This window comes from Microcaecilia unicolor, chromosome 1 (genome assembly GCF_901765095.1).
Source record: "Microcaecilia unicolor chromosome 1, aMicUni1.1, whole genome shotgun sequence".
Lineage (NCBI taxonomy): Eukaryota > Metazoa > Chordata > Amphibia > Gymnophiona > Siphonopidae > Microcaecilia > Microcaecilia unicolor.
In genome coordinates this window covers 661,821,330-661,965,508 of record NC_044031.1, presented here as the reverse complement: position 1 = coordinate 661,965,508, position 144,179 = coordinate 661,821,330, and positions in this window count along the sequence as shown.

The window sequence follows — 144,179 nt, the reverse complement described above, 5'->3', positions numbered from 1 at the left end:
ACAGCTGGCGGCATGTGACAGGTGTAGTTGGGAAGCATAAATGACCGCAAGCCCTCCACCATGTCAAGAATTGTGGCTGCTCATATAATTCAGAAAACCTGAATGAGTTGCTGAGTTGAGGTAGGCAGCATCTGTTGTGGCTAACCAAGTTTCTACTAAACAGAGTGTAGATAATCGATGTGTAAGAATAAGGTCATGAACCAGGTGCAGTTTAGAGCACTGGTCTTGACATCCAGAGGTGCCTGGTTTAATCCCCACTGCTGCTTCTTGAGATCTTTGGTGAATCACTAAACCCTCCATTGCCTCAAGTACAAAGTTAGATTATGAGCCCTCCAGGGAAATATCCAGTGTACCTGAATGTAACTCACCTTGAGCTACTACTGAAAATGGTATGAGCAAAATCCAAATAAATATAGTGTACGTGTTATAATAAAATGCAGTGAACTGATGCATACATTACAATTTTATGTAGATTAGTGATTGAGTTTTGTACATTTTTTATGAGTAGTTTTTTCTGACCAATGATTATAATTTCTAGCCCTAGAAGATAGTAGTATAATCGTTGTGGAAAGCAGTATAGTAGTACTGAAATATTTTCTCCTCATTGCACTTTTTTCAAGCAAATTATTTACAATTATTTAAAGTGCATTATTGTACAACTACCCTTGTTTTACCATTCCCGCCTTAGTAATTCCCTTATCTCTTATTTGTCCTGTTTGTCTGTCCTAATTAGATTGTAAGCTCTGTCAAGCAGGGACTGTCTCTTTATGTCCACTGTATAGCGCTACATATGTCTAGTAGCACTATAGAAATGATAATTAGTAGTAGTACCCTGTCACCATATTAAAAACCTGTTCAAATAACCCATTTATAACTTTTGATTCTCATTACAACATACAATCAGCTGAATGTTGTCCACATAGAAATAAAAATCAATCTCAAATTTACTAAGCCTCCAAGAGGCTCTAAATAAAAGCAGAATATAATGGAGGACAGCAGGGCCATTGGGGTAACCCTTGCTGAAGGGGACAGAGCACTAAGAGCTTCTCAGCCTAGGCAGCACACTGAGGGTGATCACTCAAGTAGAAAGAAAACCACTGTAATACCTTGTCACACATTCCTAGCTGCTACATTCATTACAACAATATCCCATGGTGAATAGTATCAAAGATGGCTGAAAGGTCCAATTAGACACACATGAAATCAAATCCTTGATTTGTATGCCTTCTGACAGCTCTCAGCCTTCACTACCAGCACCACCTCAGTGCTCTATTGAGCCCGAAAACCAGAATGGCTCAATTTCCTAAAAAAAAAAAAAGCTCACAAGCTGTACAAGAAAAACTGTCTCCATGTTGGAAATTGGCTAACAGTTCACCAAGTCTACATCACTCTCCTTCTCCTTCTTAATCAAAGGCGTAACTACTGTACTTTTCAGAGTAAAAGGAATACACTCTTCCTTAAAGGACTGATTATTCAAGCAGGCACAAAATGGACAAATCTGATCATACATGGGCATCATCCTCGGGGAAAATTGGTCCAACAGATAGGGCTGACAGGCAAACTTGCAATGGTTTAAGGTCTCATATAAGAGGCAAAATTGGGTAAAGTAAAAGGATACCATCGTCGGCATAATAAATAGCTCTAATGTTGTAGTCCTGGACTACAGTTGCCAGCATACTAAGAAATATATTGAAAAATAAAGGAGAGAGAATTGAACCTTAGGGAACACCATGCATGAGTTGGTGGGAAGTAGAAGATTGTGTAGTGGCAAGAACTGAAAAAGAACAATTAGGCAGATAAGATGAAAAACAATCTAAAACAGTGTCCCCAAAATCAATATTGGAGAGCCATGATAGTAATAATGAGTGATCCACGAGGTCAAAGGCAGCGGATAAATCAAGTGTCACAACAAGAACAAAATTACCTGGAGAATAGAATGAATCTTATTATAGTTTCTGTGCTGTGATTTGATCGGAATCTGAATTGACAATGATGTAGAACAGAACAATGTTCAACGTGTGTAAGAAGCTGATTAAAAACAATTTTTTTTCAAAGAGTTTGGAAAGAAAGCAAAGATTGGAGACAGGATGGTAATGCACAGAGAGTGAGGGATCGAGTGTGTTATTTTTCAATATTGGATGTATCACTGCCTTCTTCCAAGAAGATAGGACAAGGCCAAAAGTTAGGCTCTGTGTCACCATATGCAAGATTAAGGGAAGAAGACCTTGTTCAGGAGATTTTAACCAGGCAGAGGTTATGAGGTCTAACTGAAAAATTATCTGGGAAGAGTGTAGATAAAAGAGGAATAGAGGTGATATTTTTAAGCCAAGACTATTATGATTAGGTCTTGGTGGATCTGTCGTGGACCTTAGATCAAGGTGAATCAAGGCAAAAAGACAATAGAAAGTGATCAGTATAGTAGAAAATTAGAGGGATAAACGGAGAAGACACTGACGTAATGACTACATCAAGTGTGTACCCAGCTAGGTGTGTGGGGCTCCTGACAGTTTTTAGTTAAGAAATAGTTTTTCCCAATGATTATCTGGATTATCAACAAGTACTTTAAAATCACCAACTATAAGAAGGTCTGAGAATTGTACAGAAAGTTCAGCCTGACATAACTGAAGAACCTCTCAGTTTGTTGGGGTTATAGAAGGAGGAGCATAGAAAATAGCGACCAATAATGGCCACAGAAAATTGATCCTCAAAGCTAGTACCTCCGAAAATTACTGTAGTCATGAGATACTCCTCATTCACTACTAAGTTCTTATGCAGCTGGTAAAAAATCTCATCATTTTACTCTATCCATATCTTGATATGGTTAACAATAGCTTCTCACAAGACCTTGTTCCTAGTGTGTGGAAGGAAGCTATGATTCATCATCTCAAAAAACTGACCCTTGACCCTATTAATCTTTTACACTAGCACTGAGGGGGCACTGAGGGGTCCTTTTACTAAGAAGCGCCGAAAATGGGTTATGCTAGTGTAGGTGCATGTTTTGGGCGCACGCAGGCTTTTTTAAATTTTTGGCTGAAAATGGACGTGCGGCAAAATAAAAATTGGTGTGGGTCCATTTTGGCTCTGAAAACTTACCACTAGCCATTGACTTAGTGGTAAGGTCTCACACGGTAACCATGCGGTAAATCATCTACTGCTTGGATTCCACCGTATGCAGGAAAATAAAAATTATTTTCCAGCGCGTGTAGCAGACGAGTGTAATAAACAAAATTACCGCCCAGACCTTGTGGTAGCCGGGTGATAACTCCTAATTGACCTGTACTAGGTGTGTGTAGGCACCTACGCAGCTTAGTAAAAGGGCCCCTGAGTCATCAACCTAGTGTTCACTTGGAAAATCACTAAGAAAGCTTTCTCCCTTCACGTACTAGATTTTAACAAAATCAGTGCTTTTCATCCTAAATAATTTGGTTATCTCCAGGGAACAGCATTGACATGTGTTGCAACTATGAATGAGTAGGATGTCATCTTTGTCCTCTTCAAAATGAGCATTGTTTTTCAATTGGTGGACCATTAACTTTTGTTAACTAGACTCATACATCAGTGACTCAGTGACTAAGATAGCTGCATTCATTTCTAAGATGGGCACTTTTTTAAGATGATCACACTTTTATTTGCTTCATATCTTTTGATACATGATGTCTCTCAAGGGTCTATCCTTTCCCCAATGCTATTGAACTTCTTTCTGTGTCCTCTCACCACCTTAATCCAAGACTGTTACCTATACACAGACAAAAAATTGGTTGAATGGTAGGAGACAGAGGGTGGTGGTAAATGGAGCTTGCTCTGAAGAAAATTATGTTGTCAGTGGAGTACCGCAGGGATCGGTCCTAGGGACGGCTCTTTTTTTTTTTTTAAATTATATTTACAACTCACAAAGAGAAGATACAGAAATTCGTAATAAATTCAAATCATGAGTAATAATACTGGATATCTCTATTGAGATTAATTCCATACAGTAATAGAGGCATATTTTCAAAGCACTTAGCCTCCCAAAGTTCCATAGAAACCTATGGAACATAGCCTCCCAAAGTGCTTTGAAAATATGCCTCCTAGTCAACTAAAACTTTCGACCTTTACAATTTAAACACAAATAGATTCAAGAAAATGAAGAATAACAAAATACTAAGTATAAATTGAAATTGTACCACTCAACAGGTGCTGCGGTCCTATCTCTTCTTCTAATCTATCATACAGTGTACATCTGTTACTTAACAATCACTTCCACTTTTTCCTCTCCCCTAGCAATCACAAACTCTTCTAATTGTTTAGGATAAAAAAAATTGAAATTGCTATTTTGAAACAAGAAATGACATATACATGGAAATTTCAATAAAAAATTTACTCCTAAAGCCAACATTCTCTGACGCAATGCCAAAAAGGCTTTGCGTCTCTTCTGCGTGTCTCTAGATAAATCAGGATAAAGTCTTATTTTTGAGCTACAAAAAAAGAGAGTCTAAGTGCCTAAAGGAAAGTCTTAATACTGTGTCTCTGTCCATTTCCAAGGCAAAAACTACTACTGCCTTTAACCTTTGGGTTATAACTTCCAGCGAGGACTCAAAAAATGATGTCAAATTCATATTTTCTCCCGTATTCGGCTGTGATGCAATTGTGCCTTTAGCACTGACATTAACATTAATTTGTAAATATTGAACTCGCACAATCGGGGGAAGTGATTCTTTTGACATCCCTAGAACCTCAACTAAGTATTTCTTTACCATATCAATCGGTGTTATCAACGGGGACTTTGGAAAATTAGTAAATCTCAGGTTTAATTTCCTGGATTGATTTTCAAGATACTCTAATCGACATAGAGTGAACCTTCTGTCCCTAATTGTTATCTGATTTAGATTTTCCAAGTCTTTTATTTTTTCCCCCCTGTTGTTTCACTTCATTAAGCTGCTGAGTGGTAATCTGTGCTTGGTTGAGAACTGCCTTTGTCAATACCTTAATTTCTTCATTATTTTTAATTATTGAGGTTTGGAGAGAGGAGTGTAGTGTGAATGTCAGGTCCCAAAGTGACTCCATCGTCACTATGGCCGATTTAATTATTGTACCTGCTTTCAAGTCAAGAGTTGGAGCGCTAAGTATCTGGTTAAGGTCAGTAAGAGTCTGTGCTGGCAAAACATTAAATGAAATTTGCTGTCCTACCAGACCGCTCTCAGCTTCTCCGTTTGGCATAGAATGGGTCCCTTCCTGAACATTTTGTCCTCCAACTTCATGAGAAGAAATGCCAGGCCTATCTTCCATGATTCCTCCTCCTGGCTGCAGGGGGCCCGCACGTTGGACGGGGCTAAGGGACACCCCGTCTACACTGCCAGTTGACACAGACGCGTCAGCGCTGATAGCTGGAGAGGAAGAGCACCAAAGCGATCCAGAGTCGATTGCTGAGAAGGGTGAATCCCGACAGGGGTTAAGAGACCTCCCTGTGTCTTTCCTTTCCTCTTCCCCATCTTCCAAGGGGATTCAGACCCTTCTTTGCTCTCTCTCGGAGTGGTTCTAGGAGTGTCTGAAGCAGCAGCCTAACATGCCGCCATCTTGAATCTGCAACAACTTTCCTAGGGCCGGCTCTTTTTAATGTCTTTGTGAGCGATATTGCGGAAGGGTTGTCTGGTAAGGTTTGTCTCTTTGCGGATGATACTAAACTCTGCAACAGGGGGGACACCCTGGAGGGTGTGAATGACATGAGGAAAGACCTAGTGAAGCTAGAGGAATGGACTGATATTTGGTAACTAAGGTTTAATCCCAAAAAATGCAGGGTTATGCACTTGGGTAGCAAAAATCCGAGGGAACGGTACAGTATTGGGGATGTAGTGCTTCAGTGTGTGAAGGAAGAGCGGGATTTGGGGGTGATTGTGTCTGATGAACTTAAAGCTTTCAAACAGGTAGAAAAAGCGACGGCCAAAGCCAAAAGGATGCTTGGGTGCATAAAAAGAGGCATGACCAGCAGGAAAAAGGAGGTGATAGTGCTGTTGTATAAGTCTCTGGTGAGGCCTCATTTGGAGTACTGCATGCAGTTCTGGAGACCGTACCTACGGAAAGATATAAACAGGATGGAGTCGGTCCAGAGGGTGGCTACAAAATTAGCAAGCGGTCTTGAATGCAAAAATTATAGGGACAAGCTTATGAACCTCAATATGTATACGCTGGAAGAGAGGAGGGAGAGAGGAGACATGATAGAAACGTTTAAATATCTCAAGGGCATTTATGTACAGGAAGAGAGCCTTTTCCAAATGAAGGAGAGGTCTAGAATGAGGGGGCATATGACAAAGTTACTTGCAAAAATACATCTGTTGAGAAAGGATACTAGAAAAATGCTCACGAAGAGTTCATGAAACCCTAAATCCTAAGGAAGGTAAGTAATGTTAGATACATAAGTAGCTTAACTGTACAGCATTGGCAACACTATGTATAGTATGTTCTTTGCAGCCAATGCAGTGCCATCCATGAGTGAAGCATCTCAGCTGTTACAGCTCAGCACCAATCAATACAGCCAAGAAGAGTAAGCCATCACAATACCTCTGCAAAGTAGATTAGACTCATATCAAATAGCAAAGAGAAAAATCTAAATACACTCCCCAACTTGTCTTTAACAGGATGTATGCTTTAGTAAAAACATGAGCTTTAAGATTAGCTTTAAATCTTAGAAGCATACGTTTAGTTTGGAGGTGCAAAGAGATATCCTTCCATGGGGTGGGTGAAACAACTGAGAACGAGGTGGTTCAAGCAAGATGTGAATGCACCTGGAATTTATTAGCAGGAATAGACTGCAATGCCCCCAGTGAATGAGCAGGAAGATAGGAGATAAACGTAATTACAGTACAGCTATATTTTTAGGCAAAAAAGAGGAAAATTCTTCTGATGCATGGAAATGGTTTCATCACTCCACACAGAGAGGTTATACTTTTTTTTCCAGCCCCAAATGGGATATACTCAGGCGCTGATATGTTGTGGTTTGATAAAGAATATAAATCTTTGATAAAGAATATAAAATATAAATCAACATATGCATCCAGCTTCTCCTACATAAGCACACAACTATGGAATGCACTACCAAATGTCATAAAAACAATGCACAATCTAACAAACTTCTGAAAATCACTAAAACCAACCTGTTCAAAAAGGCATACCACAATGATCCATCCTAAATACCAGACAACGAAACTTATACCAGAACTGGACAAAACCAAACCGTGAACCCTCTCTACTTGATTGCTTAATTTACTCTGTCACTAATGAACTTTTAACACAATACCACTTTATTTCTTATTCCGGAAATGAACTCTCTATACTTGACTGCTTAAAATACTCTGTCACTTATGAACTCTAATGCAATACCACTCTGTATTTCTTATTCCGGTAATGGTGATCGCCACTACAGCATAATGTAAGCCACATTGAGCCTAAAAAGAGGTGGGAAAATGTGGGATACAAATGCAACAAATAAATGAATGAATGAATAAATAAATAAATAAATAAATAATGTAGTGGACATTATTTGAGCAAGATTCACCCTGCCGCAGTCAGCGTTTTTTATGTTTTAATGCTGGCCACCGCAAGCTGACATACCTAGTTATTCAGCGCCAGATGATATCTGTGTCTTTTGTAGCTACTAGAAGTATCTGGGTTCTGCCAATATTCAGATCCAAGTAAGGACTGCTATTTTTTACTTCTACTTATCTGGAAACTTATCCAGGCATCAGTAATGAATATCGGTGGTATCCAAATAATTTCCAGCTCCACTCTTGGACCTTCCCAACACTAATTGGATTGTGTCCAATGGTGTGCTAGAGCCGACTCACACTGGCTCGCGAGAACCAGTTGTTAAGTTTTCAAACATTTTGCGAGCCGGTTGTTAAATTCAGGCAGTGGGTACCTGGCCTTGATGGCTTTCATTGCAGCAGGTTCTCTTTGGCCAGCCCCAGGTCCTTCCCTCTGTTGCAACTTCCTGTTGCCAAGTGGGTAGGAGCAGACTCAGAGTGAGAGATTTGGAGCGGCTGGAGGGAGCTTGATGTGTAAGTGTAATTAGGGCACGATAGAGATGCTGAAAAACAATAAATACTGCAAGGGGGTGGAGCCTGGTAAGTGACTGTGGGCGATTGCAGCCCGACCAATCATCAGTATGGCCGGGGTATGGCTCCAGACTTCCTGCTCCTGCCTCAGAACTCAGCCTTTAACCTGGATGTTACAGACACCCTGCTGAGGGACGGTGAGGGCAGCCTCTTCAGTTTTTCCATGGCTCTACACCGGCAGCTCCTACCCTATCCCTTCAGCTGGTGAATCCAGGCTCAGCTTCCCCCCACCCTTTTCCGCCGAGCCATTGCATGGACTTTCTTCCTAGATCTCTAGACAGGCACTTATGTAACAGGACCTGCTTAGCAGCCTCTTTTCTCCCTCCCTGACTCCGTGCTGTCCCTTATGCTGCAAAAATAGCTGTGACCTCAGTTGGCTTCGATTTAGTCCTGCTTGTTCAGTTTCTTAAGTATGGAAGCAGAGATCTGCCTCAAATGGTTTCAGGTCGGTGACCCCCTGCAGAGTTTCCCTTATCTATCTGGGGGGGGGGAGGGTGAGAGTGTTGTATCCATGCACAAGTGCTAGAGTGCAGTGGATACTTGAGCCCCTCCCCACTAATGAGCAAACTTCTTAATTTCTGTTCAGTCCATCAACACCCCCCCTCAAAGAACATTGTAGGCACCATTTTTTTTCTTATCAAAATTCATTCTTCAGAGTGACAACCTTCACCTTTAGTTTCTTTGATCCAAGTTGTTTACTCAGGCAGGGATGAGTTCTGAAACTGAAAGTCTGGACCCTACAGATTTTTTGGATGGGTCTCAGGATGAGAAGCCTCAGGGGAAAAATTCCAAAGTGCAAGATGAACAGCTGGACAGTAGTTTGTAAAAGCTTGTAATCATGCACCATGATATATACAGTGATACCTCGGTTTTTGTCGATAATCCGTCCAAAAACAATCGGCAAAATCCGAAACTGACGAAAACCGAGGCAATTATTTCCATATGAATAAAAACACTGGAAAGCAATGGAATTGTTTGGCTAGACGCAAGGGGTGATGCTCACAAAACGAGAAACAACGCCACACTGAGCGGGAGAACGCATATTTGCAAAATTAGCAGCGAGGACACATGGGCACACCGATGAAATCCGAGGCAACCGACGAAATCTGAGACAGTTTTCACGAAAAAAATCGACGAATACAGAAACCGACGATAACCGAAGTCAACGAAAACCGAGGTATTACTGTACATAGATTTTATTTGGGCTATAAAGATTTGTTGTTTAATGGGGATCTTATGGTTTAATGGGAGCTCTGACATGAGGGGGGAAAGGGAGAGAGAGAGTAATGCGTTGCCCCTCAGTCCAACCCTGTCTCCCCCCCCCCCCCCCAAATTGCAGGGCTGGCTATAACCGGGGAGAGAGCCAAATTTACCACCACACCACTAATCGTGCCTGGCAGTCAGACATAATATTCAGTAGCACTCAGTTTAGGTGACTGTTGGGACTCAGTCAGTAGGAGTAAGTCAGGAAGGAGCTGCTCCTGCCCAGTTAACTCCCACTGAATATGGACCCCCCCCCCCCTCTTTATTCAGAGAAAGGAGACAGGAGAAGCTGGTTGCTGCTAGGTTAGTTAAGCCAAAAAATTTGGAAAACAAGAGAAATAGAGGCAGAAGGAGAAAAGATTGTTGGGAAACTTAAGAGACAGAGAAGTAGTTGATATGGATGGGCAGACGGGATAGGCCATATGGTCTTTGTCTGCTGTCATTTTTTTGTATGTGTCTATTAAGGAGGCGAGAGTATCAACATGTTCCTTAGGTTATGAATTCTCCCTGAGATTTCTTTTCCTCGAGAGATCTCTCTCTCTCTCTCTCTTTCTCTCTCTTTTGCTCTGTGTCTAATCTTTCTTACCATTTAAATTTTTTCTGTGGGTGCTGTTGTTGGGGAGGAGGTTGAGGATAGAGAGGGGACTGCTGGTGGGTGAAAGAGTTAAGGGACAGAGAGGGTTGCTTTTTGGCAAGAAGTTGGGAGAGAAAGAGGAAGCTGCTAGCTCCAGGATGTGGGGGTTCAGGTCGCAAATTCGCAAACAGGCCAGGTTTTCAGGATATCCCTAATGTATATACATAAGACAGATCTACATGGTTACTAACTCCACTGCATGCAGAACTATCTCATTCAGGGGGATATCCTGAAAACCTGACCTGTTTGTAGCACTCAAGGCATGATCTACTGCATCCGTGCTAGGTCATACAGGGGTTTGAGCAGGGTAAGAGAGAGGAGCCTGCTGCTGGACAGGGGTTTGGAAGAGTGAAAGGAGGGAAGCTACTGAATGTGTCGAGAGAGAGAGAGGGATGTTGTTAGATAAGGAGTGGAGGGGAAGAAATGGAGGAATGAAGGAGTGAATAGAGAAAAAAGGAGGAGTGGGGTAGGAGGGGAGAGAGAAAGGGAATGCTGTGCTGGACCTGATGCTAATGGTGGTTGTGATAGAGGGGTGATGGTAGTGATATGACGAGAGGCTAATAGAGGGTGTAGTGAATGATGTTGAAGGTGGTGCTGAGGGATGATAATGTCAGTGGTTAGACTTTCTCACTTCTGCCTCTTCCCTGCCACAGTCCTACTCTTCTTATTCTTTTTTTTTTTTTACACCTTCTTATTTTTACATCAGCTCAAAATCTTTTTCTTTCTCCTACTAAACTAGGACTGTTATTTTAATTCATTTTATGGTAATTTTGCCTTTTCCTGAGTGAGATTTAAAGTACTTGAGACTAAATATTAACAATTATCAGCATTCATTGTCAACTGATTGACGGGGCTCTTTACATTATATTCTTGAATTGGGGTTTGATTGCTCAAACAATCAGACCCCAATTGTGTACGACCAGCTATCAATTATCCATCAATTAATGGCTTCCAATTGAGGGAAGGGGGGAGGAGGTTGGCATATAAAATAGTTTATTGAAAAATCCCTTATGATTTAGAGAAATCATCTTAGCAGCAAAGATCAGAAAGCAGTATTATTGAACGAAAGACAATGACCGACCTGCTTAAGACCATTTCAGGTTCTATTCTGAATTCTCCATTAAGGAGTCTTTTTTACAAAGCTGAGGTATAAAATGGCCCGCGGTAGTGTGGGGGCGTGAAATTGCCGTACACCGAGGCCACTTGTTACCGCAGCTGGAATTTTCAGTCGTAAATGGCCATGCGCTAATAAAAATATTGGCGCATGGAAATATATTACCTTAGCCCTTACTGCCACCTATTTAGAAGGTGGTAAGGGCTCACACGCTAACCCGGCCGTAATCGGACAGCATGTGTCGATGACCGATTATTGCCGGGCATGCCTACACAGCGCCCCTGTGCTAGAAAAATATTTTCTGGCAAGGGAAGTGACACATGGCAAACACAAAACTACCGCGGCTTTGTAAAACAGCCCCTAAATGAGTGGAAGAGTAGCCTAGATCACCAGGCTTGATATCCAGCGATGTCCAGTTGAAAATCCCACTGATGCTCCTTGTGATCTTGGGCAAGTCACTTACAGGGGGATGCACTAAAGTCGTCGTTAGAGCCTTTCCCTACCGAATTCCATAGCGAATCGGTAGGGAACGGCTATGCATGAAGGAAAGGGAATGCAAATGAGCTGGTCGTTGCAGCTCACTTGCATTCTCTAACCCTTCGTAAAACCATTGGATAATCGGCCGGTAGAGCATGCGCAGAGCAGCCAAGCATTATGCTGGCTGCTCTGCGCATGCCAAAGACGTAAAACAAACAAACAAACACGTCCTTTATGGACGTCCTTTACTGACAGTCTTGCCCCCCCCCCACCACCCGAGGTTGCCGCCGCTCCCCTCTCCCCTCTGCATTGAAATCAGAATTTTTACGCAGCCCCGGCCCCCCTCCCTCCCTTCCTTGAAATGACAGCTTCCCCACCATCCACTTATAACCCTCTATTGCCTGAGGTGCAAATTAGATTGTGAGTGTCCAGGGACAGGGAAATACTTGAATGTAACTCATCTTGAGCTACTACTGAAGAAGGTGTGAGCAAAATCTAAATAAAAAAAAGCACAGTAAATATTTTTATAAGTAAGGATGTGCTGTCAATTGCTGATAACAATGTGCATGTTTCCTGATGGGTCATCAGTCTGATGGCATGGCTGCAGTTCTCCTACTGGTCTGTTTACAGTCCACCAGAAAGCAGAGATTCTGCTTTGTTTGGGTCAGTTGAGTTAGTGACAGAGCTGAAATGCCTCCAATGCAACCTTCTTTTCAAAGTCTCTCTTTGCCTTTCTTATCAGCGTTTTGCATTTAATTTGCCATTCCTTATGCTGTTTCCTTTTATATTCAGTTGGATCCTTCTTCCATTTTCTGAAGGATTTTCTTTTAGGTCTAAAGCTTCCTTCACCTCACTTTTTAACCATTCTGGCTGTCGTTCTTTCCTACTTTTGTAATACATGGAATATATCCAGGATGGTATTTTTGAACAGCATCCATACTTGATGTACATTTTTGACCTTTGTAGCTGCTCCTCAAGTTTTTTTTTTTTTTTTACCGTTCTCATTTTATCACAGTCTTCTTTTTGAAAGTTAAATGCTAATGTGTTGGATTTCCTATGTGTACTTACTCCAGAGCTTATATCAAATCTGAGCATGTTATGATCACTGTTATCAAGTGGCCTCAGCACCATTACCTCCTGTACCAGATCATGCGCTCCACTAAAGATTACTGCTGAGTATATGTGAATGGCCTGTTCACCATGGTTTATGTGGGCAGGAATCTCTTCTGTCTGCTTAAACCATTCTGAATATTGACCCCAGTAAATTCAAAACCAAAAACATAGTTGGGTGACTGTTCTTAATTATAATAAAATTCCATGTATATAGGTAGGTAGATAGAGATAACAATATATAGATATAACAAGATAGAAAAACAATGAGACAATAATCCATAAGTGCCAGGTGAAAGAGTTACAATAGGGATCAAAGTTTCAAAGGATTTTTAAGTATTGGTCTTCTCTGAACAGTGCTCGCTACTTCCAGCTCATACATCTTTCACACCTCTCTACAAACTGAACAGATGTAAAGATCCTTACTTCTTTGTAAAGTGACTTTAGTCTCCTTTAAGTTGGCCTCTCCATCTTATCAGTCCCTCACAGCTATACTTAGCTTAGGCCTGGGTTAAGCGTTGATCTTTACTGCTCTCACTCTCTCTTGGTAAGCAGTCTTCCTGTGCTCCAATCATACTTCTATACACTCTCTCCCTTTGCGGCTCTACGTTCCTCAATGTACCTTTTTTCTTAGGACAGTTGGGTTGATAAACACTCAAGAATTGTGCCCTTATCGCCTGTCTCTTTGAGGTGTCAGCACTCACTGGCTCCACTGCTCCTAGCTTTCAAATCCTTTCCCCTAACCATGGACTATAAAGATAATATTTGTAATCTATACTGCCTTCCTTGCTCGTTTTATATCCCTCTGGTTATTCTCTTTCTCTTGTGCTTCCCTTAGCTTTAATTTTTGCTGCTGCCTCTTGCTTTCTCTCCTTTCTTCTACGTGCCCCATTCTATTTTCCTTTTTTTTCACTTTATCCGAATCTCCTTATGCTAATTGTAACATAACCAGCTCCCTCCTTTACATTGCCCTGTTATTTTCTTTGTCTAACACACCATTCAGTATGTTTTCTCCTGTCCATTTCTACCCATTACATCAAGCCATAATCCAATAAAGTTCTGATTTTACGACACACGAGGGCGGGACACAGGCAGAGAAGGAAGGCCGACGGGAGCTCAGCTGATCTGCGTGCTGCCTGTGTTTCGCCGATGTAAGTTCAATACCGAAGACAGGGCCCGGGCCGGGTGCAGGGGTGGTGGCGGCAACTCTGGGGGGGAGGGGCAGTGGCGAGGGGAGGGGGCCTTGCCAAAACCCCATACTAGCCCGTTTTAACGGGCTCAACGGCTAGTAAATAAATAAATGACGTATAGATAACATGTCATATTGATGCAGGCTATAGCTAGTGCTTCTTCTGGGAATAGCACAAATGTGATCTCCCCAAACCTTTTGCCTAATACCACCTTAGCTAGGATTTCACAGCCGGGGAGGAAGCAGCTTACTGAGCACAAATGTTTAATACTGAGCAGGGACAAGCCTTGCCTCATTTTGAGCCTCAAAGGGCTTTGCCAGCAGAAGATCTGGAGTATCTACAAACAATTTATAAATCTGCTGTCAGATGATAGTTTATGGATTATTACACTCGATATACCACTTCTCATATCAGTACAGCAAGGTGGTTTAAAAGTAATAAGGAAGAAAGGAATTCCCACTGGGTAAAGGATGGAGAAAACAAAAACGGTGAAGAAGAAGGAAAAAAAAGATAAAATTAGGGAGGGAGTTTAGAGGCACTGAAATATCTACATACTGAGCTCTGTACTTGCCCCCTGTCTACCTAGTTGCCGATGTGTTGTGAGGCAAACAGTGGTTGGCCGTGGCCTTGTGACCCACCCCATTCCACTGCCTATGCTGCGCTTGATCTTTGATACTGAGACTGGTAATGTGATAGGTCCCAGTTTATCAGAACTGAAAGGAGGGATTTCCCAATGTTTTATGAAAATGTGACCATGAGAACTGGGCACTATTCAAAACCTTGCAAATTAGACCAGATCAGGGTTGATACTGCAAGCTATATGAACGATTATTGGGCAGCTTCCTCTGGTGTAGCAGTGATTGACAGCAGAAGCTAGCGCAGGTACTCAGGCTCTTCAGTGTTCTTGCCTCCCATACATTTTCCTCACCGAACAGAAATCCTGTGCTTGATGGGGGGGAAAGGACCACTGAAAGACCTGTGAGAGTGTGCTGACCCTACATATACCTGGACTCACAAAAACACCATACACATAAAGATATGCAGAAACACACAGAACCACAGAGATAAAAGTACACAAAGATATGAATACATGTACACAAAAGGGGCAGTTCTGTAACTGCAAGCCTCCATTTGGGTGCCCCAAGGACATGCAGTAGGAACCTTATTCTGTAACAGCACTTGAATAGAATAGTAGAGTAGCTCAGTACTGGAACACTTAACATTTACATGCCTGCTGTTACTCCAGCCATAGAGTTAGTGTTAGTGTGGGCACCTAAATGTGGCAGCAACACATGTAATGTACAATATTTTGTAAATGGGAGCAACGCCTATATCCTGCCCATGCTCCACCCATGCATGTCCCCCCCTTAAATTTACACATTATGGGGCCCTTTTACTAAGCAGCGCTAAAAAGTGGCCAGCACTGCCCTAATGCGGGTTTTTCCCATACGTTGAGGCCATTTTTAGTGTGGCTGGAAAATGGCCGCGCACTCATTTCCCCATTAGCACATGGCCATTAGTGTGGGAGCGCTTACTGACACCTATTTTTAAGGTGGTAAGGGCTCACACACTACCTCATGCTCATCGGTGAGCATGAAGGGATGTTGCTGGGCTGATTAGCACAATACATACCTACTCTTCGTTGAACTCCAAAACTGCCGAGAGACACCCGAGCACGCCTCGCCGTACTGCTTTTTACCCTGCCGTATGCACCCGTTAGTGCTTACTGCAACTTAGTAAAAGAGCCCCTATGTAAGTTATGTGTGCCATCAGAGAATAGCTCCCAGGTGCCCTGCTGGCACTTTCTTGAGTAAATGTAGACTTATACACATAAATGCTGCTATTCTAGACATCTATGCGCACAAGGAACGTATATATGTGGTGCCTAGATTATGTAATTACCATTCATGATATAAACAGGTGTAATTAAACTCTAGAATTTGTTGCCAGAGAATGTAGTAAAAGTGGTTAGCTTAGCAGGGTTTAAAAAAGGGTTGGCTGTCTTCCTAAAGGAAAAGTCCATAGACCATTATTAAAATGGACTTGTGGAAAATCCACTGCTTATTTCAAGAAAAGCAGCATAAATTATACTGTTTTGGGATCTTGCCAGGTACTTGTGACCTGGATTGGCTATTGTTGGAAACAGGACCCTGGGTTTGATGGACCATCGATCTGTCCCAGTATGGCAATACTTATGTACTAAAAATATACATACACACACATACAAAGAAACAGACACAGACACACATACCCACCCACACACACAAAGGCACACATACATAGACATTCACCCATACAACCATGTTCCCACCCACACAAACACAAAGGCATCCACATACATAGCTACCTCAACACATACAACAACACAGAAACACGCACCCACATAAAGATATAACCACACACTTTCCTAACCACCCACACACAAAGACATGTACACAGCCACCCACACTCATAGAAAAGCATACACTCACATACAAAGATACACTCAAAGGCATACATACATTTTCACCCACACACAAATACAAAGACAGATGCACAAACACAAAGACACACAGAAAGACAGACACACACACATAGACAGAAAAAGACATACCCACACAAAGGTACACACCCCAGGGGCGTAGCTATGTGGGGGCCACGGGGGCATGGACCCCTGTAGATTTGGGCCTGCCCCCCCTCCGCCAACCCCTTCGACCCCCCTCCCGCCGCCAACCCTCCCCTGCCACCATCGGGTACCTTTGCTGGCAGGGGTCCCCAACCCCTGCCAGTCGAAGTCCTCTTCTCCGGTGCGGCTGCATTGCTGATTCTGTTTCTGTGAGTCTGACGTCCTGCACATACAATGTATAACGTGCAGGATGTCTGACTCACAGAAACAGAAGCCTGCCCTTGCAGATCAGCGACGCGGCCGTGCTGGAGAAGTGGACTTTGGCTGGCGGGGGTTGGGGATCCCCGCCAGCAAAGATACCCAACGGTGGCAGGGGAGAGTTGGCGGCGGTGGGAAGAGGGAGTCGAAAGGGTTGGCGCCGGGGTTGGTCAAAGGTGGTGGTGGCGGCAGGGGGGGGGTCAAAAATGGTGGCTGGGAGTTAAAAATGGCGTTGGGGGGGACGGCGGCACTGGGGGGGGGGCTAAAATGTGTCCCCTGACCTCGGGCTCTGGACCCCCCTCCCGCCGAAGTCTGGCTACGCCCCTGACACACACAAACCTCATATGCCCACTGTCACCCTAATGAGACCCACTTTACCATGTCTTTTCACACTCAGTCCACAAATAGACATACATGAGTTTGCAAATGGAGAAAGGGGAAATGCACCATTTTGTCTGACTATAAGTCTGCATTTTTCAACTTTCTATTTTTGGCTTCAAAACTTAGTGCACTAGGTTAAAATTCAATTATAGTTAAACAAACTTCTTCCTTTCCATGTTGAAGAGACAGGCGTATATTGTACACTATGCTGTGATTTCTTGTGGCAAGGTGAACACAAATTGCTGTGATGCCCTAGGTAGAAATAAAACTTGGGAGGGTGGAAATCTTTTGAAATAGTGAAACAATACTTTAAGGGATGCTTTGGTTTGGGCTGCAATTTCACCAAGATGTTTGCAATTACCTTCCAGTACAAAGCAATCAAGCAATATAATGCACTATGATTTTACAGCTTAACAGAAACACCCTGGGCATGTAAACTGCAAGAGCATACTGTGTATTAGTAATAACAGCTCATGAAGTGTGCCGAGCAGAGCCGAGGCCCCATCTTCCCATTTTCTCCCCTTTCACTGTTTCTACGGTTTGCACAAAATTTACTGCCCTTTTTGTTTGTCTTTCATTTCCTCCCCTTTTCCATTTCAGCAAGCAGCACTTTCACCCAGATCTGTTTACAGTCTTTTTCACTGGGTCTCAGGTCAGGAAGCTGCTTGAATTTATTTTTGTATCTTCTGAGAAAAGCGGGAGGGTTTAAGAACATAAGGAGGGTCAATTCAATAAAGGGCACTAAAACTCAGGTGCGAAAATTTAGATGCTAAACTAGTATTCTATAACGGCACATTTGGGCCCCAAATCTGTTATAGAAATACTAGCCTAAGTACATAATTATGTGCCAAACTGTACATAAGAACATAAGCATTTCCATACTGGGACAGACTGAAGGTCCATCAAGTCCAGTATCCTGTTTCCAACAGTGGCCAATCCAGGTCACAAGCACCTGGCAAATCCCAGAACAGTAAAACAGATTTTATGCTGCTTATCCTAGAAATAAGCAGTGGATTTTCCCCAAGTCCATCTTAATAATAGCTTATGGACTTTTCTTTTAGGAAATTAGCCAAACCTTTTAAAAACCCTGCTAAGCTAAACGCTTTTACCACATTCTCTGGCAATGAATTCCAGAGTTTAATTATATGTACAGTGAAGAAATATTTTCTCCAGTTTGTTCTAAATTTACTACTTAGTAGCTTCATTGCGTGACTCCTAGTCCTAGTATTTTGGGAAAGTAAACATGCAATTCACATCTACCTGTTCCACTCCACTCAGTATTTTGAAGACCTCTATCATATTTCCCCTCAGCTGTCTCTTCTCCAAGCTGAAGAGCCATAGTCACTTTAGCCTTTCCTCTAGTGGCGTAGACAAGAGTGGGCCCAGGTGAGTCCAGGTCCATCCACTTTGGGCTCAGGCCCACCCAGTAGCAGCACACCTATGATGTGGCTGGCAGGGATCCCCAAGCCCCACCAGCTGAAAACTCCCAACAACTGTCCCTCCTGCATACCTTGTAAATCGCAGATCTTCACCTGCAGCGAACAGCGACTGATACATACTGTTTGCACCGGCCCCACAGCCTTCCCCTCTGATGTATTTCCGCCTATGTGGAAACAGGAAGTTGCATCAGAGCAAAGGCTGTGGGGCCAGCATGAGCAGTGTGTATTAGTTGCTGCTCACTGCCGGTGAAAATCTGCTACTTAAAAGGTATGTAGGGGAGGGGGATGTTTGAAAGACCATATGGTATGCAGGCGAGAGAGGGAGAGACCAAATCACTTGTGGGACAAGGTGGAGTTCTTCTGCCCACCCATCTTGGGCCCATGCCCACCCAAAATTGGGTGTCTGGCTATGCCCCTGCTTTCCTCATAGGAAAGTTGTCCCATGCCTTTTATCATTTTCGTCGCCCTTCTTTGTGACCACTTATTCCATATCTATGGCTGCTGTAAATGGTCGCATCTAAATGCAGCAGCTGCGTGTGCAAATGTGGGAATTCTATAAAGCATATGCAAGAATAGTGGGACCATTCATGACCTGCCCATGCCCCTGCCAGGTGAAAACCCCCTTTGCTGTTATGCGAACAAACATTTAGGCGTCCAGTTATAGGATACCACCTAGTACACTTTCACACCTAACTGCTGTTTTGCTCCCATTTTGATGCTTAATTATCATTATCTGCTGTTTTCACACCTAAGGTTTGGAGCCTAATTGTCATGTAACTTACAGCCCACTATATAGAATTATCCCAAAGATGTGGTATAGTGGATCAGACAACAGGGGCTTAGCCAGACAGCAGATTTTGGGTGGGCTTAGGCAAGAAGCAGGTGGGCACCAAATGTTCTCCCCCCCCCCCCCCACCAAAACAATATCTCAGCTGGTGGGAAAATGCTTCTCTCCACCTTGGTAGTCTGCAGCAGGCATGCGCTGAAAACTGAGCATGCACAGGTACCAGTATCATGGAGAGCAGCATTTTCATTACCATCAGGGGGAAGTCTTCAGCTGGCAGAGCTTGGGATCCCCACAGCTACTGCTAAATATGTGCTACTGTCGGGTAGGCTTGAGTAAGTGGGTGGGCCAGGCCCACCTGTGGCTACGCCACTGCTCCAGAATCCCAAAGAGTTGATCTATTTCTAGTGGTGTTTTTCTGAAGTCAACATGGCTAGTAGTGGTTCATGGATTTTTCCACCAGGAACATGCCTAAACCCTTTCCAAATCCAGTTATTCTGACCCCCTTGATCACATCTTCTGAGCAAAACATTGCACAGCTTAATTGTGCATTGTATGAAAAAAAAAATACTTTATCGGATTTGTTTTGTTATCAATATCAACTGCTTGACATGATAAGATGTCAATCAATTCTGATTTCTCCCTACCCTATGAACAAGAATGACAACTACAGAGTTATCAGGGTGGAAATGCATGTTTAAACTGATTTATTGCACACACATTTTTTAAGGCACCCTAATAAATTCACATCCCTACTCCATAACCCATTATCGCTGAAAACCGTGGATGACCATCTCTAAGGTCAACCTAAATGTAGAGATTAGGGCATCCCCGACCGTATTATCGAAACGAAAGATGGACGCCCATTAAGAGGTATGTCCTTTTTTTTTTTGTTCGTCAGAAACATTTTTTGTTTGGCTTTTTTTTTTTAGTGAAGGACGTCCATAAAGGACGTCCTTGGCATGCACAGATTAGCCAGCATAACGATTGGCTGCTCTGCGCATGCTCGACCGACTGTTTTCCGAAGAAATAGAGAATGCAAGTGAGCTACAACGAGGAGCTCATTTGCATTCCATTTCCTTGATGCATGGCCGTTCTCTACCGATTCACTGTGGAATCGGTAAGGGAACGGCTCTTCCGAGGACTTTAGTGCATCTAGCCCTAAGTCTGAATTTGGACGTTTTTGTAAAACGTCCAAAATCAAAACAGGAAAGAAGGTCATTTTCTACAAAAAAAAAAAAAAAGTCTCTCTTTTCCATTTGAAAATGCTGTTTGGAAAAACGTTTTGTGATTTGGATGTTTTATTTTTTGGTCCATTTTCAAAAAAAAAAAAATGGCCAAATGCAAAATGTACAAAATCCACAAGAAAATCCACAATAGAGTGAAACCATTCACATGTTCTAAGTGTGGTAAAAGCTTTAGTTGTAATGTAAATCTCAAAGTGCATCACAGAGTCCACACAGGAGAGAAACCATTTGCATGTATACAGTGCGATAAAAGCTGTTTTCAAAGTACAACACACAAACATGCATATTCATTGAAGGTATTGTGAAAACATGACCGACTTGGGGGCAGAGGATCATTTTTAGCACCATTCCTGAGCCATTAGGTAGCACTGATAAATTCAGGATCCTGCAGACTAGACCTTGATAGCCACATCTAGGGAGATCAGAACCCCAAGTGGACATTCGGGCCCAGGAAACATATATGAGATCACATTATTTCTCAGAAAGTTGTTTGCAGCATCAGAAGAGATAGCCAGCCCATGTCATTTTGGAATACAACACTTGCTGGACATTGAGGATTCTGTTGCCAGTCCTGTCAATAATTGCTATGTTTTTTCTCTCTAGTTGTCTCAGTATCTTCATCTTTCAAATACCTTCAGGATTTTTGTCATCAGATCCTACCTTTCTGAATCACTCTATGAGGATTTAGGGGTCCTTTTACTAAGGTGCGCTGAAAAATGGCTTGCGGTAGTGTAGGCGCAGGTTTTGGGCGCGCCGATACATTTTTCAGCGCGCCTGTAAAAAAGGCCTTTTAAACATTTTTTGCCAAAAATGGACATGCGCAAAATCAAAATTGCCGTGCGTCCATTTTGGGTCTGAGACCTTACCACCAGCCATTGATCTATTGGTAAAGACTCACGCGGTAACCGGGTGGTCATGACCTGCGCGCGTCCAATATGAGTGTCCGAAAAGAAAAAATATTTTTCAGACGCGCGTTATCGGGTGTGCACCAAAAATGAAATTACCGCAAGAGCCACGCGGTAGCTGGGCGGAAACTCCATTTTGGCATGCGTTGGGTGTGTAGATGCTTATGCGGTTTGGTAAAAGGGCCCCTCTGTATCATAGCTATCTATATCCCGGCTTGGGACATTAATGTTCCTCAATTCCAGACTCTTGCTCTGGTGTGTTCCAGTTTTTCAGCCCTTTCTGTGTCCGTAAATTCTGTATCCTCTGTGTACCTGCTTCTGCTGTCTCCTCCCTGCATCTTAGAATTCCTGCTTCCGCTATCCTCTGTTTTTGCTTTCAGCCTGTATGACAGTCAGAGGTCTGCAGGCTACCAGATTTGACATGAAAGATAATTTTATAACAGGGTGCTCAGGCAGGACAGGCACATAGATGAATATGATTCACAACGTTATAATAATAACATATATGCTTATATGCTTTTGTAAATTTATAGCAGCCACATACCTTTATATCTCTGAGGCAGAGGTAACTTCTGTGTGTATATGTCTTAAAGATTAGGTACATATGCACCTATTTTATAAATGGACACTTAAGTGCCAATGCTGTCCCACTCCACTTACTTTTGGCCCCCAGGAATGCCTAACTGTGTCACAAAAAAAGCAGTGCTATCTTTTGGTAAACACATTTCCTAAACTACAGGGAATGTGACATAGCTTGGCTGAGCCAACCAGACTCCAGGTTAGAAAGGATTAAAATACTTTAAGATGTGCGAGGAGGGTTTTGGGGTTAGAGGCTTGGGAAAGGAAGGTAAAAGAGCACTGATTAGTTTTAGTTATGCTTACCTAGTTTCTAATCAAAATCCAGCTGGAGAAAAGAACAGCTTGAAGCAATTTGGTGGGCTTAAATTTATTTTGGTTGGAGCCCAGGAGGCAGACCCAGAGGTGTAGCGGGGGGGGGGGAGGGGCACCAGGGGAGCAGCCGCTACCCCAAATGGATTTCCATCGGCGCCTCTTTCTCACACGATCTGTTGCATTTATAATACACTAGCACTGTCGGTGGTCCACTCTCCTTGCGCCTTCAACCTGTCTATGCTTCTGGTAAAGGCCTTCCCTTGCAGTGGAGCTCTGGCACACGTTGTTTGGGTAGAAGATTTGGGTAGGCACAGTAGCGTACAAGAGACGATCCCCCTTGGGATGGTGATCACTGAGATCTCTGAGATTTGGATTAACTGTGAATAAAAGGGGAGGGATGGGTTCATGTAAGTTGCCATCATGAATCCAGGAACCAGCAAGGTTTGGCGCTACCTACACCTTGCTATGGGGCAGGGGGAGTTCATAAAGGTTGGGGCTGTGGTGATGCAGTTTGGTATTGTTTAACTGACAATGTTATATCTTTGTTATGATGATAATATATGAAAGTGGGCTTTAAAATTGTTCAAGTCTGGGGAATGGTTTGATTTGGAAATTAATAATATTAAGGATATGGCTGGTTATTGCCACATGCCAATGATTTGTCTTTGTTTATTTTACACTGTGCAGGAGAACGGGAGTGTGAATGCTGAACTTACTGTATGTCTGTCCTTTTTACACACATAAGACCCCCAGGACAATTTTCTCGGAGCTTACTAGAGCATGAAAATTGCTGTTCCACATGCTCAAATTCCTCCTGAAATTGTCTCCTAACAATCCACTTTTCTTGCTAGCTCTCAGACACTGACCCTGCTTTTTTGAGTAAACTGGGTGAGGAAACTGACACTTTCCCTATGGGGTCCTGTTACTAAAGGGAGGCTGCACAGCAACCCGGAGCTACTGCTGGCCCAACGCAGGTGCCAGCGGTAGTTCTACCTCCAGCGCACACCATTTCCGGCACTAGCGGAAATATTTTTAAATTATTTACGTAGGGAGTTACCCAGTGGTAATCGGGCAATGTTGTATTCTGCCTGGTTAACTGCTGGGTTAGTGAGGAAGCCCTTACCTTGGTAAGAGCTCCCCCCCAAAATGGCTGCGTGGCAAGTGTGAACTTACTACACACCCATTTTTTTTGTCCTTTTTACCTGCTGTGGTAAAAGGGGCCCCACCGCTGCTATGGCAGAGTCCCTATGTGTTTCTTTCTTCTAGTCATGTCATGTCTCTTCCCCACTCTTTCTCTCTATTGAACTATTTTTGTCAGTCTGTTTTTCGGTTACCTTGTTTCTTTATCCTTGGAATGTTCTCCCTTTAATTCGTTCCTTCAGTCACTGATAATCTCTCTCTTTCTCAATTCTCTAATTTTTTTGTAGTATATAATCTCTGTACTGCAAAAGATGGTAGTTCCATGAAATATAGTCAGGAGCAGGGGGCACATCAGAATGCTTTCTGTGGGAAGATGCTGTCAGAAAACTTCTACAGTTGTTTTTGATTAATATCCATCTTTTTCTCATCTGACATTCAATTTGGGAAATGTTTGGGTGAAATTTGGTCCTTTGCAGTCCAGTCCTGTGTGTCATTGCAAGGAAAATGTATTTCCCTTTTAATATGACCCCATCACCTTTGCTGCAGCCTGTCGTGATCTATTTCTTGCTGTGTTTCATGTTTCTATTTCAAAGAGCTTTCCTCTCCGCTCTTCCTTTTTTATTTATATCTTATGGATTTTTCCTGATAATATTAGAATTTTTTGTACATCTGGGAAAGAGAGTGGGCATTTATTTATTTAAATTATTTAGGTGGTTCTTTTACAAAGGTGCGGGAAAAAGTGGCCTTAGCGTGCCGTTATGCAGGTCCTTCCGGTGTGCTAAAGCCATTTCTTCCCACAACCATAAAATGGCCGATTTACAGATTCTGGCATTAAAAGCCATGTGCTAATGTTGCCATTAGTGTGTGGCCATTAAAAAAGATTATAATGTGAGGCCTTACTGCCATTTATTTTGTAGGCGATAAGGGATCATGCGCTAATCACATGCTAATCAGTTAACATAGAAATATGTACTCTCCACATCCCAGACATGCCCTCTCTGTGATAAAGATAAATAATTTTCTTTAGTGCACAGTGTGCACACATCAGTGCATCCTGCGGTAAGTCCTTTCAAGCTGAAGTAAGCACACACTAGTACTTACCTCAGCATGGTAAAAGGACCCCTTATTGTCCACCCACCTAAAACCTCTAAGCAGATAAACATTTAGGGCCCTGTTTACAAAGATAAGTACATAAGTATCGTCATACTGGGAAAGACCAAAGGTCCACCAAGCCCAGCATCCTGTTTCCAACAGTGGCCAATCCAGGTCACAAATACCTGACAAGATCCCAAAAAAGTACAAAACATTCTATACTGCTTATCCAAGAAATAGAGGATTTTCCCCAAGTTCATTTAATAATGGTCTATGGACTTTTCCTTTAGGAAGCTGCCCAAACCTTTTTTAAGCTCTGCTAAGCTAACCGCCTTTACCACATTCTCTGGCAACAAATTCCAGAGTTTAATGCACTAGTGTTTCTAGCATGTACTAAAAATTTGCATGTGCTAACCTTGTAGACACTCATAGGAATATTATGGGCATCTACATGGTTATCGCGCACTAAAAATGCTAGTGCACCTTTGTAAACAGGGCTCTGTGAACATACAAACCATATACTCTTATTAACTCCAGTGCTCATTTTAGGAAATGCATTATCAGAATATTCAAATCTTTACATAATAAAGGAGTAATTTCATAGCAGGGCATGTATGTGTACTATCCAAAAACTGCATATTTTATCAAACAACACAGATGCTTATGTACCTTTTATCAAATGGTTCTCAGTAGCTCAGAAATGCTTTCATACAATTTTTTTTTGTATTTATCAAATTGTCAAATTACATATCACAGTAAAACAACACTGTAATAACACATTCCAGAAAATCCAACCAGGTAATAATTATATCAAGGGAAAAAAAAAAGAAAATAACCATTATCACCCACAATGAAGGAAAAAGGAACCAAGAAAGGAAAAAGAATAGAATATTAAATTCAAGAAATATAAATCATATAAGAACACATCTTCCATTACACTCACCTAGCCAGCCCTTACAGTGGTTCTAGGCCTGAACTCTCAATTCTTCTTTTTCCAAAATTAAATTCAAGAGCAATTTGGATTCTACAAAAGAATAAGTTTTACCCTCAAATATATTGACAAGGAATTTTTGACACAAAATTCAAGCCTATAGCCAAGACTCTAGGCCTCAACACTAGGAAGTCCTGGCATTTCTTCTGCGTATTTCAAGAAAGATCTGGAAAAACATGTATTTTAGAGCCCAAAAACAACTCATTCATGAAATGAAAATACAAACCAAGTATATTATTCCTATCCAGTTCTAAAGCAAAAGTCACCGATAAGGTTGTTCTTTGGATAATAACTTCAAGAGAAGATTCAAGAAATTCTGTCAGATTCAGTTGACCAGTCTGACTTCTTTATGGGTTTTGATCAGGTCTCAACATCAAATATTGAGGTTGTTCAAGTGATGGTAAAGTATTTTCAAAATATCCATACAATACTTCCGTGCCATATCTAGTAGTGAAATCAATGGTGATTTGGGAAAGTTCACAAATCTCAGATTTTTCTTCTTAATTTGGTTCTCTAACGCCCCCCTGTTTACTAAAGCTTAGCTTGAGTTATCTGCAGCAGGGCACATTTTATTCCTATGGGTCTTGCTGCAGATAACTTGAGTTGAGCTTTAGTAAATAATCCCCTAAATGCTCTATTTTCTTAAATGAATACAATTTGTCCTTCATCAAAACCACATTAGAAAGCTGAAGCTCAGCCAATTTAGCCTCCAAAGTCCCAACCTGATTGGAATGTTGCTCCAAGATCTTATCATGGGCTGCAATACTTGATTAAACTGAGCAGAAAAAGTAACAGTAACTTGACGAAAAAAGTCATTAGGAGTCTGCACGGTTTTTCATAGAGATTCCATGGTAACAACTTTAGAGCTCACCAACTCATCAAGCTTCTTAGGCTGAGCAAGCAGCACCTCCTGAAAAAGGGGCTGTGAACTCACAGTTTGTTGTAACTGCTGCAGCTTCTGTTCCATAGATGTTCTATCATGCAATGCAAGAACTGCTACAGGAGACCCCTCTAGGGAGTCGAACATCTGACCCCGGACTCCGTCATCCCACAGCGTGCTGACTCGCTGGCTGTGGATTTGTTGCTTTTGTGATGGGACTCAAAGAAACAACATATCCACTGCTGCTCCCAACGAATTTGGGAGAGGAGCTGAGAGAGTAAGGGGAGTGGAAGCCTCTGTAGCACCAAAACTGTCCATTGTCATCTGCCAGAGCTTGGAGGTAAGGGCGGGAGCAGAGGGAGCTTTAAGCTCCAAACCCTTCCTCTTTTCCCCCATAGTATTGGGGAATCAGATCCTCAAGGCTCACGGTCAAAGTGGTGAGGGCAGAGCCTTCAGCTGGTGCATCTTACATGGCAGCCATCTTGGTTCTATTTCGTACAAAATTACACCTTCTAATAGAAACATATTAACATAGGGGCCCTTATGATTTGTGGTTTATTAGGCTTGACATACTGCCTTCTGTACAAACATCAAGGCAGTTCACTATAAAATATAACAGACATATAGGGGAAAGGAAAATTGAAATGCCATTTATTTATAGGAAAGAGACACAGAGGGACATTTTTGATATGACATCCCAAATCCAAATAGAAAACATGACCATTTTCGAAACCGCAAAATGTCTATCTTTGTTTTTTTTTTCCGAAAATACTGTTTGTAACACGTTTTTCTGCTCTGTGTGTTCATCTTTTCAGGCCATTAAAAAAAAAACCAAACATACAAGTGTATGTATGTTACTATGCTTCTCAGTCCTGCTTGTACTTCCGAGACCAGTATGACAGCATTTACTATTGTGTTTTCATTCTTGTTGTCCAAACTATGAAGTAAAGTTGGAACTGTTGCTTTTGTTGTGTGCTTTTATATCTGTATGTTAAGTTCAGGATAGAAGAAACTGTGGAAGCAGTGTATTGTGCTTAAACCACCTCCGATTAAAGCACCAAGCACTGCATAGAACAGAGAACTCTGAAAGAAATTGTCTTTTACCCATTTAAGGTAAAATAATCTGGCGGTTATATATTTTTGAATAATCCAGAGCATTTGTATTTTTTAGTATTGTCCTTTTCCAGTGGTGTAGCTAGGTGGGGCGCCAGGGGAGCGGCTGCTCCCCCAAACGGAGTTCTGCCAGCGCCTATCATGTTGCAAAGAAAATGTGCGCCGGCGCCTGCAGAAGTCCACTCGCGCCACTTTCGCTTCCCCCTGCGCCGTCAACCTGAATCTGCTTCTGTCCTTTTCCATTCTTAGCCTTTTTACTTGGGGGATGAGGAGGGGAGGAGAGAGAGAGAAACACAAGTAGAGAGTAATTTTATAAGATGGTACCATGGGGAGGTACTATTTAATAAAGACAAGTTGGTGCTACTTGTCTTTATAAAATGCTAGCACTGTAATTGACCCACCCACTGGCGACCCCTGCCTGTATTCTTCACCACTCCTGAGAGGAGATGGTGGGCTGGGAACAATTTTTGTGCCCCATCAAATTTGCACCTTTTGTAGCCGCACTGCTTGCACAGTGAATGGCGCCCAATATTAGGCGTCAAAAAGATCGGCACTAAGCTAACATTCTGCACAGCCTGCCCTTTGCAGAATTCTAGCTTAGTGCAGATCTCACGACTAATATTGGGTGCTAATTTTATGCCTGCTGAAATTTGGTAAAATGCCAACGCCCAACTTAAGAATGAAAATGGCATTATTCTAGAACATCTTGCCTAACTTCTGGGAATGCCCCCTGATCATCCCAAACTCTTCCCATAGTTAGGCCCCTTTTGAGTTGTGTGCTATGAAATTTAGGCCGGATGTTATAGAATAGTGACTAGGGCAGATGTGCACGCAAATCCAAATTGATGCCAAGTATGGTAAAATTATGGCATACCTGCTGATAATTTTCTTTCCTTTAGTCACAGCAGATGAATCCAGGAACTGGTGGGTTGTGTCCATCTACCAGCAGGTGGAGGTAAAGATAACGAATTGGGTAGTAATACCAGATGGCCAGCTCCTCCTTCATTCAGTATATGTCTCCTCACAAAGCAGGATTAGATAAGCGGAAAATGCCCAAAGCCTTCCTCACCAAGGCAACAGAATAATCCTGCCAGTAGAACAAGGCGTTGTCCATATATGGACTGTGTCGCTTCTTATCAGTCTTTCTTCTTTCTTTCTTTTTTCCAGAAAACCAAGAGAAATCACACAGAGGAACCATGCGGCAAACGGGAGGGATCCTGGGTTCATCTGCGACTAAAGGAAAGACAATTATCAGCAGGTAAGGCATAATTTTACCTTCCTTAGCCTCTGCAGCAGATGAATCCAGGAACTGGTGGGATGTACCAAATCAATTCCTAAAGAATGTGGGAAGCCGCTGCTTCCCGAGACAAAACCACTGCACCAAAGGAGATATACGATCTAGTGGCCACGTCTACCCTATAATGCTTCAAAAAGGTGTGCAGAGAGGCCCAGTTAGCCGCTCAACAGATTTTGCTGAGGGACAGGACTCCTGTCTCTGCCCATGAAGCTGGCTGCATCCTTGTGGAATGGGCCCTCAGAGCTGCCAGCAGGACGCGGCTATCAAGAATGCAGGCAGAGGCAATAGCCTCCTTAAGCCATCTGGAGATAGTTGCCTTAGACACTGCATCCTCGCCGAGGTCTAGTCAGCAGAACAAAAAGATGATCCCACCAAATGTCTACTACTACTACTACTACTACTTATCATTTCTAAAGTGCTACTAAACGTACGCAGCGCTGTACACTTGAACATGAAGAGACAGTCCCTGCTCGACAGAGCTTACAATCTAATTATAGGAGCCACAGAGCCACAAAATCTGAAGGATAATCCTACTCCCGAAAGGAAGAAAGAGAGACTGGTTGAGATGAAAAGCCGAGACCACTTTAGGCAGAAATGATGGAACCATATGTAAAATTACACCCAACTTAGAAAATTGCAGGAAAGCATCACGGCATGAAAGGACCTGAATATCCAAGATCCTACTCACTGACATAATAGCCAATTTAAAAGGCACCTTCTGCAGAGCCTGGAGAACCAAATTGAGGCTTCAGAGCGGGCAGGCCTGGTGAAGAGGTGGGCGAAGGTGCAGAACCCCTCTCAAAAACTGCACCACATCCAGATGTGAAGCCAGAGAAGAGCCCAACACCTACCCCAGATAATAAGCCAAAGTAACCACCTGGACTTGGAGGGAATTGTAGGCCAGGCCCTTCTGCAAACTATCCTGCAGAACGGCCAACAGTTGAGGAACTGACACCTGCAGAGGCAACCAAGCACGGGAAGCACACCACCCTTCAAAGGTCTGCCACACTCGAGCATGCACAGTTGATGTAGACCGCTTATGAGCCTGGAGTAAGGTAGCTATCACCGTGTCATAATAACCTTTCTTCCTCAAATGCGACCTCTCAAGAGCCAGTCCATAAGAGCAAGTGGGATGGATCCTCAATCTGAATCAGACCCTAATGCAGGAGGCCAGGGTTAACCGGGAGTGAGCAAATGAGGCTCCAACAGCAGATGCATGAGATCCACATACCATGGATGTTGATGCCAGTCCAGACTGTCCAGAATGATGCGACCCCAGTGTTGCTGAATCTTATGAAGCACCAGGCTGATGAGCAGCCAAGGAGGGAAGACATAAAGTAGAGCTCTCTCTCCGGCCAGGTCTGCAGCACAGCATCCAGCCCCGCCGACCCGAACTCCTGTCATCGACTGAAGAAGGTGGGCACCTTGGTGTTCACTCGGGACACCATGAGATCCACTTCTGGTGCCCCCCTTTTCAGACAAATCTGATGAAACACCTCTGTGGAGAGCTCCCATTCCATTGAGTTGAAGAGATGATGACTGAGAAAATCCAGTCACTCATTGGCATGACCCTCGATGTGAGCCACAGACAGAGCATGTGGTCCTCAGCCGGGGGCCGTGTCAAAGAGAACCCCCGGTACTCCAGGAACTACGCAGGAACTACAAGGAGCCGAAAAGCCTCGACGACCAACCCTCGACTCTATGTGTTGCCTTGCCGGTTGATGTAAGCCACTGTCGTCGTGTTGTCTGAGAGCACATGGACCGCCTTGCCAACAATGAGTCCTGAAAAGCTCTCAGAGCGTACACCACCTCCTGCAGCTCCAGGTGGTTGATTGTCCAGGCCATCTCCTGCACTGTCCATTGCCCCGGGCCTGAAGATGAAGACAATAGGTGCCCCAACCCAACAGGCTGGCATCTGTGACAACTAACACCCACTGCAGAGCTGACAAGGGCATACTCTTCTGCAGAGAGGGATCGTGAAGCCATCAGCACATGCACTGCTGAGCTCGGGGCAGCCAGTAAGATGCCTCTGATACTCCTGGGATACTGGCGACCACCTGCTCAACAGAGAGTGCTGCAGAGGACACACATGGGCCCTTGCCCATGGCATCACCTCCAAAATGGCCACAATTGAGCTCAACACCTGAACGTAGTCCCAGGCCCGTGGGTTCATTAAGTGCAAGAGGTTGTACACCTGAGCCTCCTGCCATCCGGCAGAAAGACCCGGTGCTAGGCCGTGTCAAAGAGAACCCCCGGTACTCCAGGAACTACGCAGGCAAGAGATGGATCTTCAGTAGATTGATCACCCAGCCCAAGGACTGCAACAGGGCCATGACATGATCGGTAGCCCTGCGACTCTCCTGCTCTGAATCCACGCAGATCAGCTAATCATCAAGATGGAGTACACTCTGATGTCTTCCCTGTGAAGGAATGCTGCCATCACCACCGTCACCTTGGAAAAGGTGCACGGGGCAGTAGCCAGGCCAAAAGGCAAGGCACGAAACTGGAAATGCTGTCCCAGAAAGGCAAAATGGAGGAACCACTGATGAGGCAGCCAGATAGGGATATGCAAGTAGTCCCTCATGGATCTTAGTCTTTCCATGTGGAAGTACCACATAGAGAGACACTGATTCACCTTATGGAGATCGAGAATAGGTCGGGATCAGTCACCTTTACGAGGCATGATAAAGTAAATTGAATAGCGACCTGAGTGAACTTCAGGAGGAGGCACTGGCATCACTGCTCCTAGGTCCAGAAGTGATCTCAATGTGGCCCAGACCGCCGCTCATTTGGAAGCCATGGCGCACCTGGACGCCAGAAACACCTCGGGCACAGGAGAGGCAAATTCCAGCTTGTAACCTACTGCGATAATATCCAATTTTGGTCCACTCTTCATAGAAGCGAGTCAGCCGACCACCTATGACGGGCACCGAAGAGCAGACTGGTGCCCCATAATTAGGTGGAGCGTCCGTCTGTTCCCTGACATGCTGCAGTTCCAGAGGGGCACTTGTTTCCTCAAAAGAGCACTGTTAAAAGCGAGGACACTGGAAAGATCCTGCTGACCTGCCCAGCCAGTACCTGTGAGCCTCCCAGCGGCGGGGTCTGGCAGACCCCATCCTCAATTAGGTCTTGGGTTTCTCCTTGGGAAGCCACTGAGTCTTTGAGTTACCCAAGTCTTTAACAATCTTCTTGAAATCCTCCCCAAAAAGGAGCTTACCTCGAAAGGGCAGACGTGTAAGACGCTGCTTAGACGCCATGTTCACCGTCCAATGACGCAGCCACAAAAAACGGCAGGAAGACACTGCTAGCACCATCTGTTTGGCCGAGGCATGTACCAAATCATTTAGAGTCAGCCAAGAAAGCCAGCCCTGACTCCATATGGGATAAGGAGTCCTCAAAAGCGATCCTAGAATCCTGGTCTTGCTCTAGCACCTGCTGCAATCAGCTAAGGCAAGCTTTGGCAGCGTATGAACTGCAGATAGAGACTTGGAGGGTGAGCACTGACACATCAAAGGCATCTTTAAGTAAGGCCTCCAAACGCCGATCCTGCATGTCCTTCAGCACTACCCCTCCCTCAACCGGGAGGGTGGCCTTCTTAGTAACCACTGTTACTAAGGTGTGTACCTTGGGAAGGAGAACCTTATCTCTGTACTCCTTAGCCACCAGATACAGGTCAGCATTGACCCCTTCAGGGTCAGTCCATTGGGCCATAATAAGTTCCTGAATGGCCTCATGGACAGGAAAGGACTTAGACGGCTTTCTCATACTGACCATCATGGGGTTGACCATAGCCACGGCCTGCGCCTCGGGGTCAGAAATATTCAAGGCTTCTATGATGCTAGAGATGAGCGCAGGAAGCTCATCCCTATGAAAGAGGCAGACCACAGAAGGGTCATCAGATTCCTTCTGGGCCACCTCACCCTCCTCCACTTCGTCCACCCGAGAAAGAACCAAGGATTTTTCTGAGAGTGTAGCCAGTGAGGGGGAGATCGAAATGGGCCCCAACGACGCCACCTCAGAAACGGCGCCCAAGTATCACCTTTTTTTTTTTTTTTATTTGTAAGAAGTCTTTTATTGAAAATTTGCAATAAACAATGTACAATAATCATCGCTCTACATTGGAGTGTTTACAATATAGTCTCAGCAAGGTGAAGTCCAAGTAGAACAATGAACTGCTACCGTACAACAGTAAAATATAACTGTAGAAACTTCAACTTTGTATTATTTTGTTTTAATAAGGAAACATTCCCCTCCCCCTAACCCTCCTCTCAACAGTCGCCCTTTCCAAAATTAAGACCTACCTAATCCCTCCCACCCCCTGTTTTCTTCCCTGCCCTTCATGGCTGTCTCACTTTGCATCATACAGATTTTTCCCGTGCATCTATGCTAGTAATTACCTACTGCAGTAGCAAAAAACTGCCATATATCGTGCCACTTGTGCAGTTGATGTCTCCTGACTGCCAAGAGTCTTTCCATCTCACACACATGTTTCAGTTTATTGTGCCATCTCTTAACCGACGGGACCCCGTGGTGCTTCCAGTGCTGAGCAATGGTTACTCGTGCAACACACACCGCCTGCCTCAGCAGCTTATGCTGCGCTGCCGGCATGCCCTCTACTTTTACAGCAAAAAGAAACACCGTCGGGGCCCACGGAATGGGCGTTTGTAACCAGCTCTGCAACCTGTTTTGAACCGCTTTCCAGAAAGCTCTCACTTTATGGCAGTTCCACCAGAGGTGCCCCATCGTCCCCCTCATGCCGCATCCCCTCCAGCAGAGACCTGATGTGTTTGGGTATATGCGCTGGAGGCGATCAGGGGTAAGGTACCATCTGTATAGCACCTTCACAGCATTTTCCTTTAGCGGGACATGTGTGGAAACCTTTGTCGCTTCACGTTCTATTCTCTCCCACCCCGGCACATCCAGTGTCACCCCCAGCTCCCTCTCCCATCCTCTCCTATGACATTCATACACAGGGTGCTGCATAGTGATGTGCTTGTAAAGTGTACCTATCAGGCCTCTAGAAGTGGTTAACTTATCACATATCTCCTCTAAGTAGCCCTTGGTCCGCTGGATTACCGTGGCCACGGCCTTGGTGCGCAGGAAGTGAGTTAATTGGTAGTATGCAAAATCATCTCTCAACACCCCAGGGTTTCGTGACTGCAGCTCTCCAAATTCAAGAAGAGTGTCCCCATCATACAGCTGGTCCCATGTTCGTAGCCCTTCCCTGTACCACCGCATGACCGAACCCTCCGTCGTCCCCGGCAGGAATAATGGGTTGTGTGCTATAGGGGCCATACGAGTCAAGGTACATTTACCCCCCGGAAACAACTTGTCCCAGTAGTGAAGGGTAACCTCCACCGAGGGACAAACGCTCTCGTCGAGCTTGCGAAATGTCTTTGGTAACCACATAAGCGCTCCCAGCGGTGTCGTACCTGCGGAATGTTGTTCCAAGTGCACCCACTGTCTGTCTGGATATGCCTGATACCACTCCAATGCTACCTTTCCCTGGGCCGCCCGATAGTACCAGAAGACATTCGGGACCGCCAGTCCCCCGCGGCGTCTTCCTTGGTACAACAGGGCACGGGACAACCTAGGATGCTTTCCTGCCCAGACGAAACGCACAATTTTATCTTGCAATGAGGCTAGAAATCGCCTGGGCATCATTACAGGCAGCACCTGGAATAAGTATAAGATTCGAGGTAAAACGTTCATCTTAAGAATTGCTATACGGCCAAACCAGGAGACCTCTAAATCACCCCATCGTTCCATATCTGCTGCAAGGGCTCGGACCAGGCCTCTATAATTGGCAGAGAATAGATCAGACAGGTTGGAAGTGAGATTCACCCCCAAATATCTAATGTGTCTACCCGCCCACCGAAAAGCATGAGCAACTTTAAGTTCTGCAACTGTAGCTTCCGGTAGGGAGATATTTAGGGCCTCGGATTTTGTCATATTGACTTTAAAACCCGATACTACAGAATACTCCTCAATAAGCTGAGCAAGTCTAGGGAACGCGTCACGGGGACGGGTTATATACAGCAAAACATCATCCGCAAAGAGTGCCATTTTATGCATTCTCCCTGCCACAGTAGGCCCTGCCATCAGCGGGTCTTTCCGAACCCTAGAGGCAAATGGTTCCATAACAAGTGCAAACAAAAGGGGGGAGAGAGGGCAGCCCTGTCGTGTGCCCCTATGCAAGGAGAAAGAGTCTGAGTGACTGCCATTGATCTTAATGCAGGCTCTAGGGGAGGAGTAAAATGCTTGTATCCAGGCCTTAAACCGCGTACCGAACCCCAGGATCTCCAAGGTCCTATACATAAAAGGCCAGTGGACCCTGTCAAAGGCCTTTTCTGCATCTAGGCTTAAGAGGCATAATGGTCTCTGATTTCGCTTGGCCAGATATATAAGATCTAAGGTGCGTCTGATGTTGTCCATCGCCCTTCGGTAGGAAACAAAGCCCACTTGGTCAGGGTGCACTAGGGTTGGCATCAACGGTGCAAGCCTATTGGCAAGGACCTTAGCCAGAATCTTGACGTCGGCATTTAGGACAGATATGGGCCTATAAGAGCCACAGTCAGTGGTATCTTTGCCGGGTTTTGGGATCACCGCTATCCAGGCCTCCAGCATTGTCCGCGGCAGATTTCCCCCCACCCCCACCTGGTTGAACATATCAGCAAGCAGGGGGGCCAATTCAACGGCGAATGTCCGATAAAACTCGTTGGGAAAGCCGTCAAGCCCCGGAGACTTATTTGAGGGCATACCTCCAATCGCCTCCTGGACCTCTTTAGGTGTAACAGGCTTCTCCAACAATTCCTGGTGTTGCCTAGCTAAAGGGATGAGATCACTATCTTGCAGATAGTTGTCTATTTGTTCCCCAGGAGGATCGATCTCCTGCTCATAGAGCTTCTTATAATATTCTCTAAAGCGCTCACGGATGAAAGCCGAATGACGCAACAAATCACCCCCTCTGTCTTTCACCTGCTTAATCATTCTATCAACTTTCTGTCTTCGCAGTCGCATTGCCAGTAGGCGCCCAGCTTTATTAGTTAATTCGTACGATTGTACCCTTGTCTCGCCCTTATTAACTCGAGTTGTTCCGAGTACATCAGATTCAGTGCCATTCTCTCCCTGCACAGGGCATCCCAGATTTGCGGCGTGGGACCAGCTTTGTGCTGTTGTTCCAATGCCTGTATCCGCCCCATGCATGTGTTTAAGCGGGATCTACGGGCTCTTGCTCGCGTACTAGCCAATTGCAAAAAATGTCCTCTGGACACCGCTTTTAAAGCGTCCCACACCACATGCATCGGTGGGCCAGAAGCTAGGTTGTGCTCAAGGTATTCTTTAAACACCTGTTTATAACCCTCCACCACCTGCTCATCCTGCAACAGGCTTGTGTTCAGAGACCAGCGTCTATCTTTCACTTCAGTTTGAATATTTGGGAGAGTGACCCATATTGGGGCGTGATCAGATATCGTCATACTACCAATTCCAGCATTTGGGCCTAATTCCACTAGCGTGGTGTCTAAGAAGATGTAGTCAATAAGGGAGTATGTTTCGTGCACTGGAGAGTAATATGTATAGTCCCTTTCTGTATGGTGTGTCAACCTCCAAAGATCTAAGAGCCCCAGGGAATAGGCCAACGAGACCAGCGATCGTGCTTCTTTGTGCCCCTCCGTCCTGACAGGCCCAGAGCGATCTTGTCCTGGGCTCATAACAGCATTGAAATCACCCCCAAGTATAAGCGCCCCTGTAGTGAAGGTCCCCAATAAGGCTTGTATTTTGTTAAAAAATTCCCCTTGTCCAGAATTTGGGGCATATATTGATGCCACTGTGAGGATTACTTGGTCTATCTTAAGTTGTAGAAATAAAAAACGCCCCCCAGGGTCCCTTTTAGTCTGCATCACCTGGGCCCCCAGTGAAGATTGCAGCAGTATCGCCACTCCTCCCCTCCTGGAGTCCGCCCCGGATGCGCAGTAGACTCCTGAGTAACCAGGGCAGGAGAGAAATTTCTCGTGTTTGCGACGCAGGTGTGTTTCTTGCAATAAAACTATGTGTGGTTTTAACTGGTGGAGTTCTCCATAAAGCTTCTGTCTTTTTTGAGGCATATTAAGTCCCTTGACATTATAGGAGACTATCTTCAGCTCAGGACACATGTCTTATCGTGTAAAAGACAGCTAATATCTGCAAAGTGTAAAAGCAATGCACCTCCCCCTTGTGAGCAGCACAGGTCAGTAGAGCAATAATTATTACCTATGTCTTCCCTCCTCCCACAACCCACCCTTATCCCTCTATCCCAGTCCCTCCCCCCACATCTCCCCCCTGTTACACCAGCCAGGAGTATAAAACCCCTAGATGGGATCCGAGTAAGTGAGTCACAACACTCCCGACACCTCAACCAGACATCCCCTCCCCCCGCCCAAGTGCTTTCCAGCATTCAACCGCTATTGTATGCCCTCCTGCCCATCCCCCTTCAACATAGTGTTATTTCCTGTAAAGTGTATCTATACACTTCCAGCTTCAGCCAGCCGCGTCGTGTCATTCATGCAATCCGATCAGTCCTACAGTCCCACAGGCCTCACCTCACATCAAGAATTAGCTGGTCTTACAGCAAACTTGGTCGCCAGTTAGAACAGTTCCTGGCGGACCAACGGTAATCTGACATAGTGGCACATGTCTTTGTCCAGTTACTCAGTCCAAATGTCTCTTGTCTCTCCTGGAGTCTGTCCAGTCATCTCTTGTTGCTGCCTCGTCGCACTGGCCCCGATGCTCTTTGCCAGCCCTGAAGCTTGGCCATGGTGGATGAGGCCAGCTCCCCTGGTGGGATAGCCGTGTTCACCAGCTCTGCTGCGTGTAGGGCCTCCCATGCTTCTTGTAGGGATCTCACAAGGTATTTGCTACCCTTCAGGGCAAAGTTCAGAGAGAACGGGAAGCCCCATCTGTATTGCACTTGATGTTTTGTTAGTATGTCTAGGGCTGGCTTCATTTGTCGTCGTTGCTGCAAGGTATATTGCGACAAATCTTGATACACCAGTACTTTAGCGCCTCCAAACTCCAGGTTCTGCGCCTTCCGCGCCTTAGTCATGATCAATTCCTTGGTTTCGTATTTGTGGAAGCGGACAATAATATCTCGCTGCTGCTGTTCTTTGCGAGCTCCAAGCGCTCTATGTGCTCTGTCCAGCTCCACAGTACTCTCTCCCGCTTCTGGGTCAAGTAAAGAGGCACAGATTGTCTGCACGATCTGTGTAACATTCTCTGTTTCTCCTCCTTCTGGCACCCCTCGAAACCTAAGGTTGTTCCGCCTCCCTCGGTTTTCCAAGTCATCTATCTTGTATTCTAAGTCCAATCGGTGTTTGTCCAGTGCAAGCAGCTTCTCATTATGCTTAAGCAGTGTCTCTGCCTGTTCCTCTAGCTTAAGTTCTGCGTCTTCCACCCGCCCCCCCCCAACTCACGGAGGTCTGTGCTCAAGGAATCCATGCGTTCCAAGATTTCATCCTTCGACTGCTTTATCTCCGCCTGAATGTTCGCTAAAAACCTCCGCAGTTCAGTTGGGATACTTTTTTTGGAGGGTGGATGTCGCTGCTCGGCCTGCGACTGGGCCGATTCGGAGTCGGAGCGCGAGGCCCGCTCTGGTGACTCGTGGCGTTTGGCGCTTTTTCCCGCCATGATTCGCTCAGACCGCTCGCTCTCTTTTTTTCGCGTAGCGGGAGTTTTGCTCATCGCCGATTTTGTTTGAAGGGAGCGTTTGATAAGCTGGTTTCGCTAGGTTCTCACGCTCGCTGCCGTTTTTTTATAGCTGTTTAAAGCGTAAATCAAGCGCGAGGAGACGGAGCTCTCAGGCTAGGCTGCCATCTCTCCCGATGACGTCACTTCCTCTCCCAAGTATCACCTTTTGAGGGGCAAATCCTCAAGGGAAGACTGGGCCACCAAGCCCAAATCCGGCACAGAAGCTCCCAGGGGAGGAACACCAGAGAACAGGTGCTGAGGCAAGGCCTTCTTAAGTAAATAGGGAGGAAGTGGCCTAATTGTTAGTGCAGTGGGCTTTGATCCTGGCAACCTGGGTTCAATTCCCACTGCAGCTCCTTGTGAACTTGGGCAATAGTCACTTAACCCTCCATTGCTCCAGGTACAAAAACTTAGATTGGGAGCCCTCTAGGGACAGAGAAAGTACCTGCATATAATGTGTACAGCACTGCGTATGTCTAGTAGTGCTATAGAAATGACTAGTAGTAGTAAGTTGCTGCTGCATTGGTCTACTCTTGTTTTCTTCCCTTTGTAAATGAGGACAACATTCTAGCTGTACTGGTCTTGCAGAAACTCAGGGATCAATATTCAACTGGCAGTGGGCAGTGCTTTTACTGTCCATTGCCAGTGTTAAACCTGAATATTTATTGTTGCCCAACCAGAAAAATCATGCAGTATATCTGGTTATATGTTAGGCACTAACTGGCAATTTCAGTAGAGAGGACCGGTTATCTCCTACTGAATATTAGCAGTTAGGTGCCAATATGCTATTTAAATGGTCAGTGGCTGTATCTGGCCAATTAAATAGCTCTGAATGTCAGGAGGTTGGAGTCTACAGGATATAACATACAGGATAAGAAGTTTCCAAAACTGGACATAAGAACATGTGTTGCCGCACTGGGACAGACCGGAGGTCCATCAAGCCCACCATCCTGTTTTCAATAGTGGACAATCCAGGTTACAAGTAACTGGCAAGATCACAGAACAGCATAATACATTTTACGCTGCTTGTCCTAGAAATAGGCAGTGAATTTTCCCCAAATCCATCTTAATAATGACTTGTGGACTTTTCTTTTAGGAAGGTATCCAAACCTTTTTTAAACCCCGCTAAGCTACATGCTTTTGTCACATTGTCTGGCAATTACTCTTTGAGTGAATAAATATTTTCTTTGATTTGTTTTAAATGTACTATTTTGTAGCTTCATTGTGTGTCCCCTAGTCCTAGTATTTTTGGAGAGAGTAAACAAGCGATTCAGGTCTACCCATTCCACATTTCTATAGCAAAAATACCAGTCAACAAAATCTTATTTTACTAACCACTTTGCCACCAACATTTTGAGTTTTGGAAACCTTTATGAAATGTTCACCCTGGTGAAGAGTTTAGATTACCTATATAAAATGGTGGTGGCTAGATAACTGGTTACATGAAATTTTCTGAATAAGTTTCATTGGCAGGCAAAAATTTCATTTATGACTGCAAGCACCACCAACCTGTAAAAAAAAAAAAAAAAACAGTGAACTATTCTTTGTTTGGTATTATGTTAGTCCTGAGAAAATAGACTGGGGATGCTACAGAAGACTGGCAACAATTTTAAAAGATTGGTATAGCTATAAAGTATAGTGATGTATCACTTTAATTTGATTTGGCATTTGGATTCTGCTTTTACAAGGTAAATAGAGGGTCAAGGTGGAAAACAGCATCAATAAAAACAATAGATTAATGTTAGTAAAGCACTCCCTGTTTCTTTATTGTTAAGGCTGTTCTTTAATTTTCAGGTTTAAAACTTGGCTTTATGGTTTTGATCAAAATATAAACAAATTAAATCTGAATGAGTAATCAAAAGCCCAGGAACAGATCAGAAACATGCAATGATTTTATTCAAATTGTAATCAAAAGACTAAGCATATTGATTTCTTTTTAGATTGTTATGGAGGAGCTTTTTTTTTGGGAGGGGAGGGGGAGCAATTGTTGATCCTGTTTGTTTACTAAGGGAGAATAAGATGTCCTTAAAAGCCTTCAAAGAAGCTAGCTCATTTCAGTTGGGTAAAGTTTCGCATGACAATGAATGGGTTGTCTAGTCAATTAGATCCTATTCAATGAAAAACTGTAAAACAGTTGAATGTCTCTCCTTTTTTTTGTCTGATAAATTTAGGGGCCCTTTTACTAAAGGGAATTCAAATCTGGATTTAGCGCATCTTGATGCGGGACTTTTCCGCGCACTAAACCCAGATCCCCCCCCCCCCCCCCCCGTTTACTAAACCATGTGGCAATGCCAACACAGCCTATTCAAAGTGAATGGACTGTGTGGGCATTAGAGTATCACCAGCCGCTAGCGTAGCTTAGTAAATAGGGGAGGGGGTCAGTGTGGCACTTTAAAAAAAAAATCCTTTTTTTGCAAGCTATGCACTAATGTTGCCATTAGCATGTGGTACCTGAAAAAGTTAATACAGGAGCACTTACCACCTCCTATTTAGAGGGTGCTAACTGCTCCTGCTTTAACAGGTCCTTTTATAAAGCTGCAGTAGGAAGTGATCTTAGCACGCCTTTAGGTGGGTTCTTCCTGTGTGCTAAGGTCGTTTATACTGCAGCCAAAAAAATGGCTGATTTTCCATTTTCTAAATTAATGGCCACATACCAACATAGTAAGGTGAAGATAGGCATCATGCTACCACGCCAAACAGCAGTGATAGCCCATACTGGAGATTGCAAAAATACTTAGGACTAGCCACAGGTAAGCTAACATACCATCACAATATTATAGGATGATAGAATCAAAGAACTAAGTGGCAATTCTGTAAATTTAAATACTGAGTTTATTTGCTCAAAGATTGAAACAGAGAGTTCCCAAACACCGCTACTGCTTCCAAAGAGCATAAAACAATTAAAGAAAGGAAGCCTGAACTGCCCCGAGGAAAGCTTATACCCCCGGATTCTATATAGTGTGCTAAGGTTTAGCTGCCAACATTGGCGTGGATTCTATAACACCACGTGTAACTTAATTGGCTTAACAAGCTAATGAGCGCCCATAGCAGCAATAATGATCACTAATTGGCACTGATTTGAATTTAGGCGCACAGCTCACATAGAGGGGCATAAACGAAAGGGGTGCCCAAGTTTTCCTGAGGACGTCCTCGCAGGATGTCCCGGCAAAGGGGCGGGAAACCCGTATTATTGAAACAAGATGGGCGTCCATCTTTCGTTTTGATAATTCGGTCGGGGACGCCCAAATCTTGACAAGCCCTTTGGTCGTGGGAGGAGCCAGAATTCGTAGTGCACTGGTCCCCCTGACATGCCAGGACACCAACCAGGCACCCTAGGTGGCACTGCAGTGGACTTCAGAAAAAGCTCCCAGGTACATAGCTCCCTTACCTTGTGTGCTGAGCCCCCCAAAACCCACTACCCACAACTGTATGCCACTACCATAGCCCTTACGGGTGAAGGGGTAACCTAGATGTGGGTACAGTGGGTTTCTGGTGGGTTTTGGAGGGCTCACATTTACCACCACAAGTGTAACAGGTAGGGGGGGATGGGCCTACAGTGGTGGAAATAAGTATTTGATCCCTTGCTGATTTTGTAAGTTTGCCCACTGACAAAGACATGAGCAGCCCATAATTGAAGGGTAGGTTATTGGTAACAGTGAGAGATAGCACATCACAAATTAAATCCGGAAAATCACATTGTGGAAAGTATATGAATTTATTTGCATTCTGCAGAGGGAAATAAGTATTTGATCCCCCACCAACCAGTAAGAGATCTGGCCCCTACAGACCAGGTAGATGCTCCAAATCAACTCGTTACCTGCATGACAGACAGCTGTCGGCAATGGTCACCTGTATGAAAGACACCTGTCCACAGACTCAGTGAATCAGTCAGACTCTAACCTCTACAAAATGGCCAAGAGCAAGGAGCTGTCTAAGGATGTCAGGGACAAGATCATACACCTGCACAAGGCTGGAATGGCCTACAAAACCATCAGTAAGACGCTGGGCGAGAAGGAGACAACTGTTGGTGCCATAGTAAGAAAATGGAAGAAGTACAAAATGACTGTCAATCGACAAAGATCTGGGGCTCCACGCAAAATCTCACCTCGTGGGGTATCCTTGATCATGAGGAAGGTTAGAAATCAGCCTACAACTACAAGGGGGGAACTTGTCAATGATCTCAAGGCAGCTGGGACCACTGTCACCACGAAAACCATTGGTAACACATTACGACATAACGGATTGCAATCCTGCAGTGCCCGCAAGGTCCCCCTGCTCCGGAAGGCACATGTGACGGCCCGTCTGAAGTTTGCCAGTGAACACCTGGATGATGCCGAGAGTGATTGGGAGAAGGTGCTGTGGTCAGATGAGACAAAAATTGAGCTCTTTGGCATGAACTCAACTCGCCGTGTTTGGAGGAAGAGAAATGCTGCCTATGACCCAAAGAACACCGTCCCCACTGTCAAGCATGGAGGTGGAAATGTTATGTTTTGGGGGTGTTTCTCTGCTAAGGGCACAGGACTACTTCACCGCATCAATGGGAGAATGGATGGGGCCATGTACCATACAATTCTGAGTGACAACCTCCTTCCCTCCGCCAGGGCCTTAAAAATGGGTCGTGGCTGGGTCTTCCAGCACGACAATGACCCAAAACATACAGCCAAGGCAACAAAGGAGTGGCTCAGGAAGAAGCACATTAGGGTCATGGAGTGGCCTAGCCAGTCACCAGACCTTAATCCCATTGAAAACTTATGGAGGGAGCTGAAGCTGCGAGTTGCCAAGCGACAGCCCAGAACTCTTAATGATTTAGAGATGATCTGCAAAGAGGAGTGGACCAAAATTCCTCCTGACATGTGTGCAAACCTCATCATCAACTACAGAAGACGTCTGACCGCTGTGCTTGCCAACAAGGGTTTTGCCACCAAGTATTAGGTCTTGTTTGCCAGAGGGATTAAATACTTATTTCCCTCTGCAGAATGCAAATAAATTCATATACTTTCCACAATGTGATTTTCCGGATTTAATTTGTGATGTGCTATCTCTCACTGTTACCAATAACCTACCCTTCAATTATGGGCTGCTCATGTCTTTGTCAGTGGGCAAACTTACAAAATCAGCAAGGGATCAAATACTTATTTCCACCACTGTAGGTACGCCTGCCTGAAGTGCATTGCACCCATTAAGACTGCTCCAGGGACCTGCATACTGCTGCGATGGACCTGAGTATGACATTTGAGGCTGGCAAAAAAATATTTTTTAAGATGTTTTTTTAGGGTGGGAGGGGGGTTAGTGACCACTGGGGGAGTAAGGGGAGGTCATCCCCGATTCCCTCCAGTGGTCATCTGATCAGTTCGGGCACTTTTTTGTGCCTTGGTCGTAAGAAAAAGTGAACCAGGTAAAGTCGTCCAAGTGCTCGTCAGGGACGCCCTTTTTTTCCATTATGGGTCGAGGACGCCCGTGTATTAGGCACGCCCAAGTCCCGCCTTTGCTACGCCTCCGACACCCCCTGGGGACTTTGGCCATCCCCGCGACGGAAAGCAATTGGGGACACCCCAAATCGGCATTTGATTATGCCAATTTGGGAGACCCTGTGAGAAGGACACAATTTCGCTGCTTTGCAATTGATCAGATCAAGGCAGACATGAGAGGAGGATATAGAGCGAAGCGCTGGATCTTCAGGCTACAATCTCTAGAACCCGGAGGTCTTAACACCACGATTCAATGGGCTACATTTTTTTTAGCATTGACCCCTGTTCTGAGTGCTGGCTCTTTAAAATTCCTCCACCAATAACGTGCATGGTAAATTAATTAGCGTCAACAAAAGCCGGCACCATTTTTTTTGAACAGCCGACAGAGGACAGCGAGGAGAAGCCACGCTGGGGGCATAGTAAGTGGATTGTGCTTGTTTAGGGATTAAGCAAGGGGGTAATACCTGGACTATCGAGAGAGTTTTTTGAATATGTCTGTAGTGAATGTCATCAACCAGAGGATGGATGTTTTCAGTCGTGTATTTCTGATTACAGATATCAGCATAAGCATGAATGCAGTTTCCTTGAAAAAGCCGAATACGGCAAAACGGGATCCCGTCGGAACACTAAGATAACTGCTTGATGCTTTAAGAACAAAAAATTATGATATATTGAATAATTTAAAGAGTGCATTTCACAAAGGAGGTTTTTAGCCAATGAAGATCTCACCCCGTAGACCAGAACGCAATAAACTCTGGACCGGGGATACAGAGGCTTTTTCCTCCATCACAGAGTGACAAACATTACCACATTGCTGCAACCACTGTTGGAATGTTAAGTAGTGCTTGTATTTAATATTGTGGTTGAGTCCTATTGATCAGTTAAAGGTATAAATGGAAGCACATAGTTTTAGGCACTGAGATATCAACTAAGCGTATTCTATGTACCGCGCCTAAATCTAGGCACTGCTTATAGAATAAGCTTAGTCGGCATTGATTTCCGTGCTGATTTTTTAGGTGCCATAAATAGAATCTTCCCCTATAGGCTTTCCATGGGGCAGTTGAGGCTTTCTTTCTTTAGTTGTTTTATGTTCTTTGGAAGCAGTAGAGGTTTTTCGAAACTCTCTATTTCAATCTTTGGGCAAAAATATTAACTCAGTATTTAGATTTATATGTTTTTGCAATCCAGTTAATTTTTGCTTTAACAAGCAATTTTATAAATTGCCACAGAAAGACATGCTTAGCGCCAGTTCTGTAACAGCTTAACGACATGCCTAAATGATTTTAGAATATTGTTGCAAAGCCGCACTGGTGCACCATAGGTTCAGTCACGGATGTCCAACTTTTGCCCTCGCTAGGTCAGGGTTTCAGGATTTCCCCAATGAATATACATGAGATCTATTTGCATACAATGGAGGCAGTGCAGGCAAATAGATCTCATGCATATTCATTGCATATATAAGTTATACTTAATACCAAGCACCAGGTTAAATTTTCAATAATTAGCCACCATGTATCTAAATTCCAATTTTTCTTGGCTAATACAATTTCAAAGCTGAATAATCATAACAAATAACTCGTTCATACATGCATTTCAAATTCGACATTACAATTTTTATTACAACATTCATATATTAACATTTTATATTAAATGATCTCATGGTATCCCATCCCCTCCTACTCAAAAATACTAATGTTCTTCTTCAAGAAACTGCTGTCAAAATCAGGACGACTCACGCACAACTTAATTGATTAACAAGCCAATCAGCACTGATAATTGGTACTTAACAACTAATTAGCAGCACTAATTGGCTTTAATTAGAATTTACATGTACAATGTTCTAGGCATATTCTATAACATGGTACGTTTAAATTCTAATATGAGCAGATGAAAAGGGGACGTGGCCATGGGTGTGGAATGAGCAGGTTGTGGGCATTTCAGAAAACTATGCACACTATTATGGAATGCACTCAATCTGTACCTAAGTTAGGCACAGGTATTTAGGCCTGGTTTTAGGTGGCCTAAATGGGTGCGCCTAAATTTTACTCGCATGAAAGGCACATGAGCATATTACTATTACTACTTAACATTTCTAGAGCGCTACTAGGGTTACGCAGCGCTTTAGGCGTAGTTTACAGAATTGAACTAAGTGCATGGTTTTTCGTCGCCAATTTTTCAGGCACCATTTATATAATTTGGTCCTAAGCACTATTCTATGAAGAGCACTTAGCCTGGGGTGACCTTTATAGAACAGCACTGAATGCAAACTTTTCCCAGTGTCTTTCAGTGCCATTTACTGAATCTGGCCCTAGGTGTACCAGGGGCATAGCCAGACCTCGGCGGGAGGGGGGTCCAGAGCCCGAGATGGGGGGGGCACATTTTAGCCTGCCTCCCCCTCCACTTTTGCCCCCCTCCCCACCGCCGCTGACCTTCCCCCGCTGCCGCCAGGTACCTTTGCTGGTGGGGGTCCTCAACTCCTACCAGCCGAAGTCTTCTTCAGCACCAGTCTCTGTCGCGTTTGCTGATCTGTTTCTGTGAGTCCTGACTTGACGTCCTGAATGCACGTCCTGGGATTTACACCAGGTTTTAGCTGCTGTAAGTCCAGGCTCCCAAATTTGGGTACAAAAGTTGGTGCCCAAAATGATTCTATCAAGAACGCTCAGCCCAGAGCACCCTTTATAGAATAGTGCTGGGTGTCATCTACCGAATCTAGCCCATAGCGTGCGTTCTTGAGGACATTCATTTGAAAATGAAAAGAAAACAAACATGAACATAAAAGGTTTTTGAGTGCCCCCATCCATAATATCTACCCATTCATAATAATTTTGTTTTGTCAACCAGCTTTAGGAAAGTTTTTTTTTTCCTCATATCAAAAACATTCTGGAATTTATAGTCCTTTTACCTTGTAGGAATTCCTATAATGTTTTGGGTTGAGAACTAAAAGAATAATGCTGGAGAAAAACTAACTTTTAGTCAGACAGGCTCATTTTCGAAAGAGAAGGACGCTCATCTTTCAACACAAATCGGAAGATGGGCGTCCTTCTCACAAGGTCCCCCAAATCGGTATAATCGAAAGTCGATTTTGGGCGTCCCCAACTGCTTTCCGTCGCAGGGACGACCAAAGTTCATGGGAGCGTGTCGGAGGAGTAGCGAAGGTGGGACTTGTGCGTGCCTAACACATGGACGTCCTCGACCTATAATGGAAAAAAAGGGCGTCCCTGACAAGCACTTGGATGACTTTACCTGGTCCTGTTTTTCTTACGACCAAAAAGGTGGCCAAAATGACCAGATGACCACCGGAGAGAATCAGGGATGACCTCCCCTTACTCTCCCAGTGGTCACTAACCCTCTCCCACCCTAAAAAAACATCTTTAAAAATATTTTTTTGCCAGCCTCTATGCCAGCCTCAAATGTCATACTCACGTCCATCACAGTAGTATGCAGGTCCCTGGAGCAGTTTTAGTGGGTGCAGTGCACTTCAGGCAGGCAGACCCAGGCCCATCCCCCCCCTACCTGTTACACGTGCTGGTAAATGTAAGCCCTCCAAAACCCACCACAAACCCACTGTACCCACATCTAGGTGCTCCCTTCACCCCTTAGGGCTATAGTAGTGTTGTACAGTTGTGGGGAGTGGGTTTGGGGGGGGGGGGGGTTGGGGGGCTCAGCACACAAGGTAAGGGAGCTATGTACCTGGGAGCAATTTATGAAGTCCACTGCAGTGCCCCCTTGGGTGCCCGGTTGGTGTCCTGGAATGTCAGGGGGACCAGTGCACTATGAATGTTGGCTCATCTCATGACCAAAGGGCTTGCATTTGGTCGTTTCTGAGATGGGCGTCCTTGGTTTCCATTATCGCTGAAAAAAACGACCAAGTCTAGGGACGACCGTCTCTAAGTATGACCTAAATTTCAGGATTTGAAGTCCCCGGCCATATTATCGAAACAAAAGATGGACGGCCATCTTGTTTCAATAATATGGGTTTCCCTGCCCCTCCACTGGGACGTTTTGCAAGGATGTCCTCAGCAAAACTTGGGTGTCCCTTTCGATTATGCCCTTCACAGAATCATTTAGCAACCCAAACAGCACCATCTGGTCATTCTAGTCTTGTGAGACCATATAAGTGCACCAAAAGTGAGGAGTTTGATATATACTTAACTCGTTCTCTTTTTTATTCCCTGAAAAACCTTTGATGCAAAAGAAATGTGGATGATATAGCTAATTTAGACTTCAGAGAATTATAGCAATACATCTCCTGACACCTGCAATATGGTAAGGTTATACAGGTACAAGGGATGAATATGCTTTAGCAATCTACATATGTCCCCCCCCCCCCCCCCCCCCCATTGTTGTGACCCACATGAGGAAGCATATTCTAGTAAGAGGTAGAATTACTGATTTCTCTCTCTGAAACATATACATCAATCCTCACAATTAAAGAAGGAGCTTCTAGAAGTCTCCTGCTTCACACCTGGTCTCTTGGAATGAACTTCCTTATTACTACTACTACTACTACTATTCAGCATTTCTATAGCGCTACAAGGCATACGCAGCGCTGCACAAACATAAAAGAAAGACAGTCCCTGCTCAAAGAGCTTACAATCTAATAGACAAAAAATAAAGTAAGCAAATATAACTTTGCTAACACTGTTCTCTGTTGCCCTCTGCTGCTTGTGGTTGTATAATATCACCCATGAGAAGGATGTCTAATGTCATTCAACTAGAAAGCATCCTGATATGAAATCCCTCAATACTGCCATGTTAGCATCCACAAAGTCTGCTGCTGAGGTCTAAGCATCAAGGGGTCAATATTCAAACCGATTTAAGTGGGCAGGAAAGGCTCTTGTCTGGTTAATCGCTTATGTGGAGTTATCCACTGAGATTTAGCAGCATTTAACCATTAATGTCACTGAATATCAACACTAATTGCTAAAGCTATAGCCGGAGATGTTGTGGGTATTCCAGGTCACAGTTCGCACTTAACCACCTAAGATAAGTAGCCAAATCAGACTGCATAAAACTCAGTCCTGTCTCTGCCCCAGTTTCACTTTGTCGGTTAAATGCTGAATATCGCACTTAACCGGATAAGGGTAAGCTGTCTGTACAAACATGGATATTCAATGCCAGTGTCTGAACATGGCCTGATACTGAATATCTGGGCAAAATGCCACCACCAGCCAAAAATATTTAGCCCAAAATGTCTACCTAGCTCTTTGGACTATCAACAGCAATAGTCATTCCAATCATATTAATATCTTGGAAATGATCCATTTACACACAAATGTGAAATCTCTGGGCCTCATATTCGCCAGCACTGACCAGCATTTTTCTGTCTGGCGTTATACCCAGAAATTCAATGCCGGGCCATGATAGGACTTTGTTTTATGCGATCCTATTTATACAGTTATCTTACATGGCTATGTGCCGATTCCATCCCCAAAACACCCACAAAATAGCCAGTTTTGGCTTGAGCACTAACTGGACATTTTCAGCGGCAGTATCTGTAAGTGCTACTGAAAATGCCCAGATAGCCCTGGACAGGTGATCTAAACAGCCAAGATTGTCTCCTGGCTGTCTAAATCATTTTCAATAACGGGCACTCTGTGTCTTGCGCATTGTTGTGAGGTGTGGAGCAAGACTTAAAGGCCTTCCATGATGTGGAACTGTTTTTTTTTTAAAATCATATTGTGGTATGAATACATGTCCAAGGGCATTTTCCCTGTCACGGTAGCAGGCAACGAAAACGGAATGCAAATTATCCAAAGGCTATTATAATGAGCTGCACTACCATTGCAGCTCATTATAATGAGATGCACTACCGTTTTTCCGATTCCCTTACTGTGGGAACCCTAACGGGAGGTCTGCACCTCACGTTAGGGCTCCTGTGAGGGAATTGGAAAGGAAAAGGGCCCCAAAAAAAGGTAAAAAAGAAAAAGCAGCGAGCGCACATGAGGCGCGTCCTTTATGGACGTACTCTGCCTGCACTTGTGAGGGACGTCTTTTATTTGTCTTTTCGCCGTTTTTTGTTTTTTTTTTTTAGTTTTGTCTCCCCGGTGCTGCTCACCTTCTGTAGCTGTGCGAGGAGAAGGGAATCGGGGACGTGCGAGTCGATCCGGAGTTCGGGACATCCCTTTCCATTATGCTCCTCTTCCAGGTCTCTTCAGCCAATCAGAGTGTGTTTAGCTGACACCAGCAAGCTAGACGCACTTGATTGGCTGAAGAGACCTGGAAGAGGAGCATAACCGAATGGGACGTCCTGATTCTCCGACTGGCTACCGAGGTAATGGTGAATGCAATGGAGCTACAACAAGTAGCTCATTTGCATTCCCTTTCCTTAGTGAATTCTCGTTCCCTACCAATTCGCTATGGAATCGGTAGGGAACGGGAATTACCGACGACTTTAATGCATCTGGGCATTTCATGTCGCACAGTAGGAAGTTAATCCCTAGCCCAAGGCAGGTGTTAAATTTTGGCTTGTTAACAAGCATGGTGGAAGACCACACAATACAATTTACAATTTATGTGGCAAACTAATATTTGCATATGATGCTTTCTTGACTGGATTTGTGAAGATCCCAGTTTTAGCATGTCCCTTACTAATAAGCTTTCAGACTCCTAATGGCAAGGTGTTCCTGTGTAGCATACTATTTTTAGCATGTGCCAGAGCGCCTTAACATGTGTGTTGAAGTTTATTGCATAAGACCCAAAATCAGATACCCACATGGGACATACAGATGCAGAACAGCTGGAGGGCTGGCCTGAGAATGTTCAGCTACAGAAGCAGCAACTTGATTAACTGAAAAAAGAGAATTTCTCTAGGTTGCCAGGAGCTGTTCTGTTCCTCCTTTAGTTCAGGCCTCAGACATTAGATCAGGCTCATTAAACTCTGCAAGTAAACTGTTCATGACTAGAACAGGCTTCAGAAATGGAGATCTTGTTTTTACTTCTGTCTAAATGGGCTCGTTCCGAAAATATTTGGATCCGATATTTAGCAGGATATATCTGAATAGAAAAGGGTCTTACCAAGTTAAGTTACTTACTGCATATCAGTGACACTGTGGCTTGTGGTGAGGCAGTCCAGGGGCAGAGTCAGGGTGGACCCAAAAGGTATCTGGGTGCTGCCAATTTTTAATACTGGTACCCAGATAACCAGCTGGCCAAGAAGGACCACATAGAATGTGGTTTTAACTATGTCTGCTTAGGTATTTGGATACTGCCACTGAATTTTGGCGCACCTAGGTGACTTCAAGGAGCTGCCCATACCTGGATAAGGGCTCCACAAGGCTTCCCTATCCCCTGCCTGTTCCTCCCCTTCCAACAGTCATAACAGTCTGATCACTAAAAACGTTTAACTCCTAACCCTTATTCACTGCTGCTGCACGTCTCATATTTCGCCAGAACCGATATACTCATATCACCCCTCTCCTCAGGTCACTTCATTGGCTTCCAATCAGATACCGCATTCAATTCAAGCTTCTCCTTTTTACCTACAAATGCACTCAGTCTGCTACCCCTCACTACCTTTCTACCCTCATCTTCCCTTTCGTTCCCGCCCGTAACCTCCGTTCACAGGACAAATCCCTCCTCTCAGTACCCTTCTCCACCACCGCCAACTCCAGGCTCCGCTCATTCTGCCTCGCCTCACCTTATGCTTGGAACAACCTTCCTGAGCCCCTACGCCAAGCCCCCTCCCTGCCCATCTTCAAGTCTTTGCTTAAAACCCACCTCTTCAATGCTGCATTCGGCACCTAACCCTTACCATTCAGTGAATCCAGACTGCCCCTATTTTGACTGCCCCTATCGGTCCGACCGTTCACTTGTCTATTAGATTGTAAGCTCTTTGAGCAGGGACTGTCTCTCTTTGTGAAATTGTACAGCACTGCGTAACCCTGGTAGCGCTTTAGAAATGTTAAGTAGTAGTAGTAGTACCTTCACCTGAAAAGTTGTGGGAGAACTGGACCTATTGGGGGGGGGGGGGTAGGAGAGAAGATGAGTTCTATTTACACCTGCAGCTGTTAAGATATAGAGATTAGTGGGTTCAATTTATTTATTTTTTAAAGAGAAATCTTTCAGGTGAAAGAATATTCAGCAACAACTAAATATGTAGGGACAAAATAGTAAAATATAAGTCATGTTACAAAAGGACATAGACTTATAGAAAAAGGAAGGGCAACAGTCACATACAACCATGTTCTTAAGCAAATTACATGGTTTTTCTAACCTTTGCTTTCTTGTTTCCTTAAAGGTTTTCATTCATGTTTAGGGGCTCACTTTTGAAATAGAAAAATGTGCAAAAATAATGGCACAACGTGGCAAATGGATTTGTTTTTGCAAAAATGTCCAAATCGCTATTTTCAAAACTCATTTTTACAGCGTTTTTCTATGCAGTTCATCTAATTCTCAAGGGTTAGAGGCATGCTTTGGGCAGAACTAGGGCGGGCTTATGATTTGGATGTTTTTCTGCAATAATGGAACATTGTAAAAATGTCCAGGGCAAACATTTCACTAATGACGAAGGGCCCTGCTTACTAAACTGCACTAGCCCAGTGTGTGCTATATGTTCCTATATGCAACTTAGCATTTAGAATGTGCTAATCATTATCGCTCACTAAAAACGCAAATGCACCCTTAACACTGCTTAGTAATCAGGCCCCTAAATGCCAGAAAGGCATTCAAACTGACCAGATGACCACTGGACTACTACTACCTATCGTTTCTATAGTGCTACTAGACATATGCAGCGCTGTACACTGGACATGAAGAGACAGAGCTTACAATCTAATCAGGATAGACAAACAGGACAAAGATGGGATAAAGGAATTACTAAGGTGGGAATGATAAAACACACTGAACAACTGAGTAAGGGTTAGGAGTTAAAAGCAGCATCAAAAAAGGTGGGCTTTTAGCCTAGACTTGAAGACGGCCAGAGATGGAGTTGAAGTATTGGCTCAGGAAGTCTATTCCAGGCATATGTTGCAGCAAGATAAAAGGAATGGAGTCTGGAGTTAGCAGTAGAGGAGAAGGGTGCAGATAAGAGAGATTTACCCAGTCAGCGGAGCTCCCGAGGAGGAGTGTAGGGAGAAATAAGAGTGGAGAGGTATTGAGGAGCTGCAGAGTGAATGCACTTGTAAGTCAATAAGAGGAGCTTGAACTGTATGCGGAAATGGATAGGGAGCCAATGAAGTGACTTGAGGAGAGGGCTAATTTGAGCATAGCCACACTGGCGGAATATAAGTTGTGCAGCAGAATTTTGAACAGATTGAAGGGGAGAGAGATAACTTAGTGGGAGACCTGTGAGAAGCAAGTTGCAATAGTCTAAGGTCAGTAAGTCATATGCCTCCAGAGTCCTACATATGGCATCCACAATTGCACACCCAAGATGCACATGCAAATTAGTTGAGTAATGAGCAAATTAACATCAATACTTAGGTGCCAACAACCAATTTTTAATGTTAATTGGCACACATTAAAATTTGTGTGCACATCTGGCTGTGTGGTAAAGACATGGTGCCTAACTTTAGTAGCATGTAACTGAAAATGGGGGGGTAGGGGTGGCCATGGGTGTGTCAGAGGCAAGTAGTTATGGAATATGGCCTCACCACACCTAACTTGGATGCCAGCATTTACACCAGGTTTCAGCAGGCGTAAATCTGGCGCCTAAAGTTAGGTGCAGGAATCGGTGGAACGTGCTATTCTATAAAGTGCAAATGCCCTTTTTAAAATCACGCTTTAAATAATTTTCAGCACTGAATTTTGAGCGTTATTTGCCCTTGGTAAATAAAAATTTACTTTGCTTCAGCTGGGAACATCGTGCAGTCCTGGCTGCAGCGATGCAAAGATAGTGGGCACTAAATTGGACTTGTTATCTTTTAAAAGAGCCAGTGACAAAAAAAAAGTCAATCCCACTCCAGATCCTACCAACAGGGGCACCTCCATGCAGTGCCCCTAACTCTGATCCCCCTTGCCAAGAGAAGACCCCACCCCATGCATATATACAGTGATGATGGACCTTTGATTTATTATAGCCATGGTTTGAAGCTGACCCCCGGAACCAGACAAGGAAACTTGATCACTGTTTTTAGAGTAGCATACACCCTGATGATCACATTTCTGTTATTGCTACAGTGCTAAAAGAGTTACCATGGACTGATCAAAATGCTAAAGGTAAGTATGTGTTTTAGTCTATTTATAAAAAATGGATTATTTGAAAGACAGTGAGTTAATTACAGACCGATGGGCTGAAAAATGGAGCATCCTAAGTGGGCTCTATATGAGTGCTTTACTATAATTGCTCATGGTTGTTTTCTAATGGCCCATTTATCCACTATTTGACATTTGGGTGTTCAGAAAAAAAAAAAGAAAAGATGACAGCAATCAAAGCGGCCCTCTCACTAACCACATTAAGATCTGGGCTTAGCATGTTTTAACACGAGACTTTCCCACACGTTAAGTCCTGATTTTCTGTGCCAGTATTTAGGGCTGTTTAAATCATTGATTTTTCCAGATCCCATGGTCCTTCTTCCAATAGAATGTGGGACTTGCAAAGAATTAATGTGGAAGCACTTTCCTTAGGAATTGTTAAGTGCTCCTACTTGAAGTCTGTGCTATCCAGTTAATGCAAGCTAATGCAAATGTACAAGCTGGATAACACATCCAAGCCCATTCCCCGCCCATGGCACGCATCCTCTTGAAATAAAAAAAAAAAAGATAATGTATGATTAGCACATGCTAACAGGCAAATTATCATTGAATACTTTAATGTGTTTTATGGAAGGTCTTTTTTTGTATCCTAACCATGTGTTAGGCTTAATATCCTTTAGTAAAAGGGTTTCAAAGGTTCAAATGGCACATCTACATAAGGATATAAGAATAGCCATACTGGGTCAGACCGATGGTCCATCTAGCCCAGTATCCTGCTTCCAGCAGTGGCCAATCCAGGTCACAATGACATGGCAGAAACCCAAATAGTAGCAAGAGTGGAGGAGTGGCCTAGTGGTTAGGGTGGTGGACTTTGGTCCTGAGGAACTGAGTTCAATTCCCACTTCAGGCACAGGCAGCTCCTTGTGACTCTGGGCAAGTCACTTAACCCTCCATTGCCCCATGTAAGCCACATTGAGCCTTCCATGAGTGGGAAAGCATGGGGTACAAATGTAACAAAAAAAAAAGATTCCATGCTACCAATCCCAGGGCAAGCAGTGGCTTCCTCATGTCCATCTTAATAACAGACTATGAACTTGTCCAAACCTTTTTAAAACCCAGACATTCTAACCGCCGTTACCACATCCTCCAGAGCTTAACTATTCTTTGAGTGAAAAAATATTTCATTCTATTTGTTTTAAAAGTATTTCTATGTAATTTCATTGAGTGTCCCCTGGTCTTTGTACATTTGGAACAAGTAAAAAATGGATTCACTTCTACTCGTTCTACACCACTCAGGATTTTGTAGACCTCAGTCATATCTCCCCTCATCTGTCTCTTTTCCAAGCTGAAGGGCCCTAACCTCTATAGCCTTTCCTCATATGGAAGCAGTTCCATCTCCTCTATCATTTTGGTCGCTCTTTGAATCTTTTCTAATTTCACTATATCTTTTTTGAGAAAAGGGAACCAGAATTGAACACAACACTCAAAGTGAGGTTGCACCATACAATGATACAGAGTCATTATAACATTTTTAGTCTTATTTTGCATCCCTCTCCTAATAATTCCTAGCATTCTGTTTGCTTTTTTGGCCGCTGTGGCACATTGGGCAGAAGATTTCAGCCCTGTAAGATGCCGTAATTATAACTGCTTCTCCATGCAGGTGATCCCATATGCCTATGTTTTGGGTTGTAACTGGCACTCCGTGCAAGTTACCCCAGAATGAAAATATATTCTTGTCTCTTTCAACTACCCTAGAAAGAGAGAGGGAGCGATATATAGACAGACATCAAGTTCAGAATTAGAAATATGTTTAGCACCAAGTCGATTATCAGCCTGGTGTTTTGTAATATAGTGAAACCACCATGTGCAAAAAATGTATTACAATGGCAAGAGGAGCTATCTATGACCATAGCATCAGTATCCAAACATCCCACTGTAATCACTATCATGCAGCAGCCAGACAAATCCTTATATATATATATATATATATATATATATGTGTGTGTGTGTGTGTGTGTGTGTGTGTGTGTGTGTGTATATATGTATATGTGTGTGTGTGTGTGTGTATATATATATATGTATATATATATATATATATATATATATATATAGTTCAAGTCTTTACCTGGTACAGATTGCCTGATACTGAAATAAACAAGCTTTAATCGCTAGTAATGATTCAAAAATCGCTATTACTGCAGGAAAAGGGAGGAGATGAAAGAGCTGCAGCAAAATCCATCCTCACATCCATAGAACTCAGCCGTTCCCTTCATTTTCTTACAGCGCCCCCTGTTGTGAGAGCAGCCTCAAACAGCAAGTAGAATATTTTCTGCCAATTATTTTTAAAGCAGTTGCCTTGGTAACTACCTACATAAGAATATTCTGAGGACGGCAGGAATGTGTAGTTCGCAGGCCTTTGGAAATGGTAGTCTGACTATAGACAGAAGACAGTTACACCGTGGCAAAGGAGGAGGAGCTGGGATACCCATAAAAGAATGCATTGGTGGCTCTATACAATCTGCATTAAAGATAAATATTAGAGAAGAGTGATAAACAGTCTCCCATCTTCAGGTATGGAACTGTGACCTTTCAGCCTGCCTAAGCCCACCAAATTCTGACATAAGTGAGCATCCACATGTAAGTAGAGGTGAGATTTCTGCTCATGATAAGTTGAGTGAAAGTGTTCTAGCATCCTAAACCAGTGTTTCCTAAGTTGGTCCTGGAGTATCCCATTGCCAGTCAGGTTTTCAAGATATCCACAATGAATATGCAAGAGATTGATTTGCATAGATTGCTTTCATTGTATGCAAATCTCTTTCATGCATATTCATTGTGGATATCCTGAAAACCTGACTGCAAGGGAATACTCCAGGCCTGACTTGGGAAACACTGTCCTAAAATACCTGTACAATGGACAACTATTCTGATTCTTGAATGGGAAGGAGAGACAAATGACTTCATTACCATTTTTAAAGTATTAATCATGTATTTTTTTTTCACTGCATAACTGCTGTATCTTTTAAAAAATCCTTGATGGATTACAGTTTATTTATATTTGATATACTACACATCCATTGCATCTGAGTAATTCACAAGCAATAAAATTACTTTAAAAGTGACACTATTATATTATATTACTGTAACACCTGGGGGCTTCCAGTTTGGCATCCAACCCGGTTGGAGCCTCTGGAAGGCAGTCTCCATCAGATCCTTCACTCATTTGGCGCTAAGTGCCTCCACCTGAAGAACAAATCTTTAGTGGGTAGGTTTACCCTCTTTTCCCCCAGGAAACCCCAAAACAAGTCCAACTGATACTGGACTGGCTGTTACTTTTGCAGGTTTGAAAGATACTTATACCTTCTCGAGTCCAATGAACACACTGGAGTCAGTAGATCATGCAAACTCAAACTGGCTATTCTTTAACTCTGCAACAGCAGGAACATCAATCCATTTCAACTCTTCAACATGGAATGCAAAGCTTTTAAAATCCTGATCCTTCTGGTGTTCCTCTCCTGTTCTCTCCTTCTTTGGATATATTTACAGGTGCTTGTCAGCAGGACTGTGTACACTTTTTACAAACTTCTGTCCATGCCTATCTCAGAGAATAGTGTCCCAAAGGCTGTGCTCCAGGGCCGCCGAAAGACTGGGCCGGGCCCGGGGCAAGACTGCCCCCGGGGCCCCGCCCCTGCCGCCCTCGCCGCCCCACCCTAAGGTCGCCGCTGCCGCTCCCCCTCCACCCCCCCCGAGGTTGCTACCGCTCCCCCCCCCCGAGATCGCCGCAGCCACTGCTCCCCCCTCCACCCCCTGAGGTCGCCGCCGCCGCTCCCCCCCTCTGTCCGCCACCGGGCCGGGCCCTCTGCATTGAAATCGCAATCTCATCTCCGTGAAAGCAGCGCTGTAGGCAGCAGAACACCTCCCTTCGGCCCTCTTGCGGAAGTTACATCAGACAAGGGCGGGACACAGGGAGGGAAGGAGGGCCAAATGGAAGCGTTCTGCTGCCTGCAGCGCTGCTTTCATGGAGGAGAGACTGCGATTTCAATGCAGGGGGCAGACGTTTGACGACGGAGGGCGGGTGGGACTGCGGTGTTGGGCCCCCCTTGGAGGCCCGGGCCCGGGGAATTTTGTCCCCCCTGCCCCCCCCCCCTCGGCGGCTATGCTGTGCTCCTCTCACTTTTACAGGTCCAGACTCTCTGTGGCCTGACCTCCCTCCAGGGAGACCTTCGCGTTGGCTCACCCTGGCCTTGGGATGGGCACTCCTTGGCTCTGGATCCCACGCTTTCAGGCTGCCACCCGTAGCTCTCCTCTTTTACACCTGTCGCTTGGCTGAGCCACAGCTTCCCTTTACAGCCAAATAGCTTTACTTCTCCTATTTAGGATTCCCTTTTACTCCTCCAGGTCAGTGGCAGGGGACCAATCACCCCTCTAAAGGGCAAACACTCCTCTTTATCTCTTCCTAATCTCCTCTCTCCCTCCCCCGTCACTCTTCAGTCTCAGGGCACTGTTTCTCTCTGCATTTTATTCTAAAACTACTCCCCTTGGGCTGGGCTTCCTCCCACTCAGGGACCTCCCAGTCATTCACCCCCACCCCGTGACTCTCTACAGGGACTTACTCTCCAAGTAATCCCAACCTAACAGGGGATTGCACAACATTAGAATCTTGTAGCCCACAAAAACAACAAAGTTCAATGCCGGTAACAATAAACAATCCACAGCATCCTCCAGAGATTTACAATACATAAAATAGGACAAACCCCAAAATCTAACCCACCTAAATTAAGCAAAAAGATGTCATTGATTTAGACTCACAAAATAACTTTCTAAACAAAAATATCTTCAGCAACTTTCTAAATTGATTGTAGTTATCTGTTTTAAAAGATTCCAGTATGATGCTGCCTGATATGACATTATAATGAAAGAAAATCATATGAAGTATAATTACATTTCTTCTAATTTGTCATAGGGCCAGATCTCCAGTCCAAGGCCACACTGCATGAATGATCAAAAGCTTTCTTAAAAAGAAAAAAGTTTGGAGCCTTGTTTAAGGAACACCTCGAAATGCAAATAGTCTGGCAAAGTATTCCGAAATACCAGTGCCAGGTAACACTAAATATGGATTCTCTAACATAATCCAATTGTATAATTCAAAAAAAGGGAGCTGTTAGTAAGGTTTGATGAGCAGACTTCAATATCCTCGCTAGAGAATAAGGGGTTAGGGCAGTGTTTCCCAAATCTGGTGTTGGAGGCATCCCAGCCAGTCAGTAAACTAATGGTTAGTGCAGTGGGCTTTGATCCTGGCACCCTGGGTTTGATTCCCACTGCAGCTCCTTGTGACCTTGGGTGACTCACGTAACCCTCCATTGCCCCAGGTACAAAAAAAACCACACAAAACTTAGATTGTGAGCCCTCTAGGGACAGAGAAAGTACCTGTATGTATGCATGAGATATCTCATACATATTCATTATGGTTATTCCCAAAAAAGCTAGCTCCCCTCCTTCCTTCGTCCATATTAGCATATTCATTTGTGTGTGTGTGTGTGTATATATATATATATATATATATACACACACACACACATATATATATACAAATTAATATGCTAATACGCCCTGCCCCATTCTTTGCCCCCCGCCCCCAAATGAAACAGTCATACTACGCCCATGGTCTGAAATGATATCTGTCATCTATTTCTACACCCCCTGAAGGCCTCCCCAATCCTACCTTTGATATCCCTGGTGGTCTAGGGGTCCTAAGGACAGGAGTCATGTCTATTTACTCTTGCCCACTAAGGCTCCAGTCTCAAAATAGCTGACACAACCTCCACAGGCAATCTCGCGATTCTTGCAGTGGGGGGCTTGGTCGGGGCTCTACCTGTCTTTGGAGTGGGGGGTAGGGATGAGGATTGGGATTAGGATTTGGATCAGAAGGTAGGTAAGGGGGACTTGGATGGGGTGAGAGCACCTGCTTCCCCTTATGTAGGATCTGTCCAGGATTCAGTCAGGGCCCACATAAGTGTCTTATACGGGTCCCAGTTGAATATCAGCTGGGAACCACATAACTAACTAACTAACTAACTAACTAACATTTCTAAAGCGCTACTAGGGTTACGCAGCGCTGTACAATTTAAACACAGAAGGACAGTCCCTGCTCAAAGAGCTTACAATCTAAAAGACAAGAGAACAAACTAAAGACAAGTGAACAATCTAGAGGACGAGTGAACAGTTAATCTGATAGGGTGGATAGATTGGGGCATTTTATATTTCTCGAGCGGTTAGGCGCTGAAGGCAGCATTGAAGAGGTGAGTTTTAAGCAGAGATTTGAAGATGGGTAGGGAGGGGGCATGGCGTATGGGTAAAGGAAGATTGTTCCAGGCATAGGGTGAGGCAAGGCAGAATGAGCGGAGCCTGGAGTTGGCAGTGGTGGAGAAGGGTACTGAGAGAAGGGCTTTGTCCTGTGAGCGGAGGTTGCAGGCGGGAACATAGGGAGAGATGAGGGTGGAGAGGTAGTGAGGAGCCGCAGACTGGGTGCATTTGTAGGTAAGGAGGAGGAGCTTGAATTGTATGCGATATCTGATCGGAAGCCAATGAAGTGATTTGAGGAGAGGGGTGATATGAGTATATCGGTTTTGGCGGAATATAAGACGTGCAGCAGCGTTCTGAACGGATTGAAGGGGGGATAGATGGCTAAGTGGGAGGCGGGTGAAGAGTAAGTTGCAGTAATCAAGGCGAGAGGTAATGAGAGCGTGGACGAGAGTTCTGGTGGTGTGCTCAGAGAGGAAAGGGCGAATTTTGCTGATGTTGAAGAGGAAGAAGCGACAGGTCTTGGCAGTCTGTTAAACCCCTCAGCTATTACATGCCAGCATGGGCCCAAATATTCAACGTCAGTTCCCAGGCACAGCCTGTCATTGAGTATTGGGGCCTATTTCTGCTTGCAGCAGTCAGGAGTTTTAAAAACCGCTGACCACTACTGGCTGAATATTGACCAGATTGTCAAATATTATGGGTACCTCTGTTGGGTCCAGCTGTTTTGCTGCTATGCCCGCAACCTCGGAGTCATCTTTGACTCCTCTCTCTCCTCTGCGCATATCCAGCAGATAGCCAAGACCTGTCGCTTCTTCCTCTTTAACATCAGCAAAATTCGCCCTTTCCTCTCTGAACACACCACCCAAACTCTCGTCCACGCTCTCATTACCTCTCGCCTGGACTACTGCAACTTACTCCTCACCGGCCTCCCACTTAGCCATCTATCCCCCCTTCAATCTGTTCAGAACTCTGCTGCACGTCTCAAATTCCGCCAGAACCGATATACTCATATCACCCCTCTCCTCAGGTCACTTCACTGGCTTCCAATCAGATACCGCATTCAATTCAAGCTTCTCCTTCTTACCTACAAATGCACTCAGTCTGCTGCCCCTCACTATCTTTCTACCCTCATCTCCCCTTACGTTCCCGCCCATAACCTCCGTTCACAGAATAAATCCCTCCTCTCAGTACCCTTCTCCACCACTGCCAACTCCAGGCTCCGCTCATTCTGCCTCGCCTCACCCTATGCTTGGAACAACCTTCCTGAACCCTTACGCCAAGCCCCCTCCCTGCCCGTCTTCAAGTCTTTGCTTAAAGCCCACCTCTTCAATGCTGCGTTTGGCACCTAACCCTTACCGTTCAGTGAATCCAGACTGCCCCAATTTGACTGCCCCTATCGGACCGACCGTTCACTTGTCTATTAGATTGTAAGCTCTTTGAGCAGGGACTGTCTCTCTTTGTTAAATTGTACAGCGCTGCGTAACCCTAGTAGCACTCTAGAAATGTTAAGTAGTAGTATGCACTCATCAGTTATGACACTTTAGAAGAGGTTAATGAAGAAGAATAAGAAACACTCAGGGGCCTTATTACCATGCAGCATTAGTGTTTAACATAAAAATTACCCTGCGCTAATAGTTAACCCAGTGCAGTGTATGGTAATTCCTGCATTAAACAGTTCACTCAGGGGGTGTGGAATGGACAGGAACTTGAGTTAACACGAAAGTCGTTTAATGCAGCTGTTGATGCAATCTCAAGAGGTGTCGCTAATTGTATTGCGTTACCTGCTGTGCAGTTAGAGGAGAATATCATAAAGTAGGCTCCAACATTTATGAGCTGATTGCATGTATAAATGTACACAGACATGTAAAAACCAAAAATCTGCCTGAGTGCTATTCTGTTAATACTCATATGTGACCTGCAGAGCGAAAAGTTACCAAAAGTGGGGTATGTGATTGATTTACATCAGGAGCTAGAGGAATATCAACTGCATAATTCTGCAAAATTTCAGCCTCAGGTATGAACTAAACATCTTTTAAAAATGAGAAATGTTTATCAATGAAAAAGTATGTTTTTCGAAAAAGTGCTTTTGAAAAATAGCAAATTTAAAACATCTATATCTCTGCAATCCATAGGAATTTATGGATTAAATTATGGAACACTCTAAATTAGAAAAGGGATATTCAAACCGTATTAATATAAATTCCACGGGGCGCCACAGATGGTGGTATCAATTATATGCCTAACAGTTTGAGTGTTTCCCCAACCAAACTACAAGCAGCCCGACCTTCACAGCCTACACTGCCTGAAACTTTAAATCTAAACAGGAGATAAGTGACAAATTCTTTGTACATCATTGGACTGGGGTGTTTTCTTTTTTTTTTTTTTTTTTTTTTTTCTTTATTTATAGTTTTAAATTACATTATTCAAGGATAACCTTGTGCAGAAATACAGGAAGAAATAAAATAATATCCAGTCATTCATATTTCTCAAGCATTATAATAACTTATATACAGATTTGCACATACACGTATACATATACATATATATACATACTTATGTACTTAGACTGGTTAATTATCTTTAGGAACTATATAACAAATAAACCTTTCTTAGACCCCAATTTAAATGAGGGGGGAAAAGAGTAAGAGAAGTTTTTATAAACTTATATTCAAATTAAGGAAAAAGCTGCTTTTTCTCCAGAAAAAAAAACAATTTCATTTCACTTGTTTCAATTCTACAAATGATTTAAGTTGTTCCGGTGAAAAGAAAATATATTTAGTTTGACCCAATTTAACTACACATTTACACGGGTAAGCAAGAAAAAAGGAAGCGCCAATATCTATTGTCTTTTGTTTTAAAGCAAGAAATAATTTCCTTTTTTGTTGAGTGGACTTGGTGACGTCTGGGTATATCCACACTTTTGAGCCATAGAATTGAGCTTTCAAATTTCTAAAATAGAGTCTTAGAATAGCATTGTAGTCCTGCTCAAAAACCATAGAAACAACCAATGTAGCTCTGTTCATTATAATGTCCGAGGATTGTTCCAGAATATCAGAAATATTTTGTAAGTCAGGAATACTTTTCTCAGAGCCTTGCCCTCCTTCTCTTGTTTTAGGAATATAATATATTTTATTTAATGGGGGTATTGTCTCAGCAGAGAAATTCAAAATTTCTATCAGGTATTTCTTAAAGGTATCTATCAAAGTTACCCCCGCAATTATAGGAAAATTTAAGAGACGGAGATTTAGGCGTCTGTTAAAGTTCTCAATCTGTTCAATCTTACGTCTAAGGTCTATAGAGTCCTTAGTGGAAACATTTTTAAAGGCATTTAAAGTATCTACCTCTTGTTGTAAAGATTGCACTTTTGTTGTTAAATCATTTTTAACAGAGTCTACGGTGTTTTTCAAGTCTTCAAACTTAGTATTAAGATTAAGCACATCACCTGAAGTCTTCTGCAACATGGTAGCAATCCGGTCTAACATCACCTTTAGTGTTTGTAGAGTCACCTCTGAGGTCTGTGTTACAGAAGCAATGCTTCCTCCAGCTCCCCGAGTCGTAGCCTGCATGCCTGGGTCCTCACTGGAAGCCTCTATCGACACATCGTCAGAGTCGATGGGGTTTCCCTCCAGGGCTGCTCTCGACGCCGGGCTGAGAGGGATCTGTGAAAGAGATGGTGGAGACAGGGAGACTTCCTCTCCCGGCAGGGGGGCTGCTTCTCCAGTCCTTCCCGCAATGGGATCCTCTCCCCGTATAGTTCTGGAGGCACCGGAGAGGAAACGGTCCAGCGATGTTTGAGCCGTGGAGGGGGTTGAGGTAGGTGGAGGCACTAATCTCAACACTCCCTTACGTTTAGTATGAGGCATTTTACCAAGGAAAAAAGAGTGTTTTCAGCTCATAACATCCAGAGCGCTTCAACAATCGTCCGGTGCGGCAGCCATCTTGAATTCCCCCAATATGAGTTCTGGGGTGTTTTCTTTAAAGATTTTGATGTACATAATACTTGGATGTGAGGAAGAAATGTTAGAAATGTTCAAGACTGAGGTTTGATGTAGGTTTATAGGGATGAGGGATTTTTGAGGTGTTCCGGGTTTATTTCCGGTATGGTTTCGAGATAAGGTGTTTGCACCTGTATACTCCATTTCAGTAGTGAAGGAGAAGGGGAGTTCTTTTTTATACCATTCGGTTTTTTCATATACTTATGAGTTTTTTCGTATGTTTTTTTTCTCTCTTCCTCCTCACTGGAACCTGTGATATTATTCTACTCCTTAATATAATAGTGGATTTAGCAATATTTGCAGTGTTTTCCCTATTTGGAGCATTTGAGGTTCCTTGTTTGTTAATATGAGGACAAGGATCTTACAGGTTTGATCCTGGAGGTACAAGGTGTGACATCTGAAAAAGCATATTTTCAAACCTTTTTTAAGATTTGGATTTAATTTTGATCATGTTTTCTATATACTGTGATCAAATTGCCTACCAAGTTTCATCCAAAGCAAATCTACCCCTTCAAACTTTTATATCCTTGATCTCTGTTATTTGTAGTCTTTTTGCTCAGCGGGTTACATATATCTTACATAGCATGTGTTTGACAGATAGGCATATACATGGGCAGAGTCTGGGAAGACCATGGGTGGGACTTCCACTTACACACATACCTTAGAGAAATAGTATTCTCTAAGGTATGTGTGTAAGTGGGAGTCCCACCCATGGTCTTCCCAGACTCTGCCCATGTATATATATATATATATATATATATATATATATATATATATATATATATATATATATATATATATATATATATAATCATTATGCACTTATCTTCAGCAATTAGGTGCAAGCACTTGCATCTAACCACATACATGCATATTTACCTGGTTATGATAGTATTCTTATTTATTTATTTATAATTTTAAGAATTCAATCACAAGCAATACACTTGTTAAAGCAGCTCAAACTTCAATTACAATATCATTAAAGAAAGAGTGAAACGACGTCACAGAAAAAAAGGAAGAAAATCTATCATTCTCCTTAGACCACTAATAGGAATTGGGGGAAGGGGAGTACAAATATCAAGGAGAAAACTATTTATTTATTTATTTATTACATTTGTATCCCACATTTCCCACATATTTGCAAGCTCAATGTGGCTTACATAATATCGTAAAGGCATTCGCAAAGTCCGGTAGAGGATAAGTACAAAAATGTTATAGTGGGATAGGGAAGATAAGATTCAATCAAGTTGGGTTTGAGGTAAAAGGGTTTGTTAATGTCCAGTACGATCTTAATAATGAAGTGTTGCAGGGTTGAGGCAATAATTTGAGGCTTATAATTAAATAAGGGGTCCTTCTATCAAGCTGTGGTAAAAAGGGCCCTGCACTAACAGTGGGGGCCATTTTTGCTGCGCGCTGAGGCTCTTTTTACTGCAGTGGGTAAAAAAGACTGAAAATAGCCACGGCCATGCAGTAAGATTGCTCCTATCATGTGGCCATGCGAGGGGGAATACTTACCACCACCCACTGAGGTGGCGGTAAGGGCTCCTGTGGTAACCAGGTAGCGCATTGCACTGCCCAATTATCACTGGGTTAACACCATGCTAAAAACTACAGGCCGATTTTCCCTGACAGAAATGGCTCACGCCGGTGCCGGAACTACCACCGGCGCCTTCATTTGGCCAGCGGTAGCTCCAGCTTAGTGTACGGTAAGCCTGCATTGAGCATACAGCTGCTTTGTAAAAGGGCCCCTAAATATAGTAAACTAGTACAAGGTAAGGCTTAACATGACTACTCCTTAACACCTGCAACCCCGGTGCTGATCATCCTTAAATCTAGGAAGATCTTCAACTGTTCAGGCAAAAAGAAAACATATTTCACTCCAGCAAATCGGACCAACCATTTACAAGGATAAGCCGGGAGAAAAGTAGCCCCAAGGTCCTTGGTGTCCTTGCTTAGTGCTAAAAATCTTTCCTTCTCTCTTGTGCACTCTTAGGAACATCAGGGTATACCCAAATGCATTGCCCACAAAAGGAAACTTCTGTCAATAAAGTAGCTCTCTCAGATATATCTGACATAGAATCTTCCAATATACCAAAATATGATTAACATCAATTTTCTCCACTTGTGGGTTGCCCGCCGGTATCTCAGCAGGTGTAGTTTTAGGTACAGGTAGAAAATATGCCTTATTTAATAGGGGAATATCTTCTGGGGAAACTTTAGAATTTCAACAGAATATTATAAAATACATCAACTGGGCTCATCCCCAATGGTTTTGGAAAATTCAGAAAGCGCAAATTCAATCTTCTATTGAAGTTTTCAAACTGTTCTAGTTTCCTATGAATCAAGGTATTTTCCTTAACCAAAAAGGCAGAAGCAAATTTCAAAGTCACACTTTATTCCCGGACCTCAGAAAGCTGCTTTGAACTCTCCTGGTTTATATCACAGACAAATTTGGATAGTACTCATATAAAGACACCTATCAGGCATCCTTAATGTGCAGTAATGACAATTGCTTTATTAACTGCAAGACATCCCCAATAGTCATTGCAGAAGTTTGGCAGTTACTATATAGCATGTTGACTTTGGCAATTACCATGAGGTAATTGCAAAACCATATGCGGCTCAGTAAATGAGACTCATAATGAGATCAACAATAGTTAGTATGAAGTGTTTGAGAAAACCTGTCCCTCTTTCTTCACTATGGCAGACTACAGATTAAAACATTGCATTTTCTCAAGGAATTAATCTCAGAAATAAGGGACTTGAGGCATTAAATTGTTCATTTCAGGAATTTTTTCTCTTACAATAGATCCCGATAGCTAGATCCCTAGACGCAACCATCTTCTCATTCTCAACTGCATTTCTGACCTCCACACAAACCAGCAAACGTTAGGATGGTTATATCAAAATAACAATAATAATGATAAGGGTAATATTTGAATTTTAGCCCACCTTTCCAAATGATAGTCTAGGCATGCGATGTCAAAAGGTATGAGAATGCAATGCTACCCATCTGCTACCCACTAGACTGTTGATCATCAAACATCTTAAAGAAAACAGGACTTTTTTTTTTTTAAATGTGCTTTGTCTACAAATCTTATTCTTGAAATTAGTATCTGGGGAATCTGTGACCTTTTCTCAGTGAAAAGGGTCTCATTTTGCTTCAATCCATGTGAAAATGCTTCACGTTCTCATCAATAAAACTTGACACATCAACATACATTTCCTTTGACATGAGAAGTTGGATGCAGAGGTCGTATTAGAAAAACAAGGCTTCATAAATCATGAATTATCAAGAGACAGTACATTGTTGGGTTACTTATTCAACAGTAACATTAGCCTTCAGCTTACAAATTCTGTCAAATGAGAAGCAAAAAGTAGAAAGGGATAGAAGTCCTCCTACCTGAATTAGATGCTGTCCAGTAGGTAACTGGTGTGTGTGCACTGGGGCAGTTGGTAAAGTTGTCCTATCTTCCAACTTCTGATCAGGTACTGAGAAGGAAATAACACGGTAAATGAGGGTATAGCATAAAGTACATGTATTTATTTATTGGGATTTATTAACTGCCTTTATGAACAGATTCATCCATTGATACTAAAACTAACCAGAGTCTGTCGTATGGATTATATCACCCCAATTGTGCATTCTTTACTGGGCTCCCTATTACATATCGAATGAAATTTAAATTCTTATATGAGCACTGAGTAATGTATCCTCTGACTGTGTCAATGCCATGCTGAAGATTTATTATTCTTCCAGGTCCCTTTATTCCTCAGAGCAAAATCTTGATATTTCATCTAATTGGTTCCTACATTTAGCCAACACTCATGGATGTGTCTTCTCTGTTATAGGACACTCTATGGAACTCATTGCTGAATTCACTGATACATGAGAAAGGTTTACTGAAGGGCACAGTTATCAACATGAGTTACCATTTAGACATGTTATTTTACCACTATTTCATGCTATTTTAGAACAGACCCCATTTTGTGCAAGGAGAACTAGTTGCTAATGACTGGAGTTAACAGTAAAATAACATGTCTTAACAGTAGTCCACATTGATAACTTCCCCCGTTCGTTTTAAAAAGCACCTACAAGCCTTTTACCTCAGGCAAGCTTTTTCTTGTCTGGAAATGTAGCACTAGAGTTCCACCTTAATTTTTTTTTTTACGCTGTATTTTACTGGCCTTTATTTTATGTTTTATCTTTAGTTTGATTAGTGTTTTCAAATTTGTTGGCAGGGTTTGCTGAAATGTTTGGGTGTCTATATTCAGCCGGTGGCAGCAGTATCCCTGGATATTCAATGTCGGGTCATGTCCAGTCACCAGCATTGGATATCTGGTTACATATAGCCAGCTAACACTTATCTGGTAATGTGCGATAATTCATCCCTTAACATTGATCACTGAATAGTGCTTAGCAACAAGAAAACCAATGAGCACTATTCGACAATCAAAGTTCGGTCTGATACTTTTGGCTGAATGCAGTATCACACCATAGGATTACTGCAACTGTATTTGTAATGAAAGCTAATTACTGAAGGAATATGCGTTAAGATCCTGACCATCATATCTACGACTCCTGACACAGGTATTTGCTGAAATACAGCCCATGACAAGTCTTTCAATAAACCTTAGATGCTATCCATGCTTTTTTTGCATGTAATAACTCAAATGCCACCATTTATACTTTACTTTATTAAATTTATACCCCACATGCTTCCAAGTCGGGGACTCAGTTCAATGTGGCTTACATTAAAGTTTGGTCAGAATTACAGTAGAGTCGAATGTACAAACAGAAGTCAATCAGGTTTATGACGATGTGCAAATAGAAATCAGATATTCAAAGCAGAGTCAGATGTAAAAATAAAGTCAATCTGATTTAAAACTAGGAGTCATATGTACAAATATAAGTCAGATATAAAATGCAGTTGTGCTAGTTGCATGTCAGGGGTGCATGAGAGGGAGAAAAGATGTAGATATGAGGTAGTGTAGTATCGTGGTCTGGGTACATTTGTTGTGGCATCTGTCGTTAAGTTACATCAATCATTAGGAATTTTTTGTACAGCTTAGTGGAGATTGGCTGGCAGAGGCGGGGCTGGTGGTTGGGAGGTGGTGTTAGTGCTTGGCAGACTTATACGGTCTGTGCCCTGAAAAAGACAGATACAAATCAAGGTAAGGTATACACAAAAAGTAGCACATGTGAGTTATCTTATTGGGCAGACTGGGAGGACCGTGCAGGTCTTTTTCTGCCGTCATCTACTATGTTACTATGTTAATGTTTTGATTTTTTCGCAGAAGCTTTCATAGATGGTGTCGTGTCGTGTGTCCTTTGGCAATATGTTCCACCATCTGGCGACGTTATATGGGAAGTTAGCAGTGTGAGCTACTTTGTAGGTCACTCCTTTGCAGCTGGCATGATGTATGATGAAGTAGTCTCTCAGTTTATTCTTGAGGGTAGGTTGTGGTAGTTCGACTAGTGACATTATGTAATTTGGTATGGTGCCATATACGATCTGATACAAGAAGGCACAAATTTCAGTATAGGTATTGCAGCAGTGGCGTAGCATGATCATATTTGGGTGCTCCGTAAATCAGATGTGCTGTGGTATTTTGTGATGTTTGTAGTTTTTGAGTATGTATTCTCTACATCCAGCATAGATTGCATTTCAGTAATCTATTTGGGACAAGACGAGGCTTTGGGCTAGAATTCAGAAAGCAATTTTAGAAAAGTATGCTCTTATTCTTCATAATTTCCAGAGGGATCTGAATACTTTTGATAGTGGACATTTGTGGTTCTAGAGCCAGGTGTTAGTCAATCAGTATTCCTAGTACTTTGACATTCGGTTCTAGTGTGTATTCCATTGGGCCCATTTGAATTTTGTTGTTTGTTATTGGTTTGGAAGGGTTGGTTATCACCATGAATTTTGTTTTCTTTCTATTGAGTTTCAGTTTGAAAGTTGTTGCCCATGTTTCCATCAGGTCAAGTGCGTGTATGATTTCTCTTTTTGCGTTCATGGTGTCGTCTGAGAAGCGGATGCATATGGTTACACTGTTAGCGTAGATGTATGTTTTATAGGTGTTCACTTCTAGTTTGCAGCCCAGGGGCACCATCGGAATGTTGAATAGTGAAGATGATATGGGGGAGCCTTGGGGCACTCTGCATTCTGGGATCCATTCCACTGATAGGGATCCTGGCATTTTCACTTTATAGGATCTGTTTCTCAGGAATCCCACAAACCATGAAAAGACCTTGTCACTTATTCCTATGTTGTCTAGCATGTTCAGTAGCAACCCATGGTCTACCAGGTCAAAAGCTGATGACATGTCAAATTGGAGGATCATGGCCCTGCGACCTGTGCTAATCACTTTTCTTAGGTCTGCTACCAGTGATGTTTCAGTGCTGTGGTTTGGGCGGAATCCTGATTGAGAGCTATGTAGTATGGAAAAGCATGTCATATAATCCGTGAGTTGGTTAGTGGCTATGCCCTCCATAAGCTTGGTGAGTAGGGGGATGGACACTACAGGTCTGTAATTGGATATGACATCCTTTAGGATTTTGTTATTTTTGGGGATGGGGGTTAGTATGATTCCTCCTTTTTCCTTTGGGAATTGGTCCTGATTAGCAATGGAAGCAATGTGTTTCATTAGGCCATGTATGAATGTATCGGGGGCATTTCTTAGCAGGAAATTTGGGCAGGTGCATATTTTTTCACAAGATTTTGGACCAAGTCGGTAGAGGGAGGTGTGAAGGTAGTCCAAATTCTGTCTGCTGGTGTGGGGTCTTCCGTTTTCTTTGTTATGTCCAGGTATTCTTCTATGTTGTTCGTGAGGGTGGGGAGGTCTTGTTTTAAGTTGGATATTTTCTGTTTGAAGTATTTGGCCAGTTCTTGGGCCGAGGGACGTTGTCTGTTGTCCGTTGTCAGATCTTGTGTGTCCAACAGACCATTTACTAGCCTGAAGCGGTTTTTGAAGTTTAGTTGGTTACCCCCTACTTTATTTTCATAATATTTAACTATGGTTTTCTTGATTTCCGATTTATATTTTTGGATCATATTGTGCCATTGTTTTCTGTTTTCATCAGATTTGTTGTGAATCCATTTCCTTTTGAGTCTCCTGCATGCTTTTTTCATTTGTGATAGTTCCTGGTTGAACCACAAGTGTGTTGTTCTTCTGTGGTGTTTTTTCAGCTTCTCTGGTGCTATTTTGTCCAATATTGTACGACTTTCCTCATCCCACTGAATCAGGAAGGTAGTTGTGTTGTGCTGTTCGAACACATGGCTTTAGTTTATGTTGTTCCAGAATCAGTCGTCTATTTTTCCTCTTGTTTTCTCGGTGTTGGGTCGGGCATTGTGTGTTCTCTTTTTTTTCCCTTTCTGGCCATTCCACGATGAATGTTAGTTTGTGATGGCCTGGCCATGTGGTTGGTGACTATAGTGCATCTCAGAGCCGACAAGAAAATTATACACCTAGTCCTTAGTGGAGCGCATGATCTGGTGCGGGAGGTAATGGTGATGGGGCCACTTGATAACAGTGATCATAATATGATCAGATTTTATATTAGCTTTGGAGTAAGTATAATCAGGAAATCCAATACGTTAGTGTTTAACTTTCAAAAAGGAGACTATGATAAAATGAGAAGAACGGTGAAAAAAAAACTTAGAGAAGCAGCTGCAAGGGTCAAAAATTTACATCAGGAGTGGATGCTGTACAAAAATACCACCCTGGAAGCCCAGGCCAAATACATTCCGTGTGTTAAAAAAGGAGGGAGGAAGACCAAATGACAGCCGGCATGGTTAAAAAGTGAGGTGAAGGAAGCTATTAGAGCTAAAAGAAAATCCTTCAGAAAATGGAAGAAGGAACCGACTGAAATTAATAAGAAACAGCATAAGGAATGGCAAGTCAAATGCAAAGTGCTGATAAGGAAGGCAAAGAGGGACTTTGAAAAAAAGATTGCTTTGGAGGCACAAACACATAGTAAAAAAAATTTTAGGTACATAAAAAGCAAGAAGCTGGCAAAAGAATCGGTTGGACCGCTAGATGACCGAGGGGTAAAAGGGATGATCAGGGAACACAAAGCCATAGCAGAGAGATTAAATGAATTCTTTGCTTCAGTCTTCAACGAGGAAGATTTGGGAGAGATACTGGTGCCAGAAATGGTATTCGAAGCTGATAAGTCGGAGAAACTGAATGAAATATCTATACACCTAGAGGATGTAATGGAGCAATTTGACAAATTGAAGAGTAGCAAATCTCCTGGACCGGATGGCATTCATTCCAGAGTACTGATAGAATTGAAACATGAACTGGCAGAACTATGGTTAATAATATGTAATTTATCTTTAAAATCGAGCATGGTACCAGAAGATTGGAGAGTAGCCCATGTAACATCGATATTTAAAAGAGGTTCCAGAGGAGATCTGGGAAATTATAGACTGGTGAGCCTGACGCTGGTGTCGGGCAAAATGGTAGAAACTATTATAAAGAACAAAATTACAGATCATACTCAAAAGCATGGATTAATGAGACAAAGCCAACATGGATTTAGAGAAGGGAAATCTTGTCTCACCAATCTATTACATTTCTTTGAAGGGTGAACAAACATATGGATAAAGGTGAGCCGGTTGATGTGTATCTGGAATTTCAGAAGGTGTTTGACAAAGTACCTCATGAAAGACTCCAGAGGAAATTAGAGAGTCATGGGATAGGAGGTGGTGTTCTATTGTGGATTAAAAACTGGTTAAAAGATAGAAAACAGAGAGTAGGGTTAAATGCAGTGGTGTGCTGGTAAATGTTTAACAACAGGCTCTCTCCCCGGTCCTCCTCTGCGCCCTCCGTCCCCCTCTGCGCCCCCCCCCCCCCAAATTGCAGAGCTGGCTATAGCCGGGGAGAGAGCCTGGGGGGGGGGGTGGCAATGCATTCCTCCAGGAAAAAAAATTAAATGATCCTAGGTCCCAATCTAATTCATGTTTAATGTGCGATAAAATGCCATAAATAAGTAAATAAATAAATATAAACTTTTAATGTTGAGCACCTGATTCTCAAAGTGAACATTTTCCAAGCACTATAATGAAAATAAAATGATTTTTTTTCTACCTTTGTTGTCTGGTGACTGTTTTTCTGATCATGCTGGCCCAGTATCCGATTCTGTTGCTATCTGTCCTCTTAACTCCGTTTCCAGGGCTTCCTTTCCATTTATTTCTTTCCTTTCCTCCTTTCTTCTTCATTTCTGGTCCTCAGCTTCTGCCTATTTTCTTCATCCATGTGCAGTTTTTCTCCTCTCTTCCTTTCCCCTCATCTCATCTCCTTCCTCACTCTTTCCTCCCCTCCATCCATGTCCAGCATTTCTTCTCTCCCCTCCTCTCCCCTGCCCTGCATGCACCCATGTCCAGCAATGACCATCCTCTCCCCTGCCCTGCCTGCACCCATGTCCAGCAGTGACCCTCCTCTCCCCTGCCCTCCATCCACCCATGTCTAGCAGTGACCCTCCTCTCCTCTCCCCTGCCCTGCATGCACCCATACCCAGCGTGACCCTTAGTTCTCTCCCCTCCATCCACCCATGCCCAGCAACTCCCTTCTCTCCCCTGCCACCCCCTCCCGAGTTGTTCAGCGAATTCTCCTCCCTCCCTCCTTCACCCCCTCCCTCCGGATCCGGTCCCTCACAGACTCCTTGTCCTTCTAATTCTTCAGGGCAGGCAGTCATGCCTGCCTGCTGCCAGTGCTGACTCTCCCCCGCTGCCGATTCGCGCATCAAAATGGCCGCCGAGACTTCAGCAGAAGTCTCACGAGGCCGCCTCTGGAAGTCCCGGCGGCCATTTTTAAAGGGCGAATCGGCAGTGGGGGAGAGTCAGCTGGCAGCGGGCAGGCAAGACTGCCTGCCCCGAAGAATTAGAAGGACAAGGAGTTGGTGAGGGACTGGATCTGGAGGGAGGGAGGGAGGAGAGCCAGAGCCGGCTCGCGATTTTTAACAACCGGCTCGCAAGTCGGTAGAAAGTTTAAGAACCAGCTCTTGTGAGCCGGTGCGAGCTGGCTCCAGCACACCACTGGTTAAATGGTCAGTATTCTCAATGGAGAAGGGTAAATAGTGGGGTTCCCCAGGGGTCTGTGCTGGGACTGCTGCTTTTTAACATATTTATAAATGACTTAGACATGAGAGTAACTTGTGAGGTAATTAAATTTGCTGATCACACAAAGTTATTCAAAGTTGTTAAATCGCGAGAGGATTGTAAAAAATTACAAGAGGACCTTACTAGACTGGAAGACTGGGCATCTAAATGGCAGATGACGTTTAATGTGAGCAAGTGCAAAGTGATCCATGTGGGAAAGAGGAACCCGAATTATAGCTACATCATGCAAGGTTCCACATTAGGAATCACAGACCAAGAAAGGGATCTAGGTGTCGTTGTTGATGATACGTTGAAATCCTCTGCTCAGTGTGCTGCTGCAGCGGCTAAAAAAGCAAATAGAATGTTAGGTATTATTAGGAAAGGAATGGAAAATAAATGTGAGGATGTTATAATGACTTTGTTTTGGTCCATTGTGCAACTGCACCTCGAATATTGTGTTCAATTCTGGCTGCCGCATCTCAAAAAAGTTATAGTGGAATTAGAAAAGGTACAGAGAAGGGTGATAAAAATGATAAAGGGGATAAGATGACTTCCCTATGAAGAAAGGCTGAGCCTTTAGGACTCTTCAGCTTGGAGAACAGACAGCTGAGGGGAGGTAAGATAGAGGTCTATAAAATAATAAGTGGAGTGGAATGGGTAGACGTGAATCGTTTGTTTACTCTTTCCAAATATACTAGGACTAGGAGGCATACAAAGAAGCTATAAAGTAGTAAATTTAATACGAATCAGAGAAAATGTTTCTTCAATCAACGTGTAATTAAACTCTGGAATTCATTGCCAGAGAATGTGGTAAAGGTGGTTAGCTTAGCGGAGTTTAAAAAGGATCTGAACGGCATCCTAAAGGAAAAGTCCATAGACCATTATTAAATTGACTTGGGGAAAATCCACTGCTTATTTCTGGGATAAGCAGCATAAAATGTATTGAGCTTTTTTGAGATCTTGCCAGGTATTTGTGACCTGGATTGGGCCACTGTTGGACACAGGATGCTGGGCTTGATGGGCCTTTGGTCTGTCCCAGTGTGGCAATCAGTGGCGTACCAAGGGGGGGGGCGGTGGAGGCGGTCCGCCCCGGGTGCACGCCGCTGGGGGGGGGGGTGCCGTGGCGCACGCCTGTGGGCTCCGACTTCGCGAACTTTGATCATTCGCTGCAGCTCCCTCTGCCTGGAACAGGGAGCTGCAGCGAACGAGCGAAGTTCGCAAACTCAGAGCCCACAGGCGCACGCCCTGGCACCCCCCCCCCCCCCAGCGACGTGCACCCGGAGGGGTGTCATTTCGCCGGGGAGGGGGGAAGGTGTCATTTCGCAGGCAGGGGGGGCGCACTGCACCCGGGGGGGGCGCATCAGCGATCCACCCCAGGTGCCATCCACGCTAGGAACACCACTGGTGGCAATACTTATGTACTTATGATGGTTTTCCATTTTGTATGCTAGCATATCTAGATGGTGTCCTTTGTTGTGGGTGATGTTGGTTGTTGTGTGTTGGAATTTCCACGTGTTCAGTAAATTCATTAGGTTTCGTGTGTTCGTATCTTTCTGACATTCTAGGTGTAAGTTGGTGTTGTCCAGTATAACCACGCTATCATTGTTTGTGCAGGTGTTTGAGATGAACCCCATGAAATCATCCTGTGCGTTTGACCAGTTTCCAGGTGGGTGATAGAATAGGGTAAAGCATATGTTTCCATGGAGTGTGTGGGTGTTGATTTTACAGGTTAGGATTTCCAGATAGGGGGTTATGAGGTCAGATGTGCGTTCAAGGTTGAGGAAGGATTTATAGATAATGGTGAGGCCTCCCCCTCTTTTGGTGGTCCGGGTTTGAAGTATATATGTCTTGTAGTGCTATAGAAATGATAAGTAGTAGTAGTAGTGAGATTTTGTATCCTGGTGGGCATATGTCTCTAATAACCAGGTCTTCTGGGGATCTTATCCATGTTTCAGTTATGAAGAATGGGCCCAGTTGTTCCTCCTCTAGCCACTTTCTGATGGTTTCTGTTTTATTTACTATGGGCCTTGCGTTTATGTACCCTATTGGTAGTGTAGAGTTGATCTGCTGTTTTGTGTATTCTATTTGGATTAGCTGATGTTTGGACCCATTATTACCATTGTTTGATGAGTTTTTTTGGTTGATGTTGGTTGGTCTGTGTTGGGTATTAGCAAGTGGACCTAACACTGTTCTTGTTCGTGGGCGGGCTTTTTGTGTTATTACTATTGGTATGTTTTGTCCGTTGTTGAGGGCATCTGTCTGATGATGGATTAGCCATGTTATTATCAGGTAATAGGTCAGCCATAGTGTATACCCCATTTCCTTGATTGTGTTGATCGGGATGGTGTTGAGAAGTGGATCTGTTTGTGTTTGTTGTCATTGATGATTTGTTTTGTGTTTGTTGAGTATGTTGGTGTTTGATGAGTGTGGGTAACGTGGTAACATAGTAAATGACAGCAGATAAAGACCTGAACAGTCCATCCAGTCTGCCCAACAAGATAAACTCATTTTACATGGTTTGTGCTACTTTAAATGTATACCCGAGTTTGATTTGTCCCTTCCTTTCTCAGGGCACAGACCGTAAAAGTCTGCCCAGCACTGTTACTGTACTAAAAGTTCTGAAGCTAACATTGAAACCCCTTAAAATTTACACTCCAGCCCATCAATATCTATTCAGCCATGATCAGGGTGCAGACCGTAGAAGTCCGCCCAGCATTGGTTTTACTCTCCAATTACCGGCGTCGCCACCCAATCTCCGCTAAGATTCCATAGATCCATTCCTTCTAAACAGGATTCCTTTGTATTTATCCTATGCATGTTTGAATTCCATTACCGTTTTCATCTCCACCACCTCCTGCAGGAGGGCATTCCACGTATCAACCACCCTTTCCGTGAAAAAATACTTCCTGACATTACTTCTGTATCTGCCCCCCTCCAACCTCAATTCATGTCCTCTAGCATAGGCGTAGACTGGGGGGGGGAGAGGGGGGGGGGCAATGCCCCCGCAAACGACGCGAGGCGCCGCCGCGCCATTAGTTAAAAAAAAAAAAAACACATGCAGGCACACGCTCCTCTCCATCCGCTTGGCTTCCCTGCCCTCTCTATCTGCGTCCCGCCTTCCTCTGACGTCATTTCCTTTCGGGCGGGACGCAGACAGAGAGGGCAGAGAAGCCAAGCGGACGGAGAGGAGCGTGTCCGTCTACCTCTCTCTCTTCCTCCCTCCCTCTGGCGCAGGCAGCAGTCTTTTCTAGCGTTCCTGGCAGCGGTAGCGTTGTACACGCTGCCTTCGGCTCTGCCCTGAAGCCTTCTCTTCAAGTTCCTGTTCCCGCATAGGTGGGAACAGGAACTTGAAGAGAAAGCTTCCGGGGCAGACCGAAGGCAGCATGTACATCGCTACCGCTGCCAGGAACGCTGGAAAAGACTGCTGCCTGCGCCGGAGGGAGGGAGGAAGAGAGGGGGTAAACGGAGTCACCATCTTGGACCTCGCGGGGGGGGGGGGAGCAGAGGGAAGATGGATGGGACGGAGGAATGGTGAGCAGAGGGAAGGAACAGAAGATGGATGGGTCTGGGAGGGGTGGGGAGCAGAGGGAAGGAGCAGGAGATGGATGGGACTGGGAGGGGTGGGGAGCAGAGGGAAGGAGCAGGAGATGGATGGGACTGGGAGGGGTGGGGAGCAGAGGGAAGGAGCAAGAGATGGATGGGACTGGGAGGGGTGGGGAGCAGAGGGAAGGAGCAGAAGATGGATGGGACGGAGGGATGGTGAGCAGAGGGAAGGAACAGAAGATGGATGGGACTGGGAGGGGTGGGGGAGCAGAGGGAAGGAGCAAGAGATGGATGGGACTGGGAGGGGTGGGGAGCAGAGGGAAGGAGCAGAAGATGGATGGGACGGAGGGATGGTGAGCAGAGGGAAGGAACAGAAGATGGATGGGACTGGGAGGGGTGGGGAGCAGAGGGAAGGAGCAAGAGATGGATGGGACTGGGAGGGTGGGGAGCAGAGGGAAGCCTACTGGAAAGAAGACACTACATAAAACAGAAGACACTGGGATCAAAGCGAATAGAAAAACTAAATGATCAGACAACAAAGGTAAATAAAAGTATTTTATTCATAATTTATTAATTGAAATGTGTCAGCTTTTTGAAATGTGCATCTGTGATATTTTGCCTGTAAATTTCATTTCCTTCCTCCATATTAGCATATTCATTTGCATATGTATATATGCAAATGATATGCTAATATGCTCCGCCCATTCTTTGCCCCCCCCCCCCCCCCCCCCCCCAAATGAAACAGTCAAACTACGCCTATGGTCCTCTAGTTCTACCACCTTCCTGTCTCCGGAAAAAGTTTGTTTGCGGATTAATACCTTTCAAATATTTGAACGTCTGTATCTTGTCACCCCTGTTTCTCCTTTCCTCTAAGGTATACATGTTCAGGTAGTTTGTTCTGAAATGCTATTGTAATAAGTACCAGTGATAAAATTACAGGATATCATTTATCGCACAGTGTATTGATTGCAGCAAGGAATGGCTATTCCAAGAAGCCAGAAGTCAACTCAGAGTACTGCAGACCCAAGGAGCCATAAGGAGCGGGTCTGCCAACATTACAATACATTGCCTGCAGCAGTGGAAAACCATCCCCAAACAGTCTTTAAGTAGTTCAATAGAGACTGCATTGTGAGAGGTGATCAGATACAGAGAGGCAGCCAGTAAGTAAGATCAGTACCTTCAGTAGTGAAAGACTGTCCCCTAGTAACAGTTAGGGCCAAAGGGCAAATGAGCAGTGGAGAGAAAGAACATACTGGGTCTGATCAAATGTCCATTCTAGCTCAAAGTGACAGCATGCATGGCTGATAAGAACATCATATATCTAATACATCCAGTATAGAAGTCATTAACAAAAATGATATTGGAGGAACGCTGTAGTTAATGTCTATGTCTGTGTTCTTATAGTCTGCTATATCCTTTATAGTTCCAAGCAGATTACAAAACAAGAAGCCAGAACATTCCTGGGAAGCTAAGAGGGGAAAAATGGATTAATTGCGTAAATTAATTTAACAAGATGTTTTAACAAGATAAGCTTTCAGCATATAGAACATACCCCTTCTTGTTGTCTACAACTAGGCAGCTCTTTATAGAATTATCCTCACAGGGGGAAATTCTCTATAGGTTGCCTAAAGTTAGGTGCTGGGAATATGTGCACTAAGTATGGCCTTCTATAAAATCAGTCACCATTATAGAATACTAGCTTAATTCCACAGTTGCACGCCAAACTTTAGACTCAAGTACTTAATGCTAGCTCAAAGGCTGATGTAAATATATTAGGTTATGTGCAACTGGGCACCCCGACATAATAGACCATACAAAAAAAAAAAAACGACAAAAAAACCCCAGCAAAACAGACTGAAACCAAAACAGACCATGACAAAAAAAAACCTCCCAAAAAACTCCCACAACATAACAGCCCAAGACAAAATAGACTCTTAATCAAGCTGGATTATGTTTTCAAGCAGATTTATGGTTCTCACTAGATACCAAGTGTGGATAGTGAAGTCAAGCCGTAGGCAGGTGCCAGGACTTTCAAGTGACAAGCTGTGGACTTTCTCAGTAATTTATGGCTCCTCCACTTCTTTGTACCCTTCAAATTCGTACCATTCAAAAATAAATCTATTTCATCAGGCCCTTTTATGTCGGGAACTTTTTTTGTTTGGAGCTTTTTTGTCTGGTTTCTTTTGACTGGTTTCTGTCGACCAGGTGCCGTGCAACTGACACTATTCTATAACTTGCACATGCAACTCTGAAATGCTAAGCGCAAAATTGTGTGTGCAAGTTTATAGAATTAGGGAAACAACGTGTGCATTTCTGTTTTATTATTTACAGCCCACCTTTATCCAAGGCATAATCTAAGAATACAAAACAGCAAACAACAGATATTCTTAAAGGGCCAGATTCCATATTTGGCGCTTAAAAACTCTGCATGGAAAACATTTACACCTAAGTGTTTTCTAAAAGATTTAAGGGCGGTATATAGAATGCACTTAGTTGATATTCCAATGCCTAAAACTATGTGCCTCCATTTACCAATGAAAACGTGGCGTAAATCCCTGCATGTAGATTTACATGGACTGGGCCATATTCTGTAGCAACATGTGTAAATTTGGGAATGCCCTTTTCCCCACCCATGACCATGATGCTTTTGAACTATGCACTTCAGAATTTAAGCGCAGTTCATTACAGAATATGCTTAGCGAGTTATATGTGTAAATTCTAATTATTGCCAATTAGTGCTCCTTATTGCTTTTTAAATGCTGTTAAAAACACTGATTGGCTTGTTAAGCCACACGTTTTTATGTAATACACGAAGGGGCCCTTTTACTAAGCCGCATAGGTGTCTACGTACGTCCTACATGTGTCAGTTTTGAACTAATGCTTAGCTACTGCATGGCCTGGGCGGTAATTTCATTTTTTGCGTGCGTCCACTAAGCATGCCGGAAATTTTCTGGTGCACAGCGCTAACCGGGCAGTAATCAGCATTGTACACACGGAGATCATTACCAGCCGGTTAACGCATGAGACCTTACCGCTAAGTCAATGGGTGACGGTAAGGTCTCAGGCCCAAAATGTACGCGTGCCAGTTTTTATTTTGCCACACGTCCATTTTTGGTCAAGAAAAAAAGGCCTTTTTTGCAGGTGTGCTGAAAAATGGACCTGCGTGTGTCCAGTACACACATCTACACCAGCACAGGCCATTTTTCGGCGCACCTTAGTAAAAGGACCGCTTAGATTTCAGCGCGGAACACTAGGCGCGATATATAGAATCTGAAGGAAATGCAGCAAAGCAATGGAATCAATGAAGTACAGGCAGTGTTTGTTATACCTCGCTCAAGATTATAGATAAGGTGAGTTAGATATTCTTTTAAATAAAATAAAACATGAACACAAATTACAAACCAACCTAGAATAACCCAATGATTGCATAAGCAATAGCTCTGGTGCAGGAATCTCTCCCCAAGTTTACAGTTCATCTGCTTCAAAGTAAGGAGCATGTCCCTGTTTTGGAGTGGGTGTTAAAAGATCAGGGGAAGCTAAAAATATCTGAATATCTGCAGAGCAATATGTTCTAACCCACTGAGTCACTAACGAAGGTATTGGATTTTTGTTTCCAGATATAAAGATGACATTTCATATTGAGAATAAACTCTGCTATTAGTTTGTAAAGGAAAGTGAGACTGCCTTAAAATAAATGTGTCACCCTAAGGGAAAGTGGAAATTTATTTATTTATTTTTTTACAGCACTTATGTCCCACATTTTCCAATTGACATTGTTTCAACGTGGCCTTACAAATAAGATAAGGTAGTTACATTTGAAGACTGATCTGTGTTAGCTGCAGGAAAGAAGGTGGGAGTATATATTAGTGGCGATGGTCGCACTGACAAGTATTTATCTAATTTACTTTTCTAGTTTGTCGTCCCTTTGTTTCTTCATAGAAGAACTTCTTGAAAAAGAAAGCTTTATGTTGTTTGTGGAACATCAAGTAATCATTTTTGTTTCTTAAGGATTTCAGTAGTGCATTCCAAATCTTAGTGTATAGGTACGTGAAAATCAATGTCTAAATTGACATCTATCACAGTCCCTTGCAGTTGGGGAAGTGGAGTGTGAGATAATTTCTCGATTTTGTGCTTATGTTTCATATTGGTGGGGGTATTAGGTCTGCCATGTAGCTTGAGGATAGAGCAAATATGATTTTGCATGCTTGTGTGCATAGTTTGGAAGATTATCACACTTTTATAAACATAAAGTGGTCATATGTGTAACTAGCGACATAAAACAGAAGTTTTGGAGCTTAGCAAACGTGACTGAAAGCCAAATAAAAAGAACAGGATAAATTTGAGCTGATATTTAAATGTATTTCTGCGGCCAGCGTCTGGCATTGACTGTATTGCCAGGGCACTCAATAGATAATTGCTGTCACATAAGTCAATATGGCCAAAATGTATTCATGTATTGTCAGGAGGAGACAGGGACATTCTGGAGGTAAAGCCTAGAGTTATAAAGGTAGCAGTGATTTTCAGACATTGAGGTAGAAGATTTTCTCTGCATGTAAAGTGGACTTTATGCACAGAAAAGGTCTTTTATGAAATTGCACAGCTCTTTATATGTATATTACGGATGGGCAGACAGAAAACTTTCATTTCCCCGTGTCATTTAAGAGAACATTTCCTTGGCCATTTATTTCATTTTCTTTGGCCATTTTGTCAGTTTCTGATGAGTGCACCCTCTTTCTGGAATAGTGCGCAATCCCCCGGATTCTATATATGGCGCCTTAATTTGCATGCCTAATTTGTGTGCAAAGTAATCAATTAACAAGTCCTTAACTAGCAATAATTGGATGCTAACAACCAATTATTGCAGTTAATTGGTATCAATTAACATTCGCATGTGCATCTGGGTGCTCGCTATTCTATAAGGCATGGCACCTAAATCCCATGGCACGTATCTGATAAAGGGATGTGACCAGAGGCGTGTCAGGGATGTACCGTAACTTACATGTGCAATTACAGAATACTGCCTGAGCGCGCCTAATTGGGCATCAGCATTTTGTAAGTCAAGTGCACAAAGTTAGTCACGGTGAATTAAACCAACTAAATCCTGGTGTCAATCCCAACACATAAATTAGACGCGAAGCGAGTATATTCTATAACAGTGTACATAGATTTTAGAAATGAACATGATCCACCCATTTCACAGGAATGGCCGGATCACGGGCATTTCTAAAATCTATGCACATTGTTATAGAATATACTCACTCTGCACCTAATTTAAGTGTTGGGATTTACACCAGGATTTAGTTGGTGTAATTGACCATGAATAAATTTAGTTGCTCAGAGCAGCACTTGACATATTCTATAACATACAGTGGGGGAAATAAGTATTTGATCCCTTGCTGATTTTGTAAGTTTGCCCACTGACAAAGACATGAGCAGCCCATAATTGAAGGGTAGGTTATTGGTAACAGTGAGAGATAGCACATCACAAATTAAATCCGGAAAATCACATTGTGGAAAGTATATGAATTTATTTGCATTCTGCAGAGGGAAATAAGTATTTAATCCCTCTGGCAAACAAGACCTAATACTTGGTGGCAAAACCCTTGTTGGCAAGCACAGCGGTCAGACGTCTTCTGTAGTTGATGATGAGGTTAGCACACATGTCAGGAGGAATTTTGGTCCACTCCTCTTTGCAGATCATCTCTAAATCATTAAGAGTTCTGGGCTGTCGCTTGGCAACTCGCAGCTTCAGCTCCCTCCATAAGTTTTCAATGGGATTAAGGTCTGGTGACTGGCTAGGCCACTCCATGACCCTAATGTGCTTCTTCCTGAGCCACTCCTTTGTTGCCTTGGCTGTATGTTTTGGGTCATTGTCGTGCTGGAAGACCCAGCCACGACCCATTTTTAAGGCCCTGGCGGAGGGAAGGAGGTTGTCACTCAGAATTGTATGGTACATGGCCCCATTCATTCTCCCATTGATGCGGTGAAGTAGTCCTGTGCCCTTAGCAGAGAAACACCCCCAAAACATAACATTTCCACCTCCATGCTTGACAGTGGGGACGGTGTTCTTTGGGTCATAGGCAGCATTTCTCTTCCTCCAAACACGGCGAGTTGAGTTCATGCCAAAGAGCTCAAATTTTGTCTCATCTGACCACAGCACCTTCTCCCAATCACTCTCGGCATCATCCAGGTGTTCACTGGCAAACTTCAGACGGGCCGTCACATGTGCCTTCCGGAGCAGGGGGACCTTGCGGGCACTGCAGGATTGCAATCCGTTATGTCGTAATGTGTTACCAATGGTTTTCGTGGTGACAGTGGTCCCAGCTGCCTTGAGATCATTGACAAGTTCCCCCCTTGTAGTTGTAGGCTGATTTCTAACCTTCCTCATGATCAAGGATACCCCACAAGGTGAGATTTTGCGTGGAGCCCCAGATCTTTGTCGATTGACAGTCATTTTGTACTTCTTCCATTTTCTTACTATGGCACCAACAGTTGTCTCCTTCTCGCCCAGCGTCTTACTGATGGTTTTGTAGCCCATTCCAGCCTTGTGCAGGTGTATGATCTTGTCCCTGACATCCTTAGACAGCTCCTTGCTCTTGGCCATTTTGTAGAGGTTAGAGTCTGACTGATTCACTGAGTCTGTGGACAGGTGTCTTTCATACAGGTGACCATTGCCGACAGCTGTCTGTCATGCAGGTAACGAGTTGATTTGGAGCATCTACCTGGTCTGTAGGGGCCAGATCTCTTACTGGTTGGTGGGGGATCAAATACTTATTTCCCTCTGCAGAATGCAAATAAATTCATATACTTTCCACAATGTGATTTTCCGGATTTAATTTGTGATGTGCTATCTCTCACTGTTACCAATAACCTACCCTTCAATTATGGGCTGCTCATGTCTTTGTCAGTGGGCAAACTTACAAAATCAGCAAGGGATCAAATACTTATTTCCCCCACTGTATGTCTAAATTAAAGCGTACTTTATAGGATACTAGGAAAACAGGCCCGTTTCAAGAGCAAATGAAATGGGCGCTAGCAAGGTTTTCCTCCCCAACCCCCCCATTCTCCCTCCCTACCGACCCCTTCATCACCCCCTTCTCCCTCCCTACCTACCTACCTACAGACCCCTTCGTCGTTCTGATGGCATTGCTCCGCATTCCGCACCTGCCTCTTGGACGCACCGAACGCCATTGCTCCGCCCTCGACGTCATGACGTTTGATGCGAGGGCGGGGCCCCTAGCCTGGGCGATTTTGGTGGCTTCACCACCATGGTCTTACGAACCGTTCTGGAAGGAAGTGACAGTGACGTCACTGTCCTCAGAACGTTGAGGGTGAGTTTTATTATATAGGATGCTTTGATTTCTGTGCGGAAATCAAGGCACGATATATAGAATCTAGTCCAATGTGTGGAAAGAGGGCACACTATTTCAGAAAGAGGGCACCTTCTTTTCATCAGTTTTCACATGCCCAGTGATTCATGCATACATGGTGATTCCATTATTGGGAAATATTTCCACATACAGTAGTGTACAGTATTAGTGGCGAACGACAAAACATAAAATGTGATTTTTCTGCATGTTTTCATTTGGTAACAACACAAAATGACATTCCCTATATTGTTGCAAATGGCAGCCCATCACTACTGCATATATATGTAGCACATCATAGTAACATAGTAGATGACGGCAGAAAAAGACCTGCACGGTCCATCCAGTCTACCCAACAAGATAAACTCATATGTGCTACTTTTTGTGTATACCTTACCTTGATTTGTATCTGCCATTTTCAGGGCACAGACTATAGAAATATGACCAGCACTATCCCCGCCTCCCAACCACCAGCCCCGCCTCCCACCATGCGCAGGCATATCCAGAGAAGTAGATTTGGTGGTTGGAGGTGAACTTGTGATATCCATGTGTTTTTATAAAATATAAAAGTACATTTGTAGAACACAGACACACATTTATGTTAACTTTGAGTAGGTGTAGATGCGTGTTTTGGCATTCATGTGCTATTGCCACTGGCTCCAGAAGCCTATGTTATAAATGCATATAGGGGCCCTTTTATTAAGCTGTGTTAGGCACTAACATGGGCCTAATGCAACTTATAATGGACACACCCAGGCATCCTGTGGAAACTGCTAACTATGCGCTAAAAAATGTTTTAATTGTTTTTTTAGAGAGCGGAGAGTAGCGTGCAGTACCTGGTTAGAGAAGTAATACCATTTGAACCCTTACCGTATACAAAATGGATGGCAGTACCTAATCACAAGGTAATTTTTTTAATGGATGCCGTGGGTACCTATTTTGCCTTTTTAAAAACACTTTTTTTAAGCATCTTTTACTACATGAAGTAAGTAAATAAATAAATACTTGAGCAAAGGCATAAAATCACCTCCTCCTCCTGTATAACTTATCTAAATAAGTCAGACTGCAGAAATACCACTCAACTTTATGTACATACATATAAAGTTACGACCACATAATTAGCCATCCACTCGCACAGCACCTACTTTCTATTTTCTGTTTTATTTGCATTTATTAATCTTTATTAACACAGCTACCACATTACTCTATCCTAAATTAAAAATAAAATTATTTTCTGTAGCTTCGTTGTCTGGCCAGTTACTTTTTCTAATTGTGTTGGTCCCAGTCTCTTGATACTGTTTTTCTTCGTCTACTTAAGTCTCTTGCTAGGGTTTCCAGTCCATTTCTCATTTTTCTCTCTCATTTTTCTTTATTTTCTTCAATTTATTCTCCCTCTATCCAGGATTATTTCATTCTTACTATCCAGTCTTTAATTTCCCTCTTTTTACTTAATCTACCTATGGCTTTCAATCTTTTCCTCACCCTTCTTCTCCCCATGCCCCCTTCCTCTTATTCTCCAGTCTTTCACTAACTCTATCCTCTCCCCCTTTCCATCCAGCAGCTCCCCTCTTTCTCTCCCCATCCTTCCAGTGTCCAGTGCCTCCCCCTCTCTCACTGCATCCTTCCATCTAGTATCTCCTCTCTTTCTCTCACTATCTTTCCATCCAGCATTTTCCCTCTTTCTCTCCTACCCTTCCACTCAGTGTTTTCCCTCTTTCTCTCCCCATCCTTCCACCCATCTACCCTCTCTCCCAATCCATCCAGACAGTGTCTCCCTCTCTCTCCCCTTCTTTGTAGCCAGTGTGTGTCTCTCTCTACCCTTTTCCATTCACTGTTCCCCCCTTTCTCTTTCTCCCCATCCTTCCAATGTCTCCCCTTTTCTCTCCACATCCTTCTATCCAGCATTTCCCCTCTCTATTCCTACCCTTCCATGCAGCATCTTTCCTCTTTGTCTCCCCATCCTTCCATCTAACATACACCCTCTCTCCCAATCCTTCCATTCAGTCTCTCTCTCTCTCTCTTCCCTTCCTTCCATCAAGTCTGTCTCTCTATACCATTTTCCATTCAGCATGTCCCCTCTCTCTCTCCTCATCCTTCCAGTGTCTCTCCTCTTTCTTTCCCTACCCTTCCATTCAGCGTCTTCCCTCTTTCAGTCCCCATCCTTCCAACATCTTCCATCTTTCTCTCCCTCCTTTCATACAGCATCTCCCATCTTTCTCTCTTTATCCATCCAGTCAGGGTCTCCCCTTTCTCCCCATCCTTCTCCCATAAGTACATAAGTATTGCCATACTGGGAAAGACCAAAGGTCCATCATGCTTCCAACATTGACCAATCCAGGTCACAAATACCTGGCAAGATCCCCCCAAAAAGTACAAAACATTTTATACTGCTAATGCCAGAAACAGTGGATTCTCCCCAAGTCCATTTAATAATGGTCTATGGACTTTTTCTTTAGGAAGCCGTCCAAACCTTTTTAAAATTCCGCTAAGCTAACCGCCTTTACCACATTTTCTGGCAACGAATTCCAGAGTTTAATTACACGTTGAGTAAAGAAATATTTTCTCTGATTCATTTTAAATTTACTATTTTGCAGCTTCATCGCATGCACCCTAGTCCTAGTATTTTTAGAAAGCATAAACAGATGTTTCACATCTACTCGTTCCACTCCACTTATTATTTTATAGACCTCTATCAAGCTGAACAGCCCTAGCCCCTTTAGCTTTTCCTCATAGGGAAGTCGTCCTACCCCCTTTATCATTTTTGTTGCCCTTCTCTGCACCTTTTCTAATTCCACTATATCTTTTTTGAGATGCAGCAGCCAGAATTGAACACAATATTCGAGGTGCGGTTGCACCATGGTGCGATACAAAGTCATTATAACATCCTCACTTTTGTTTTCCATTCCTTTCCTAATAATACCTAACATTCTATTTGCTTTTTTAGCTGCTGCAGGACACTGAGCAGAGGATTTCAACGTATCATCAACAATGACACCTAGATCCCTTTCTTGGTCTGTGATTCCTAACGTGGAACGTTGCATGACTTAGCTATAACTCGGGTTCCTCTTTCCCACAATCATCACTTTGTACTTGCTCACATTAAACGTCATCTGCCATTTAGAGGGGCATAATCGAACGGGGGCGGCCATCTCTGGGGTCGGCTCCGTAAAGGGGCAGAGCCAATCGTATTATCAAAAAAGATGGCCGGCCATCTTTTCTTTCGATAATACGGTCGGGGCCGGCCAAATCTCAACATTCAGGTCAAATGTTGAGATCGCCGGATTTAGAGATGGCTGGCTTCGGTTTTCGGCCACAATGGAAACCGGGCCCAGCCACCTCAAACCCGGCCAAATGCAAGCCCTTTGGTCGTGGGAGGAGCCATCATTTGTAGTGGACTGGTCCCCCTGACATGTCAGGACACCAACCGGGCACCCTAGGGGGCACTGCAGTGGACTTCAAAAATTGCTCCCAGGTGCATAGCTCCCTTACCTTGTGTGCTGAGCCCCCCAAATCCCCCCAACACCCACTCCCCACAACTGTACACCACTACCATATCCCTTAGGGATGAAGGGGGGCACCTACATATGGGTACAGTGGGTTTTGGGGGGGGGGTTTGGAGGGCTCAACATTTACCACCACAAGTGTAACAGGTAGGGAGGGATGGGCTTGAGTCCACCTGCCTGAAGTGCACTGCACCCACTAAAAACTGCTCCAGGGACCTGCATACTGCTATCAGGGAGCTGGGTATGACATTTGAGGCTGGCATATAGGCTGGCAAAAAAATAATTTTTTAAATTTTTTGGGGGGTGGGAGGGTGTTGGTGACCACTGGGGGAGTAAGGGGAGGTGATCCCCGATTCCCTTCGGTGGTCATCTGGTCAGGTGGGGCACCTTTTTGAGGCTTGGTCCTGAAAAAAAAGGGACCAAGTGAAGCCAGTCAAATGCTCATCAGGGCCGGCTTTGTTTTTTCCATTATCGGGCGAAGCAGGCCATCTCATAACCAAGCCCCCATCCCGCCCCGTCCCGCCTTTGCTACCCTGCCAACACGCCCCCTTGAACTTTGGCCGACTCTGCGACGGAAAGCAGTTGGAGACGGCCAAAATCGGCTTTCGATTATACTGATTTGGCCGGGTTTAGGAGATGGCCAGCCATCTCCCGATTTGTGTCGGAAGATGGCCGGCGATCTCCTTCGAAAATAAGCAGGTTAGACGCCCAGTCTCCCAGTCTCTTTAGGTCCTCTTGTAATTTTTTACAATCCTCCCGCGATTTAATGACTTTGAATAACTTTGTCATCAACAAAATTTAATTACCTCACTATTTACTCCCATCTCTAGGTTATTTATAAATATGTTAAAAAGCAGCAGTCCCAGCACAGACCCCTGGGGAACCCCACTATCTACCCTTCTCCATTGAGAATACTGACCATTTAACCCTACTTCCTGTTTTCTATCTTTTTAACCAGTTTTTAATCCACAATAGAACACTACCTCCTATCCCATGACTCTCCAATTTCCTCTGGAGTCTTTCATGAGGTACTTTGTCAAACGCCTTCTGAAAATCCAGATTCACAATATCAACCGGCTCACCTTTATCCACATGTTTGTTCACCCCTTCAAAGAAATGTAATAGATTAGTGAGGCAAGATTTCTCTTCACTAAATCCATGTTGACTTTGTCTCATTAATCCATTTTTTTGAATATGCTCTGTAATTTTGTTCTTAATAATAGTCTCTACCATTTTGCCCGGCACCAACGTCAGACTCACTGGTCTATAATTTCCTGGATCTCCTCTCAGGGCCGCCGAGAGACTGGGCCAGGCCCGGGACAAGGCCACCCCCTGGGCCCCCCCCCCCCCCCGAGGTCACCACCGCTCCTTCACCACCCGTCCCCCCTCCGCGCACCAGTGGGCTGGGCCCCTGCATTGAAATCACAGCGCCTCTCACCTCCATGTGAAGGCGCTGCAGGCAGCAGCAGATTGCCTCCCTCCTTCGGGCCTCCTTCCCTCCCTGTGTCCCGCCCTTATCTGACGTAATTTCCGTGAGGGCGGGACACAGAGAGGGAAGGAAGCCCGAAGGGAGGTGATCTGCTGCTGCCTGCAGCGCTTTCAAACGGAGGTGAGAGGCGCTGTGATTTCAATGCAGGGGGTCCAGCCTGGTGGCAGAATGTCGACGACGGACAGGGCCGGTCTTAGCAACTGCAGGGAGCTGTGCAGACCAGTTCTTGGGGCCCACCCACCCCTCCCCAGTATACCCAAAATGACAGAAACCAAATTAGCATACAGATTTTGCATGCAGCACAATACCAGAAAAACAGAACATTGCTATGCATTCCAAAATAAGACAGCAGATGTAAATTCTCAAATTGGACATATTCCAAACACTAAAATGAAAATAAAATTATTTTTTTCTACCTTTGTTGTCTTGTGACTGTTTTTCAGATCATGTTGGTTCCAGTCTCTGATTCTGTTGCTCTCTATCTGCTCCCTTAACTCCACTTCCAGGGTTTCCTTTCCATTTATTTCTTTACTTTCCTCCTTTCTTCATTTCTTGCCCTACATCCATAGGTAAAACCTGGGTCCTCCGCGGACTTGACTGGAGGAGGTATAGAGTGGATCCAGCTTTTGCCTATTTTCTCCAGCCATGTGCAGTTTTTCTCCTCTTTTCCCTTTCCCTCATCTCCATCAGGATGCATCTCCTTCCTCTCTCTTCCCTCTCCTCCATCCATATCCAGAATTTCTCCTCTCCCCTCCATCCATGTGCATCTCCTTCCTGTCTTCCCTCACTTCCATGTCCAGCATTTCTCCTACCCTCCCCTCCATCCATTGCAACTCTCCTCGCTCCCCTGCCCTCCCTACTCATCCCCAGTGATTCTCCTTTGCTCCCTGTCCTCCCTCCCTTCCCCTCCATGTCCAGTGACTTGCCCCAACTTACCCCCCTTTTCACCCCCTCCCCCGAGTTTCAGTTCCCAGCCCCAGCTGTGCCCTCAGGTTTCCACCACATAAGTGTCATAAATAAGCAGATAAAAACTCTAAGTGTTGAGCACCTAATTCTCATAAATGATGTCTGTTTTAGTGACCCTTTACCAGGAGAAAAAAAATGGCTGCACGAATACAACACGTGCTAAGGAGTCCCTATAAACAGCCCCTCCAAATGACAAATTACTACAAAACGTTGTTCCGTTATTGTACTTCCTCTGTGTACATTCCTATGCTGCACAAGCTGGGACATTTGAAAATATAAGTGAGAATAAATAAAAATGCTACCCACAAATAAAGACAATGAGGGACAGCCCTCCCTCCCTCCCTTCCAGCCGCCCTGCATTTAAAAAGTTGTAGCGGCGGCGAAAACGCAGGCTCACCTCTTCTTTAAGCCCTTCCCCTTCTCTTTCAGCGTGCACTGTGCCGCCTTCACGGAAACTGGAAATTGCATCAGTGCACGCTGAAAGAGAAGGGGAAGGGCTTAAAGAAGAGGCGAGCCTGTGTTTTCGCCGCCGCTGCAACTTTTTAAATGCAGGGCGGCTGGAAAAAATGAAGCTGAGAGCGTCGCAATGAGGGAGGGAGAGCCAGGAAGCACCGCGGGGCCCCAGGAGGCGCGAGGTCCTGATGACGGAGGGTGGGGTGGGACTCCGGCGCCGGGCCCCCCCTGGAGGCCCGGGCCCGGGGAATTTTGTCCCCCCTGTCCCCCCCTCTCGACGGCCCTGTTTCCTCTGGAACCTTTTTTAAAAATCAGCATTACATTGGCCACCCTCCAATCTTCCGGTACCAAGCTCGATTTTAAGGATAAATTACATATTACTAACAATAACTCCGCAAGTTCATTTTTCAGTTCTATCAGTACTCTGGGATGAATACCATCCAGTCCAGGAGATTTGCTACTCTTCAGTTGCATCCTCTAGGTTTACAGAGAATTCATTAAGTTTCTCCGACTCATCAGCTTCGAATACCATTTCTGGCACCAGTATCCCACCCAAATCTTCCTTGGTGAAGACCGATGCAAAGAATTCATTTAATCTCTCCACCTCGGCTTTGTCTTTCCTCATCGCCCCTTTTACTCCTTGGTCATCTAGCGGTCCAACCGATTCTTTTGTTGCCTTCCTGCTTTTAATATACCTAAAAAAAATTTTACTATGTGTTTTAGCCTCCAACGCAATCTTTTTTTCGAAGTCCCTCGTAGCCTTCCTTATCAGCGCTTTGCATTTGACTTGACATTCGATTATGCCCCTCCACGTATACTTACTTCAAGGCTAATATCAAATCTGATCATATTATGATCACTGTTATCTAGCGGCCCCAGCACCATTACCTCCCACACCAGATCATGCGCTCCACTAAGGACTAAGTCTAGAATTTTTCCTTCTCTCGTCGGCTCTTGTACCAGCTGCTCCATAAAGCAGTCCTTGATTTCATCAAGGAATTTTACCTACCTAGCGTGCCCCGATGTTACATTTACCCAGTCAATATCGGGGTAATTGAAATCACCCATTATTATTGCGTTGCCCAGTTTGTTTGCGTCCCTAATTTCCTTTAACATTTCTGCATCCGTCTGTTCATCCTGGCCAGGCTGACGGTAGTACACTCCTATCACTATCCTTTTCCCCTTTACACATGGAATTTCAATCCATAGTGATTCCAAGAAGTGTTTTGTTTCCTGCAGAATTTTCAATGTATTTCATTCCAGGCTCTCGTTAATATACAATGCTACCCCTCCACCAATTCGATCCACCCTATCACTATGATATAATTTGTACCCCGAAATGACAGTGTCCCACTGGTTATCCTCCTTCCACCAGGTCTCAGAGATGCCTATTATATCTAATTTTTCATTTAGTGCAATATATTCTAACTCTCTCATCTTATTTCTTAGGCTCCTGGCATTTGCATATAGACATTTCAAACTATGTTTGTTGTTCCTATTTACATCATGCTCAGTACTTGACAGTATTAATTTGCAATCTTTTGTCTGTTTTTTATTTTTATTTAAGGACACCTGATCTACTACGGTCTCTTTTGCAACCTCACTATCAGGGTACCCTATCTTCCCTGTTTTGGTGATATCTTTGAAAGATACCTTATCCCGAACCATGCACTTTTGAGCGATTGTCGGCCTTCCCCGTTTCTAGTTTAAAAGCTGCTCTATCTCCTTTTTAAATGCCGATGCCAGCAGCCTGGTCCCACCCAACACATTTTCTCTCTTCCGCCTTTTCCCATGTCCCCCTCTTTCTCTTCCGATCTTTCCATTCATCTCTCTCTCTCTCTCTGTACCCCTCTTCCATCCAGTGTCCCCACTCTTCCATCAATTCTCCCCTCTGCTGTCTCCATTCAGTATCTCCTGCCTCACTCTCCATGTCATTTCCCCTCCCCGGTATCTGTTTCCTGGCTACTGCTGCTTCTCTCGATGAGCAGCAGTGGCCACAGCAAAACAAAAAAAGCAAGTGTGGTGGGACCGCAGAAGCCTTCAGGCATAAGCTGTCAGCTCTGCTGGTTCTCTGCTTCCACTGATGTCAACTTACAATTCCAGGGGCAGAGAGTCTGTGACAAGACCTGCACTTGTTTTTGTTGTTGTTGTTGTTTTGCAGTGTTGCAGTGGCCGCTGCTGCTCATCGGGAGGAGCTGCAGTTGCGGTGGCAGGGTGGGAAAAATGACCTGGCAGTGTGTCTCAGCAGGAGAGTTTCCCACTTTGGTGGGAGTGCAGGAGATGACCTGCCAAATGCGGGAGACTTGGCAGGTCTGGTGCCTTCCAAGTCACAGAAGCATGGGATGGAGACTCTCATCCAAGGTCTATTATCTTTTAAACTGCCAATATTATTAAAACATGATGCCCCTTTCTTCCAGCACCATGTTCCTTGACAGTGATGTATTGTAGGTGTCCAAGGGGCCCTCTTTTCCGAAAGGAACCTCAAATCCAGAGTAAGCCAGTGAATGAAGAACTCCAGTCCAGATCTGACGCTAAGAAGGTAATTCTATAAGGTAAAAGCCAACATTTACGTGTCAATTTCATGCAGAAATGATTAGAATAATGGCATATACAGGCATATTGTCAATCTGCAGGCTTTGTGCAGGTCAAAACAGGAGAGGAATGGACCAGATAGTAGGGCAAAAATCCCATAAAACACAGGCTGGGAGTCAGCAGAATGTTTAATAGTGCAGTCTTTTGTATTGCACACTTTATTTGTTCAGGCACTCAGAGCCAACACAAGAGATAAGCAGGCATCTGCCTTCAAGTTAACCAGGTGTGGCCAAATGAAAAACAGTCTTTTCTCTAAAATATTTCCAGGGGTTCCAGTTCAGCAAACACTCTGCCCACTTTGGCAATCAAAGTGGAGGAGTGGCCTAGTGGTTAGGGTGGTGGACTTTGGTTCTGGGGAACTGAGGAACTGAGTTGAGGCACAGGCAGCTCCTTGTGACTCTGGGCAAGTCACTTAACCCTCCATTGCCCAAGGTACAAATAAGTGCCTGTATACAATATGTAAGCCGCATTGAGCCTGCCATGAGTGGGAAAGCGCAGGGTACAAATGTAACAAAAAAAAAATCAGTCTAATTTCTTCAGCAAAAGCTCCAAAACGGAGTGGGCGGTGCAAGCAGAGCTTTTAAAGTAAATGAAAAGAAAATAAGTCCTGAACAGCTCTGCAGCTAACAGTTATAACTTTCCTCAGAATGTAACTTCAAACAAACATACCAGGATGCACTCGGCAAGGCAGGGTGCCGCCATTTCGGAGAAGGCACTGGAAGGAGAAGGTAGTGCTACTCCCTCCTCCCTTATTTGAAGGTATGGGGGATTCAAGGGGTCACTAGACCACCAGTGGAGGGCTGGAGGTCCAGCCCTCTATTCTGTCAGGGGGCAGGAGAGCCGGGCTCTTCTGATGGGGGGGGGGGCAGGGGAGTCAGGTCATCTTCTGGTGAGGGGTTGGGGGGTCAGACCATCTGTCAGGGTGCAGGGGGGGTCATGTCTTATTGTTTTGGGCTTTTCTTTGGAATGTTTGACAGGTACGGTCTTTTTTTTTTTTTTTTGACAGTCTGGACTTCTCAATTTCTGTCGGAGGATTGTGCCTTGGGCGCATGCAGAAGTACCCCTATGATTCTCCTGCAGAAGTACCCCTTGATCAGAGCTAATAGCGTGCATAAATTTACATGATATTAGCTTTGATCATAGGAACCTTATTGCCCCGCACTGTTCTGGCATTAATTTTAGAGAGCTGTTTGGAACAACGTGAGGCTTTTGATCATCTGCACCTCACTGTGTACAGGACTGTCTTATCTTACATTTTTGTATCTCCCAATCACCTGTAAGTTTGTATTCTCTTGTGCTGTACTAATTAATGTATACTAATTGATGTAAACCACACTGAACCCTGGAAAGAGGATTTTAATGGTATATAAGACCTGATTTGAATTGCATTTTAGTTGAATTGAGGGAAGGAAAATACAGTATGGAGGGGACAGGCTATAGGGCATAGTCCAGAAGGTAGAGTGAGTGTGATAGAGAGGTTTGGGGAGACATTGTGGCAACAAAGGCCAGGAGCTGGAGGCAGAGAGACCATGGTAGGGATGGACTGGAGAGGATAAAGCAGAGAGAGAGAGAGTGTGATGGAGACAACCCATGTGCTAGGGAAAAGAACTATGACAGGTTGGAGAAGAGAGGAAGGTTGAATAAGAGATTGTAGTGAAGAGGAGATCCAACATGCCAACAGAGCTATGGACTCCTTACTAGGCCAAAATGGGTGAAATGACCCCTATATTATTTTTAAGCCCTAGAGCAAGTTCCCTAAGGAGACAGTAGAATCTTTGTCACTGGAGGGTATTAAGAGCAACGTTAGTGAAAGATTTATCTCAGATGACTTAGCTATCGGGAATGCTGATGGGGCAGAGGAAATGGATTAAATGAGCTGTGAGGTGTCTTTCCAGCTTTCTTTCAAAAGATGCTAAGATTATACAATTTAATACACAGTTGCTTAGGGTAAAAGAAAAGGTGAGGCCCACTAGGACCAAGCTTCACTGAATTTCACTGCATCACCACTGCCCATAATCCATATCCCCATAGTAACAAAACTACTGGAGGTCATTTCTGACAGAGAAGTTCAAAACGAGACAAATGAATACGCAACATAAACTATACAAACAACTCTGTACTCAGTACTAAAAAGTTTTGTGTCCGGCTGTTTGGTTTCTGTTAGTATACCAAGTAGTCTCTGAAGAATTACGTCTCATTTTTGCTGCAGATTTTTTGCCTTTGCCATGCCTTTTAGACAAGTGGTCTACTGATGTGCTGCCAATTTGTAAAGGACAACTAGATACTGAACAGTCTGGAGATTCCGAGTACCCATTTTCTTGCAAATATTAATAAAACGGAAACAGTCTTGCAGCAAATACTACTACTACTACTACTTAACATTTCTAGAGCGCTACTAGGGTTACGCAGCGCTGTACAATTTAACAAAGAGAGACAGTCCCTGCTCAAAGAGCTTACAATCTAATAGACAAGTGAACGGTCGGTCCGATAGGGGCAGTCAAATTGGGGCAGTCTGGATTCACTGAACGGTAAGGGTTAGGTGCCGAACGCAGCATTGAAGAGGTGGGCTTTAAGCAAAGACTTGAAGACGGGCAGGGAGGGGGCTTGGCGTAAGGGCTCAGGAAATATTACAGAATATTTACAAATATATACATAAAATAAAATAAATAAATATATATAAATATATATAAATAAATAAATATATATATAAAATAAAAATAAATACAGAATAAATACAAATATCACAGAACACTTCCATCTTTCATCTCTTTCTCTTTCCAAGGTTTAACAACAGAGGCAAGGCTTTTTTTCAGCCAGTGTGGCACCTTCTTTTTTTTCCTGCCTTCCAAAAAAGTTCTATCTACCCCATTGGAGGAGTGGTCTAGTGGTTAGGGTGGTGGACTTTGGTTCTGAGGAACTGAGTTCGATTCTCGGTACAGGCAGCTCCTTGTGACTCTGGGCAAGTCACTTAACCCTCCATTGCCTGCCACATTGAGCCTGCCATGAGTGGGGAAAGTGCGGGGTACAAATGTAACAAAAATAAATAAAATTACATTTCTCACTCAATCTCTCCCTCTTTGATGCACCAACCAGCTTCAAACCTGCAACCCTCAGATTCAGCAGCAACCTTCTAAATAAAGCTATTCTGGGTTATAAGTCTGTATGCATTGTACAGGCTGAAAACAACCCTCTAGTTACAATGACCCCTAAGGTTGGCTCTGTAAGAGTACAGGACCATTTTCTCCCTAGAAAAACAGCACTGATTAAAGGACAGTTCTGTAACAAGCTGCCTTTATTTTATGTGCCATTTTCACATATAAATGTACAAACTACCAGAACTTAAGAATATAAAAACATAAGAATAGCCATACTGGGTCAGACCAATGGTCCATCTAGCCATGTCACGACAAAAAACCCAAATAGTGGCAACATTCCATGCTACCAATCCCAGGGCAAGCAGTGGCTTCCCCATATCTGTCTCAATAGCAGACTATGGACTTTTCCTCCAGGAACTTGTCCAAACCTTTTTTTAAATCCAGATACACTAAACACAGTTATCACATCCTCGGGCAAAGAGTTCCAGAGCTTAACTATTTTTGAGTAAAAAATATTTACATGTAACTTCCTTGAGTGTCCTGTAGTCTTTGTACATTTGGAACAAGTAAAAAATTGATTCACTTCTACTCGTTCTACACCACTCAGGATTTTGTAGACCTCAATCATATCTCCCCTCATCTGTCTCTTTTCCAAGCTGAAGAGCCTTAACTTCTTTAGCCTTTCCTCATATGACAGACACAGCTTAGAGAATAATGCTTAAGTAGGGTTTTTTTTTTTTTGCACCATTTATAGAATTCATCCTATAACTCAGATAGATGCCAACATTCACAGCCTCAGACTCCCATGGTTCCAAACACATGAGCAAAAAAATAGGTTTTAAGTTTGCCCTTACACTATAAAAAAGAAACTTCTGCCCTCAAGTCAACCTGTATTTGTTCCACAAATCGGGCATTAACCAAAAGCAAGCACTAGTACGCGTCACCTCCCAACACACCCTCTGGACCGAAGGGAGTGCCATAGTATGTCCATCAGTAGATGGCAACTGCTTCGTGGAGTGTACAGAACTGTCAATGAGGCCAAGTAACCCGGAGTTCAGGTATTAAAAGCCTTATGGGCCAAAGTTAACAGTTTGTATGTAGTAATGAACAAGCAACCAACAGGGAGTAACATGATTGAATTTCCTCCGCACACCCAGCAGCTGAATGGTAGAATTCTGAAGTGTTGTCACAGTTGGGTTAAAGTTTTGGGAGGGGGAGGATGGTGGGCTGAAGGGTGGCACTTTTTATGCATACTTTGTAATTTTATTGTTGTTCATATAGCTAAGATCTGTTTTATGTGACATTGTTTTGTCTGGTATTCTTTAAATTAATAAACAGAATTTTAAAACAAAAACTCTTTCCAATAAATGCAGACTAAGAGGCAATGTCGACCATGCTATTGAAATAGAACAGTAGCCTAGTGATTAAAGGCATGGGCTGAGAACTGAGGTAAGCCAATGTTCAAAACTAATTTCTCCCAGTAATCCTCACTGTAACCTTGAGCAAGTGGCTTAACCCTCTATTACCTCATGTACAAAACTTCAGTATTGGACAGGGAAAGTTCAGATTGTAGCTCCTTTGATCTTGTCTTCGATAAGATGATTTTGGCAAAGACTCACCTGTAGTTGGGGCTAGGATAGCTTGAATCTTCATTAGCAATTAGCATGGTTTATCTCCATTTTTATTCCTTTCATTCTCCTCTCATCTAGCCCAAACCATTACAGCTCTAGGTTTGTTTCCCAGAAATTGCAAGAATGGCATTGTGCTTCGTGGGGTTAGTGCAAGTTGATCATACAGCTGTTGAAGCGGGTTATAGGTAGAAATTTTTTTAAATTTATATAGTCTTTGGGGAACAATGATTTCTTCTTTTTTTTTATCATCATTTCCAAAAACTGCAAACCATATTACTCCAAACTTGGCTGCCTTTATTTACAGAGTCTAAAAAACAATCTGGTTAATATTCAGACAGTGGCTGACCGTAATGAGAAGAATTAGGCCCGAATATTTAATGCTGGGCCATGTCTGAACACTGGCATTGAATATCTAGTGCCATGCTGGTGTGCGCTGGCAACCGGAGTTCAGTTGTGACCCACATAAGACATTTATGTGGGCCCCAGATGAGTTTTAGTCGGGGATCTACTTAAGGTGAGGTAGGTACACTCACCCCATATGATTCCTCCCTCCCTCCCTTCCTCCCTGTGATCCTGTGCATAGGCGCCGACTCCGTGGGTGCTGTGGGTGCTCAAGCACCCCCAATATTTTAACCCGCCATCGGTTCCGGTTCCAACCTCAGCCAGCCCGACCTGCTCGCCCTCTTCTCCCTCAACAGTCCTCCGTCCTCGCCTTCCTGCCACTCAGAATTTAAAGCTCATCTTACCTCGGGTCCTGGCAGCAGTGAAAGGCGAGCAGGCTTGGCTTCAGCCTTCCCTTCTCTCTCAGCTCTGGTCCCGCCCTCATTTCCTGTTTCTGCAAGAGCGGGACCAGAACTGAGAGAGAAGGGAAGGCTGAAGCTGAGCCTGCTCGCCTTTCACTGCTGCCAGGACCGAGGTATGATGAGTTTTAAATTCTGGGCGGCAGGAAGGCGAGGACGGAGGATTGTTGTGGGAGAAGAGGTCGGGCTGGGGTTGGGACTGGCACTCTGAGGAGGGGGGGACTGGAACTCGGAGGAGAGGAGGAGGGCCTAGAACTCAGAGGAGGGGGCTGAAAAGGGGCAGGTGGTGTTTGGGGCAAGTTACTGGACATGGAGGGGAGGGGGGAGAGGAGAGGAGAAATCACTGGACATGGAGGGGAGAGAGGAGAAATCGCTGGACATGGAGGGGAGGACAGGGGAGAGATGAGACTTGTTAGACATGGATGGAGGGAGGGGAGGGCAGGGGAGAGAGGAAAATTCGCTGGACATGGATGAGAGGGGAGGGTAGGGGAGAGAAGAGAATTGCTGGATATGAATGGAGGGGGGAGAGGTGGGAAAATGCACCACCTGTAAAAAAAAAAAAAAAAAATTCAGCACCCCCAATCATTTTGAAAAGTTGGCTCTTATGATCCTGTGATCCTGATCCCCCTCCCGTTCCTGAAGACAAGTCGAGCTCTCTGAACAGGCCTGCACATCCCTACCCCAGTAGACCTTCTCAGGTCTACCTGTCTCAGCAAAAGTCTCAAAATGGCTGCCGCAACCTCTAGTGATACCATTGCAATACTAGCCCAATTAGCTCAGTGGTTAGTTAGGTCATCCACACCGGAGCCTGCAAAGGCCTCTCCTGTACAATGTAAGCCACATTGAACCTACAAACAGGTGGGAAAATGTGGGATACAAATGTAACAAAATAAAAATCCTTTTTCCTGTCCTATCTTTAGCTGCATACTTAACCAGCTCCGTCTACGAATCACCCCAGTACTAACTTAAATAGTGCAGGGGCAGTTTGTGCTGACATTGAGCTTCACTGTCTGGTTAAATCCTGCTGAATATCAGCCAATAGGCAGGCACAAATGATTTAACGTGGCAGGAGGCTCCTCTGCTTGGTTAAATCACTTTGAATATTGGCCTGAAATCACTTGCAATAAATTGTACAGCATGGAAATATCTTCATTGTATATTAAAACCATCTAGCAAACAGTCAGGAAGAGCTTTCTTTCAATGTGCCTTCAATCTACAAGCAAGCTCATTAGAGTCTGAATGCAAGTGCTGGCATTTAATCTCCAAGAGGCATTCACACCACATTGGGGATTTCTCAGTACAAAAGAAGGTTCCCATAGCAGCAAAATGAAAAAAGGATCTCCAATTATCAGGCCATTTAGGAAAACCCTGGAGGGGCCATATCGCAAGAGTGACTTTGGGGTACATTTTCTCAAGTTTAGTTGGGCACTATCCCCCAAATTCTATAAATCTAGGCATATTCTGAATTTACGCATGCAAATAAGTTGGTTAACAAGTCAATCAGCACCGATAATTGGATGTTAACAAGCAATTATTGGTACCAATTGGCATTAATTAGAATTACTAAGCGTGTTCTGTAACATAGTCTGCATAGATTCTAGCGCATGGATCCCAAAAGGGGGCCTAGCTTTGGAAGGAGCATGGGCGGATCATGGGCATTCCTAAGATTTGCGCACATTGTTATAGAATAACCCACTCCGTGCCTAAAGTTAGACATGAGCATTTACACCAGGTTTTCATTGGCGTAATTTGCTGAACTTAAATTCTAGTCACGTGGATGAGCTTAGGCATATTCTGTAAACCGTGCCCAACTTTAGGTGTGGTTCATAGAATACGCCGGTGTGATTTCGATCGGCACTGATTTTATAGGTGCCATGTATAGAATCCAGCCCTTTGGGGGCAATTCTATATATAGGTGCTAACATTTATGTGTACATTACACACATAAAAGTTCAGAATTCTAGCATTTTTCTAGCTGTGATCAGTGTAAATTACACGAAGGGATTCCTGTTGCTCAGTTTTTACATTTGAGACTGATTTGCTCGACCATACAAGAATTCAGGTTTCAAGCTGTGAGTTTGTTTCATAGGTTTGTTGAACAAGGTTATCCTTATTCAGTTTTAAAGAAGGCTTATAAACAAGCCCAATAGTCTGAAAGATCTTATTTGCTGCTACCTGTCACACATGAACCAAATGAGAGACTAACTTGTGTTTTACTATATTCTCTCTCAGTCCACTATGTTCGTGCAGCAATTTTGAAACATTGGAAAGACCTTCCAAAATGACGTCTAAATCTGACTTTGGACATTTTGCTGAAAATGTCCAAAAATCAAGTGGTAAAAATGACCATTTTCAAACCAGAAAAATGTGTATCTTTTTTCTTTGAAAATGACCATTTCCTAGATGTTGTTGTGCTTAGTACATCTAGCTTTCTGAACTATTTTCTAAAAGAAACAAAAAAAAAAATCCAAGTGAAAAATGCACAAAATCAAGCCATTGAGACGTAGGAGGAACAAGTTTTCCTAGTAGACTGGTCACACAGGCATCCCAGCAGAGCAACCCTAGTGGGCATTGCAGTGGACTTCACATAAAATGTCCTAGGCACACATCTCACTATTAATCCCTTATATTGTTTGGTGAGTCCTTCAAAACCCATGAAAAACCTACTGTACCCAACCACATACCACTACAATAACCCTTATGGCTGCAGGTGTCACCTATATGTGAGTGCAGTAGGTTTGGGGGTTTTTTGGAGAAGGGGCTGATACTTTCCACCACAAGTGTAATAGTTAGAGTGGATTATGGGGGTCACCTTCTCTACAATTCACTGCACCCACCACTAGGCTATACCAAGAACCTGCTTGCTGCTCTAATAGGACTGATCATAGCATCTGAATTTGTCATAGAGGCTGGTATGTACTGTTTCATTTACATCTTTGCAGGGTGGGAGGGGGTCAGTGACCACTGAAGGAGTAAGGGGGTGTCATTCCTTTATTCCTGTAGTGGTCATCTGGTCTTTTAGGGTACTTTTTTGTGGCTTATTTATATAATAATTCTCACCTCCAACAGGATGTGCTTGGGACCGTGCCTGCCTGCCGGAAGTGGTCTGCTAGGTAGGCACGCACTGACCTCAGTGACATCAGTGACAGACAGTTTGGCAAAGCAAAACAATCTGAGTGCTAGCCATTAGGACACAGGGTTGATAGGAGAGTTTTAAAAGCCTGAAGGAACCGAAAGTGTTAAATGGGGGGAGGGGGGGAGTTCTGAACGACTGAAAAACATGAACATTTGGGAAAGCAAAACAATCTGAATGCTGGCCATTAGGACACAGGGTTGATAGGAGAGTTTTAAAAGACTGAAGGAAACAAAAGTGTTAAACTGGGGGGGGGGGGGGGGTTGTGAATGACTGAAAGACATGCAAATTTGGGACAGGAAAACAATCTCAATGCTGGCCATTAGCACACAGGATACATAGGAGAGTTTTAAAAGGCTGAAGGAACCAAAAGTGTTCAGGGGGGGGGGGGGGGGGCAAGTTCTGAATGAATGAAAGAAATGAAAATTTATGAGAGGAACACAATCTAAATGCCGGGCATTTGTACACAGGATAGATAGGACACTTTTTTTAAAAAATGAAGGACGTGAAAGTATTACATCTTGGGGGAGGGGTGAGGAAGAAAGCGGTGGGGTATCCGGATACTGGGCGTTAGGGCCACGGGGTACATAGACTTTTGAAAGCCTTAAGGAACCCAAAGTGTGGGAAGGAGGAGGAAAAGGAGGGGAGGGAACGGGGTGAGGGGCATTAGGAACAGGGGAGGGGGCCCTGTCACACACTCTCATTCTCACACACACACTGTCACACAGACAGTCTCACTCTGTCACACACCCACACATTCACTCTGGCTTCTCTCTCTCAAACATACACACTCCCAGGAAAACCTTGCTAGCGCCCGTTTCATTCGTTCCAGAAACGGGCCTTTTTTACTAGTTCGTTAATAAAATATGTCTAGACCAAAACATCCAACTTATAATCCTGAATGTTTTTGTTTTGTTCCATTATGGCAGAAAAACATCCAAGTGTTAGGTATGCTCAGATCCCGCCCTTAATATGCCCCTGACATGCCCCCCTGTGATTTGAATGCACTTTTGATGGACTTCATAGAAAAACGTCAAACATTGGTTTTGAAAATAACAATTTGGTAGTTTTTGTGAGAAAAACATCCAAAAAGCGGCATAAATCTGCATTCTCTTTTGAAAATGAGTCCCATTGCCAGCTATTTTAAATTCTGTTGTGATTTCTATCTCTTCCACCTAGAACCGCCATTATGAAGACCGGTGATATACCATCCTGAAATTTCATGAGTCCTTTATTAGATGTTTATTTTAATAATAGTGTGTTGGTGGTGGTTTTGTAAATGTACTGAAAGTTATGCATTGTTTACAGCTCTTGGTGATATGGTAATACACCATGTTAAAGATTTTTCTCTAGTGATCATATTTGTTTGTGACAACCCTGGAAGCAGGCTGTGTGCCAAAATGCTTTGATTTTTTGTTAGCGTCGGGAGTGACAGTGGAGTTCTGATGTCCAAAAATCAAGTAGTGAAAATGTCTGGAATCAGATAAGTGAAGTCTATTTTCTTTCTTTCATTCATTTTGGATTGTTGGGATTTTAAATTGGCTGCACAGTTTAGCATTGATATGATGCTCTTTGGTAGTTAGTACACCTATAAAAACATTTTTGTAGTTCACATATACAATAAAGTGCATTGGAAAAATTATAAATGAGTTGAACTTTTAACTTAGGTCCTGGACTTGGAATAACTGTGCACTATATGAGGTCCTATGACCGTCTTAATTATGTTATGTTGTCATTTTTCCTTCATGTTTTATATTGGTGTCTATTTCCACACATTGTTTAATTTATAGTTGTATACAGTTTGTAGGCCACCTATACTCCTTTCCTTTCTATTGCTTGTTGATCTTTGCCTGAAAGGGAAGGTTTCTTCCTCTTTTTGTTTTGCCTTATAATATCAAATGGCCACATTGGGAACCAAGTGACAGAGTAGCTGTATGTTTGGAGGAGGCTGCTGTAAACCAGGCTGGTAGTGGTGGTTAGTGGTGCAAGTCCCACAGCAAATGTTGCTCCTTAACCGTCTGTGAGTATTGTCAGCCTAATGGCTCAAGTTCACACGAGCTAGAAAAAATGTTTAAACATCTGTATAAAAAAAAACTTTTATCGAACAAGTAGGATGTGTCTGTAACGGGGAAACACTTGTACAACACATCCAAAAAGAGTGGAGAAAAAAAGATCTCAGTGATACCACTCAAGCCACCCAAGGTTTAAGGCATTGAGAACAATCCACTTATCTCATGCCATCTTCAAGCTGCATATCCTGCCAACTGGGGTCCTACTGGCAGCTTGAAGATGGCGTGAGATAAGTAGATTGAAATCTTCACCCATTTGGAATTACAGTGACTGTTTTTTTCTATATCTGTGGACATACAAGTGTTTATTTATTTATTTATTTGTTACATTTGTATCCCACATTTTTCCACCTATTTGTAGGCTCAATGTGGCTTACATAGTACTGGAGAGGCCTTTGCAGGCTCCGGTGTGAACAAATACAGGGTGATGTTGTGGTAAGATCAAGTTCATGTGGCACAGCCACATTAGGGAATCGGAGAATGGAAGAGTTGTGTTATGTCCATTACGTGCTTTAGTTTGGTTGTGTTGCAGAGATTAGGCATTTAAGTTGGATCGGTAGGGTATGCCTTTTTTAAACAGGTTGGTTTTTAGTGATTTCCGGAAGTTTAGGTGGTCGTACGTCGTTTTCAAGGCTTTTGGTAATGCGTTCCACAGTTGTGTGCTTATGTAGGAAAAACTAGATGCGTAAGTTGTTTTGTATTTAAGTCCTTTGCAGTTTGGATAGTGCAGATTTAGATAAGATCATGTTGATTCAGATGTATTTCTAATTGGTAAGTCGATCAAGTCTGTCATGGAATTCGGGGATTCACCGTGGATGATTTTGTGAACCAGGGTGCAGATTTTGAAGGCGACGTGTTCTTTTACTCTGTTTTGAGAATGAAATAAATTGATGGACACTATGGAGAGTGGAGGTTTTTTTCTGATCTATGATGGTGTACTGTTCTCAACACCTTAAACCTTGGGTGGCTTGAGCGGTATTACTGAGATCTTTTTTCTCCACTTTTGTTGGATGTGTTGTACAAGTGTTTTCCCATTACAGAGTCAACCTACTCGTTTGATAAAAGATCTTTTTTGATACACTATTGTCAGCCTGCCATGGACACTAACATAGCTACAGTTACTTTCCTCACTGCATTCAGTGGAGAACTAGTCGGAAGCAGAACATTTCTCTTACCTGGATGTGATATGTCCCAGTTCTAATCAAAACATGCACATTTATCTATTACAACATAGATGCCCCTTTCCCTTCTGCATTGGGTGTTGGATATTAATCTTTGAGACCCCTCCCCATTCCCATCCAAAGCAAGCTCACACCAAGCTCCATTGCCATATGCACAGACAGCTCTTATAGATCTTCGTCTGTTGACAACATCACATGAGTTGGACATCCATCCACAATGGACATGTACATGGGGCCTTTCCCATGGACCATATATGAATAGATGTAGAATTGGTGTGTGGCTCTCAGATAGGTAGTATGTGTTCAAGTGGTCATGTTTATATATTGACAGGACATAAATGTCACATGAGCGCATAGCCATTAGTAGAAGGAAGTAGAAACAAGCCATGAGTAGCACTGTGGTAAAAATGGCTTTGTACATGTGAAAGACACACCCAATGGGGTGCAGATGCCCCTTTTTGCCACAGCCTGACAAGAGGGCCTCCTACTTTGGAGCTCTCATTCTTACAATATAGATACAAAGATTGTATATTCATACCTTCACCTCATACAGAAATACATAACATGGGAGACAGAGAACTAAAAAACTTAATTTAAAATATATTTTCTCAAAAACTATAAAACTTGAAAATAAATATAAAGCATCCTGCCATAACAGAAATAGAAAATAGAAAAACATTTTACAAAATAAAATACATACATTATACTTTTGAAAAAAATATAACAGGCAAAAAATATTAGGAGGTTAGGGGAAATGGTTAAAAAAAAAGAAGATGGGAAGGGAGAAGGTGGGTGGACAAGAGGGTGCTGCCTGACAGCAATGTCCGCCTCCAGCAAATCCACCAGTTGCTGAGCCACCACAACCAGCCCTTCAATGGTGACCAGCTCTTCTGCAACTGAGGGCTGGCCTTGTAGGCCACCACGAGGGGCTGGACATGGTGGCTGCTGTTTCCCATGGTAGAAAATTATTTTATATTTTCTTCCACAGGGGGCATCACCGGCGGTAATCAGCAGCATGGCCACATTGCTGCACACTGCCTGATTACCGCACAAGTAGCGTATGAGCCCTTACGACCAAGTAAATAGATGGTGGTAAGAGCTCAGGTAGTAAACAGCTGCGCACTGCTTTTAATATTAGCACACAGCCATATACTGCCCCATTAAAAAAAAGCCCTTTTACCCGCCATGGTAAAAATGGCCCAGCGTGCACCAATTTCATGCTTCCAAACTAACGTAGGCCACTTTTTACTGCAGCTTAGTAAAAAGGTCCCTTAGTCGGGATTCTACAAACCTTGTGCAGAAAATTCATAGTGCACACCTTAAAGGGGGTGGGTGTGGATGTGGGAGGGGCCTGAGTGGGTCAGGAGCGTGCCTAGCACTTATGTGCGCGGGTTCTAGAATACTATCAATTATGTGCCTGACAGCAGTTATGCACAAACATTTATACCAGCCTTTGAGTTAGCATATTGCTGACATATAATGTTAGGTGTATAACTTCAGACTTAAGCTAGTTTTCTATAACCCTTCGTGCAACTTTTCGGAATGCCCCTGCCACTTCTCTGCCCACTTTTGAGTTGTGCGCTAGGGGCTTTAGGTGTACAGGGTTATAGAATAGGATGCTGGGAGAGGCATGTGCAAATGCTTGCCAATTAACTGCAATAATTGATCGCTAACCTCAATTAATTGCAATTAATTGGCTCATAAGCTAAGTAATTTGCACACTAATCTTTGATCCACGTACAAATCTCCGGGAGACAGGCCACTTAGGGAACAGAACCATTTTATAAAGGGCTGTTCTGCCCTGCAGACTTCATGGTAAATGAGCCCATCTCTGCAGCATATCCACCAACTTTTGGAACAACCACAATACATAAGTCACATATACTGAGACAACTGCTTTATACTTTACATCATGACTCTGTTCTACAGTCTCTTTTTACATCACAACGATTTGTCTCTCATACTCTGCCCCTGAGGTATCATATTTCTGTCTCCCCCACCCCACTTCTCAAAGCTATACATAGGCAGGTCTTTATGTTTCTCTTTACTGCATTACTTTGGCACCTCTTCTACAGGACGTGTGCAATTCCAGTAGTATTTTTAAAAAAGGATCTCCCAACACAGAGGCTTTTCTAAAGATGTCCAGAAATGTACCTGTTATGTGCAGCAGGAAGCAACCACTTTACATATGTCAACATCAGAAACCTCAACAGAGGCAAATTGGCAACATATCTATCAAAGTGTGAGCACATACGTAAGCTGCTTTTTCTGAATCCGGACGTGTAAGTACTAACACTTAGATGTGCAGGTCTGCCATTTTGGAAACCTACATATCTAAATTCTCCCAATTAGGTACAGAAGCCCGAATCATTCAGCACTTTCAATTGCTTTTGTTGAGGGGGGAGGAGAGAAACATTGGGAGTTAAGGGACTGACCCATAGGCGTAGTTTGACTGTTTCATTTGGGGGGGGCAAAGAATGGGCGGAGCATATTAGCATATCATTTGCATATATAAACATGCAAATGAATATGCTAATATGGAGGAAGGAAATGAAATTTACAGGCAAAATATCACAGATGCACATTTCAAAAAGCTGACACATTTCAATTAATAAATTATGAATAAAATACTTTATTTACCTTTGTCGTCTGATCATTTAGTTTTTCTATTCGCTTTGATCCCAGTGTCTTCTGTTTTATGCAGTGTCTTCTTTCCAGTAGGCTTCCCTCTGCTCCCCACCCTCCCAGTCCCATCCATCTCTTGCTCCTTCCCTCTGCTCCCCAACCCTCCCAGTTCCATCCATCTTCTGTTCCTTCCCTCTGCTCACCATCCCTCTGTCCCATCCATCTCCTGGTCCATCCCTCTGCTCCCCACCCCTCGCAGTCCCATCCATCTCTTGCTCCTTCCCTCTGCTTCCCCACCCCTCCCAGTCTCATTCATCTCCTGCTCCTTCCCTCTGCTTCCCACCCCTCCCAGTCCCATTCATCTCCTGCTCCTTCCCTCTGCTTCCCACCCCTCCCAGTCCCATTCATCTCCTGCTCCTTCCCTCTGCTTCCCACCCCTCCCAGTCCCATTCATCTCCTGCTCCTTCCCTCTGCTTCCCACCCCTCCCAGTCACATTCATCTCCTGCTCCATCCCTCTGCTCCCCACCCCTTGCAGTCCCATCCATCTCTTGCTCCTTCCCTCTGCTTCCCACCCCTCCCAGTCCCATTCATCTCCTGCTCCTTCCCTCTGCTTCCCACCCCTCCCAGTCCCATCCATCTCTTGCTCCTTCCCTCTGCTTCCCACCCCTCCCAGTCCCATTCATCTCCTGCTCCTTCCCTCTGCTTCCCACCCCTCCCAGTCCCATCCATCTCTTGCTCCTTCCCTCTGCTTCCCACCCCTCCCAGTCCCATTCATCTCCTGCTCCTTCCCTCTGCTTCCCACCCCTCCCAGTCCCATTCATCTCCTGCTCCTTCCCTCTGCTTCCCCACCCCTCCCAGTCCCATTCATCTCCTGCTCCTTCCCTCTGCTCCCCACCCCACCCCCGCGAGGTCCAAGATGGGACTCCGTTTACCCCCTCTCTTCCTCTCTTCCTCCCTCCCTCAGTCTTCAGCTTTTCCAGCGTTCCTGGCAGCGGTAGCGATGTACACGCTGCCTTCGGTCTGCCCCGGAAGCCTTCTCTTCAAGTTCCTGTTCCCACCTATGCGGGAACAGGAACTTGAAGAGAAGGCTTCGGGGAAGAGCCAAAGGCAGCGTGTACAACGCTACCGCTGCCAGGAACGCTGGAAAAGACTGCTGCCTGCGCCGGAGGGAGGGAGGAAGAGAGAGAGGTAGACGGACACGCTCCTCTCCGTCCGCTTGGCTTCCCTGCCCTCTCTGTCTGCATCCCGCCCGAAAGGAAATGACGTCAGAGGAAGGCGGGACGCAGATAGAGAGGGCAGGGAAGCCAAGCGGACGGAGAGGAGCGCGTGCCTGGCCTGCATGTGTTTTTGTTTTTGTTTTTTTTTAACTAATGGCGCGGCGGCGCCTCGCGTCGTTTGGGGGGGCATTGCCCCCCCCTCACCCCCCCAGTCTACGCCTATGGACTGACCTCAACCCTCCTGTAGAGCACTGTCCAAAACAAGCAGTTTTATAAAACTTATACTTATCCAGGAGTAGCTGACCTCAGTCAGAAATGCAGAATATAAATAGACTCTCAAAATATAGAACAAATGAACAGAAACTAAAACTAGAAATATGTAGACAAAGATTAACCTGAAACCCCAAGAAGCCACAATCTGCATGCAGCACAACACCAGAGAACTAGAAAGATGGATTTCCACCTGTACTGTACAAAATTTAAAGCTAGCAGATGTCAATTCCCAAAACTAATATTCTAGTCACTAAATGGAAAATATTAAATTAATTTTCTACCTTTGTTATCTGCTGATTTTATTTTTCTAATAATATTTGTCCCGATCTATGGTTCTTCTTTCCTCTATCCTCTTTGCTCACTGTCCAGAGCCTCATGTCTATTTGCAATTTCTTTTCTCTCCTGCTGTCTTCTTCACTTCCTCCCCTACATTCATCTCTGACATTGCTCTTTCATGTTCAGCTTTCTTTCCTTTATTTATCTGTCTCGCAGTCCAGTCACATTTCATCCCTCTTCCTCACAATCCAGTCTTCAAGCTCCTTCATTTTACCTCTTCTAGCTATAGTTTTCCATCTTTCCCTATCCATGTTCATCTAATCCCCTCTTGTCCCTTCCTGCCCCTTTCCTAACATCTTCCCCAACTCCCCTTCCACCTACCACACATCCAGCATCTACAGAGGTTTGGGTTAAATGGTTATTTCTCTTAATGGAGGAGGGTGAATAGTGGAGTGCCACAGGGATCTGTATTTGGACTGGTGCTATTTAACCTATTTATAAATGATATGGAAGTCGGAACAACGAGTGAGGTGATTAAATTTGCAGATGAAACAAAACTATTCAAGGTTGTTAAAACATGAGCGGACAGTGAAATATTGCAGAAAAACCTTAGGAAATTGGAAGACTGGGCATTCAAATGGCAGATGAAGTTTAATGTGGCCAAATGCAACGTGATGCACATTGGAAAAAATAATCCAAATCACAGTTACCTGATGCTAGGGTCCACCTTGGGGGTCAGCACTCAAGAAAAAGATCTAGGTGTTGTAGATAATATGCTGAAATATCATAAATAAATAAAATAATAAAAATAAATCTTATGTTTAGTGCGTGACAGTGGCCTAAAAAGCAAACAGGATGCTAGGGATTATTAGGAAAGGGATGGTGAATAAGACCAAAAATACTATAATGCCTCTGTATCGCTCCATGATGCTACCACACTTTAAGTATTGTGTACAATTCTGGTTGCCATATCTCAAAGGAGGTATAGCGGAAGTAGGAAAGATTCAAAGAGTGACCAAAATGATAATGGGGATGGAACTCATCTCATATGAGGAAAGGCTAAAGAGGTTAGGGCTCTTCAGCTTGGAAAAGAGATGGATGAGGGGAGATATGATTGAGGTCTATAAAATCCTGAGTGGTGTAGAACGAGTAGAAGTAAATCAATTTTTTACTCATTCCAAAAGTACAAAGACTAGGGGGCACCCAAGGAAGTTACATGGAAATACTTTTAAAACAAATAGGAAGAAATATTTTTAAACTCAACAAATAGTGAAGCTCTGGAAGTCTTTGCCGGAGGATGTAGTACAGCAGTTAGCGTATCTGGGTTTTAAAAAGGTTTGGACAAATTCCTGGAGGAAAAGTCCATAGCCTGCTATTAAGACAGACATGGGGAAACAACTGCTTGCCCTGGGATTGGTAGCATGGAATGTTGCTGCTGATTGGGTTTCTGCCAGGTACTTGTAACCTGGTTTGGCCACTGTTTGGAAAACAGAATACTAGGATAGGTGGACCGTTGGTCTGACCCAGTATGGCTACTCTTATGCTTTTATGTACCCATCTCTTTTTTCACTTCCTCTATATCTAGCATCTTCCTTCATCTCCCCTTCCACGTCCCCCATCTCCATCATCTCCTGTCATCTCCCCAGTCTTCTCTTCTACCTCCCTTATGTCCAGCATCTTCCCTGATTTTTACCTTTCACCTTCCCTATGTCTTTCATGTGCCTCTAAATTCCCTTTCATCTCCCCATGTCCAGCATCTTCCCTTCCACCTCTTCCTTATTCAGCATGTCCCCCATGTCCAGCATGTGTTTTGATCTTCCCTTCTATCTTCCTTATGTCCTGCATGTGCCTTATCTTCCCTTGCACCTTCTCAAAGTCCAAAGTATGCCTTGATCTTCCCTTCCCCCCTCCATTTCCATCACCCCCACCTTGCATCTCCACCTCCATTTTCCTGTCATTGCCACCAGTATCCTCTTATATGAACACAGACAAAACAAGAAACGTCAGTGCAGGGACTCCACGCCTAAGCATGCCCTCGGTCTCTTCTGGTCCCACCCTTTAAGATGCAACTTTTTAGGTCAGAGGGAGCGCAAGTAGCAGACGCTGAGCAGGTGCAAATTCTCCAAGGCCTCAAGCTGCTGTTTTCTGTCTGCCTCTTTTCTTTTCAGTTCGGGGGAGGGGAGAAGTTTGCTTGGTTCTTTCCTTCCATGGAAGTCCCGAAGCACACTAGTAAGCTCTGGACAGCACCCCAGTGTGCTGCAGCACACCAGTTGAGAAGCACTGCACTAGAACTTCAAATAAGTCCCAAGAGGGTTGAGTTGGGGATAGATGCGACAGGGCTTGGGTTTGGGGAGGGGGCACATCTGAAGTATCGGATCTCAGGAAGGTTGAGGGATCAGATGGGTGAACTTATAAGAGGGTTGCGGGATCAGATCAGGGGTCGGGTGTTGGGGGATCAGAGTGTGGAAATATCGTAGACTCTTATTGGGGAGTTAGGGAGGGAGATTGGATTGGGGAATGGTGATGTAGAGAAAGGCAGGGGTTGGGGAGGTCGGATTGAGGAATGGTGATGTGAAGAAAGGGAGGGGTTGGAAAAGCTTCTAGATGGGCTACTTAAGGCAGCTTAGTGACACTCCTAACCCACATTCCAAATGATATTCAGTGCCAGGACTCACACAGCTATGTGGTCAAAAATAGGAGATTCCGATACTACCCCTAGATGGACTTGGCTGTGGTCAGAGATGATATTCAGTGGCACTACCTGGTGAATTGCTGCTGAATATCAGCAGCCAGCCTGCTCAGCATAGTGTAAGCAGCCAGGAGCCTTTTTTGCCCCATTAAACCATGTTGAATATTGACCTCTTAAATGGCAATGTGTACAAATGTAAATCACGAATAGGGCTTCTCAAAAGGGCTTATAGCTATGATTTGTACAGATATTTATCACCATCTTTCTCCTGCTGGTTATATTTTTCTCCATGTATCCTACCATTCCACTTGCACTCCCATTGCCTTTGGTTTACGTGAGGTCATCAGACATGACCACACACTCTGCGTTGCATACTAGGGGCTGGATTCAGTAAATTGTGTACAAAATGTGTTATGCTTAGGACTGGAGACCAACGCCTATGTTTATTAAGCGGTGCTATGGGCGCGTTAGCGTTTTTAACTCACATAAATGGTTTATGCATGTTAACCACTGATGCACCCATAGAAATGTATAGGCGCGTTAGCGTTTAATGCGCCTTAAATTTACAGGTGTGTTAAAAATGCTAATGCACCTTAGTAAACATACCCCTTGGTGTCATAAGTCTTGAGAAGATTTTAAGCATGTTTGCGGAGGGCGTGTTGCGCTACCTTTTTCATGTACAACAATAAAAGAATTTGAAACACTCTATTACAGCAAGTGATACTGGCAGACCCATCTATATGGCATAGGAAAACTCCTGAGCAGGCCATTGGCCCGAAACATGACTGTGTCAAGTCGAGTCATTCTTGTTGATTAATAAACCTTCTAGACTATACAGCACCGTTGTCTTATTGTGTCACCTTCGCTGTCTCCTGAGTATGGAAAATTCAATGCCAAAAAAATTGGAGCTGAACAGTATTCTATAAAGGGTGTTCCAGGATCCGCGCTCAACTTTGGATATCAGGATTTACATCAACTGAAACCAGGTGTAAATCTGAGTGCATATGTTGGGTGCGGATCCATACTATTCTATAAAACATAACACATCTTAAGAAAACACCCCAGACCTGCCTATGTCCATCCCATCGCTACGCCCCCTTACATATAGAAACACTTAGGTGCTATTCTATAAATGGGTGTCTGTGTGTTTTCATGTGGATCTGACGTTTCTGCCATGTTTCAGTCTTTGCATCTGTTAGAATGCTTTTCCATGATGAAAATTTGGCACAGAAGTAACACCTAAAGTTAGGTGCAATATATAGAATTCCCTTGAAGGTTTCTGCATTATAACACCCCAATAAAGCACAATCATGAAATCACAAAACATATCAAAAGAAACAATTTCTATCACAGCAGCATTAAGATGCTCTACAGTTAGAGAATGACATAGGGTTAATGTTTGTCTTTATCCCTGTGGGCTCTGTCCCCTCCCTGTCCCCACGGGCTCTGTCCCTGTCCTCGCCCTGTCCCCACTGGCCCTGTCCCAGTCTCCACCCCACCCCTGCAGGCCCTGTCTCCATCTCTATCCCATCCCCGTGGACTCTGTCCTCACCTGCAGAAGCCTTGAACGCTTATGATTTTTTATTTATTAAAGTATTTTATTTATTAAAGTATAAAAAGGAACAATATTCTATACAACTGTTGTTTATAAATCACAAATAGAAAACAATAATACCAAGCAACTATAATAACCCCCCCACCACCAACAACAACAACCTCTATCCTTCCAACCCTAACAATAGCTGACTTCTACTACCCCAAGGAACCCTAATCCACCCTTTTAAAATGTCCAGGGGTACAAAATACAACCCACTTTGTATGCCCTAGCAGGGGAGAAATATGCCCCATGAAGCACTTCTATGATCTAGAGATGGTAGTAACTAGTGAAGTAATTAAATTTGCTGAGGACACAAAGTTATTCAAAGTTGTTAAATCGCAAGAGTATTGTGAAAAATTACAAGAGGACCTTAGGAGACTGGGTGTCTAAATGGCAGATGACGTTTAATGTGAGCAAGTGCAAAGTGATGCATGTGGGAAAGAGGAACCCAAATTATAGCTACGTAATGCAAGGTTCCACATTAGGAGTCACCGACCAGGAAAGGGATCTAGGTGTCATCGTTGATGATACATTGAAACCCTCTGCCCAGTGTGCGGCACCAGCTAAGAAAGCAAATAGAATGTTAGGTATTATTAGGAAAAGAATGGAAAATAAAAATGAGAACGTTATAACCCCTTTATATCACTCCATGGTGCAACCACATATGGAATATTGTGTTCAATTCTGGTCACCACATCTCAAAAAAGATGTGGAGGGGCATAATCGAACGGGGACGACTATCTCTAAGGGCGCCCATCTCTAAGGATGTCCTGGTGGCCTAGTGGTTAGAACACTGCTCTTGCAATCCAGAGATGGCCAGTTCAAATCCCACTGCTGCTAGTTGTGATCCAAAATCCAAGTAAGTAAAAGGGGTGTCAGAGGCATAGCAGGCATGGAGGTCCTTCTCACAAACATCCACATTTTGGACCGACCTCAACTGCCGTTGCAGAGGCATAGAAATATCCAGTGTACTTGAATGTAACTCACCTTGAGCTACTACTGAAAAAGGTGTGAGCAAAATCTAAATAAATAAATAGCAAAGGACATCCTCAACTGCTGTGGGATAGCGAAGAAGGTCCTTCACCCATACTCTAAAAAAAAAAGACAAAAGTTTATAAAGTTGTTTTTTTCAGGGTGGGAGGTGGTTAGTGACCACTGGGGGAGTCAGGGGAGGTCATCCCCGATTCCATCCGGTGGCCATCTGGTCATTTAGGGCACATTTTTGTGGCTTGGTCGTAAAAAAAAAGGACCAAGTAAAGTTGTCCAAGTGTTAGTCAGGGACGCCCTTCTTTTTTCCATTATCACTTGAGGACGCCCCTCTGTTAGGCAGGCCTCAAAATACTAGGACTAGGGGGCATGTAATGAAGCTACAAAGTAGTAAATTTAAAACCAATCAGAGAAAACTTTTCTTCACTCAACGTGTAATTAAAATCTGGAATTCATTGCCAGAGAATGTAGTAAAAGCAGTTAGCTTAGCGGGATTTAAAAAAGGTTTGGATGGCTTCCTAAAAGAAAAGTCCATAGACCATTATTAAAATGGACTTTGGGGAAAATAGACTGCTTATTTCTAGTGGATTGGCCATGGTTGGAAACAGGATGCTGGGCTTGATGGACCTTCTGTCTGTCCCAGTATGGCAATACTTATGTACTTACGTAAAATAAGTCATTAAAAATCTCAGGATTCAATCTAACCCTTCAGTCTTCCACAGTCCTTCCTGCAACAGAAATTATCTTCTCGGAAGATGTGCTGGTAGCAGGAACACACAGGATCCCCCATACAAATTATGCCAGTTGTGGCCAGAACTTTTGCTTATTTTCCAAAAAATGAAAACATTGCCATCTGCATCACTCGAACATAAATAACTGTGCATCCTTCATAGTAGAGAATGACACAGGGACAAAATTTGTCCCCACGGTCTCTGTCCCAATCTCCGTTACCATAGGTCCCTGACCCCATCTCATACTGTATATTCCAAGCAACAAGACATGACAGAGTATGTGTTGCCCAGTAACATTGATCAAAGTGAGTGTTGTTGATAGTATTCTATAATCCCCCTGGAAATTTAGACTTTTTCTATGAATTTAAGTGTATTAAATGTAGGCGTACTTTATAGAATACACCTAGGCGTATTTCTTTTCAGCGTGGATTTTTCAGGCACTATGTATCAAATCTAGCCTTAAACGATTTGCAGTGTATGCTGTAGAATAGCAGCTAGCACTAAAGCTTATGATTGCCAATTACTGGCTAGTATTCTATAACTTACAAGGTCAATTTTCAATGTGATTTAACTGGAAAGAAACGGCTCCTGGCTGGTGAAATCACCTGTTCGGGGCTAATTGCTAATCTTAACAGGTTAGTGCTGCTGAAAATGTCTGATTAGCACCAAACTCAAAAAAAAATACTATTTTGAGTGCGTTCTGGGGTGAGTCAGCACTTGGCCAGTTAAGTGATAATATTCAGCATTTAACTGGTGAGGTTAACTGCATAAATAGGACCTTCCTTTATGTGGTTCGCCACAGCCGGTTACGTGCTGAATAGTGAATTTAGGGGCCCTTTTACTAAGGTGTGCCAAATATTAGCCTGCGCTGGTGTAGGCACATGTATTGGATGCACGCAGGGCCATTTTTCAGCGCGCCTGTAAAAAAGGCCTTTTTTGGCTGAAAATGGACGTGCAGCAAAATAAAATTCATAAAATTATTTACCACGAGTCACCGGGATACATGACAGACCTTATCTACCTGCCAACCAGAAACACCACAAAAACTGCACGATCATACTTAAACCTCCACTACCCAAGCATCAAAGGACTCAAATATAAATCCACCTATTATTATTAGCGTTATTAGCATTTGTATAACGCTACCAGATGCACACAGCACTGAACACCTGATACAAAGAGACAGTCCCTGCTCAAAAGAGCTTACAATCTAAATAATACAGACAGACAAGACAGTTACGGGTGAGGGAAGTAATGCAACCAGCTTTTCCTACCTAAGCGCACAACTATGGAACGCATTGCCAAAAGCAATAAAAACTACGCTCGACCACCTAAATTTTCGGAAAGCACCAAAGACAGACTTGTTCAGAAGAGCATACCCCACCGACCCCAACATAAAAATGCCTGTTCACCTGCGACAGAATGCAACCAAAGACCGTAACGAACATTACCTGACTCTTCTTCCCCCTTTTCCTCTATAAGTTCCCCCAACTGTACCTACCATACATGTACCCCATTCTACTACAATATCACTTTGTATTCATTCATACCATGTATTTGTTCAGACCGTAATCGGTAACGCCGTTAACGGTTATATGTAAGCCACATCGAGCCTGCAAAAGGTGGGAAAATGTGGGATACAAATGTAACAAATAATAATAATAATAAAAATTGGCATGCATCCATTTTAGGCTTGAGACCTTACCGCCACCCATTGACTTAGCAGTAAAGTCTCACACGTTAACCGGGTGGTAACAGTCAGCGTGCATACACTGCCGATTACTACCCGGTTAGCACCACATGGTAGAAAATAGAAATTATTTTCTGCCGCGTGCTTTGGATGCTCGTAAAAATTAGAATTACCGCCCAGGGCACACGGTAGCCGGTTGGTAGTTCCAATTTGACGCATGTTGCACACACATAGGCATCTACATGCCTTAGTAAAAGGGCCTCTTAACCAGCTATGTGCCGGCATTGAATTTATGTGTTTAATGCTGGTGGTGGTGAACAAAATGTTGATTGTTACTGGCTGAATATCATTCCCTACAGGGCCGGTCTTAGGCAGAGGCGACCGAGGCGGCCGCATAGGGCCCCGCGCCTAAGGAGGCCCCGCGCAGCGCGCCTCAGCTCTGCCTCGCCGCTGGACCGCCGCTGCTCGCCCGCCCTCCACCCATGTCAAATGATGCAACTCTCCGCGTTTCCCTGCTCCCCCTCCCTCCAGGCACCTGAGCCCCCCTCCCGTCTGAGCCCGCCCTCCCCGACCCGCCAAACGACCCTCTTCTGCTACCCGACCCGGCCTGCACCTCACCTGACCCAACATTTAAAAAAAATCTCCAAGCGGCGATGCCTGCGTCTGACTAGAAGAAGAAAAACCGCTTGCAGTTCATCCATTGGCCGGCCTTCCCTCATGTTCCGCCCTCTGATGTAACTTCCGCAAGAGTGGGACATGAGGGAAGGCCGGCCAATGGATGAACTGCGAAGCGGTTTTTCTTCTTCTAGTCAGACGCAGGCATCGCCGCTTGGAGATTTTTTTTTTAAATGTTGGGTCAGGTGAGGTGCAGGCCGGGTCGGGTAGCAGAAGAGGGTCGTTTGGCGGGTCGGGGAGGGGGGGGGGCTCAGGTGCCTGGAGGGAGGGGGAGCAGGGGAAGAAGAGTCACGTGCTGGACATGGGTGGAGGGCATGGGGGACGGGGGGGGTTACTGGACATGGGTAGATGGCAGGGGAGGGGGGTTTGGACATAGGTGGATGGCAGTTGGCAGGGGAGGGCAGGGGGGACAGGAGGGTTGCTGGACATGGGTGGATGGAAGGGGAGGGGGGTTTCTGGACATAGGTGGATGGCAGAGGGGACAGGGGGGTTGCTGGACATAGATGGATGGCAGGGGGGACAGGAGAGTCGCTGGACATGGGTGGATGGAGGGGAGGGGGTTTCTGGACATAGGTGGATGGCAGGGGCGGGCAGGGAGGACAGGAGGGTCACTGGACATGGGCGGATGGCAGGGGAGGGGGGTTTCTGGACATAGGTGGATGGCAGGGGCGGGCAGGGAGGACAGGAGGGTCACTGGACATGGGTGGATGGCAGGGGAGGGGGGTTCTGGACATAAGTGGATGGCAGGGGCGGGTAGGGAGGACAGGAGGGTCACTGGACATGGGTGGATGGCAGGGGAGGGGGGTTTCTGGACATAGGTGGATGGCAGAGGGGACGGAGGGGTTGCTGGACATAGATGGATGGCAGGGGGGACAGGAGGGTCGCTGGACATGGGTGGATGGCAGAGGGGACGGGGGGTTGCTGGACATAGATGGATGGCAGGAGGGACAGGAGGGTCGCTGGACATGGGTGGATGGAGGGGAGGGGGGTTCTGGACATAGGTGGATGGCAGGGGCGGGCAGGGAGGACAGGAGTGTCGCTGGACATGGGTGGATGGCAGGGGAGGGGGGTTTCTGGACATAAGTGGATGGCAGAGGGGATGGGGGGAGGTTGCTGGACATGGATGGCAGGGGGGACAGGAGGATCGCTGGACATGGGTGGATGGAGGAGAGAGAAGAAATGCTGGACATGGATGGAGGCGAGAGAAGAGTGAGGAAGGAGATGAGGTGAGGGAAAAGGAAGAGAGGAGAAAAAGTGCACATTGATATAGAAAATAGGCAGAAGCTGGATCCACTGGACAGTCAAGTCTGCAGAGGACCCAGCTTTTACTTACGGATATAGGGCAAGTAATGAAGAAGAAAGGCGGAAAGTAAAGAAATAAATGGAAAGGAAGCCCTGGAAACGGAGTTAAGAGGACAGATAGCAGCACAATCAGATACTGAGCCAGCATGATCAGAAAAACAAAGTCACCAGTCAACAAAGGTAGAAAAAACTATTTTATTCAGGATTTATTAATTGGAATATGTCAGTTTTTGGAAATGGTGGGGGTTCCCTAGCGTTTACAAGCTGCCGTCATTTAAAGATAAGTTTATGCACTGAGATATGTTGGGCATATTTTATTATTAAAAACTGTTTTGCTGGATTACATAAATTATACGACTTGGAAATTAAACAGTGTGATATGAATGATAAGAAGGGGATTCAATGAGGATTTGCACCACACCATTGCGCTTGTGACGCAAAGAACATAACTGTTCAGATGGATGTGAGAGGCAATTAGATCTGATGAACCCCGAAAATAATTTGGAGTAAATCGTGGATGACTATAGAAATTTGTAAACCCTGCAGTGAATATATATGTTTGGGACACTAATAGGATATTGGATGGAAGTTTAGTCCCCACATTTGTTCTATCTGGTGGGCTGTAATTTGAATAGTTTTTGGAAATGTGCATCTGTGATATTTTGCATGTAAGTTTTAATTTTTGTAGTATTGCTGCATGCTGATTCTGACTTCTTGAGGTAACTTTCCAGTTCAGTATTTTGCCTTCATGTGTTTTTCAGGTGTGATCAAGGAAGGTGCAGTATTCTGCTAGCGTATAATTTGCAGCCCTTTTTGTTTTTTTGTTTTTCACTAGGTTGTGCACTGGTGTTTTAGAGCCCGGTGTAATTACAGTTGCCTTTCCACACCACACATAAGGTTGTAGCTCGTCCTGTCCTTGGAATTAGTGCTGTTTATGGTTTGTTAAGGTTATGAGTGTGTTTTTGCACAAGTTTGTGTATAGTGTTTTGCAGTGGAGAGTTTGTGTGTTGGCCTTACTAAGGTGGCACCAAACATCAGAAAGGGTGTGAGCCTAAATCATGACACACTACCTCTAAAAGGGTGTTTTGTGGCTCTACATGAGAATTGTGGTATTATGATCCCTTGCTAGCTTCATATTGTTGACGGTCTGCATTTTCCGTATGGCTGGTATATTGGTGTATAAGGTATTAATTGTGTCTATTTTATTTATTTTACTTATTTTTTTCTGTGTGTTGTCAGACAATTATGGATGGCAGACAGAGTCGGAGTCTTCTTGAGTCAGAGAGTTGTGGTATATATTTTAAAACAATTTTAATACCTTGGTGGTCTATATGTTTTTATATTGTACATTATATTTTACACATCACTTAATTTTATTGTATATCATTTCATTTCTATTTTATTGCATATATGGGTTACAGAGTAATAGGGGAATTTGAAAGTACTGAATCGTTTCTCAATATTTTTCCTTTATTCTCCTTTGTTATGAGAATTGGAACTACTAATTGTAGTGGACTTGAACTGAATAATTTCTGGGGAGGTTTCATGATAGCATTGTGCTTATTATTTCAATCAGTTTTTTTGTACAAGTTTAGCTTCATTTGTCTTTATTTAAAATTTCATTAAAATGTTCTAAAATGGAATAATCTTATCAATGGGGTGGAGCTAGGGTGGGGGCGGAGCTAGGGTTGGGGGCATGGCTACAGTGGGCGGGGCTAGGATGGGGCCCCACCAAATTGGTCTGCATAGGGCCCCGCACTTGCTAAGACCGGCCCTGATTCCCTACCTGCCCAATTCACTTGTTATTTCAGCACTTATGCACAGATAGCACATGCGTGCTGTTATAGAACTGCCCTTTAAGCGCAACATATCAAGGTTTCGTTTCCGTGGTGTTGTGATGTCACCTGACAAACTCTGTAACAGTCTCATTCCTGCCACAAACCCATCAGAGTTTTTAAGCAACATTTCTAGTACCCCAAGATTCCTGTTCTGCAATGCACTGGTTAAATGCAACATAGCTTAAAAATCTTGAAACACAAAAGCAGTTGAGTTGCTGTCCAAGAGCCCTCAGAGCACCACCTGAGAGCTCCATGGAGCCAGCTCCTGCTCTGTCTGAACTCCACAAGCACATCAGCACTGAAGCCCCAGCCTGTGAGTACATCTGCAAACCTCCAGAGTGAACATCAGTCTTCTGCAGAAGCCATAGCCAGATGGCACAGGAAGCCATCAGTCCCACGGCTTGCATCTCAGGTAAAAGACCTGTAACCCCTGACAGGATGCATGCATTTCTCTTTTCTGCATATGCTCTGTACCTGACTGTACCTTAAGTTTCGATTTGGAAAGGAAAGCAATTAACTCGGAAATGCAAATCCAGATTTCCTATGGGGTTCGGGTGAAGGCTCAGAGTCAGCTAGGGGGAAGGCAGAGCTGGAAAGTGACTACTGACTAGAACAGCTCATCCTGAATAGCTCTCATGACAACGCAGGAGATGGTCAATGCTGGGGAACAGCAGATGCATTCCGGTATGAGAGAATAAGGAAAGTGGCAGTCTGATTTGCCTCCACTTCTATTTTCAGTCTCCCTGTCTCAATGGTTTTATTCCTTTTTCTTTTTTTATCTTACTATATCTGTTTAAGTGGCTCTACATTTCTTTTGTAATCTGTTCGTGCTATTCATTGTCGTTATCTTTTTATCGTTCTATGCTTCTCAGTACTTGGGGCAGTGTAGTCTTTGTTTTGCTTTATTTAATCATTTTGCCTTCCTATTGGATTCATTAGGTATCCTATTCCTAGGACGGGGACCGTTTCTTTACCATGATTTAAAAGTCCATTGTTGCTAGGCAACCATATGATGGACAGTGGGGCTGCTGCAGACCAACATAGCACCACGAAAGAAAAATTGAGAGACTGGGAAAAGTTTAAAGCAAGATCTTTTTTATTTAATATGAATTTTTGGAAACTTTATCGCATTTTCCTGTGAGATTCTATGCCAGTCCATAGCAGCCCCGCTGTCCATCACGAGGTTGCCTAGATCTTTAAATCACACAGTTTTTACAGTTCCGGTACAGACAAAGGCTTGGTAATATGTTTCTTTTGCTTTTTAACCTTATAGCAAAATTCTCTTGTCTTGAAGGGCTCTTTGTGCCATTTAGGTTGACTTGTGTACCGTATATGGCCAGATTCTATATATGGCACCTTAAAAAATCCATGCAGAAATGATTTTCACTTAAGTGTATTCTATAAGCGGCACCTAGATTTATATAGAATACGCTTAGCTGATATTTCAGCATCTAAATCTACATGCGTCCATTTACACCAATGAAAATCTGGAATAAATCCCAGTGCGTAGATTTATGCGCACTAGGCCATATTCTGTAACTATGTGCGTAAATATCAGAATGATCATGAAACGCCCATTTCCCTCTAATAAAACAACTCACTGCACAGGAAATAACCAGGTTTCCTAAGTTTTGTAAACTACTTTACAACTACATTGCTGATACACACATGTAAATTAAAGTATCCTACAGTGAATGCATGTAAATATCTCAGCCATGCCCCACCCAAATGCTGTCCACGTCTATGCCACCTTCCAACTTCATGCTATTGCAGTTAAGTACTTTCTTCTGGATTCTGTGTAAGCCCTGTTCCCGCTAACCTGAGCGGAAGTCATCCATCTACAGTCCTGCCAATGACGGGAGCTGTTTCACTATCACATTTTCAATTTTGAGGGCCAGTCAAGCTCTGCATAACTCTAGGAAACTTTCCTATCCCTAGCTATTTAAACCACTAAATTGAAGCACCACCCCCCAGGGGCATAGCCAGACTTTGGCGGGAGGTGGGTCCAGAGGCTGAGGTGAGGGGGCACATTTTAGTCCCCCCCCCGCACCGCCAACCCCCCTCCTACCATTGCCAACCCCCCCGCCATTGCCGAACGCCGCCGCCACCAACAACAACAACTTTGACCCCCCCCCCCTCCCGCCAACCCTCCCCCGCCACTGTCGCCTACCTTTGCTGGACATGCAAGACATCAGACTCAGAAACAGAATGAAGCCTTGCGCCAGAAGAAGAGGACCTTGGCTGGCGGGGGTTGGGGTCCCCCGCCAGCAAAGGTAGGCGATGGCGACAGCGGGTTGGTGGCGGGAGGGGGGATCAAGAGGGTCGTCGGCAGGGGGGTCCAGGGCCAAATCTATGGGGGCCCAGGTCCCCATGGCCCCACGTAGCTACGCCACTGCCACCCCCTACTGACAGCAATGCAGTTGGAAGACTCTCACTCAGCTTAGAGGAGAGGGAACTGTGTATATGGATCGCCCAAAGTTGGGCACCAGAATTTGCATGTTTATCTGAGATCCACGTACAACTCCATTGATTAATTAGTGTCCAATGTTCCCATCAATCTGACCCCATATGGCTTATTACGGGAACATTGGACACTAAAGGGTTAATGGGTGATAACAAGCAACCAATTTGGCACTTATTTCAAGTTAACAAGCACTTAATTGGAGTTGCACAAGGATCTCCTCTGCACACTATTCTATAACATGGTGCCTAACGTTTCTCTCATGCAATGAGTGGCCATGGGAGTGGCATGGGTAGGGCATGGGAAGGCCATGGGCGTTCCCAAAAGTTAGGCACCATTCCTCTAATTCTATAAAAGTTGTCAAAAATTACACACGCAAATGTGGGCGTGCCCAATTTGCATGCAATTTAATTGAATAACAAGATAATTAGAGTTAATTTGTTTTTAGGAAGCAATTATTATTGGCATTAATTAGATTTAATTGGAATTTATGTGCATAAATTTAGACACGGGAATCCACGCCTCAAGTTTACACATGATCTGAAAAAGGGGATGCAGAATGGGCGGGTCATGGGCATAACAGGGCATTCCTAAATTTAAAATGCATTGTTTTAGAATAATGGGGATATATGCCTAATTGAGGTGGATATACTTGCACCACATTTAATTTGGTGCAAATGGCCATGCCAAAAGTTAGGCACAATTCCCAAGTGTAAGCTTTATTCTATAAACAGCGCCTAACTTTAAGCGAGGCTTATAGAATAGCGCTTTTTACAGCCCTGATTTTTTTGGTGCCATATATAAATTCTAGTCCCATATTATAGAATAATGCCTATCCGCACCTAACTTTGGGTGCTGGATTTATGCCTGAAAGAACCAGGTGTAAATCTGGCACCCAAAATTAGGTGTGACCTACGCGCTATGCTAGTATTCTAAGGCTGGGGCCCTTTATAAAATACAGGTTTCATGCATATCTTCCTGGCACCTAAATTTTTGGTGCCATATTTTTGAATCTGACCCTAAGTCACAGAACATGTGTAGCTGGAATGTTGGCATTTATGCATGCAGATACACACATGTGTGTTTATAGGCCATTATTCTAATCATTTATGTACATATTCAGCATGTAAATGTTAGTGCCTTCTTCACAGAATTACTGCCAGGATGGAACCAGCCTCAGAAATAGGATAAAATCTGATACATATTAGAAACATTTTTTTGAAAGCAAAGTGACAGGCAACCTAGGGAGAGGAGCTGTAGCAAAGCTGAGTTCTCTTCTCGGTCTCTAATTAGAACTTCTATTCTTAGGTGTTTATGCATTTTAAATTTAGGTGTTTATTTTTCAGCTAATTAAGGGTTCTTTCAGGTTACCAAAAAATCAGTGTTTATAAGTATTTTCTTGCCACTTGTACTACCGCTGGGGACCTTTTCCGATGGAACCAAATGTAGCTTTTAATTAGGGCTTTTGATTTTTAGTTTTAACCAATAAACACTGATAAAGCATCCCAATACAAAAGAAAAAAATGAAATTAAAATATGCATTTATTGGATAAACACCAGCTCCTCTGGCTTGCCTTGAGTAATCCACTATGTCATACTTTTTCTGTGCTCACTACATCTGTACATTGGATTGAGCTCAATCCTTTTCCAGTAGTATATGGCTCTTTAATTTGACATTTATTTTGTTGCAATCAGGTTTCCCTTCTTGTTTATTGAAACTGATAGGTGGGGGAAGCTTTAAGGTCCTCATTCATGGATATTCTAAACCCAGTTTTTGGCTTTTTTCTATGTATTATGGACATTCATGTGTAAACTGAGCCCTTGCTAAAATCACCATTTACACATGGAGGTGGTTCCACATGAAATTTGCACATAGACCCCCCCCCCCCCCCCCTTTCCGGTTTCTATATATGGTGCCCTTAACTAGCGCTAATAACCAATTATTGAAGTTAATGGGCATCAATTGGGATTTGTGCGCACAACTGGCTGTCTGCTATTGTATATGGCTTAGTATCTAACACTCATAGTACATATCCGAAAGGGGCATGGTCAGAGCATTCTGAAAAGTTGTGCTCAAAATTACAGAATACTGCCTTATCGTACCTAACTTGGGCGCTGTCATTTTCACCAGGTTTTAGCAGGCATAAGACAAGCGTCCAAAAGTCAGGCACAGGATCCACAATAAACGCTATTCCAGTGGTTCCCAAACCTGGTCCTGGAGGCAGCCCAGCCAGTCAGGTTTTCAGGATATCCACAATTAATATTCATGAGAGAAATTTGCATGCAGTGGAGGTAGTGCATGCAAATCTCTCTCATGAATATTTATTGTGGGTATCTTGAAAACCTGACTGGCTGGGGTGCCTCCAGGACCAGGATTGGAAACCACTACGCTATTCTCTATAAGGCATGTGCCCTTTATAGAATAGCGCTTAGCACTGAATTTTTTTGGCACCTAAGTTTTGGCAAATTGCAATACAGTACATTTAAATCATGAGTCTGTTCATGGTACATCTACCCTCCCCCCCTAAACACACACACATGCAAGTTTCATAGAAGTGTGCGGTTTCTTGACACTGTGCATACTTTTATGCATAAACCCGGGGCAATTTTATAAAAGCCTTTTACTCATGAAGAGTTAGTTATAACGTTTCTTCCTTTAGCAATACTTTGGACATGCCAAATAGCAGGCCTCAATTAAACATAATTGCCAGGAGGAAATATTTTTTTCATTCAACGAATAGTTAAGCTCTGGAACTCTTTGATGGAGGATATGGTAATAGCAGTTAGCATATCTGGGTTTAAAAAAGGTTTGGACAAGTTCCTGGAGGAAAAGTCCATAGACTGCTATTGAGACAGACATGGGGAAACCACTGCTTGCCCTGGGATTGGTACCATGGAATCTTGCTACTCTTTGGGATTCCGGAATCTTGCTACTACTTGGGTTTCTGCCAGGTAATTGTGACCTAGATTAGCTATTGTTGGAAGCAGGATACTGGGCTAGATGGACCATCGGTCTGACCCAGTATGCCTATTCTTCTGTTCTTATGTAGTGCTGTCATCATTTACACACATGTTTACAGAAGTGCTTCTTTAATAGATCGTGCTGCTAAACATACATATTTAGTCAAGGGCCAGAACCAGAGTGGAACTTCAAATGGGGGCCACACGGCTGAAAAAGCAGGCCCTCTATTTTAATTTCACTTATTTGTCCATCAGTGATGAAGCAGCAAATAATAAAAACAAAGGGCCAGATATTCAGCTGGCGGCTACCAGCGTTTGGCTAACCACAACTGGCGTTAAACCTGGAAATTCAATGCTGGGCCTTGTATGGACACTGACATTGAATTTTTAGATCTCTGGAGCTGGCTAATTCTAATATTCTAATCAATTCGAAAGCACTTAGGGCTTCTTTTACAAAGCCGCACTAACAATTCTGGCACGGCAAGTGCGACAAAGTCCATAGGAATTGAATGGGCTTTGTCGCATATGCCCCACCGGAATCGCCACCGCACCTTTGTAAAAGGAGCCCTTAACCGGCTCTGGGTTCCCACATAAAGAGAGGTCTGACTTTTATGCAGTCCTATTTATGCAGGTAACCTGGCTGAATATCAGCACTTAACTGTCCAAGTGCCAACTCCACCCCTGGAATGCTCCCATAATAGCCGATTTTCAGTTCGGCCTTACTTGGTTATTTTCAGCTGCTGAAAATTAGCAGTTAGCCTTGAACAGGCAATTTAATTGCCCAGGAGCCATTAACCGGCCAGGAGCCATTTCTGGCCAGTTAAATCACTTTCAACATCGACCCCAAAGATTATCAGAAATTAGGAGGAGATCACAGTCTAAAGGAAAAGTGGAACATGTATCCCAGTGGTTCCCAGTGGTTCTAGATGGAACGTTGCTACTGTTGAGATTCTGTTGCTACTATTTGAGATTCTAATTGGAATGTTGCTATTCCACTAGCAACATTCCATGTAGAAGCCTGCCCTTGCAGATCAGCAACATGGCTGCGCAGGCTTCTGTTTCTGTGAGTCTGACATCCTGCACGTACGTGCAGGACGTCAGACTTACAGAAACAGAAGCCTGCGCGGCGGCATTGCTGATCTGCAAGGGCAGGCTTCTATATGGAATGTTGCTAGTGGAGGAGTAGCCTAGTGGTTAGTGCAGTGGACTTTGATCCTGGGGAATTGAGTTCAATTCCCACTGCACCTCCATGTGACTCTGGGCAAGTCACTTAACCCTCCATTGCTCCTGGAACAAAATAAGTACCTGAATATATGTAAACCACTTTGAATGTAGTTGCAAAAACTTCAGAAAGGTGGTATATCAAGTCCCATTTCCCTTCCCTAATGATGCTCCCATGTGAATGGAGATACTGTATCTGGCATTGGTCCTATGTAGATTGAGGTATTCATCCTGGAGAGAAAAATCTCACAGCTAATAGTGAATCAAGCTTCTCTGATATAACATTAATTTTTCAACTTCTAGTTGTCACTTGTCTTAACTGGATCATTCAGAATACAGAGTGTTACAAGCACTGTTGACACTGCCGGAATCCACATGCTCATCCCAAGCAGAAGCTCATAGTCTGTTATAAAAACATATATTTAAAAACCCTTTCAAACTAAATAAGTCAATGTTATATCTGAAATATCTGCTGTGCAGCATCAGCTGTAAGACAGAAATTAATTGCACTACAGAACTGTACATTTTGCATAGGGCAGACAAATGTTTTAGATTAGTGGTTGCCTGGCCAGTCAGGTTTTCAGGATACCCACAATGAATATGCATGAGATATATTGACAATTGACATATACTTCCTCCATTGCATACAAGTATCTCTCATGCATATTCATTCATTCATTGAAAATCAGACTGTGTGGTCTGGTCATTTAATGTTTCTAATCATGTTGATTCCAGTCTCGTTTCTGTTAACTCTCTTGCCAGGATTTTCTTTTCCATTTGTAATTTCTCTCTCCTGTCTTCTTCACTTTCTTCATTATATCCATATCCAGCATTAATCTTTTCCTTCCAGTTTCTTCCATTTATTTTTCTGCCTTTCTGTCCAGATTTCATTATTACTAACCAGTTTTCAATTTCCTTCTTGTTACTGCATCTACCTACAAGGTTCCATCTCTTTCCCTCACCTCTACCCCCTTTCACATATTGCCCAGACTTTCACTAACTCTGTCCTCTCCTTCCATCCTCTCTCCCCCTATTACATCCTGTTTCTTTCATCCCCTTCCTCCTTCTATCCAGCATCTCCTCCCTCTCTTCCTCCCTTCGCAGCATCTCCCATCTCTCTCTCATTCCTTTCCATTGTGTTCTTTCCCCCTTCCATTCAGCATCTCTCCCCCTCTCTCCCCTTTGCAGCATCTTTTATCTCTCTCTCTCTCTCTCATTCCTTTCCATCCAGTGTCTCCATCCATCCATCAAGCATCTCCGCCTCACCCCCCTCCATCGAGCATCTCCCCATCTCTCTGTCCCCTTTGCAGCATCTCCCACCTTTCTCATTCCTTTCCATCCAGTGTCTCCACTCTCTCTTACCTCCAGCCATCTCCCATCTTTCTCATTCCTTTCCATCCAGTATCTCCCCTTCCTCCTTTCCATCCAGTATCTCCCTCTCTCTCTCTCCTCCTTCCATTGCCCCCCCTTTTATTCACTGTCTCCCCCTCTCTATCCTCTTCCATTCACTGTCTCTTCAGGCTTTCCCCGTTCCATCCAGTATCTCTCTCTCCCATCTAGAATGTCCTTCCTCCCTCCCTCCCCTTCCCTGATGCAGCCATCCAGGATCTCTTCTCCCCTGCCTCACCTGTCCTCTCGATCACTCTCTCTAGCCCCCCCCCCCCCCAGCAAAATCGGGGACATAGGTGCCAAACTACTAGCTACTCCTCCCGGCTGCTGCTGTGGCAGCCTGAAGGAACCGCAAGCTTTATCCTGCCCTTCCCTGCCTCTCACTCATTCTCTCCATCCCCCTGCACCCGACACAGCTACAAAACAAAATAAAAATTGTGTGGGGCCGTGCTCCTGCGCGCGCCGCTACCAGCTTCTCTCCTTTCTCCACAAACAAGAACTTACATTATAAGGCAGGTGAGGGAGGAGAAGGGAGGCCGGCAGCAGTCCGCGCAGCAGGAGTACGGCTCCTCACACATTTTCATTATGTTTTGCCAAGGAGGAAAGAAGGGGGAGGGAGGAAGCAAGAGGCAGGAAAGGAAAGGGAAAAGCACGGAAGCTCGTGGTTCCTCCAGGCTGCCATAGCAGTGGTCGGCAGGAGAGAAGCTAGTGGTGGGTTATGTCCCTACTCTTGCCCAGGTAGGGGCAGCTCATTTGGGTTGGCAATGCACCCCTCGCCCCCCCCCCCCCAAACTACGCCCATGAAGTCACTCAAGGCGGTTCATCTCCACTACCTCCCGCAGGAGGGCATTCCAGGTACCTACCACCTTCTCAGTGAAAAAATACTTCCTGACATCATTCCTGAGTCAGCCCCACATCTTCAACCTCAATTCATGTCCTGTAGTTCTACCACCTTCCCATTTCTGGAAAAGATTTGTTTGTGGATTAATACCTTTCAAATAATTAAACATCTGTATTATATCACCCCTGTGGTGTTTAAATAAGGATGCCCATTTACAGAGTTTCCCTTAAGTAAAAAGGATGAATTTTTGGCTTCTGTGAACACTGCCCCTGCAGCATCTCCAGCCTGCCCCTTCCCCCAGAAGCAGAAAAATCAATTTGGGGATCAAATTGAAGGGCTTATTTTCAAAACCCGCTAAGTCCATTTTAGTTGCATCAGAGAAAAATCAATTCATGTACTGTAAGTACATAAGTACATAAGTAATGCCATACTGGGAAAAGACCAAGGGTCCATCGAGCCCAGCATCCTGTCCACGACAGCGGCCAATCCAGGCCAAGGGCACCTGACAAGCTTCCCAAACGTACAAACATTCTATACATGTTATTCCTGGAATTTTGGATTTTTCCAAGTCAGTTTAGTAGCGGTTTATGGACTTGTCCTTTAGGAAACCGTCCAACCCCTTTTTAAACTCTGTTAAGCTAACCGCCTTCACCACTTTCTCCGGCAACGAATTCCAGAGTTTAATTACACGTTGGGTGAAGAAAAATTTTCTCCGATTTGTTTTAAATTTACTACACTGTAGTTTCATCGCATTCCCCCTAGTCCTAGTATTTTTGGAAAGCGTGAACAGAAGCTTCACATCCACCTGTTCCACTCCACTCATTATTTTATATACCTCTATCATGTCTCCCCTCAGCCGTCTCTTCTCCAAGCTGTATAGCCCTAGCCTCCTTAGTCTTTCTTCATAGGGAAGTCGTCCCATCCCCGCTATCATTTTAGTCGCCCTTCGCTGCACCTTTTCCAATTCTACTATATCTTTCTTGAGATGCGGCGACCAGAATTGAACACAATACTCAAGGTGCGGTTGCACCATGGAGCGATACAACGGCATTATAACATCCTCACACCTGTTTTCCATACCTTTCCTAATAATACCCAACATTCTATTCGCTTTCTTAGCCGCAGCAGCACACTGAGCAGAAGGTTTCAGTGTGTTATCGACGACGACACCCAGATCCCTTTCTTGGTCCGTAACTCCTAACGTGGAACCTTGCATGACGTAGCTATAATTCGGGTTCTTTTTTCCCACATGCATCACCTTGCACTTGCTCACATTAAACATCATCTGCCATTTAGCCGCCCAGTCTCCCAGTCTCGTAAGGTCCTCTTGTAATTTTTCACAATTCTGTCGCGATTTAACGACTTTGAATAACTTTGTGTCATCAGCAAATTTAATTACCTCGCTAGTTACTCCCATCTCTAAATCATTTATAAATATATTAAAAAGCAGCGGTCCTAGCACGGACCCCTGAGGAACCCCACTAACTACCCTTCTCCATTGTGAATACTGCCCATTTAACCCCACTCTCTGTTTCCTATCCTTCAACCAGTTTTTAATCCACAATAGGACATTTCCTCCTATCCCATGACCCTCCAATTTCCTCTGTAGCCTTTCATGAGGTACCTTGTCAAACGCCTTTTGAAAATCCAGATACACAATATCAACCGACTCCCCTTTGTCCACATTTGTTCACTCCTTCAAAGAATTGAAGTAAATTGGTCAGGCAAGATTTCCCCACACAAAAGCCATGCTGACTTGGTCTCAGTAATCCATGTCCTTGGATGTGCTCTGTAATTTTGTTTTTAATAATAGCCTCTACCATTTTCCCAGGCACTGATGTCAGACTCACCGGTCTATAATTTCCCGGATCTCCCCTGGAGCCTTTTTTTAAAATGGGCATTACATTGGCCACCCTCCAATCTTCCGGTACCACGCTCGATTTTAAGGATAAGTTGCATATCACTAGCAGTAGCTCCGCAAGCTCGTTTTTCAGTTCTATCAGTACTCTAGGATGAATACCATCCTGTCCAGGAGATTTGCTACTCTTCAGTTTGCCGAACTGCCCCATTACGTCCTCCAGGTTTACCGTGAAGTCAGTAAGTTTCTCCGACTCGTCCGCTTGAAATACCATTTCCGACACCGGTAACCCACCCAAATCTTCCTCGGTGAAGACCGAAGCAAAGAATTCATTCAGTCTCTCCGCTATGTCTTTGTCTTCCTTGATCGCCCCTTTTACCCCTCGGTCATCCAGCGGCCCAACCGATTCTTTTGCCGGCTTCCTGCTTTTAATATACCGAAAAAAATTTTTACTATGTTTTTTTGCCTCTAATGCTATCTTTTTTTCATACTCCCTCTTGGCCTTCTTAATCTGCGCCTTGCATTTGCTTTGACACTCCTTATGCTGTTTCTTGTTATTTTCAGACGGTTCCTTCTTCCATTTTCTGAAGGCGTTTCTTTTAGCCCTAATAGCTTCCTCCACCTCACTTTTCAACCAGGCCGGGTGTCTTTTGGACTTCCGTCTTTCTTTTCTAATTTCTCACAACAGGTGAAGTAAACATACATTCAGAAAGCTAAAACATGATGTTGTTTAAAATCTTGCATAAGTTATATGTTATACATGTAGAAAAAAAGTTGAATTTTAGAGAAAACTATGTATTTCATTCTATGCCAATCTTATCACTTAAATCATGAAACTGAATCATTTACCCCCAGATTCCATAACTAAATTGGCTAAAGAGCCACTTAGCGCCAATAATTGGGTACTAAGAATCAATTATTGATACTAATTGGCAACAATTTTGATTTATGCATATATCTTGCTGAGCTTTATTCTATAAAGAGCCACATGCTAATTTTTTTTTGTGCAACTCAAAAGGGGGTGTGGCCATGGGAGGGGCATCAGAGGTCTGGGATGTTCACTAAAGAAGCGAGCAGTATTACTGAATACCGGGGATCTATGCCTAACTCATGCACCAGGATTTAAACAAGGTTTCCATTGCTATAAATCCTTGCACCCAAAGTTTGGCACAGAAATTGGCTCAGGGGGTCTTTTACTAAAGCTTAACTTGAGTCATCTGCAGCAGGGTCCATTTTATTCCTATGGGCCCTGCTGCAGATAACTCGAACTGAGCTTTAGCAAAAGACCCCCTCAATGCGCTATTCTATAAACAGCATGCAACTCAGAGTGCCACTTATAGAATTGCGCTCCATGCAAATTTTTTTCCAGTGCCCAAATTTGGGTGGCATTTACTAAATTTAGTCCATAATGTGTTAGGTGCAATGTATTAAAAAATATTGAACTAAGATTAAAACTGCAAAACATTTTGCTGTTGCCTGTTTCTCTATGTCACCACAAGTGCCAAAACTGGCATACCATATTACTGGCTGCTGCATGCCATGCTACCTGGTATGTTATGGCCATAGAACGTACAAGAATTAACATCTGCCTGGACTCAGCTGATTTTGGAAACAAATCTTATTTTAATTTGGCTGCATGGCAGCACAAAGAGCTTGTTACCTGAGCCACTGGACAACCTCATACTGCATGGTTCCCATCTGTACTTACTTTATCAATGACGCTATGCAAGAGCATCAGTAGTCTTACATATTTTTTGGATGCAGTACCTGAAAATCAAGGCTAAGCATTTCTGACATTAAATAAAAGAAGTCAAGCCTAATTTGATGTACCATGTTGTCCCATTAACAGGACAAAAGATGGAGAATTCTTTCCCAAATTCAATCACTTTTGACATGTTTAACCCTAAGCATGTGAGACTCCTTCAAAAATCAGGTTCTAAAAGAATCTGATTGACTGATGTCACCAACCAATCAAATGGCTCCTCTTCTCTATCCATTCCATTACACTGTGTGTCAAGGACAGTTCAGCAGGGCAAGGGAGAAATTGCTAAATGCTTCCAAGATAAGCCCTAAAAATGATACAATTTCCTCCCAGTTCCCTGGCCTTATCTGATTTATACACTATAATGGACTTGTAAGTGGTACTCTTAGTAATCTTTCAGACATCTCACTGACTTTCTTATGCTTTCAGAATCACTCAGCTTTTGTACTTCTTTCAGCCTAATCTTATACATGAGATATTTCTAATAATGATGAGTAACTCAGCCCAACACAGGAGTGGTGCATTGTGTTTCTTTGCAATGTATGAACTGTAGTGTTAAATTATCCACTTCTGCCAGTGAAAGAACAAAAGCACAAGAGGATCTTCCTAAGCATCATTCGCAGGAATGAAAGAAAGTCCTTTTTGCTGGTTCATAAACCCCGGTCAGAGAAACAAGAAGCTCCTATATGTTTGTTTGTTTGTTTGTTTGTTTATTTATTTGACAAATTTCTACCCCACATTATCTATAAAAATCTAGTGGGTTACAGTAACACTGGAGTGGAGGAGTGGCCTAGTGGTTAAAACACCAGTCTTGCAATCCAGAGGTGGCCAGTTCAAATCCCACTGCTGCTCCTTGTGATCTTGAGTAAGTCACTTAACCCTCCATTGCCTCAGGTAGAAACTTAGATTGTGAGCCCTCCTGGGACAGAGAAATATCCAGAGTACCTGAATGTAACTCACCTTGAGCTACTACTGAAAAAAGGTGTGAGCAAAATCTAAATAAATACTACTACTACTATTTAGCATTTCTATAGCGCTACAAGGCACATGCTGCACAAACATAGAAGAAAGACCTCAAAGAGCTTACAATCTAATAGACAAAAAATAAAGTAATCAAATCACTTAATGTGTACAGGAAGGAGGAGGAGGAGAATAGGTGGAGGCAAGTGGTTACGAGTCAAAAGCAATGTTAAAGAGGTGGGCTTTCAGTCTAGATTTAAAGGTGGCCATAAACTTCTAGACATATAACCCTTGGAACAATAAACTTCCAAATTAAAATATATTACAGCTCATCCCAGAGCATGTGCTTGCTGAAACAGGAAAGCTTTTAGCTGTTTTCTGAAAGAAATAACCAATATTATTTTCCTCAAAGTAGACTATTCCATCAAACGGGGTCACCTACACCAACATCCTAGATTCATCCAAGCGGACTTGATGATGTCTAATAGGCATTTTCCCTTGGAGCTCAAGATCCTTGGTGGATAGTAAATTTTCAATCTTGATGCTGTACTCAAAGGTACATTATCATTAAGCATCTTGTAAAGTCTTTGCTCTTTCTGGTGGGCTCCTATAATCTGCAATAATGGCTCATTTGTATTTATAGCCTATTACTACTACTTCTACTTATCATTTCTATAGCACTATTAGCATAGGAGCCAACTTTTCAAAATGATTGGGGGTGCTTAATTTTTTTTTTTTTACAGGTGGTGCAATTGTCCTCCTCCCCTTGCCCCTCCTCTCCCCCTCCCCTCACCCCCTCACCTCCCTCTCCCCCTCCCCTCACCCTCTCTCCCCTCGCTCCCCCTCTCCTCAGAGTTCCAGCCCCCCTCTCCTCAGAGTTCCAGGCCCCCTCCCTCTCCTCAGAGTTCCAGCTCCCCCTCTCCTCAGTGTTCCAGACCCCAATCCCTCCCTCTCTCCTTCCTCAGAGTTCCAGACCCCATAGGCGTAGACTGGGGGGGGCGAGGGGGGGGGCAATGCCCCCCAAACGACGCGAGGCGCTGCCGCGCCATTAGTTTAAAAAAAAAAAAAACACATGCAGGCCAGGCACGCGCTCCTCTTCGTCCGCTTGGCTTCCCTGCCCTCTCTATCTGCGTCCCGCCTTCCTCTGACGTCATTTCCTTTCGGGCGGGACGCAGACAGAGAGGGCAGGGAAGCCAAGCGGACGGAGAGGAGCGTGTCCGTCTACCTCTCTCTCTTCCTCCCTCCCTCCGGCGCAGGCAGCAGTCTTTTCCAGCGTTCCTGGCAGCGGTAGCGATGAACACGCTGCCTTTGGCTCTGCCCCGAAGCCTTCTCTTCAAGTTCCTGTTCCCGCATAGGTGGGAACAGGAACTTGAAGAGAAGGCTTCCGGGGCAGACCGAAGGCAGCGTGTTCATCGCTACCGCTGCCAGGAACGCTGGAAAAGCTGAAGACTGTTGCCTGCGCCGGAGGGAGGAAGAGAGGGGGTAAACGGAGTCCCATCTTGGACCTCGCGGGGGTGGGGTGGGGAGCAGAGGGAAGGAGCAGGAGATGAATGGGACTGGGAGGGGTGGGAAGCAGAGGGAAGGAGCAGGAGATGAATGGGACTGGGAGGGGTGGGAAGCAGAGGGAAGGAGCAAGAGATGGATGGGACTGGGAGGGGTGGGAAGCAGAGGGAAGGAGCAGGAGATGATGGGACTGGGAGGGGTGGGAAGCAGAGGGAAGGAGCAAGAGATGGATGGGACTGCGAGGGGTGGGGAGCAGAGGGATGGAGCAGGAGATGAATGTGACTGGGAGGGGTGGGAAGCAGAGGGAAGGAGCAGGAGATGAATGGGACTGCGAGGGGTGGGAAGCAGAGGGAAGGAGCAGGAGATGAATGGGACTGGGAGGGGTGGGAAGCAGAGGGAAGGAGCAGGAGATGAATGGGACTGGGAGGGGTGGGAAGCAGAGGGAAGGAGCAAGAGATGGATGGGACTGGGAGGGGTGGGAAGCAGAGGGAAGGAGCAGGAGATGAATGGGACTGGGAGGGGTAAAAAGCAGAGGGAAGGAGCAGGAAATGAATGGGACTGGGAGGGGTGGGAAGCAGAGGGAAGGAGCAAGAGATGGATGGGACTGCGAGGGGTGGGGAGCAGAGGGATGGAGCAGGAGATGAATGGGACTGGGAGGGGTGGGAAGCAGAGGGAAGGAGCAGGAGATGAATGGGACTGGGAGGGGTGGGAAGCAGAGGGAAGGAGCAGGAGATGAATGGAACTGGGAGGGGTGGGAAGCAGAGGGAAGGAGCAAGAGATGGATGGGACTGGGAGGGGTGGGAAGCAGAGGGAAGGAGCAGGAGATGAATGGGACTGGGAGGGGTGGGAAGCAGAGGGAAGGAGCAGGAGATGAATGGGACTGGGAGGGGTGGGAAGCAGAGGGAAGGAGCAGGAGATGAATGGGACTGGGAGGGGTGGGAAGCAGAGGGAAGGAGCAGGAGATGAATGACACTGGGAGGGGTGGGAAGCAGAGGGAAGGAGCAGGAGATGAATGGGACTGGGAGGGGTGGGAAGCAGAGGGAAGGAGCAAGAGATGGATGGGACTGCGAGGGGTGGGGAGCAGAGGGATGGACCAGGAGATGGATGGGACAGAGGGATGGTGAGCAGAGGGAAGGAACAGAAGATGGATGGAACTGGGAGGGTTGGGGAGCAGAGGGAAGGAGCAAGAGATGGATTGGACTGGGAGGGTGGGGAGCAGAGGGAAGCCTACTGGAAAGAAGACACTGCATAAAACAGAAGACACTGGGATCAAAGCGAATAGAAAAACTAAATGATCAGACGACAAAGGTAAATAAAAGTATTTTATTCATAATTTATTAATTGAAATGTGTCAGCTTTTTGAAATGTGCATCTGTGATATTTTGCCTGTAAATTTCATTTCCTTCCTCCATATTAGCATATTCATTTGCATGTTTATATATGCAAATGATATGCTAATATGCTCCGCCCATTCTTTGCCCCCCCAAATGAAACAGTCAAACTACGCCTATGCCAGACCCCCTCCCTTCCTCCCTCCGAGTTCCAGACCCCACTCTGAGTTCCAGACCCCCCTCCCTCCCTCCGAGTTCCAGACCCCCCTCCCTCTCTCTGAGTTCCAGCCCCTCCCTCCCTCTGACTGGAGTTCCAGCCCAACCTCTTCTCCCACTCCCACAACAATCCTTCGCCTGCCCCTCGCCTTCCTGCATGCCACCCATAACTTAAAAGTCATCTTACCGGGGTCCCGGCGGCGGCAGCAGTAGTGAAAGGCAAGCATGAGCAGGCTCAGCGAGTCGGCGCTAAGTTCAGCCTGCCTTCCCTTCTCATTGCTCTCAGCTTTGCCTCTGGTTCTGCCCTCATTTCCTGTTTCCGCAAGGGCGGGACCAGAGGCAGAGCTGAGAGCAACGAGAAGGGAAGGCAAGCTGAAGCACTGACTCGCCGAGCCTGCTCGTTCTTGCCTTTCACTATTGCTGCCGCTGGGACCCCGGTAAGATGACTTTAAGTTATGGGCGGCATGCAGAAAGGCGAGGGCAGGCGAAGGACTGTTGTGGGAGTGGGAGAAGAGGTCGAGCAGCGGGCTGGCTCCTGGGGAACTTCCAGTTCCGGCGGGGGAAATATTGGGGGTACTCGAGCACCCACAGCACCCATGGAGTCGGCGCCAATGGCTACTAGACGTACTAAGCGCTGTACACTTGAACATGAAGAGACAGTCCCTGCTCAACAGAGCTTACAATCTAATTAGGACAGACAAACAGGACAAACAAGAGATAAGGGAATATTAAAGTGAGGATGATAAAATAAGGGTTCTGAGCAAGTGAACAAGGGTTAGGAGTTAAAAGCAGCATCAAAAAGGTGGGCTTTTAGCTTAGATTTGAAGACGGACAGAGATGGAGCTTGACGTACCGGCTCAGGAAGTCTATTCCAGGCTTATGGTGCAGCAAGATAAAAGGAACGGAGTCTGGAGTTAGCGGTGGAGGAGAAGGGTTCAGATAAGAGAGATTTAGCCAGTGAACGGAATTCCCGGGGAGGAATGTAGGGAGAGATGAGCGTTCAGAGGTACTGAGGAGCTGCAGAGTGAATGCACTTATAGGTCAATAAGGGGAGTTTGAACTGTATGCGGAAACGGATAGGAAGCCAGTGAAGTGACTTGAGGAGAGGGCTAATATGAGCATAACAACACTGGCGGAATATTAGTTGTGCAGCAGAATTTTGAACACATTGAAGAGGAGAGAGATGGCTAAGTGGGAGACATGTGAGAAGCAATTTGCAATAGTCTAAGTGAAAGGTGATAAGAGCATGGATGAGGGTTCTGGTAGTGTGCTCAGAAAGGAAAGGACGAATTTTGCTGATATTATAGAGAAAGAAACGACAGGTTTTAGCAGTCTGCTGAATATGTGCAGAGAAGGAGAGGGAGGAGTCAAAGATGACCCCAAGGTTACGAGCTGATAAGACAGGAAGGATGAGAGTGTTATCCACAGAAACAGAGAATGGGGGAAGAGAAGAAGTTGGTTTAGGGGGAAAGATAAGAAGCTCAGTCTTGGACATGTTTAGTTTCAGATGGCGCTGAGACATCCAGGCAGCAATGTCAGACAGGCAGGCTGATACTTTGGCCTGGATTTCAGCTGAGATTTCTGGTGTGGAGAGGTAGATCTGGGAGTCATCAGCGTAAAGATGATACTGAAAACTATGGGTTGAAATCAGAGTACAAAGGGAAGAAGTATAGATGGAGAAAAGATGAGGTCCCAGGACAGATCCCCGAGCTACACCAACTGACAGTGGAATAGAAGTAGAGGAGGATCCACTAGAGTATACACTAAAGGTACGCCGGGGGGGATAAGAAGAAAACCAGGAAAGAACAGAGCCCTGAAATCCAAGTGAGGACAGCGTATCAAGGAGTAGGCTGTGATCAACAGCATCAAAAGCAGCAGATAGATTGAGAAGGATGAGGATAGAATAGAGACCTTTTGTTTACACACTCAACAGAGGAACCCCAAAGTGATCTGTCATCATCCAAATATAAGAATTCTTTCAGAGCCCTCTCTAATCAAGTATTGCTGCTGGCTTCATGACCATACCAACTTAGGGGATAATATTCAGCCTGCTGGCGTAAGTGGCTTGTAAATCACGTCTAGTCATGTAATGATCTAACTCTGGCTATTCAATGCAGGGCATGCGCGGCTCATGGCATTGGATATTAGGTTGTCTGCAAACCGGCGAACTCTGGCTGGATATTTTGCTGTCCTAACATTAGCCAGTTAGCAGACTGAATATTGCTGATAACTGGAGTTGCTGCTCTGCCCTAACTCTACCTTGGGCCCAACAGTGAGAAGATATTCAATGGCACTAACTAATTAAGTGCTGAGTAATATTAGCGACTGGCTAGCTCTGCAGGATCTTCTTCTGCCAGGTTAAACCCTTCTTTAATCAACCCCTTAGATAGTGTAATACATTATGGTACCACAGCATCCCCTGCTGAGATGGCTGAAATCAGTTCTCCGTATATGCGAGAGACCCTTAAGTTATGGTATGGATTGCTATTTGATTTCTGTGTGGTTGTTTGTTTAAGGCTCAACCCTTGGGCCTAGTTAGTTTATGCCCCGTATGAAGCCTCCCTTGAGTTTTAAGATATAGTCCTTGTTTGAAGTGAATGTAAAACTCAGAGTTTCTACTCACTCCTCTGCCTGACTGCTGAAATAAGGACAAACATACAAATGAAGGGTACCGTATGCAAACAAATACACACACACACACCATGCAAAGCAATCAAAATAATGTATTCAAATAATTATGCAAGTAATAGATACATGTTTTAAATGAAAATCAATGATTAAAAAAAACATATAAAAATATAAATCATACAATCATGTGGATTGCCAAAAACACTTGGACTGCGTTAGTTGTTTATTATTAGTCCATCATATTTATATTCACCAAATGTCAGACTCCCATTAGTTCATCACATTTATGTCCATTAAATATCAAATGCCTGACATGTTTCGGCAAAATGCCTACTTCAGGGAGTTCAAAAGATCTAGATGTGAACAACAATGTCAGAGCATCACATCATCCAATGGAAGAATTTGAGAAACCCTGAATTTGAGAAATCCTAAGGGCATAGAGAAAACACAGAGAGAAAAAAGCCCAAAGAAAATCAAAAGCAAAAAGTAATAGAAAAGTAATAAAGGAAAAAGGATCAGTTGTCCTATATACTTCGTCACCAAAGTCAGACACATAATCAAACATGAAACAGCCTGTAAATAAATTCAATAAAAAGAGGGTAAGACAACATGCATTTTTTTTAAATTACAAAAATTAACAGAACATATACAACAAATATATAACATATAAAATATACAATATCTACAAACAATGGGTACAGTTCTAAAAAATTCAAAGCAATTACTCAAAATACTGAAAGGAACACTTCAATACATCCCTAAGATCCATTAATTCAAACCATATTACTCAGGCTAATGGGAGATGTAACTAAAATGTTGTACCCCAAAACTTATCTATGCAAAAAGTACCTGTGGAGGGGCATTTTTGGCTATGACATCTAAGGAAATATAGCCATTTTCAAAACAGCAAAACATCTTTTTTTTAATGGCACATGCTAGATGTTTCTGTGCTCTGTGCATTTATCTTTTTGGTCCATTTTCGCAACCCCCCAACCCCCCCAAAAAACCCGTCAAGTGCAAAACACAAAACAATCAAGCATTGGGAAGTAGGTAGGAGCCAACATTCTTAGTAGACTGGCCACACAGATATCCCCAGCAGAGATGTGGTGCACCCTAGGGACACTGCAGTGGACTTCACATAAAAGGTCCCAGGTACACAACTCATCATTATCCCCTTATATTATGTGTGCTGCTTGAAGAGAGTTCAGTATAGGCTGTATATACAGCCGAGCATATTTTCAGTGAGTCTTGCTGCTATAAAATGGCTCACTTTTCAGCTCTATACATCATTTGATACATTCTTATTTCAAGCCACCTATTTTTGTGTGTGAGTAAGAACTAAATAAATTGTGTAGTTTCACTCACCTAAAATTAATTATGTATGTGTTAATGCTCCAAAACAGCCAATTCAAAATTAGAGCCTCCAAATAGAAGAAGAAAACTGGGAACAATTCTCTCCCAGAAATCCACAGTTCAGTTCAAGCAGCACACATAATATAATAATTAATTAAACAAAATGTATTTATATCATATTTTCCAGTAAGCAATCTGGTGAAGACATTAATTCCAACACATCCGATTTTTGTTTTGTTATGTAGGATTGACTATTTTTGAATTTCAAAATTATTCCCAGCATCATACACAACTCACATATCTTTAACTACTTGCAAATCATAGCATTTTGATAATATGGATCTTCAGATGTAACAACTCAGGTACTGCAGAATCAACTTATGTTAAGCAGCCGAGTATGAATCGTCATTGATCTAAAATAATGTTTCAAGAATATTTTTTGGTCTGAATAACATTGCAGGAAAAAATAAAGCTACTTAGCTTCAAATTTCAAAACCAGTCAGAACCATATCAAATGCAGCAGACAAATCAAACTGTAATAACACAGCTTGTCCGCCCCTGTTGATAATTGCTTTGGCTTTAGAAACCATAGTAAGAAGCATTGTTTCAGTGCTATGCAAGCTCCTGAAACCATGTTTAAAGGAACTCAAAAACTGAGAAAGTGTCTAAATATTCTGTCAATTGTTTAGCAACCAAATGATTCCGCTAATTCAGCAAACAGCGGAATATTAGCTATTGGCCTATATGTAGATGGTTGAACCAGATCCAGACTGGACGACTTCAGAACTGGAGTTAAAAGTATTCTGCTTAAAGATTCTGAATAACATACAATTCATAAATATTGTGATCCAGTGAAGAATCATCATTTCTTTTGTGCAGTTGGGTCTTTAACAAAGACATCCTATTCATCTTATCTGCTTTATGTAATGGCACCCTCAGGAGTGTCCCTGGATTGGAGGGGGAGGGGAAGGTCTGAAAGGAGCCCCCAATGTCAGCTTTGTTGATCCCCCCCCCCCCCCCATCCATGGTGTTTGATGTATCCACCTAGGTGAAAGGGTATTAATGGGTAGGATTTCCCTCCCTTTCCCTCAGGAAATACCAAAAACTCTTTTGAAATCTATTATACTTCTCTCATCTGCACTCTGTCCTCACTGATAGTTTTACAAAGAAAACTCTGTCAACAGTGAAACATGCACAGATATTTTCCCTCCTCAGAAAGCTGCTCCCCCTCTCCATAGTACTGGTTGTCACAGAAAAGAAAAATTGATACATTGACAGACTGCTCTAGTCACATGCATATGTCATCCTCAAAAGCTGACAGGAAAAACTCACAGATCAAAATGCCAGT